Source organism: Sander lucioperca, chromosome 11, assembly GCF_008315115.2.
Source record: "Sander lucioperca isolate FBNREF2018 chromosome 11, SLUC_FBN_1.2, whole genome shotgun sequence".
In the NCBI taxonomy this organism is placed as follows: domain Eukaryota; kingdom Metazoa; phylum Chordata; class Actinopteri; order Perciformes; family Percidae; genus Sander; species Sander lucioperca.
The window spans coordinates 34,135,493-34,249,434 of NC_050183.1; the positions used below are offsets into that span (position 1 = coordinate 34,135,493).

Below are 113,942 nucleotides of genomic sequence, written 5' to 3' on the forward strand. Positions count from 1 at the left end.
GTCACATATTTCTTTGTAACACCGGAAAAGCCTGTGTTAGCGTATCGAGCCAGGTAAAAGGTAGGAGATTTCTTTATATAGGCCTAATTGTATTTTAATTTAATTTTATATTATTTTAGAAGTATCTGTTGTAGTTATGACTGATACTGGGGCAAGGCCATCACAGAAAAGTAGGAAATTAAATGAAGAACTAAAAGCCAAAGGGGAAAGTGACAGATGACGGGCGAAAACGCGAGTCAACTTCGGTCGGGCTTTTAACAGATGGAGACAATTAATACATACTCAGGTATGTAATATTTCCATTTCATTCATAAAATAACTTTAGATTGCGCGATGTGGTTGCACGTCAGTAGCCTACATTCAAATACGTCTCCTTCCATTTAGCGCAGACGTTTTATTCCTTTTAGTCCATGTTTGTATTAGTCTACTATTTTTTTTCACTTGTCCACGTTGGTTGCTACAACAAACTCTTAACGCTTTGGCTCGTGACACAGTGACAGTGACACCAGGTTTAGCTCATGATACATCCAAAGTAGGCTAAGTTACCATATTCTACACTTGAAATGCAACAATTATTGTAAATGAATGATTTTCTGTCTGAGCAAAACATTCATCACAACTATATGACCTTCCATTAACGCTAACTTAGTAATACAGTGGCCAATAAAGCACCGTGTGAGACAGCAAGTGTGGTAAAAACACTACCGCTTTTGTCCAAAGCAGCCGCTAGAATCAACACAAACTAAAGTTAGATATAGCCACTTTAAGGGGAAATTCCATTTACTCTAAATTTAAATTTTACTCATTTTACACACAGGCCCAAAATACACACACATGCACAAACAGGATCTATACACAATTAATCAAGATATGTCAGTGCGAGGGGGCTGCCAATAGCTCCTCGAGCAGTTGGGAGTTTGGTACCTTGCTCAAGGGCACCTTGGCAGTGCCCAGGAGGAGAAGTGCCCCCTCTAGCTACCAGTTCACATTCCGTACTTGGACTTGAACCAGCGACCCTCCAGTTCCCAAGCCAAGTCCTCAATGAGCTACTGCTGCCCCAAAAACATCAAGTTATTATCAAATATATTATATTTATATATATTATATATATTTATTTGTATTTCATTGTTGTGGTTGTCCTTGTTCGGCTTTATGTTGTAAAGCACTTTGTAACATTTTGATTCTAAAAGTGCTCTTTAAATTAAGTTTATCATAATTAATACTACTACTTTTATTAATAATAATATTTTTAGCCCAACATAGTATAACACATTTATGCAGGCGAGAGTGTGTGGAGGGGGTGGGGGCGGACAGTGTTGTTTTCACTTTTCAGGCCTGTTTAAAATGGTGTGTCCCAAGGTGTTTGTGCTTGTGTGTGTGTGTGTGTGTGTGTGTGTGTGTGTGTGTGTGTGATTCTAAAGACATGACCACACACACACACACACACACACGCAAGCACACGGCCACAGACACACACACGCACACACACACACACACACACACCGGCCACACACTGGCCACACACACACACACACACACACACACACACCATCACAACATCAAAAAACGGTGGAGGCCGACATTTTTCTCCAGCCGCCTTGAAAGCTTTCCATTAGCCGGGCTCTGTTCTGAGGGTCTGGGGCCCTGAACAGCGTGAGTCCATGAGGGACTGGTGGTGGTGTGTGGGGGTTGGCTGGGATTGGGACCCACAGGTTTGATGAAAGAGGGGGGGTTGGTGAGGCTGTCTGCTCATTTAAAGACATGTTTACGCGGTTCATTTAGCATTACATATCACTAGACAATTTGGATGTGAGCTGTCACTCAGGAACAAAAAAGGCTGCTCTGCTGCCACTCACTTAGAACTTGTGTCTGTATCACAGTCCCCTGCTCTCTGGGTAGTTTTACACATATCCTTTGATATTCTGTAGCTGTACGAAAATAACCTGTGTTCAATCCTTTTATTGCTTCTGCTCCAAAACCACGCTCTCGCCTTGTTGGCCTGGTTGCATCTTTTATCTGAAGTCATGTCTAATAACACATGAATCCTGAAGGTGACATTAAAAGGATCCACTCTAGCTAAAAGGCTTGATTACACAAGATTCTCTTCTCTTCAGGGGAAAGAAAACTCATGAAAAGAAAATCTTCTGAACACAAGTGACAAGAAAGAGAGCTTGTGAAGTTGATATTCTTGTTCGCTCGTAAAAGGTTTTACATCACTGGGAAATGGACGTGTGGAATGTTAAACTGTGAGATCCATGCACAAATCCTAGCATGATATACAGTAACTGCGAGAATATATCTGTACTGTTAATTGTGCAGTAAAATGAGAGAAGCGACAGCACTTGCAAGTTTTCATATTTGATTGTTTTACAATATTGAATCAAAGTAGATTTCATGGGACTTTTTCTGACAGTGATCAACAGAAAAAGACCCAGCAAATGTCAGAAAATTAATCTCTAAGAAATCATCTAGATTATTTATAATCTTAGCCAACATGTTTGCATGAGTTATCCCACCCTTTATTATGACACACCTAAAGCATCATTGGTGAAGCCAAGACAACTGTAAATCTGCCTAGAGCAGGCCACTCTCAAAGACTACACAGGAAACTACACAATGTCCTTGAGTGTCCAAATCAGACCAGAGTCCAGATCTCAATTCAATCGATAATTTGTGGCTGGACTTGAAAAAACTCACTTACAATCCCCATGCAACCTGACAAAAAAAGAAAAATCCAGCATCCAGATGTGCATACCTATCACAGACTCAAGGCTATAATTGCTGCCAAAGGTGCATCTAAGATACTGACTTGGAACAGGTAATTACTTATGCACACATGCATTTTGTATTTGTACTTTTTCTGTTTATCAGTGTCAAAAAGCCACATTAATCTACTTTGATTCAGTGTTGAAAAATAATAAAACGTAAAAACTTCTAAATGAATGAGTAAATCCTTTTATAGGTACTATATGCATAAATAAACAAACCGTTTACGGTACAATCCACTGTTGTGTAGCCAAAATGTTAATGAAGTAGTAAGATCCGTTATAACAGAGGAATATTTAGTGCTTCCATTAAATAAACACACAAAACCTCTTTTAGCCTATATTATCCTTGCAAACAGCAAATGATTTGTGACTGAGCATGGCAGTACAACATGTTACTTTCTGATACAGTCTTAACCAGGCCTGATTGCAGCTATGAATCTTTCTAAAAAATTCATAAGATCCATTTCATAAATGACCAAGCCTAGCATGTGCCTGTGTCCAAATAGCAAAGAGAGAGCGAGGCGAGGAAGATCTATAAGAGGAGCCCGCAGCCAGAGGAAGGAGTACAAAATGACAAAGATTTATTCTCAGCCATGATCAAATATTTATGCCGAGGCATTCAAGTAAAGTTACTTTTTGTGTTCTGATTTAATGAATGATTTGAGCAGTGGCAGTGCTGGGAGGCACAGATGTTGGGTTTGCTGAAGCCTGCACTAATGCCCATTCAGGGGTCTGTGTGGTCATGTGTCAGACTGCAGCAGGATCAAAGCAGAGTAATGACATTGTGGGGATCACAGCATAGAGGAGTAGGATGGTAAGTACTTCCACAGCCCCAGAGGTCTACACTGGGCCATAGCTGGGGAAGATGAAGCTAGAAAGGGGGGAAATAATTACTATAAATATATGTCTATGTTGAAAAATCCTGCAGGAGAAAAGGTCTTTTTAACAACATTTTTTAATTGGTTCCCTACTATTTCCTTGATGAAGTAAAGGTTATTTTATCACTGAATTATTACCCCACATATTTTTAAAGCGTAGCATTAACCCAATATCTCAAAAGCTATTTATCACGTGCCAGAATGTTGCCAATCACTCCATTAGAGACGAGCCACTTTTCAAAAGGACTGCATTCGGTAGGATTGATCCAAAATGACAAAGTCAAAGGAAATGGATCCCAGCAGTGCAGTCAGTGACTCTCCCATTCTCCCTCTGGCATCCTCTGAAAAATTAATGATCCCAAGCTGAATCTGATCTGGCCTTCTTTACTCAGTATTTTATTTTTACTCAGAATTGTCTACCCACTGATAATATTCATCGTCTAAAATAAATATAAAAGAATTATTGATTACTTGCGTCAAAAAATGTGCTTAATCTTCAGGGAATTTTTTAAAAGATATTTACCAAAATAGATATTACAATAGGTAAAGTTAAATTACTAACTTGTTAGAAAACAAAAAAAATCTTCATAACTAGTAGTTAAAGAAAAGATTCCATATGAAATTGTATGTTGCAAAGAGTGTAAATTCAGAGAAGGGTCCGGATCAGATGACCTGAAAGGAAGCTGTGAGTGAGCAGAATGTGCCAGGAGACATCTGTGGCAGGTGAAATAGAAATTCTATCACTTGAGTGAACACTTAAACGGATAAAGGGAGTTTAAAAAAAAAGAGGCTAAAAGCCTCCATCACTTCCAAACAAGACATTGGTACCCCAAACACAGTGTGTCAGCATCTTTAAACACCGGAGAGAAGAGGAGATGACAAAATCGTTTTGACAGCCAGTTCACATGTAACATCTCCGATTCATCCACCTTGGGGAGATGCTGAGCAGTTTTACCCCACTGCCGGGGCAAACAAAGCCCTGTGTGTGATAGCAAAGTGGGCAGGGCTGAGCTTGTGCACCGCGCCACTTATTGATCAGAGTTAGACAGGGTGTCAGTCTCCACAGCCCAGAGAAACAGCAAGCAAGCAGCAGTTATCTGTGTCTATTAAGGCGTCCGCTCTGTGTGTATTGATTGGGAACAACTCGACACTGGGAATTGTCATCAAAATGCCGATTTACAAAAGGTTAAGCAGGCGGTGGTGAAGTCTGCGTGGTCCAGGCAGTATGGATTTGTTGATGCAGTTCCCCCAGCGGTGCTCGATGCCAGACAGATGCTGCAGCTCAGGAAACACTGAGGCGGCTGGCCTGGGCCTTTGTCTCACCTAGGCAGCTTTCACCTCATAGTATACAGGCAGATAAAGCAGCTTTGCGCCATGTTGAAAGATGTGAAAAAGACTGGACTACATTATTGCAACAGCCTTTGCCTGAGCACAAACAAATGTTCTCTAAACACGTTTGCACACTCAGACTGCACCCGCGCAGCCCCTCCCTGCAATTGTTTAACACAGGGGCAAAGCTTTTACAAAAAGGGGCCAAGGTCAAGATTTTCCCTCGTGAGACCATCATCTCCATTAGCTTTCCGTTGCCTGGGGTATCTTTTTCCCCCTAAATATAAAAAAAGATATTCTACTTCTAGACTTCTAGCGCCATTGTGAGAGAAGAAGAAAAAGAAGACAAATGCCTCATGTAAATGACCTCAGCCTCGCTAGTAAACATACTTTTCCACTAACTCCAGTGGTATCTAGCCATGCAGATAGTTTCAGTTTAATCTGCTGAGCTTTTGAGATTGTCTGGAGAGGGTTGCAGCAAGTCCCCTTATTTACACAAGAAGAAGACAAAACAGTCATCCTGCTTTCATCAGTGTCACAACTATATGCAGCACAGAAGCCACTTAACTAGCAAAGACACAGGTAAACCCATTTAAGGTAATTAGCATTGCACTTAGCGATGCAATTAGATATTTGCATAGCAACAAACAAATTCTTAACTTCTGCTTGAATGGAGAAGGTTGAGACTGGCACACTAAAACTACCAAATCTACTCATCCATGAAAACACATCATACAGTATGTAGGATATGTAGACAATGTAATATTTCCTCATCAACAGATCAGACAATAACTCGTTATAACATAAGGAAATAAAAACAGAAGGACTTGTACAGAACATACACTACTAAAACATTAGATCTGTGGACATCAGGCGAGGCTCTGCAGGAAAATGAGAGAAATGAATGCCTCTAGACTGCGGGGATGTAAAATACGCCCATTCAAGTACTGCACGTAATGTAAGCATAGTACTAAGTATTTCCAATTATTGCTTCACACTTAAACTCGGCTACAATTCAAGGAGAAATGTTATTACTTAGTACAGTGGTTCTCAACCTTTTCCAGTTGCGTCCCTCCAAAATAATTAGGTTGGTGTTTGTCACTATGAAAATCTGTAAATCATTGTTTAGCCCCACATATCAGTAGATGCACTGCATGCTGAAAAGTGGTTTAATGCTTTTTGGTTTAAATATTTTGGCATATGATTACTGTAAGCCCCACAACATAAGCAAGTGGGTGCTGTAAAATGGTGAAATGAGTATGGCTAAATTAGGGGGTGTCCGTAGTACTGAAACTGAGTTTAAATTCAGACTGTGAAACATTTTTATGCATTTGATATCCTTTAGATCAAATAGTAAAGGAGCAATCACATAGCAAATCTGGACTATACAAAAAATATCTTAAAAATCAAATTCATCTGCCCGGCTCAGAAAGCAGCAGTGAAGCTGAAGCAGGACCCGTGGGAGAGGCCCTAAACATGGCAGTTTTTCTTGACAAGCACAGCGGGGCCTGGGGAGGTTTTGGGCAGACAGGAGAGCTTGGAGCAGTCTGCGGAGGCCTCCGGGGGAAGCCGGCTGGATAAATAGTTCACTTAGAACCTCTTGCTTTCTAAGAGGTCACCATGGAAATATGGGATGGAAAGGGAAAATGGAGAGGCTTTATCTCGCTCTCCTAGGATTGCTGCTTGTTTGTATACTAGACTGCTCCATAAATAAATACTGTGCTATCTGCTGTAAGACTGAAATGATACAGTCAATCTTATTCATTCCTGTTTTTTCCATTCAATAAAAGAACAAACTAATGCCACTGTACGTTGTGTTCTATCAGGACATATCAACATGTAATAAACCTGAAGCTAAATTCACAAAAACACATACTGTAACTTTAACTTTCATCAGAGAGTACATTTAAAAATGAATAAAACTTAAACTATGATCCTAAGCTCAACTACTAGAGCTGAGACTACATTTATACAAGGCCATCTTCTATACACCTTGTTACTGTGTTGTTGTAGTTCAGCAAATTAAATATAAATGGAAATGTGATATCAGTGACCTGAGATACATGTATGCCTCTGAACACTGCCGACCGCTCCCCACATGCCTAGACAGCACACAGACTGCCATGCAGTATCTTCACCTGACCTGAAGATTGCTCAGGATATTCATTCATGGAAATGGATACTTTAGTCAGGGCTTCTAAATAAATGTACTTGCTACTCTAAGTTAAATTGCAGGTGTAAAGCAGCATACTGTGGGTCAGATTTCACACTGGAACATTTTAGCTCCTGACACAACGATACAGGTAGCAATATACATTAATAGCCCCTCACTGTACGCCATTAGCCACTGCTGTACGTCATTTAATTATCAAACCAAATCTAAAAGATTTTTTAGCCAAGCCAACAGTTTGTATACAACAAACGTCCGTGTGCCAATCAGAATTTCGCAACAACTGAATAGGAATCTGATGACAGTTGGTGGGTGGTTTGGTCAAACTATTTAGTCATCAATAACAATGTTTTCAGGGGCTTTAATTACATTTTGCTGATATTTCTTCTGTGCATTTAATATATTATTTTGTATATTTTGAATGCAGGACCTTTAATGGAGTATGTTTGCATTGTGATATGTCTACTTTTACTTAAGTATAAAATCTGAACACTTCTTTCACTACTGTCTATGTATCCATAAGGTGTTGAATCCACAGATTCACAGATATGGTCATCCAGACAAACAGTGCCCTCCTGAGTTGGAAAGTGATCACTGCTTTTACTCACTCATCTGGGCATTTGGATTTCTTTGTACTGAAAAATAATATTCAGAAAAACAAGGAGCCAATACCTTTACTAAGCAGTTATTTTTCATGTAAAGCTGAACCAGGATTTTTTCCCCAGTATTTTGTTCCCATGGCGATAAAAACAGCAGGAATTCCATTCCAATGAAATTGATTAATTTTAGGGGGCAACAGTAATTTAGATGAAAATCAAAACTGACCGTCCTCTTGACACATGGTTGCTTTCAAAGTAAAAAAAATAATAATCGAAAATCAAAATTAATTTAAGCATTTGAAAAGCTGGAGCTGTCAAAAGTCTTTCTCAGTAGACAGAGTATGTTCAGCAAGTTCAATGAGCCATATTGTATGACTTTCATTAAAACAATTACAAAATCATTCATTTGAATTGATCCGTGATGATCTGCTGTAGGCTATTTCAGCAATCAAAAGACGACGTAGGCTACATAATATCATGAACACATACTGATCTGATACTTCCTGCACCCAGGATCCACTGTCAAAACAATACCTCATCAGCCAGCAATTAAGAATGACAAAATCAGGGACAAACACGGAGTGAGCAGCAGTGTGTACTGTGTTTGCTTTGTGGCTTTTGTCTAAGGCTTTCATCACACAGCAATACAGAGAGCAAACCTGAGCAGCAGATGTTGGCTAAATCCGACCGTTCAAACACGCTTCTGTCCCTATTCATTGTAAATCAGGACTTGAGCTGCTCCTTTACTTAAGCTGTCTGGCTGGAGCAGGAAGTCAGTGATTGTACTTCTATTATATTACACACACATGTGCAAACGCTGAGGGGAGATGAGCCAAGCCTTTGAATCCTTTGTGTTTACACAGAGGAGCAATATTAAGCAATCATGGAAAGGGATTCCTGATCCTTGTGCTTCTCCTACAACAGACTCTTCCATTTAATTAGGAGGTATAGTCAACATGCGTCACAGGTGGATTTATTTCTCTAATATACTGTCAAATCACAATGAGACGCAGACCAGTGCCAAATGTTTCATCTGATATCAAATCAAATTCAGAGGAACCTAGCAGTCGTTTTACTGCAATAACTACAAATCATACATCGCATCTTTGTTGACCTTTTCCCAAATCATACCGTTGTGATTTACACTACGATGCCAGTCTATTATCTGTGCAGCAACCTGTGTTGATGTTTGCGTGATGAAGTCCCAAAGACAAAAAAACATTAAAGTCCATACAATTAGATTTAAATACTCCAGTAAAATTAAATTGGAAACCAATAGCTGCTGGAAAGGTGGGGGGAAACACAATTCAACAATCTATAACACAGCATGCTTTTAAGAATAGTTAGCAGTCATTTGTGCTACAACATAAAAAAAAAATCTTATTTTCCTTTAAGGAAATAAGATAAGCTCATTGTAAGATAAGACAGCTGCATTTTACAGCAATAGTTTACAGCAGTGATTCCCAACCAGGGGTATGTGTACCCCAGGGGGTACTTCTGCAGTTGCCAGGGGGTACATGGAAAAATTGTAGCCAACTATTGTAATTTGAAAATTTTGAAATTATGATTCGATGAAAAGAATATATCCACATATTAACATTAAGTCAACTAGAACACCTGAACACTACATGTTGCCGTTATGTAGTTAGCAAGCAGGCACAGAAGTTTAAACAGGTAGCTAAATTAATGAATAAATGGTAGATAAATAGCTAAAAGTAATGGTTAAACAGTTTAAATAATTATGTATAAGTGCTGGATAAATCGTTGAAATAGTTAGCTAAAAGTAACGTTAGTGGATATATGGTTAAAACATTCAGCTTCACTCTTAAGTAGTAGTATCAGTATAGTAGTAGTACAATTGCTGACCAAACCAACCTTAATAATGACAGTTTGATTGTATGAAACACTTAACAATATCCACTTTTATATGATGAATAGTGTATACTTTTGGAACATACATAAAAAAAAAAAAATGTTCACCATTTTCCCAAATGTTACAGTAATATCAAATGCACATGAATTGCTATTTTGATCACATAGAATGTTTAGGGGCATATCCCCTCCTACAGTGCAGGAAATTAGGCAAATATTTCAGTAAGTGCATGTGTAAGTGGGTAGCAGAGCATGCATGATAAGCACAAATACATTCAGTAGACTTTCACTAGATTCAAAAACTATTCAGAAGGCTCCCTGGTGTAATATATTTGTGGTCGATCCAAAGCGTGACCACCTCTCTGCAATTTTCATTTTATTTTACAGAACTGAAAGTAGTTTTCGTCTGGATCCTTCCAGACAGTTCCATGTTTTCTGTGACCACACAGGAGTGCTCTGGTTTAATCCTATTACACGTCAAGCACAAAGGGGAGATAAGAGGTTTATGTTGGGGTTTGTGACAGACTGAATCTCTCTCAATTCCCTCGAGACACTGCGAGCTACACATTTGGTCATTTTGTTACTGCTTCTTATAGCTGCCGCAGTGTCTATTGTGGAGCACTGACAGACATATTGATAATAGGATTGACTGTGAGGGCTGAGGAGACACTGATGATGAATGAAGATCAGGTGAATGACATAATCCAGAGATGGGTAAGTCAACAATATTCTATCACTGTAATACAATTTAGCTGAGGCAATCATACTCATTATCATCTATCATAATTATGTCGTGGGGTGTGATCTTCAAGTGAGGGGAACTTTTGAAGTGTGCACTTTTAAGAAATCCATCAAATAACACACGCACTTTGATAAATGAGTCGCTGGCGTCAGAGTGAACAAGAACGGGCATAGTGGTTGCTTGGTCTGCACTGTAACTCATGCCATCCTAACGTGATAAAATGTCAGGAATTAAATTCAAATTATTAAATAATAATATATACTATATAATATATTTACAGTCACGCTGCTGCCTTCACACTTAGGCCCTTAGATTGTGTTTACCACTCAGTCAGCCCTGAGGTTTATTACCAGTGATAATACAGTACTCACCACTGTTTCCTCTATGATAAGGTTGGTTGGTCTTCTCTGACTGAAAGATGTAAAAATCACTGGTATCTGTTTAAAAAGAAGTACCTTCATTACATGTAGCCTATATTGCACTGGAACCATGGTCTCGTTTCAGTGACTGGCTGGTTCTTAATAATAAAAATAATAATACTGTATACTTTATTGATGAAAAAAAAGTCACTCCGTTGTTTAGTAAATTAATATTTTGTTTGATATTGAAAACAAAATAATGTACATGTTTGCATCGGGATAGACCCCCAGTATTGGTGCAGGAGGATTTCTTTTTCTGAATATGATAGTGAACAAAGAGAGACATGGCAGGACCATGACAACTGCTCTTAGAGACACACCACATTCTTTACAGAGGAGGCCTATAATGCACAAACATGCTCAGGTCCCTTACATGCACAAATGGAGAGATGTAAGAATAAGGGGGCTGTGACTGCTGGACAGGCACCCTGAGCAGTTGGGAGGATTCAGTGCCTTGCTCAAGAGTACCTTGGCAGTGGCCAAGATGTGAACTGGTACTGCTCCAGCTACCAGCCAACACTCCGTACTTCGGTCTGTACCGGGACTTGAACCAGAATCATTCCATTTCCCAACCCAATTCCCTACACACTGAGCTACTGCCAGCCCAAGTACTCAAGGACCTCGTGCCAGGACTGAACTTGGAAAGACTGCAGCTAGCTCATGGAAACTCTTGCAACATGATCTAAAACTAATTATTTTCACATGGCTTTGACATTTTACTTGGACCTTTTACTTTTACTTAATAACTTCCACTATAGCTTGTAAGGGTAACCGTTTTAACTGATGTTTGTTGTGTATGATTGTATTTCTATTTTAACTGGTTTTCTTATTGTTTGTTTGATGTCTTTGTTCATGCTCAGCATTTTAAACTGAGGGTCTCCCTCAATTAAATCTTAAATAAAGGCTTGAATGAATGAATGAATGAATGAATATTTGTTTCTCATGGTTTATGCTGAGAATAAAAATCTGCTGACATATGGTGATCACTAACAGGTGTTCTGCCTCTATCTTGTATTTAGCTAAATACTCCAGAAGAAGATTTGAAGCCAGAGGACTACCAGCAGTTTAAGGATTTTGGATCTGCCTGTCTCACCGAGGGTGACAGTGCACAACTACTGAAATTTCTTCAGGATGAGAAAAACCAGGTACTTCTCCTCCGCCACCAACAAAACTGACAGAGACAGATCTGCTCTATCCTGTATCCTGACTAATAGTAGTCACACCCTACACCTATGAAGTGACAAAGACACTCAGTGTTAATCTGTCTACAGCACTAACATACGCAGTCACACAGCAGCCTCCTGAGCAGGCACATACAGTAGCTACTGAAGCGAACAGCAGCAGCCACTTCCCTGCTACCAAACCATGCTAAACATCGACATGCAGGCAGCCACTACTCTGTGCCTGCTGGCCTCTTGACCTGGAGGTGCTGGGAGTAAACAAGCAGATATTCAGTTAGATTTCTCGCTCCAATGATAACCCTCTTCAATACTGCCATCCTCTAAGTGCCCTAGCGTACATTTAGAAGCATGTGTCATTTCTTACTCCTTCCTCTTTCTGAGGCCAAAACAATCTCAGGGGGTTCAAATAATTGATTATCGAATGAGAAATCCCTGGAATTGAACGTGGTCATCGAGAATAAGACTTGGTCATGGAGGGAGATACTTTTTTTTTTTTTTTAAAGCCAGAGCATCTACCAATAAACACTACATGTCCATGATGTAATATGTACAGTATTCTATGGTATAGTTCTTTTCAGTGTGGCATTGGAGCCTCTTAAAATGTAGAGACAAAAATAGACAGTGTTCAGTACTTCAGTATTTCAAGTATTACATTGTAATAAATTGCTTGTGTAACCTGATATTTCAGTCAGTGCAAGTTCTGTACCAGTTCAGCTAAACATGCAAAAATGTAAAAAATTGTCTACAAGTATAAAATTAAATAAATATGAATATTAAGTTTCCGATAATAAATGTGTGATGAATAAATATTCACTTTGGTTTGTACCAAATTACACAATTCTTTCCAGGCAATTTTTTGGAAATTATTGGGAAATTAAAGTGTAACCCAAAATTACACACATAGCTAAAAAGTATACTGCAATGATTTTCTTATGATGATGAATTTTCTCTTGCACCTAGGGGATTGTGAAGTCTATGGGTTATGTTCTAATGGCACCTCTTGTAAATGAAGTAGTTCAAAAAGAGAAGAGTCTTGATCACTGCCAGGCTGCCATCACACATCTGACCAGGGTAGGTACAAACAATTCATCTATGAGACATGCTTCTTATTCATTATGTTTAATGTCTGTTCTGTTATTTAGACTTGCAGCCCGAATAAACTCATGCACAGCTTGCTTGAACTGATTGAAGACATAGATCCAGGGGCCATTTCTGAGACCATCTTAACCCTTCTTCCACATCTTCAAACAGGTAACACAACTCTTGATGCAATGCTATTACCTACTTACACATCCTCAACCCGCATAGGAATAAAGCACCACAGTAACACTTTCTCTGACACCTGTAACTCTTGCATAATGTATGAAAGGAGTTGATAAGCCTAATGCTTCACGATATTAGGCATTATGCCAATAATCATAATACGTAGCTTAACTTATCTCTGTGATGTGTAAATGACATTCATGCAAAAAGTATCACACTTGTAATTCCTAAAGACAGAGACATACTGCATTGTATGCAGGCTTATAGCAACTTGTATAATGCATAATGCAAGTGCTTTAAAACTTACTGCTAATATTCCCTTTACAAAAATTCTTTATTCCTTGATTTTACTTGTAATATAAATAAAATATGTGCTAGTTGTCATACTCAGTTGCTAGTTTATTAGATAGAGGAGAGCTGTTTCTTTGATATAAATGGGGTGGAAGAAATAATAACACTTGTTAGTTTAATGCTTTATGACCATAAAGTTGAATCAACAACTTTCCACAAAAATATGAACATTATAACCTTCAGGAAGGCATGATCTATTGCTGGACTGTTGTATTAGACTGCATTATTTTTGACATTGTAGCCAATAAACTGGTAACTTAGTGTGGGTTTTCCTACATCTAGATATATTCATTGGTGGTTTAATTAAAGGGGGTTTGGCTCCCCCTGCTGTACATTTATGCTAACATCAACCTTGTTTCTTGAAAAGTGCTGCTTCAGCTGCATGACAACAAGGCAGCCTGTGTGGGCTTGGCTCTGACCGCCCTGCAAAAGCAGTTGTCCAGGCTGCCTGTGCCTTATACCCAGCAGCAAGAGGAGGCTGATGAGTATGGTCTGTGTCGCTGCTACAAAGCCTTGGCTGTGTCTACAAAGCCATTCATAGAGGAGGTGAAGAGGAAAAATGAAAACTGCAATACCACGTCTGAGGATGAGGAGCTAAGGACTGAGCTTCTCAAGTTGTAGGTTTTTTTCTGTGTTTGGCTGGCTCAGGCCGAGTAAATTATTATTTTAGATTTTTCAATTGCTTGTAGTTTTTCTTTGTTCTTTTATCTTTATTATTTACATATGTGTCAATCTTTGTTCATTTTTACCTACGTTTTAGTGCAGTTTTTTTCTTCTTGATGAAAGCTAAAAAAAAACTGAACATCACTTTTCATTTTAGTATGAGGTTAAAATAAGAATTGTGGCAATAATAACAAAACAATTGTAAAAGGCTTATGTGTAAGGCTATACATATGTGCAGCTGCATGAGGAGTTTGAGGGAGCCCTTGCTCGAGGCTGAACTGAACCGGGATAGAAAATCTTCACTGTGGCTCTTTGCAACAGAGATAATGGTAAGGGTTTTTCTTTCTTTTCTATCAATGGGAAAGCAGTCAAATGGATGGTGTTTCAATATGATTTTGTTCATTACAACAGGCAAATTCACTTTGCATCACTACAGGTCACACTACCTGCACTCCAAGAGTCTCTGTCAGAGCTCCTGTTCTTCAGCACTCTGAAGAAAAGCACCCAGACAGACAACAGTCAGTCCAAGGAGTCAAGAGCTTGTCTGGCTTATCTACTGTTTGTCCAGCTCATCACCATCAACAGCTTTCCCGCAGTATTCAGGTGAAATACTGAAAATGATAATGCACATTCACCATAATAGTGTTCATTTGTACTGTCATAAGACAAACAATTTTTACATTACATTACATTTACCGTTTCCTGCTGTTGCAGTCCTGTATTTGTTCTTCAGTGCAACATGGAATACATCAATCAACTACTCACTAGGTATGCTGTCGATACAATATGAACAGAATATAGTTCTCCTTTTAAAATGATTTGAGTTCTTAGTGTAATCTGTAATGTTTCTTTGACAGCAAAAAGGAATCATACTTGCTCAAAGGACTGGTAAGGCCCCATCCAACATGTAGAAAACATCTTAGAGATGTGATCAGACATGAAAGCGGAAAACTGAGTTCATTTTTCTTTGTCATAATTGTCTATTTTCACTCAGGCACTGTATGCAAAAAGCTTGGAGAGTGTGCAGGACAACAGCCTTCCAGTGAGTCTACTGGAACTGAAGAGCTTCTATAGTGTAGCACAGGTAATACAAGCATGCCACCAGCCTCAGTTTTCACACAAAACGAGGAATTTATCTGCAAGGGTCTGGTAAGGTATTTATCAGTACAACTGAATCACTGAGCAATTGCTTTTTAAGGGGGAATGAGATTTCTGGTTTTAACTGGTTGACCGTATTTAAAAAAAATTGGCTGAAACATTTAAAACATATATTTTAAATAAAATGTAAAGCAACAAAACTCTACTGGTAATATTAAGACTGATTATTCTAACCAAATATTAGTGAGCACTGTAGACCATCGCATGCTGATCTGTAGATATAGTTCATTCAAATGAATGATCTTCGTGACTTGTGATGCGCTGAAATTCACAGAACCTGAGGCACCTTCTTACCGACTGCCCAATACAGCATTTGGTGAGTATACAATTATGCTTGATGAGAGGAATGTATTCTACATCTGTGCTTCTATGAAACTCATCAATTTGTTGAATTGTCTTTTTTTGACTCTGCTTTCCCAGAGAGAATCAGGACTACAGGTTTTACAGCTGTTCATCAATAAATTAGATACTGAAGCAAAGCACAAGTTCTTCAGGTGAGAATCATCAGAGAAGTAAGAAAATACCAAACCAAATGCTCGTGTGTGTCAACAGCACAAATACATACTGTACGTTTTTATAAACTTGTTAGGCTGCATGATCTCTGGACGAGACCATGTGAACACAATGCACGTTTTGCACATGCTTTACTGTATATTTGCTTTATTTTCACACGATTTTATTCCACTGTCAAAGATATTTAGCACCTACCATATATTGATGTTTACCTAATTCATACTAAATACTCACATTTTTGATATTGTATTTTGAATACATCATTCCTAGTTTAAACTACAGCTGTCCTTTTCCACCCATTTGTGCTCCAATCCATACATGTCCCTACTTTTCCCGATATTTTACAGTTAATGTGCTCCAGTGTTGCATATGTTTATACAACTCCATTTGACCAATTTAACTATATATTCAATGTCTTTTCCAATTTTCTTTTTTTAAATATTCTTTTAGTATCTCTGCAGCTACATCTTATACTGACATAAAGCCTATCAACAAAAGTCATATTTTCTGTTGCAGGTGCATGTTGAAAACCAGCAACCATGCAGGAGTAGAGAGTTACATAGTAAAAAACATCAGGAATCAAGTTGAATTTTCTATGAAGGTGAGATAACAGATAATAGACTTGGGCTTACAAACGTCACATTACTATGTTTTAGAAGAATTTAGAAGATCCTGCCTATGTATTTGACCTTATTCTTGAATGCTTAGGTGGTGTTTGAGCTGATAATTTCATTTCAAGGCGTTTAATCTATGTTAACTCTCCTCCAGCCGGGTAATGCCAATGAGTGGTTCCTTGGGGAGGATTTTCTCTCGTTGTTGGGACTGGTGTTGTATTTGCCACAAGGCGCTGAGACAGATTTGCTGAACAGTATGGATAGGTAAGTAACATGGACGGGTTAACATACACAGACAGGCCTGCTCAATTATTTTCTTCTGAGTCTACACTTGGCATATTCCAATTACTACAGATAACATAGGTATTTGCCAAAGCATGCCACAAATTTCCCCAGTGTTCCCTTAGTGTCAGTCAGGCTATGGCACAGTCACCAAAATCAGAAGTTTTTGCCTTTATTTGGTCGTCATAAACCACATATATACAAAAGATACAAGCTTGAGCAATGTATATACGATATGTTTTGGCCGACGTAAAATATACGGAAAACCAAACAAAAATTAAGCTAAATAAATGTTGATTCTATGTGACACAATCAACTTTAGATCTGATTAAGTTACAGACGTCTGTGACCTGTGTTTTCTTTTTCAAAACAATCTCAGCCTTCTCACAATTCCACTATCCTACAGAGATTCAAAGAAAAAAATGTCTGTAATTGTGAGAACTGGGACACTTTTTCCAGATTAAGCCATTAAGCAATGCCCTGTCTTTGTTGATCCAGGATAATGGAGAGTCTAAATCTTCTACGCTACATCCTTATTAGAGACAGAGAACTAAGGAGAACTGTAAGTCAGTCTAATTCAACTCTGTCAGTGCTCTTCTGCCAGCCAGCCTGGTTAATGCACAAATGATGATGATGCTTTACTCCTCTTGCCTTCAGACAGGTGTGTGGGAAGAGATGTGCAGGATCAAAGACGAATACCTAAAAATGCTCCGTGTGTGTATCAGCATTTCAAGAGGATATTATTCCGCTGAACTGAAAGCACTGAGGGAAGATCAAAAGTTAAAAGCAAAAGGTAGGCATTAGCTCCTACTCTATGTAACAAAAGGCCATTGAAATAACCTTGTTCAAACGGCGGTACAATAGTCAGTTACTGTGAACTATCTTTATTTTCCTCCTCAGAAGCCAGAGATGCTGCCAGATCCACCAGATTACTCAAAAGCATTACAGTGCAACATGAGAAAGTGTCCAATATGTCCCCACAGGTCCAGCACCAGGTACAGAAACTTTCTTTCCTATTAACTATCATTTTGATTTTGGTCTATGTAAGAGCAGCAAGCTGACTATTCTCTTGCGTCACAGGTGTTGCAGAGTGCTTTGGTGACATTTGACCTGATGGAGAGTCTTATAGTCCGTATCGAAGAGATCACAGAGGAAAAGCTGAAGATCTCAAACTAAATCGAGGGGCTCAAGTGTCACTTCTGGGTTATTTTTATAAACACAGTTTTACTTGATTTGCTCTGTTTGGCCGATACAGAAACATGCATTGATTACAATTATTTTCTTTTATATGCCAAAGTTATTGTAAACAAATGTAAAGCTTGTACTGTTCAAATCATAGCATCAAATAAAACAACATGTGAAAAGTGTGAAATGTGTGAAAAAAATGCTGGATTATATGCTGAGCTTTATGGAATGTCTCTAAGCATCTCCCACACAGGACTGCTTTCAATGATGTGAGCTCGAGCCAGAGACATCCGGTCACGGATACTGTCTACATGGGGCTTACTGGTGGCCTGCAGACAAATGAGCTTGTGCTTAGTTCAAAGTATTACAATGAAACAACATCTAATTTATTATCTAGAACAGGGGTCGGGAACCTTTTTGACTAAGAGAGCCATGAAAGCAAAAAATTTGGAAATTTATTTCAGTGAGAGCCATATAATATATTTTAAAAGTGAATTCAACTAAATGTCAGTATAATAAGCCTCTGAATTTATTCTTTTGAATGGTGAATGGTTTTCCGTTCCTCACTATTGCTAAAGAACCAGCAAAGCTAGCCGAATTATAGTCACCTTGCCGGGTCCATACGCGGAGTTGCTGCTGGCTAGCTTGCACCCTGCTCAGAAGCTCTTGGCACGCTTTCTTTCTGCTGTCTCCCGCAGGGTATTTTGATGCAAAGGTAGCGTGGCGCGTGTCGAAGTGCCGCTTTACATTCGACCGTTTCAACGATGTAATTTTGTCATTGCAAATTAGACACACCGCAGAACCCGCTCTCTCCACAAAGGCGAATTCTTCGGTCCATTCGTCCTGAAATGTACGATACTCGTGTCTTTTTTTCTTTTCGCCATCTTCTTCGTCGAAGGGTTAGCTTTGAGCTAATGACCGAGCAGACGCAGTCTCAGACTGATTCAAAAGGGGGCGTTTACCTGTTTTACCCAGCAACGGCAAACGTAGGCCAGTATCATCCAATTAAAATAATGGACAATTGCTCCTGCAGCCCTGAACAGGACATGCGCAGTGAAAAATCGATGGATGGATTAAAACAAGTGAGAATATTTTGTTTTATCTGCGAGCCATATGCAATCATCAAAAGAGCCACATCTGGCTCGCGAGCCATAGGTTCCCGACCCCTGATCTAGAATGACCAAATAACATGTGTGCACTGCCTTTATCTTTACCTTGGCAATTGTCAACATTCCTTTGACAATCTCTGCATTGTTTCGCACAGGCAGGATCCTGAGATTGCTGCCAAAGAATCTGAAAAAGAAAAAGACAAATAATCTAAATCTTAGAATCACAATGCCTTTGTAACCAGTGTCAGTTAAGCAAACCAAGTTGGGTAACGTCCCTCCAGGTAACAACTTGGGGAAGTGACTGAAACAGCCACTAACATAGCCATGTATCTACCTCTGTTGAATCACCGACAAGATTTCCAATTCCTTTTTCCCATTAAAGGGGGCATATAGAAGTAGAAAGCTGTTCCGGTGTACTTGCACAAATGTCTTTATCCTCTTAATGAGTTCAGATTCCTCAAAATGCTCCAGGAGGTCTTGAGGGTCAACCAAAAGAAACGCTGTACCTGGGAAAAAATGCATTATTTGTTTAAACAAGTTACTTTTTGGTTACTTTGGTCATGCATTACAGATTATAAAGAATATTTGTGGTCTGTGTTTTTAAGTTCTGAGATAAGGATCCAAAAGCAGCCAAAGTAGTGTACTACTGTTTTTTGTGCAAAGTTAATATTGTAGGCTACTGGTGTAAAAATGTAAGGCAAGTGTATTCCGAGAGGGCTCTATGCGGTGTTAGAGATAATGAGATTATCTAACAGCAGAAAATGCAGCAGGTTTACCTGACAGAGGAAAAATAAAGGCTCCGGACTCAACACTGTATGAAAATCTGATTCGGTGGTGCTGCTGCGCGCTAATCATCCTGATTGTGTCATGGTTCTGGTAAAACAAATAAAGACAATTAAATTAACTTAGCTTGTAAATTCGGGTAAACGCTAGCCAAGATTTAATCAATAATATGTCACCAACTGTTTTTGACTAAATTGCGTTAAGCTAGCTAGATAGCTAGCAAACCCATATTCGTGTTCTTCATTTAATCGATATCTGAATCCAAAATGTTTGTTATCCCCTACCGTTAACGTTACCTGGAGTGACGTGCTGACTATTATTGTTGTTTTCCACTGAGGAATTGCTTCCTTGTTTGTTGCCATTACCCACTGTTCGCCGTAAGGCAAATTAATAGTGCAGTTCTGATGACATCCTCAAACTAACGTTAATGTCCTCGCGGTGCATTCACACGAGGCTGCCGCCCTGTATCTTGAACTCAGCACCAACGTCAGCGTTGTCATGCTAACAGAAAGCCCACGAGAGGCCGCTGCGGTATCGTCAAGCAACACTTGATGGCTTTTCTAACCTTTTCGTGGCTAACAATAAAACCAGTGTTGCATCTTGTATTTTTTAATCAGGCGAGCATGTTCGATTAATATAATTATTTTTTTTTTTTTGTGGACACACAGGTGTTACTAGTTTTGCTAATTTACAGTAGCTGTTAGTGTTTTTTGTATGATGAAATATCCGTCCACTTATAACAGACATTTGAACTAATCAAAGCAGGATAAACATAGGCTGACATTTATGAAAGCTCCACACCTCTCAGCAAGCAGTGAGCAAATGTTAGTTAATGTTGTTATTGCACCTGCGCAGCCAGGTAAAAATGACAAAATGACAATAAAAACTGAACTTAAATCAGCATACAAAATGTCTGTGTACCCCCCCCCCCCCCCGAAAAATAAATTTCTCTATGACTTGACCATAGACTGTATATAAGAAGGACTTGACAGTGAGCTGAGTGAGGACCACTTTTAATTTTTTAAAGAAACACAAACCTTTATTTTCAATATGACACTAAATGCAAGCCATGTAGGCCACTATTATTTTTCTTTAAGAAACTCCAGTCAACCATATTATTACAAGACTGCCATGAGAAAGAAATGTTTTTTTCTTACTCTATATTCCTTTCTAGAGCTTCAAAGCAACATCAATTAAACAGTCAGACATACAAAAATATCAGCATGCATAACAGCTCATTTGTGTCAAGAAACAGTCCACTGAGGGCATAATGGGGAATGCAAATAAACTGTTCTGCAGAGTCCAGTAAAAGACATGTCAAAAAGAGAGACATAATATGATTATAACTTATAATAAATTAAGACAAAGTTGATGTAAAGACGTTTAAAGTTCACAGAGAAGGTGTCAATCTGTGCAGTCAGTGATGTGTTTCCAGTTCCACGATGGTCCACTCCCCCTGTGGAGATGCAGCGTCTTCTGGGGAGAAGCTTGTGACCGTGATGCTGGTGGAGGAGTCCTCAATGGGCGAGATGAGCTCCGCCCAGCGTTTAAAGGTCTCCTTCTCTGGGGACAGGAAGGCCTGCGAGTCCAGGCAGTCACGTGACAGGGACAGTGTTTGCTTGATAAGGTACTGGGCCAGGTTGAGCTCCTCAGGCACAGGGTTTATGACGCCCAGATTGGACTCGTGGTCTGAGAGGAGCTGCCTAAGCAAGCTCCAATCCCGCTCTGCAAACTCATTGCTTTTGTCATCGTCCCCTCTTTGATTTTCTTCCTCCGCCTTCAGTTTAACATTCCTGTCCTTGTCCGAGCAGTGCTCAAAGGCTTCTCCAACATCCATCTCGTAAATGGGAGAGAGGGCTTTAGATGGTCGGCGGTCATGTTTGCAGGTTTGATCCAATCTGTCACAACCATTGTCCCCTAAAAACAATTGACAATACTGCAAAATGACAAACTGATTCACTCCTTCACAGTTCCTTTTCCATTTCAGAGACTAGTCATTGCCTACTACAATAAAACACTGATTACTGAATGATTACCCTTAATGCAACTGTGTGCTTTAAAGATATTCCATAGTGAAGTTAGGTGAGGACAGCACAATTTGAAAGCAGTAACATTGATGGTCAAAGTATGGTCAGTTAAGTGGCAATACCATTACTGATACCAACTTTAAATTCATTAGTTTGAAATTCACCAAACACTTCAAATATGGATGTCAAGGGTCTACAGTTGCCTTAAAGGTAATGCACAGAGGAACGCTAATCTGAATGCATCTCTTTATCCACCTCTTCAAACAAAGTAAGCCATGCGTTGCCAGCACCAGTGAACTTCGCATTTGTCAGTAGGTAACAGTAATAGGTTTAGAGATATACGTGCAGGTTTTTGAACTGGCAGACCTAATAAACAGACTTAAATACTATCACAAAAACCTAAAATGCAAGCAACAGTGCTGTTCTTAGTAGCACAAAAGATGGCACACCACCAAGTTTCTTTTGACATTCTTTGTGTTTTCTATTTTTAACAATTTGAAAAAGGGAAAAAATAAAGTAACTCACTGTTCACTGTTTGATATTGAAAACAAAATAATGTACATGTTTGCATCGGGATAGACCCCCAGTAATGGTGCAGCAGGATTTCTTTTTCTGAATATGATAGTGAAAAAAGAGAGACATGGCAGGACCATGACAACTGCTCTAGAGACACACCACATACTTTACAGAGGAGGCTACTGACACTACACAAACCTAGTGAACAAAAGTGTATAGACAACAAAATACACTCTTCTTTAAAGTGGATGCCTATGTATCTAGACATACTACCGGGTAATGGATAATGGAAAAAAAAAAAAAAAAAAACATAAACATACACAAAAGTGATTGATGTGGAAGGGAATGAATGACAAATTAATTTTAATAGCAGCATGCATGTGCGCTGTGCAAAAATAAAAAAAAATAAAACAAAAAACTCAGGAACAGGTACATTCTCAAATACAAAAAAAAAAGATAAATAGCAAGCACATGCTAGGGAAAAGTTCCCCAGTATGACACACTTTTCTGAGAAGCACTGGTAGTTTAGTGTCATCTATTTTTACTATCATTATATTTTACCTTAATGTCAGGTAGTCACTCAAAAGAAATTTCAAAATAATCATTACTTGCTTGTGATTAACCTGAACACAATTTTTTTTTAAATGTGCTACATATAGCAAGTTAACATCAACAAATCTTTTACATATTATTTGGGGATGTAAGTATAATTACTGTAAACAAAAAGACAATCACTGAGAAGCCAAGCAGCATCTAGTGACGCTTTACTGCAAGTGACATTGTGTACCACAAGGTCCAGATTTGTTTATGCTTTACTGTATGGCACGGAAGAAGAAGAGCTTATGGAGCCAGAAGTTTGTGTTTCTTAAAATGGCAATGGTTTAATGAATGAAAAGCCAAACACATTCATCATTTATAATAAAGTAAAAGAAATAGCAACACTTGTAGCAACATCTTCTGAGCCATGGGGTTTATGAGAAATGTAATCTAAATTTTAAGAAACACAACCTTTATTAACATCACTATCAGGAGCATGACAAAATTATCTCAACGATGGTCACTGTGATGGTAATTATACCAACAAACCACAATTAATTTAGCAATGATATATTGATGTTAAGAATTATATTTAAAGCACCTTCAACTATGTCAAATTACATATGGCGTGAAAAGGCCAAAGACGGTTCCTCTGCATGAAATAAATTTACAAAATAATCAAAACTTGTTTTTATGTACATAAAAGTGCATTGGTGTAACTATGTCACAGGCCTTGTCACAAGGCAGATTCTTTTTGACAAATACAATTATATGATCAGTCTTAGTGAAATGTACTGTACACTGCTTTCCCCTTTTTTGTGTAAACCGAGTTGACAAGGGCTAAATGCCTCAGACTAAAGGTAGTTCAGTTGTTTAAAATGTACAGTTTAGGTTATTATCTATGATGAGACCAAACTCCATCTTTAAAAGGATATTGATGTTGCAAATTCAAATTTACAACAGCTACACAATCAATGGATTGAAATGAGAAGAAGCTTTAGCTATGAAAATATGATGACCACTGATTTCATTTGAATTTGTAATTAGTTACTACAATATATCCTTTTTTCTGAAAGAGGGATAGGTATTGTATGTTGGATGTAGGTAAGGTCAAGGAATCAGAGAAGAATGAATCTTGCAGGGATGAACTATACCTTCACTAATGGAGTTTGGGGATAAGAGATGGCTTTGGATTTGGGATCTAGGAAGGGTCCGTAGATCATACATTACCTGCTGGAGATTCTGCAGCATGTACAGGAGAGTCCCCTGTCAGCTGAGGCTCATTTAAGTCTAGATGTAAATCAGCTTTCTTGCTTTCTGAGGGATTGGTGTGATTTTTGCGCAGCCCTCCATTGTATTGTTCAGTGTGCCGCAGATCTAGGTGGCATGGGCGCTCCTGGGGTGGGAGGACTTTAGTGTCAGCATCCAGGAGAGGGCCACTGGACTTCACCCCATCCACCTGGATATGATTACTCTCATCCTGCACGGGCTCCTGGATCTCTGTAAGAAATACAGAGGATTTTTCTTCCTGTTCCTCGTCATGTTTTTTGCCCTTCAGGCCTGCGCTTTCGAGATGGCACATCAGGTGGTCCTGTTTGTCACCGGAAGGGGCACAGTTGCGCCGAGGAGCTGTAGAGTCAGACTCAAAAACATCACAGGAAGTGACAGCATCATTGGGCTGTTGAGGTGGAGTTTGGACGCCGCCTTCTTCTGAGCCCAACTCCTCACACTCGTCAACAGAGAGTAACACTGAGCGACGGAAGTTAGAAGACGACTGGTAGTCGGCCTGGTCATTCTCCTGGTCTACACCGTCATCATCGAAAGCTAGGTTGACGATCCCCTGAAAGTGGGGTGAGGGTTCAGTTGGCGGCGGCGGAGCCTGACCTGGAATCACCTCAACTTCAGACCTCTCATCTTCCGTCGCCTCTTCATCTTCATCTTCCTCCTCCTCAGAGGAGGAGAAGAGCTGGTGGTCGGGGACGCTTTTTACAGTCACCGTGGCCTCGACCTCAGAGTGCTCCTCCTCAACAGGAACCTCGTCTCTATGCAACCAGGAACGAGGACGCAGTCTTACTCCCTCCTCCTCGCTGGTAGTCTCTGCTTCTCGTCCACGCAGCCGAACCTCCACTCTCAACCCCGCCCCACCTTCGTACATCTTTAACTCCTCTGGGGTGCTTGTGTCACTACTACTGCGACCCAAGAAGTCATGACAGCGCATGGTGCCACACTTGGAAACACCCCTGTCGTTGGAGCAGTCGTCATCCTGTGAGCCTCCTGCGTCGTAGTCCTCTGAGCGGGGCTTGATGTCGTCAGAGGAAGTGGTGTGTGTGCTGCCAGTCTCAGACTGTGGGCTCACCTGATGGTGGATGCCGCTCCAGGAGTCCTCTAAGGGAGTGTCAGTGCTTCCTATGCTGCAGGGGGTGTCTATAGGGCGTTCAGTGTCTCTCGGAGAATTTGGGGAACGGACCTCATTAACTTGCCCTCCGCTGATGTGAGCGGGGATGACACCGCTTGGAGACTGTTTCACTTTACTCCCTTCAGTCTGTTTGCAAGTGTCTGCATTAGCAGATTTGACATGGGGGATTTTGTTAGCTGCTGGTGCACTATCAGTGTTTCCTGAGTGTATTTCAGGCTTTTGACTCGTAGGGCTTGATTCTAGTTGAAGGCTAAGTGAATCCCCTCCGCCCTGGCTTGTTAACTGTGTTTCGCGCACTGCAGGCCGGTCAGAAAGCGCTACTTCTGTACTATCTTCATGCACTGCAATGTCACAAGTGCTCTCAATTGGAGCAAGCTCAATTTTACAGTTTGAATTTTTACCATTCACGGTCTCTTTTCCTTTAGTTCCTGATTTCTTGGAGGCAGACGCAGCTGAGGTTTTGGAAGATCCTACGGTTTTTGGAGAAGCTTTCTCCATTGATAATTCAGTAGTACTTTTTGGCTTTGGTCCAGACTTGGCAGCTACTACTGAAGATTGCTTGGAGGGGGCCGAAGAGGCTTTTGGCGGTTTAGCACTGGATTTAGCTGAGGCTCCAGTCGCTGAAACGGGTTTTGTGATCTTCTTTTTATGAGCTTCACTGGCTGCTTTGTCTGGTGCTGATGATTTCAAACCGTCCTTGCCGTCTTCTTTCCTAGGGGATGCTGGCTTTTTCATAGAGGATCCATGCTTAGAGACTAACCAAAAGACAGAACAGAACAGAACATTAATACATCGCTACAGTATATTAACAGACATTTGAATCAGGCAGACTTTGAACATCTCACCATGGTGGTCTGGTGTGCCTCTTCCCTTGGTGTCTGCTCTTGCTGCTGTCACTCCAGTAGATGCTTTCTCTGCTGCACCAGTCTTAACTTTGCCACTTTCTCTCACACTTGACTTATTGGTAGGACTGTTGTTGGTGAAACAGATAAAACAAAACCACAAAACAACAAAGTGACCAAAAATGTTTTTTACCACTTTATCCCAAATAATGTATACCTCTGGCTCACATCATCATTAAAAAAAATATTTATCATAAGAGCTCCAGGGAAAGTAAATCATGAATTAATATTTAGCACCAGTGGGGGGCAGCAACGTTTTTTGTCCCATTTTGTCAAGGACAAGCCTCTGAGACATGAGCTGATTATGAATGCAAATAATTTCAAGTTGTTACTTGTGTTCTTGTGAAGGATACTCTACCTTGGTTTTTAACTAAATCTAACTGTAGGAACAAGAGAAGAGAGCACATTTTTACAGTTTGAGATTTGATGTGTGCCCAAGGTTGATGAATTTTAATTATCTGATATCTTAGTAAGTTTACCCAGTACAGTGCAGGTCAGTTTTTAAAAATACATGATCTACAAATGATTAGACAAGCTATCTCAATTGAGGTTAGATGGGAGTTTCATGTTAACTACACTCCAGAAAAGTAAAATTTGGATACCACCTTTTTCTTTACAAAAAACAGCAATCCAAAGATGCAACCAAGATATGTTTTGTTGTGCTATCAGCTATTTATTGGCTAACGTACATGGTTGCTTTTCAGGGAGACAGGGATATTGATGTGCTCCCAGGACAGATGGAGTTTGGATGAGGCAGATTGTAAAATGGATATTTTTAACATCATTGAAGGACAGATAAGAGGCTTGTCAGAAACCGCCACACAGCTGCTTTTAACCTCCTGACAACCACATGTGGCCTAAAAAAACTACCAGGTGATACTGTGCTGCAACACTCATATTTTGCCCTGCACTTACATTACTGAACATGCAGTCTAAGGTTTGTTTGTTTTGCTTCCTAGGCACTGAATGCTTTAAGCTAATGGGGTTGGGTATATTGTAGAATCGCATTGCCAGACCTATTTCCACAATGCTGTTTCAGAGTATGGTCTGGCTACACCGCCTATCTATTCTGAGAAAGGGTAAATAACGCTCTGTCTTGTTTGTATTTCTTTAAACCAATAGCGAGACCCCATTCCATTCCTGGGATAAGGCCTCCGGCGCGTCTTTCACACGCTGGATGTCTACCATAATCCCAGGAATGTACATCTGTTGAGACAAACTAGCTATATTGGCAATTGAGCTCATGTTGCAACTTGGCTTTATTATGTTAAAACTGTAGTGAGAATGCATGGCACGAGTATTAAGTCAGTTCAATTATTTTTTATTTGTTTGAATGTTTTAACTGATTTGATAATTTAAGTGTAGGTGACTGTGTAATGGACAAAAGCAAAATGTTTTTGGCAATCTTTCTCGATAACAGAAATGCATCAGCTATACTTCAGGATTTAGATTCTCATGATCTCTCTTTGGGTTGCTCAAACGTTTTTGTCCTTCTGATATATCTTCTGTATTTTGCAAGTTGCAAGTAGGGTCCCAGACCCCTTTATCCATCCTAGGAGTTCTTAAAGGCCACATTTTGTCATTTTTGGTTGTCATTTTAACACAGCCTTTTCAATTGCTCCTTGGTTCTTGGGGCTGTGTAGGACTGACATTTAACATATAGATAAGGACTGGGTTTTGTTAAAAAAATTTGATTCTGATAACGGTACAGATACTGTGAATTCGATACCGATTTTACCGAAGTTAAATTAGTAATTATAATTAATTTTAATAAAAATAAATTACAACAATACACATTACTGTACAAATCTTTTTATTTACACCTTTACACCTATATGACGCACACCGTAATACAATACACACGAGCCCCGTCTCTGTGTATAACCTAGGGTTTTTACTGCATGCCTCTACAAAATGTAACGTGAGACAGCATTATAAGATCTTGGTACAAGCACACTGCGTGCCTACTGGCTCACTGACGCTGATGAGATTTACTCCTTAGGTATTGTAATTTGGTATTGAATGGCAATGCATTTTCCGATACTTAATACTATGGAGGCAATTACGTTGGTGCGAAGTTCGGTACCCAGCCCTAACATAAATACTTGTGGAATGCTACACAGAGTCCGAGTGGTAAGCAAAAGTAAGTTCATCTGTAGAACATGTATTTTCTGGCTATTGTTTATTTACAGTTGTATACAGTTTTTTTAAAAAGCTTGCTGCATTGTTGACTTGCTCCCTAAACTTTCTTCTTCTTTTTTTAAAGACATTGAGGAGTAGCATGGCATTTAAGGTGAATCCATCCAACAGGAAGATCCAAGGGAAAGTTGACAAGGACATCACTTGTCTTAGAGCCTTTAAACGTAACACACACTGTAGCATTTTACTAAATATACACAAGAAGCGCTGAGAAAGCACACTGATGAGCACAATAACGTGAGGAGTAAAGCTCACCTGCTGATCTTCGCTGTATCTGATTTCTGAGGAGGTTTTGTCAGAGGGGATTTGTTTACCGCCTTAGCCTGGTGTTTGGGCTTTGCACCTAAAACACAGAAAATGAACCTCATACACAACGGTTGTAAATAAAAGTTTTGTAAAGATAGTTTTGAGATTAATTAAACAAGACTTCACATAGGTCCGATGCATATGACTCTCAATTTACTCAAGAATAAACCAAATAATCTTCAGGGTATACATAGTAGGGTAGGTCACATCACAGACTTTTAGCATGTCACTTTCAGGGTGTGGTACATGGACACATGCTGCGCTAGAACCGAAAAGACGGGCAGCTGAGGCCCACTTTAGCCGTAAACACGAATATCAGTCGGGATTGCCCCACCTCCCTAAAACCATCGTCCCCACAAAGGCTCAAAGTGATCACACCCCCCTGTGTGACAGCTGTATAGGGCTTTGACCTCTGCTGTTCTGCTAAGAGCTTGTACAATGATACCAGCAGGCTGCCAAGGATAGCCGCATGGACTTTGTTTTCAACATTCATACATGACACTGCCCTTGTCTTCCAAAAATCCCTCTTGGCCATAACACAACATTCATCATACTAATTAGTCTGCAGGTCCTTCCATATTTCTACTACAGTATTATGCCTGGAGCTGACTTGCTGACAACTCAGCTTGGCTACAGTGATGTCCTACATTGTAATTGCTGTCGGTCACAATGATGAAATGTTAAGAAGTCAATAAAGAGAGTAAACCTGGGATGGAGTGGGTGTCGTTGCGAGGGCTGCTGGCACCGTTCTCTGGCGAGGCGCTGCCTGATGTGGATGAAGCGCTGGGCTGAGCTTGGGTGGTGCCAACAATGCCAATGTCAGCCTTTCCTGTTGAGCTCTTTTGAGCCTTCATTACCCCCGTCTGGCTTGTTGATGTGCAGCTCGGGGGAGATGTTTTAGGCCGAGCACCTGGGTTTGGCTTCTTTTCTTGCTCTCTAGCCCCATGAGCACTTCTGGGGCCATTGGCACTGGCTCCATCCCGCCTGGCTCCTGCAGCTCCTGTGCCATTGACAACTGGTGAGCCAGCTGATGCTGTCTTTGCTTTCGCTGCTACACTCCGGTCTCCAGGCTTCTTCACATTCTTTGCCTTGGATGTGTGACCATCTCCTGGTTTGTTAGCTGTCCCCAGTCCATCAGACTTCATGGCTGATGCAGCACTACGGGAGGAAGAAATTGCAATTTCGGACACCTTCTGGGTCCTGTGCACTGGCGGACTCTCAGGTGCAGATGAAGGGCATTTTACAGCCCTTGACTGCAGGAAAAAAAATAACCACATTAGTCACGTAACTGTAAGACAGGATTAATCAGCAAATAACCAAAGGGCAGTTAAATTAAACTGAATAACATTAGTGCAGATTACCACAAGTCACTGGCGCATACTACAAAAAAATTCTGACTAACAACACATCTACAGAGAGATCTTTATAGTCTGTGCTAATCAGCCAGTCCTATTACTGTATATCCTGTTGTTTTTTTTCTCAACTTTTCTAACAGTTGATTTCTTACTTTCTGTTTTTTTAGCAGAAGTTAATGGGAAGAAATTGTGCTTCTTTCTTGTTCTACTACACTTTGTGAACTTTTGCTAATGAACTAAAGAAAACTGGAAACTCCTAATTGCCTTTTAGTGTCATTGGAACAACTACATCAGTGAATTGCATTTAGCCGGTTCAGAGAATCAGCACAAAAAGCCTTTGGACAGGCAAAGTTCCTGTTTTGACTGTATCAAACCACTTCCCGAGAGATATCTAGGAGCTCCACTGCTCTAAACCACTCATGCCTAACATCTTGGCAATCCCTCTCTGGATCACCTCAGCCAGGCTTATCTTAGTTATACATCTGTTTAGAGGAGCCCTGCTGCGCATTTTATACTCTATCTCTTTGCTGTGAGGGTGGGGCATTTATGACATATGGCATCTGTTGGCCAAAGACTGTAATCACCGTCAGGAATTACACAAACTTACATGGATTTATCAGAGTTAAAACAGCCTTGTAAGTTCACATCATCAACTATGGCAAAACCAGAGGTCTGATTTACAAATAAAACTTACATTTGTTTTGTCTCTGATACAAAAATAAAACTATAAATAAACGAACAAATGCTAATGTATGGTTGATAATATTACCTGTGAGCTAGTGAATACAGGCTTTTTACCAAGTCTTCGATTGTCCCCTTTATCAATAGCATCTGTCAAAACACAAAAAAAGGAAGACAGAAGAATATCAATTACCCTGTAAGTCTTTTTTTTCCGGCAAAACAGGCAATTCAAATCCAAGACTAACACAGATGAAAAGGGCTGTACCAATTTCTTTCAAGACGCTGCCTAGGTCTTTCATTATGTGAGCAAGAGGAGCCATTCTTTTCATTCACAATTCTCATTTCCACACCCTTTGTTTACCCTTTGACTATTAGGAGACAAACATTAAATCAATGGACTGATCAGGCACATCTGGCAAGGACTATTCAAAACAAATCATGGCCATTTCTATACTTAATGCAAGAACAATTTCAGAACCTATAAATAATAATCAAAAGCAAATGAGATGAAATGTACCAATTCAGTATTCACTAAAGCACATTTGTTATGTTTGCATGTGAGACCTGGAATCCGATTTCACTGGCAAGAAATGAACCATTAACAGGTACAAACTGATACCAGCTAAATACATTACTCATGCAGTGCATTTTTTTTTAACACAATACTAACTCAACAGTGAGGAAACAGCATATCATTTGTATGTGTGTCTTATCATGTGCACACTCAAAAAGACAGAAATCCAGCCTTTCACTCACACCTATTAAAACAAGCATGGCGCTTCTGGTGCATTTACCATGTTAGCGTATACTCAGCCCAGAACAGTTAAAAAGGTAGCTCACAATAAGCAACATGTATAAGAACATCACTGGCTAAACAATTAATGGGTCAGTAGTGGCCAGGCAGCTGTGTAGAAAGAAGCCATTAAGTATTAAATCAGCCAACAGCATATGCTCCATGGGCTTCGGTTCATCTCTATTGATGCAAAGCCACTGCTTCAGCGCTAGGCTGGGTTAGGGAGGAAAAAAAAAAACATACATCCACACACACACACCGCAGCATGAATATGTATAATATGACTAAAAAAGGAGAGCTCATAGCAAGAATGTTCTTCCTTACCTGCTAGTATCCTCTCTTTGTGTTTGGAGGACAGGGTCTCCCATCCCTGTGTGTGGCGGACCGCGTAAAAGGTCTGAAGCAGGAAGGTCCAGAGCCGACCGCGCAGCTTACAAATCTCTTGCCTGAATGGCTGGCGGTGAAACAGAGGAGAGAGAAGAATGGAAAGGGGTGCGCTACAGCACAAGCGAATCAGCAGCTGCTTGAAGAATCTTTCGCCATGGCAACAAATACCCCTCGCTCTCTCTTTCTCTGTCCCTCCCTCCCCCTCTGTGTCTGTTGCAGAATCCACTTGAGCTCCCTTGAGTGAAATCAGTGATGTCAGCGGCTGATGCCCATTCTCCAGTTTCCACGCCTGATTATAAAAACATGGCTGGAAGGGAGGGCGGAGCCATCTCTACCTCCTTCACTGCACTGTCCACACACCCCGCACCAGCAGATACACAGCCAGATTAGTGAAGGCCGCTGGCGCACGTCACAGTCTCCCTCAGTCTAATCCATTCTGCCATACTGTACGGTATTTACAGGGGTTATGCGCTTTAACATGTGCAGCAGGGTCACTTTCCCTTTAAAGTCATCTCACAAGCTTAATCTGCCTGCTCACACAATACATTTTGTTAGTCGGTATATTCTTAAATGTTTGACAGATACTTAACTACCATATGCCAACATTTCATTATACAATATTTCAATAAATGTCTTTCTTCAATACAGACAATTCAGACACATCCAAAGTGAAGAATGGAGTTGGAAGGTTGGAGAAATTATGCATTCTGGCATTTAAATAAACTAACTTGCTTCAATCAAAGGCCAACATTTCTAGTTCAGAATAACCATAACTGCTACAATTTTGATGAAACTTGGTGGTGCATCATTTGTGTCATGTGTTGTTAAAGGTAACCTGTGAAGTTCTGGATCTCTACTTGCGCAAAGGAGCGTGTCCCTCTTTTGTTTATCTTGTGCACGCGCACTTGGGGGTGACACGATACACAGTCCTGCCAATGGTTTCACACTATTCCACTGATCTACAAGTGCCGGCAACACGCCAAGATATGCTGCAATGAGCCAACAAAGGCAGGGAAGAAAACTGTAAGCAAGTAAACCTGCTGAATTTAAAATACTTGAAACAAATGGCTTTGCAAATGTCTTATGACATAGGGAATGTGTTGAAATTCCAAATTCAACAAATTTGTTCTACACACAATGCATGTTGGGGAGTAACACTGTCTGTAAACAAAACATTACCTTTGTTTGTTTACAAGAAAAATCCATAGGGCACTTTTAAATTTAGACAGACCCCAGGAAGCTATTTCATGTATAACTTTAAAAAGCTGAATTACTGTTTATATAATAAGCTGCACTAATATTTTCACACTTATTTAAAACTTGTATCTGTATCCATTAATAACTGACACTCACAAAAGGCATATTTGAAGACTCATATACTTATATAGTGAATTATAAAGTTAATTTAAAAAAAAACAACATTACATTTGCAGAGCTCATCCTATCCTACTACTTCCTACTACTATAATTGGAGAGCGGTTTGTTTGTCCTTGTATATCACAAGAACTGTTCATGCGATCTACTTTACCCATGGCGGGTATATTGCTGGGGACCAAAGAATGTGCAATGTCAAATTTGGTGCAATTTGGAGATGCAACACATTCAATATTAATAAAGTTTTTTTTGGCGGGGAGCATTTTTAGGCCTTTATTTTCGACAGGACAGCTTAGACTTGAAAGGGGAGAGAGAGGGGGAACGACATGCAGCAAAGGGCCGCAGGTCGGAGTTGAACCCGCGGCCGCTGCATCAAGGACTAAGCCTCTTTATATGGGCGCATGCTCTACCAGTTGAGCTACACAGGCACCCAATATTAATAAACTTAGAATAAACAATCAAACAGCTCTGTGCAGCAGCAGAGGCGGGGCTTCAGGGTTCTGCGGAATCAAGCATGTCGTCAGCAGCGGGTTACCACAGGCAAAATACTTCCGCTAAACCCGTGCTCTACTTTATTACCGCGGCGGTTAATGAATGTCTCGCTATGTGTATTTCTTGTTGTTTCTGACTCTTCTATCTTTCCTTGGAGTCAACAAGCACAAGCTGAAAGCCACAGGAACAACATCATCATTGCAACTCAAATTGTGTAAGTTTGCCATACAAATTAATGGCAAGTGGCAACATAGTCGTTCTAAAAGCTACGAAGAGCAAAACTGGAAGAGCACTGGAACTGATAATTAATGCACCTCATTTCATGCGTGTCAATTGATTCTCCTATAGCGCACTGCAGGCATCAGATTTGAAATGCCACTACCACAGAACAGTATTTTCGGAAGAAAATAATGAAGTCGGCAAATAAATTGTATTTACAGATACCCCCATTCATTTTCTATATATTTCTATTTGAGTAGCCTATAAGGTTACAGGCAGGGGGGCAACTTTTGGGTGCATCAGTTGGTTGGCAGTAGAACACCAGTAAAGCCACTGGGGACCAGCCATTTCATTTCATCTTTATTTTTTCTTCCAGGGGAAAGTCACATAAAGCATATCTAATCAAAACTCTATACTATGTTAATTAATTGCTGTTGTTAGGTTTATTTGGCAAGTTAAGTTTTATGACCAGTAGATGTCAGTAAACATTTATGATAGATGATACAGGGTGTGTCTGTTATGATAATGCAACTACCAAGGGTCTAATCTTTTATTTTTCTTATTTTTAGTATCTGACACATGATAACAGAAATGGTTAAGACCTATAGCATAGCGGTTCGGCATGATGGATGTTTTCATTTAGCATTGCAGAATTACAATTATATTGTTTATAAGGTAAGGCAAGCTAACGGAGCTAACATTAGCGGGCAGCTGTTGCCATGGTAACAGTAAACAGTAAGTAGGCTCACTACAGTAAATTAATGAAATGATGTGTAGGATAAATTGATAAAAACAACAGACCGAATTAGAAGCCTACATTGTAGCAAAACAGCTTCGGCCGATGAGTCCTCATCTGATGCTTCTAAATCGAAACAAGGTCGGAGTAGGGGCGTGAAAGCCAGGGGCGTTGGTTCGGCAAAAGCCAAGGTATGGCAATGTGATACGACGGCAAGGACCTACTATGCTACTGACTGCTATAACTTCTAACGAACAAATAGCTTTCTCTCACATTCACATTGCCTGACGTTTGCACGTAGGCCTAATAAGAGAGCAGTGAACACACCTTTGATCTATCTTTCATAATTTGTTTATACTTCACAGAAAATAAAGAGAAATACATTAAATTAGATGCTAATTTCTAGTCTTAATATAGTGTTAAAATTCTTCTGTGGTCCTTCTAATTTGACAGTACTAAGTGAAATTCCACATGGCAGACAGTGTGGCAGAAGTGGTGAAACTGCAGGATTCATTTTCCTAATTTGCTCAACTCACGAAACCTAGACCCAATAGGAGTGGGACAAAATATCGATACAGCAATATGTCATTGTCCTTCTTGTGACAAAAGAATCGATACGCTGGCGCCAAATATCGATATTTTTTAGTGCTGTCAGTTAAGCGCGTTATTAACGGCGTTAATGCAAACCCATTTTAACGGCGTCAATTTTTTATCGCGAGATTAACGTTCTTTTTGGCATAGTAAACTTTGTAGTTTTTTTCACATGCTGTTGCAACAACTAGTAACGCTAGAAAAACTACACCACCACACTGGATCTAGTTAGACCGGAAACAAAACAACAGGCACACCGCACACACTTGTTTGGGCTTGCGAGCCAGTCAAAGAGTACTAGGCCAACGTTACGTTTTGAGTGGATGGCGAGCGCGAGACGCCGAAATGGATGCCAATAAGATTCTGAATGGAAAGTTTACTTTTAAAAAATTGCCAAATGGTTCCATTGACAAGACCAAAGTGATCTGTGTGTTTTGTCGTTGTGAACTGAGCTATCATCGCAGCACGTCCAGTCTGAAATACCACTTGATGGCCAAGCACATAGCTGATGCGAATTCTCCGCCCCCTCGTCAAAGCCAGGCGACAAAAGCACAAAGCAAGCCGATCCACTTTTCCATGTTGATAAGAGCATTACAATGAGAAAAAATTATTGGACAAAAAGAAATCTAGGGACATTTAGAATCGATAAAAATGTGCGATTAATGACTATGACATTGATGCGATGAAATATTTTAATCGTTTGACAGCACTAATATTTTTATTAATAAAGCAAGGCGCTCTGAATAGTTTTCTTGCTCCCAGAGTCGCTACTTCATGGATCCTGGAGGTGGCGCTTTAAACACATGAATGAGGGAAAGTTGAACATAAGTTAATTGTGCTGTTTTCTAACAGTAAGGCTTTGGGAATAAAGAGAGAAAACCTGCTCTCAACCTTTTAACAGGAATTTTCTACTCATAGTTAGACCATAGACTGTAACAGTCTGAGTTAGACCGATATTGTTATGTATCATTATAGGATTGTCTAGCAGTTTATTAATTATCGCAGAATTGCTGTATCGTGATATAATCGGTATTGTCTGCCATGTAGTGCTGTGTACCGAATTCAATACTTTTTAGGCACTGACCGAATTGCCTCCTTAGCATCGAGTATCTAAAAAAATGCTTTGTCATTCAATACCAAATTTCAATACCTAAGGAGTCAATCTCATCCACATCAGTGAGCCAATAAGCATGCAGCATGATTCTACCGATTTCTAATAATGTTTGTGATTGGCTGTGTAGCATTACACGTCATAGAGGCATGCAGGAAGACCTCTACGTTATGTACAGAGATGGGGCTCACATAGTAGGAGCTGAAAAAGAAATAAATGATTTGTGCCGTAATGTAATTTTATTTTTGTTAAAATTATTTTTTTTTAATAAAATTGGTAACGAAAAAAGTATCGTTCAGGAACCGGTATCAAAGTCACGATCATAATTTTTGTACAATACCCAGCCCTAGTTCCATGTATCATGGTATCATAGTATTGATAAAGCTGTAGGTTTGTTTACCTACAGCTTTATCAATATTACCTACAGCTTTATCAATACTATTTAAACAGTTGTTTATAGATATTTCATTTTATGGAGTTATGGAGGATGAAATCAGAGTTTTTATTATTATTATTATAATATTAACCGTTTATATGTCTTCTTCTACTCTTTTTACTTTTTTAGTAGCTTTTTCGATCTATCTATCTATCTATCTATCTGGTACCCTGTGATTCCCACCCCTAGTACACAATTGAGCTGCAAAGATTAATTGATTAGTTGTCAACTATTACTACAATGATCACAAATTGTTTTGATAATCGATTTGGGTCATTTTTTCTGAAAAAAAATGTGAATATTTTCAAGTTTCTTCACACATTTATGACAGTAAACTGAATATCTTAGAGTTGTGGACAAAACAAGACATTTGAGGACGTCACATTGGGCTTTGGAAAATACTGATCCTCACCATTTTATAAACCAAATAACTAATCGATTAATCGAGAAAATAACCGACAATTTAACCGAAAATGAAAATAATCGTTAGTTGCAGCCCTAGTATACAAGCTAATAATAATATACATGCATATTTGTGATTGTGAGTAAATAAATATATAGCCGAAAGCCCCAGAGGTCACCACCACTAACTATTATAGGGTTATAAATATGTTATAATAACTTGATAGTCATTATAGAAATCCTTGCTTATCCTTTCATACCAAAGCCGAGTAGCGTCAGTCCCTTATTAGGAGCAGGTTTGCAAAGCCATGTTGGACAACTCTTGCTGACCTATTAAGACCAACCCTAAACACATATTGACCCCAAGGTGCATGCTTTGGTCTAAAATGCCAAGTCAATATGGAGTTTGCTCTTTTAAAGCTGCATGCTATCCTGCATCCAGAATGCTGATAAAGAACATGAACGCACGTAATGGTTGTTAGAAAAGATTTTTAAATGTAATTCGTGTTAAAGGAGAGAGAGAAACTGACAGAGAGCAAACATTTCTAACAGAAAGGTAAAGCTGTGTCCACACCTGTAGTTTGGTTCATTTGGTCCAGACGAAAAAGCAAAAACATTGTTGCCATATAATTCTAGTCTGTTTAGGGTTCAACCTGAGTTATTACAAACTTAAGTTACATGTACAGGTAACAAGTCCATTCGAATAGTTTTGGTTAGTCATAAATATGGTACGTAGTATCAGAATGTTTATGTTTACCTTGTTCAGCTTTATTGTCCTTGCATTTAGCTGTATGTTTATTTCTGTGAATGTACTTTGAGAGCAACAAAAAGCCAGGATCAAATCCCCTGTATGTGTTCACACTAATTTACCATTATGGCTTATTCTGATTCTAGTGACTAATGCAGTGCCAGTACACTGTGCTTGTGAGCTTAATTTCTCTTTTCTAGTGGTTGTAAAATGTGAGTTTACAATGCTCACAAAGAAATAAGGCTGGACACAAATATTCAACTGTTCAGATATTCGCTCGTTAGGTAGGTATTCTGTTTGAAATTTTTGGATTCAGATATTCTTTTATTTTTATTTTTCAATACTGTAGAATAACAGGATCCTTAATGTTGCTACATTTTGTCTCTCTTCTCCTACAGACAAACACACACACACACACACACACACACACACACACACACACACACACACACACACACACACACACACACACACACACACACACGGTGTGGTGAAGAGAGAAAGGTACAGTGACGACTCTACAGTCTACTAACTCGTTGCTCTCACTACCAATATAAGCTGCTATATTTCAACAACGTTAGGCTGAAAGAACGTGCATGCAGGCTAGCATACTGTCATTATGCTGTCCAGCTCAGCCGAGAACGGAGAAACGTCTGGCTGAGTCAAACTGAGCAGTCTGATGTACAGTAGAGGGATATAGCAGCCTGGTGTAGTTTTCAGGTGATTTAATGAAGGTAAACACAGTGAACGGTATAGAGTCCCTCCCAAGTCATGCTGCTCAGACCCACCCTCTCTCCCTGCCGAAGCTTCGAAAATTCTCTGTTGATTAGTAGCGAAGCTCCAAAAATGATATTCAGCACAACCCTATAAATAAATAAATACACTAATATAAGCATTATTAAAAAATGAAGTGGACTTTATCCATCTTAAATAACAACAGGTAGATACAAAACAAAAATCATAATTTAAGGTCCACTTAATGGCTTTTACAGAGGTTTCAACCGCATGTTATCGTCTTCCTCTGCAGAAGAAGTTAGATAGTAGGAAGTTAGTTTTTCTGGGAATCCCACCACTGTTGATCCAACTCTGTAATCTCTGTCTGAAGTTAGATAGTTGGAGTTAGTTAGCCTAAACTTCGTCCATTGAGAAAAATCAGGAGCAGCAGTTGAAAGCTCTGGCAAAAGCTAGTAGGTGCATACGGATTTGTTTATTGTTTTAGGATTTAATCAAATTGCTTAGAAGCAGACCAAAAGTCACCTTTTTAGTGGTTGGTTGGTCAGCATTCAGGTTTGATTGGCAGTGTTCTAACTGGCCTTTATGAACAGGACTACATGGGAAACCGTACTACACAGATTAGGTGTAAGCACAGCTCAATGGTTTCAGTATCATGTCTGTTGTTGAAAAAACAAAAGGTTCAGTACAGAGAATCTGCTTCATTTCACCTTCTCTTGTCTTTGCTCTCCCTGCTCCAGGAGAGAGTCCTCTTCCATGTCATCTCCACATAGATTGTACACAGCAGCGAAAAGATCACAGCAGTTGTCCACGGTCACACCTTCTCTGATGGCCGAACACAGCTTTTTCAACAACGTTGGCTCACGGGTAAACTCTTCCCTCTGTAATGGCATGTAACAGACACTGAGAAAACCATAGAAACCAAAGCTGAATATGTCGCAAGGTTATTACAGTAAAGGAGAGTGCATTAGCATGGCTACACCAGCGCCTTACCCTGCAAAGGTCCTGGAAGGCCTGAGTGCGGATGACTCTGGGGAGATGCTGGACAATGATATGCAGGCTCTCCTCCTGAAGCTCTGTGGCAAGACTCCTTACCTGTTTGGCCCACTTGACTTCTGGGAGACTGCCAATCAATTGCTCAGTGCCACAGAGCATGGTTACTGCGTTCTGCACAGTCTGAATGGAAACATCTATCAGCTAAAAAAAAACTCTCTCTAGGTGAAAACACAAAATAAAGTCAAATGAACACAGTCCTCTATAAAAGCAGTCTTTTATTTTATTATTATTGATGAGTGGAGGAAGTCCCAGAATTTTGTAATGGTTCTTGGCCAGCTCTGAGTCTCAATACTTCACAAAAGTGAACAATAGTACATTTGTCTTGCTTTACTCACATAATACACTCAACCTCTTTGATAGTGATGAAAGACAGACTCAAGATTCAATTATCAATTCCAAGGCTATATCACTCCCCGTCTATCTACATCCACATCATATTCCTAAATTAGTCTGTCTTTAATAACTGAGAATTCAATAAAGGTCATCTTTGATTAGATTATCTTCGAATTTCCTTCCTGTGGAAAAACACTGGAGAATGGGCTGATGATATTTGTGAAATTACATGAATACAGTACTGCTGATGACTCAGGGAGGAGGGAACTCACCATGGTTTCAGTTACAGCTGTTAGACAGGCTACATGAAGCTCAGGGGACAACAGGGAAAAGTTTCTCTCGCACCAGGTCTTCACAAAATGATCAGCAACCCACCTGAAAATACACATTGTAGAGTATATTTGCTTTTGGATCATTGACAGTTCAGTTTGTGGGCAATTTGACCATTTTTCCAAATCAGTCAAAAAAACTCATGGAGGCCTTTTCTACGTTTCTGAAGTTTAACCCTCAGGCTCTGAGGCTCTAAGCAGAGGTTGGCAGAGCTTTGCTTGAGCGAACGCATTGCTGCACAGAGCAGCGCAGCGCAGCTCGATCCATCGCCATACTCGCGTGACTTATCAAACTCAGCAGAGACAACATGGCAAGGCCACGTCCCCCCCAGCCCCAGCAAACACACCACTTCAAATCAGAGCCAGCTCACAGCCTCGCTCAACACATCCTTCCCCCCTGACCTACATTCACACACGTCTTGCATGTTCACTGCAGTATATAGTGCAAGAGCTTGCAGAAAAATGAGCTACTGGAGATGTGAAATGTTTGAGTTGGTGCACACAAATGAACAGAAAGAAAAGGGATAAAAGCTGTGCAGCATACTGAAATAAAAAGACATGCCAGTGTATATGGTGATGCCCAAATATGTAATTTTGCTTTGGGTTGGTATTGTAACACTAATGGCTGGTGCCACATGCCTGTTGTTCAATAAAAGAAGATTAGATTTTTTCCAGTTCATTTTATAGCTGGAGATTGAGCCAAATTCATTGAAGATCTTAAGATTTTTTGGAATAGAGTCCTCAAGATCAGCAATGTACAACAAAATATCGTCTGCAAATAATGATATTGAGCTGCTACTGGATTTAATCTGGACATTACAGGCTTGGGCTAACATCCCTGTCGCGAGCCCCACTTAATGGGAAATGGCTGAGTGTGCAATCCATTGGTTGAGACTATGGCCGTGGGATTCGCATATAAAGTACACACCATGTCACTCTAGGTGGTCGAAAGCCTTTTCCGTGTCCACTGATAAAACTGCTGCCGTTGTTGGAAGGTTTTTGGCTTCTTCTATTACATGAAATAGTCTGCGTACATTGTCTGCAGCATGACGCTTGGGTATAAAACCTGATTGGTCAGGGTGAACTAGCTTCTCGATAAAGCGCTCTAAGCGGAGAGCCAGGACTTTGGAATAAAGCTTAATATCAGTCCCGATGAGGCTGATGGGCCTGAAATTTGAGCAATCCGTAGGATCTTTGGCATAACGGAAATCAGCGCAGTGTTGGTTTAAGAGTAATTAATTTAAAGAATCACAAATATTTATTACATTTTACTCAACAGAGTGGTGGATTGAATCACATTAAAGCAAATTCCATAATACAACTAACAACAACCTTAGGCTTCTTAATAACTCAGAAGTATGAACCCACAGGCTGGTTACCTAGCAACAAGAAGCTGATGTAACCTGCAGTGGCAAGAATGGTTACAGATTGGAATGCTTTTTATTATTACACAAGCAACGTTTAAGGTCAGGTTTGACAAAATTTCTAATTTTAGGACAATTAATTCAAATGTAGTGACTTTTCCAAATGTTTATGTACATAATGTATTTTATATTTACAAGTTGTAACACATTTAAAGAAAAGCAACAAACAACACTCACCTCTTACACAGCATGTGGAGATTTTGGAGGCCTAAGGCATGTGTGAGGGACAGACACTCGAGAACTGTTCTCTGAACACCGTCAACTGGCTGCCAACACATGAGGGGAAAAGAAAAAGGGGAATTTAGACTAGTACAGTAATTTGTGATGCACTGAGGGCTCTGGAGTGAAAATACAATATCAAGTAACTAGCACATGGTAAAATGGGAATGAAAAGCTGTTCATACAAGTGAAACAGCATTATTATTGACACCTAGCTAGCACCGTACAAAATCAACAAGTGTAAAGCCAGAGGAATATAAATTGGATCTGTTCTTGCTTTTTTCAGCTGTGATACTCCACACACTGCTATATCACTGTTGTTTTGGACTACAAGGGATCACTACACTGAAGATCTGATATACCTTAACTATGGATGCAAACTTATCAGTAAAAAAATAACCATAATTTAGAACCAATAACATTTGATTGGGTGCAATAATGACACTTTGTGTTTCAAGTGCAAGGCATGTGGATCACATCATACAAAGTAAAGATGAATAAGTATATAAAAAATAATAATACGAAGGAGAAAGATGTTGTGTATCAATTTCTAATTTTGTTGACTTTTTTATTTTAAAGATGGATGAATAATTCATATGCAGATATATGTTATAGAGGTGTAGAGGCTAAATCGCCATAAGACCGAGATTGCTACACATGTGAACCTACTTGGCACATACACACAGTACATTTAGAAAGGTAAAAAGCCTATGAAATCTATTTTTTCATCTCTTATATTCGCTAGTTTTCCTTATGTATAGCTGACCTTGGGGAAGAAGCGGCAGTAGTCTCGGGTGAGAACCATCTCCACCACATCCTTCAACCCCTCTAAACCCAACATGTCGGCTGCCAACACCACCTGACTGTGGAACAGGAGACACCAAATACAGGTCAGGTTGTTTTCTGGGCCTGCGTTCTAATTTTGGACAGTCTGTTCACATACAGTACCTGGCACTGGCTCCAGGTGGCAGATCCACAATTGCCCCATACATGAACTGGAGCAGGATCTCCATCTCATCTGGCCCTAAACTGGAACAGTTAACAAAATAATCTGTTTACAAGCCATATTTCTCAATTAAAGGGATAGTTCAGATTTTTTGAAGTGGGGTTGCATGAAGTACTTATTCATAGTGAGTGTATTACCTACAGTAGATGGCGGTTGGCACATCCTCAGCTTGGAGAGGCAGACAGCAGTACTGGCACAGAAGCTAAGCAATGTACTGCTTAACGACAGGGGCACACAGCGAAACCTATTTAAGCCACCTAAAAAAAATATCAATATCAATTTAAGTGTTTGCTATATTTAGAATATTTTCACTGCTTTACCTTGCCGTCAGACAGCCCTTTTCTGACCATGAACTGAAGCCTTTATATCCATCTGTGCTCTCTTCAAAGCCACCAGACAAAAAAGAAAAAAAGTAATTTTACCTTACGGAACACAGGAGTAGGTGGTCTCCTGCTGCCGCGATTTTTTCATTGGCTAAAATATGTTTTGTTGTGAAGACCCTACAACAGCAGTACATTGCTTAGCATCCGTGCCAGTACTCCTGCCTGCTTCTCCAAACTGGCATGCTGACTGTCATCTACTGTAGGTAAAACATTGACTATAAATAAGTCTCATAAAATCCCACTTAAGAAAAAATCCAAAACTATCCCTTGCAGAATTGTCCCAAACCAGTCTGATATTATCTTGTGTGAATCCAGGCACACAGTATATACAATATACAATACTGCAAACACAACTGAGAATGCTGTAAACAAAATCCATGTATCATGCAGCACTCAATTCACGTGACTGTAGCCTGAGGGCCACTTTGCAGGTTTTCCCCTGCACGTCAACGCAGCAACTCCCCATTCTGACAGCCATGTCTTCCCCCGTTACCCTCAGATTAGTAATGCTGAGGCGCGTGACATGTCTCTCCCTGGAGGAAGAAAACGGACTTCATTTGTCTTTCCCCGCTCTAAAAAAAGACACTGGGTCTGGTGGTGGGGGCTCTTCAACAGGCAGTGGATGAGGAGACATTTATGTGGCTCACAGAGGAAACGTTGCAACCATGCTTGGTAGAAATCTGAGCGAGCAATTTGAGATTCCAATGGCAGTGTGTTGTGTGTGTATTTGGGCATGTGTAGTTAAAATATGGCATTGTGAGTGAAACCCCATACTGCACGGAGCCACCTCAGTTGCAAAGCCTGAATAATTAATGCAGCATATCAGTTATTCTGCTGTATTGTTCAGGAATAAAATGTAGAATTGTTAGACCAGGAGTGGAGGTGTATTATTGATCCCTGTGACCTGCTGCAATATGATGCTGATGCACCAGTCTTACCCTTGCAGAGTGATGCATTGTCTGGAGCTCTCCATCCAACTCCCGCTTAGCATCGCTCGGAAGTACTGAGACCGCGCACACAGGATTGCCCTAGAAACCCAATACAGCAGGCAGTTAGTTGCATGTCAGATCCACCCACCATTTTAATATTTAGCATGTCATCTGGTGAGCCTGTGTGTACTTAAATTGCTTTGAAGAGACAAGCAGGTGGACAAAAAATATACTGTGTTCTGTCTCTAGAGACAGTGTTTTTCTTCTCCTTGGCCTCTAAAGATTGTACTGTCACAAATATACCGTGTTTATAATACTTAATTAGCTCAAATAAAGAATAAGGCGGGTGTTATTCTAAATTCCTATAAAACACCAAAACCAACAAAGAATTGATCCAACTAAAAAGTTGTGTGTGTGTGTGTGTGTGTGTGTGTGTGTGTGTGTGTGTGTGTGTGTGTGTGTGTGTGTGTGTGTGTGTGTGTGTGTGTGTGTGTGTGTGTGTGTGTGTGTGTGTGTGTGTGTGTGCCCAAAGCCTGATGTATCCCTTTCATCTGTGTCATAGAGCTTCATGTTATCCAAAAACTATTAAAAAAACATCAATGAGCCACGGTTGCACTGGATGACATAAATATCACACTGTAGTTTATTTTGAGTTAATCCCACACTGTCCTGCTGCGGGAAATATTTACCAGCATGCCAAATGTGTAATATTCTGCAGCAGATAATAGTCCAACAAATGCACTACTTCATCCTGTCTGAGTATAGTTTGCTAAGAATTACAGTGCCCATCTGTTTTAAGAAATGACATATTTAAAAAAAGAAATACATATATACAGTGCCTTGCGAAAGTATTCGGCCCCCTTGAACTTTTCGACCTTTTGCCACATTTCAGGCTTCAAACATAAAGATATAAAAATGTAATTTTTTGTGAAGAATCAACAACAAGTGGGACACAATCGTGAAGTGGAATGCAATTTATTGGATATTTCAAACTTTTTTAACAAATAAAAAAACTGAAAAATTGGGCGTGCAAAATTATTCAGCCCCCTTAAGTTAATACTTTGTAGCGCCACCTTCTGCTGCGATTACAGCTGTAAGTCGCTTGGGGTATGTCTCTATCAGTTTTGCACATCGAGAGACTGACATTTTTGCCCATTCCTCCTTGCAAAACAACTCGAGCTCAGTGAGGTTGTTAGCGTTTGTGAACAGCAGTTTTCAGTTCTTTCCACAGATTCTCGATTGGATTCAGGTCTGGACTTTGACTTGGCCATTCTAACACCTGGATATGTTTATTTGTGAACCATTCCATTGTAGATTTTGCTTTATGTTTTGGATCATTGTCTTGTTGGAAGACAAATCTCCGTCCCAGTCTCAGGTCTTTTGCAGACTCCATCAGGTTTTCTTCCAGAATGGTCCTGTATTTGGCTCCATCCATCTTCCCATCAATTTTAACCATCTTCCCTGTCCCTGCTGAAGAAAAGCAGGCCCAAACCATGATGCTGCCACCACCATGTTTGACAGTGGGGATGGTGTGTTCAGGGTGATGAGCTGTGTTGCTTTTACGCCAAACATAACGTTTTGCATTGTTGCAAAAAAGTTTGATTTTGGTTTCATCTGACCAGAGCACCTTCTTCCACATGTTTGCTGTGTCTCCCAGGTGGCTTGTGGCAAACTTTAAACGACACTTTTTATGGATATCTTTAAGAAATGGCTTTCTTCTTGCCACTCTTCCATAAAGGCCAGATTTGTGCAGTATACGACTGATTGTTGTCCTATGGACAGAGTCTCCCACCTCAGCTGTAGATCTCTGCAGTTCATCCAGAGTGATCATGGGCCTCTTGGCTGCATCTCTGATCAGTCTTCTCCTTGTATGAGCTGAAAGTTTAGAGGGACGGCCGGGTGTTCGTAGATTTGCAGTGGTCTGATACTCCTTCCATTTCAATATTATCGCTTGCACAGTGCTCCTTGGGATGTTTAAAGCTTGGGAAATCTTTTTGTATCCAAATCCAGCTTTAAACTTCTCCACAACAGTATCTCGGACCTGCCTGATGTGTTCCTTGTTCTTCATGATGCTCTCTGCGCTTTAAACGGACCTCTGAGACTATCACAGAGCAGGTGCATTTATACGGAGACTTGATTACACACAGGTGGATTCTATTTATCATCATTAGTCATTTAGGTCAACATTGGATCATTCAGAGATCCTCACTGAACTTCTGGAGAGTGTTTGCTGCACTGAAAGTAAAGGGGCTGAATAATTTTGCACGCCCAATTTTTCAGTTTTTTATTTGTTAAAAAAGTTTGAAATATCCAATAAATTTCGTTCCACTTCATGATTGTGTCCCACTTGTTGTTGATTCTTCACAAAAAATTACATTTTTATATCTTTATGTTTGAAGCCTGAAATGTGGCAAAAGGTCGAAAAGTTCAAGGGGGCCGAATACTTTTGCAAGGCACTGTACATATGTATATATATATATATATATATATATATATATACACACACACATACTAGGGGTGGAGCCGAACCCGAATACGGTATTCGGAAAGGCACAAATAACGTGGTATTTACGAATACTTATTTCGAACAAATACTTTAAAAAATATTTGTATTCGGGAACAAGAAAAAATCTATATCAAAAAGCTGCGTTTCCTCATGAGACCGCAGTGCATGCCCGGATGAGTGAGTGAGTGAGTGAGTGAGTGACGTTCAGGAGTCGGGGGAGGGGAAAAGAGTAAAAGAGGTGACTGACACAGGCTGCTCCACACAGCAACAGAGAGGGCTTAGCTGAGCGAAAAAACACTTAACTGCATCACTATTTTTGTTGAATAGATTTTTTGTACCTTAACTGGGTTCCGGAGGCAGTTTATAACTTTCGGGAAGCGGAGTTTGATCGGGAGATTATTCCATTATGCTGCATTATTGACGTCTGCAGTCGGGTGCTCTCATGTTCGCTCTGTTTACGTAGCTAGCTCTGTTAGCTCGGTCATTTAGACAATAGGCTGTTGACAGAGTAACGTTAACGTAAAGAATACTTACACTATAACGTAAATTAGAAGTGTAACGCAAAAAAACTGGATTTTTACGCCTATTTTGAATTTTACTCGAATACAAATACATACATACATACATACATACATACATACATATATATATATATATATATATATATATATATATATATATATATATATATATATATATATATATATATATATATATATATATATATATATATAGGATTAGATGCAAAAGATTTATTGAGTTCTAACTTTAAAGTCAGAATTCTGACTTTAAACTCAGAACTCAAATACATTTTTCACATGTGGCCCTAAACCTCTTCCGTATGTGTGTGACCTGTTTTTCAAAGTCTTCATTAGGAACCAAGGGGCTTGAGGCCACAGAAAGTATAGTAAGATGCACTATTGTTACGAATTGTGTTGTGTATGTTACATAACATATTGTTAGTTTTGTTTTTTGTGGGATTTATTCACAATAAGAAAAAGACAGAACAATGCCAGCCTTTTCTTTAAATACATTTCAGTGTAATGTAAGTCTGTTGCAATAATTCTGTAGTAACAACTTTTTAATAAGATTTCCTTCCTGCCCTGCCTCACTCTGTGGGTTGGACCCCTCTCTTTTTGACCCCGACACTGTGTGACTTCATTAAGGGAGTTTCCTAGTTGGAGTTTTTAATATAGATACAACTCTTTATATCACAGTACATGTAATTTTACATCATGATCGTTGTACTGTATGATATATTTTCCGGAAATTGAGCGGAGAATCCATTTATAGATGAATAATGACAATATTGACAAACTCACATAATGTGATCTTATCTTAAGATAAATAACTTTAATTACGTCAATATAGAAGAACATAATTTGGGGATTACTATCAGTGTAATGAAAAAACTATTTTAAAATAATTTGTAGTGCATAGGCGCCTGGGGTTGCCTGACATATTTGCTCTAACTCTAGTCTGATTTGGAACACACATGCTCTGAAAATTCTGCAAACAACATAAAAAATACATTGATATATTATATTCAATTCATTGCCATGCTCTACTCCCTATGATGTGTAGCCAATATAGTCCTTTCTTAGTAAAATGAACAAATCAAAGATGGGAGCGGCAAACTTGGTGAGAAGATTTTTTCTACAAACCCAAATTAGGTTTTTATTTTTTATTATAAATGCTTTTCCTTTGGAGCAAGAAGAACATTTTGTTCAGTCCACATTTATATCCGTCCTGGATTAAGGTGACTACCTGTACATTCATCTATCAAATGATTGTGTCAACCATTCATCTCTACATTAAATTTTGAATGTTGGATTACAAACTCATCGCTGTAATTTTCACATTAACTGGATAGACATCATTGAAAATATGAAGGAAGAATCATAATGTACTTTTCTATCTTTAAAACCAAAACTTCCTGTCTACCTCTGTAGATCAGATTATATTCAGAGTCTGTTCTGAACTTGGCAAGACTGCGTTTTCCGTACGACGCATCCTGGGTTGGGAATAATTGACCTGTTAATGAGTAGGTGCATGTTTGTGAGATTTGATCGCTAGCATAATCAATGCCCCTAAACTGCTATAGAGGCTGCCTGTTCTGCTCTGTTTGTGGGCAAAATTCACAAAAATGTTACCCAATAGTTATTTGGAAACACTACCTTCACACCAGGCATTCAAACCCCGCATTTAAAAGTGGAGATGATGACTGTTTGAAAAAGACAAGCTCTCTATTTTATGCCTCTTAGGTCCTATGTTATTATGCTACATATATAATAAATGTTGTTGTTTTGTGTGTGACTGTTATGTGTTGAGTGATTTGCTGCCATTTTATGCATGTCTCCTGTAAAAGGGATAATGTATCTCAAGAGCCTAAATATATAGTAATAGTTAGTAATAGTAAAGTTAAAGTGTGGGCGTCAGGCTGGAGAAGCCCTGGTCCAGCCTCTGGGTGGGAACTGCAGCAGCTACTGTAACAATGTGCTGTTATACAAATCACTGCTTCAGAGCAACCAAAAAATAGTCCAGCTTCCTCTCTCTCTCTCGAGCTCTTGCTGGCTGGTTGCTCCCCTGAGCATGAGCTGGGAGAAACCTGTCTCCATGGTTACCAGCTGCTACTACTACCTTAGCAACACTGAACGACCCACTGACTGCTCCACACCGGCATGAGTCAACAGCAGATGTGCGACCTCTGTAGTGATTTACGTCTGGCAAATGTGGCTGGGTGAAGGAGTTTTTGGGGTCCCCAGAAAAGTAGGTTATTGTAGATTAGGGGTCCCCCAGAAATATTTGAACAGAGCAGATGTAATTTTGTGTATTATGGTGCCTTCAAACAGGTGGTTTAATACTTTTATCTGGCTATAGCAACAGAAAAATTATAGGTACATTTTGTTATTCCATCCAGAGGAAGTGGTTGGCCCCAGATCACATATTTGAAGATATTAAAAAGCTAAAAGTACAGAAATTAATTTGATGACTAATTCAGAGTAATCTTTAATAATAACCACTCATTGTTTATTTTTTACACTTGAGGACTTGACTCTTTATGCTTGCATGCAATTGCAATTTCTTTGCACCCGAGAGGCCCTGGTACCAGGGGGAACCCACGGTGTAGTTAAGAAAAATCGCTTTATATATGTCTATTTATAGAAGATATGAATGTTACTGTACTGTACTGTTTTGAAAACATTAGATCTTCAGCTTTCAGAATTAATAAACCAATTGTACGTTCTTAAAACTATGTCTTATTACTAAGTATTTTAACAATAAAGTCGTATAAATAAGAAGTTGTGTCAAAACATGACATGAAATAGCTGGTATCGCTAAAAACTAGAAAGCTCCGAGCTTTAAAATGACGCACCTGAACAGAAACACTAGTGATTGCTATTTCCTTGGGAAACGAGCATAATAGCATTTTTAACAAAAACAAAAATGCTATAAGGAACAGGCAAACAAAATATGAACATTTACTTAAATTACAGCTATGTTAGAGGCGGTAAGAGGCCGCGTCACGCCCGTGTGTATGAGCGTGCTGAATCTGCTGGGTGCAAGGTAGCAGCGAAAAAGTGGAATAGAGTTTCAGTGTTTGGGCATTCTCTCAATAAGCAAGCAGAATGGATTTGATAATGAAGCACAATGACAAACTGACACAATCTGTAAATATGTAGGAGGAGCAATTTAAAGTACAGCCCCTGGAAATGGTAAAAAAATAACGTCAAAAAATGGCACATTAAATTCAATATGGCGGACTTCCTGTGGGGTTTAGGGGGATGGCTCCGAGAGGCTGTTTTGTAAGTCTAGAGGTAATGCATATGCCTTCTGAACTTTTACATTTAGGTGAAACACACCGTGAGGGCTACTTCGTTGAAATTTTGTATAGGGCGCTATCGAGCCAATTCGCTACACCCAAGACCTCTATAGAATATACATTTTCACCACTTCTGATGTGTGCAAAGTTTAAAAACTTTCTGAGCCCCCTTTAGCCCCTCAAAACTGCGATTCATTTTGCTTCAGAAAAAGAATGAGGAGCAATTTCGATAGGGCCTCCGCTGTACGACGTTGTCGGTGCTCAGGCCCCAATAAGGGACCTAGAGGCCCCCATACATAGCTGTACCTGTGGCAGGAGAAGACCTGCTCCGCTACTTGGATGGTGATATCACACTGCTCTCCCCTCTGGTACAGATCCAGCAAGTCAGCTCCAAGGCCCGAGGCTGACTCAAGAACAACGTCTGGAGTGAAGTTGAAATGGATAATGAAGAGTGAAGAAGAGAAACACTTGTGAGACACATATTGTGAGATGCATAACATGGGTATGTGTGTGTGTGTGTGTGTGTGTGTGTGTGTGTGTAAAAGCAGAGATAGTTATCATTTAACCACTTAAAAAGGGCTGTTCTCGACATTCAGAACATTATTATAGCAGCAAACAAAAATTTGTAAGTAGGGTAAGGGCGTCCTGAGCAGATAATGGAGACACACTCCCTCTGTGTGTGTGTGTTAATCCCAGCTTCTCTTCTTTGTTTTGATAGCCTGTCTGGCTGTGCATGCATGGGGCAATAAAGAAATGTAGGTATTTCCGTTTTGGGGAACGGTCTGCGAGAGCCGTGTGGAGGCAACCCCAGCCCGCTGTTTTTTTTTCAGTGTCTCGAGTACAGCCCCTTTAAAGAGATATAGCTGAGCAGAGCAGCGGAGGTCTGCCTGAATGAAACGCATCATTTTGTTTCACAGACCACGGCTGCTCCGAGCTGGATTCAAATCGGCAAAGTATCCCTTTAGCTAAAAATACTGCAAATAGTGAAAAAAAAGATTTTAAAGTATCCATAGCATGGCCAAGCTGCAATTAGCAGTAACAACAACAGGGATCTAAATGAGATTAGCACCTAAACGGATTATGGCTGAGATAACATAGAAGTATGGGGGAGGGAGGGGGCAGCTGAACGGCCATATAACATAGAATAAACCCTCAATGGAAAAGCTTGTTCCTCTGTTTACCTGAGTCAGTGGAACTATGGTCTGCCGGATTGGGAACAAGCAGCGTACTTTCTGGCACTGAGCCCTCCACGTCTGGGATTATTTCCGACGAGCGCATGCTCTGGTCTGCTGTGTACAGTCGCCTGCAGGGGGGGAAACTCTAAAGGTTAATTAAAACTAGGCCTTTCACACTTATTTAAATTACAATCTCATTTCATATAATGTGACTTCAGTGTAGAGCTGGGCAATATATCGATATTATATCGATATCGTGATATGAGACTAGATATCGACTTAGATTTTGGATATCGTAATATGGCATAAGATGTCTTTTCCTGGTTTTAAAGGCTGCGTTACATTAAAGTGATGTCATTTTCTGAACTTACCAGACTGTTGTAACTGTTCTATTATTTGCCTTTACCCACTTAGTCATTATGTCCACATTACTGATGATTATTTATCAAAAATCTCATTGCGTAAATATTTTGTGAAAGCACCAATAGTCAACACTACAATATCGCCGCGGTATTGATATCGAGGTATTTGGTCAGAAATATCGTGATATTTGATTTTCTCCATATCGCCCAGCCCTACTTCAGTGACACAGAAGGTAAGCCACAAACCTTAACTGTGCAGCATTTTCTGTTTTTCCTCAGTGAAGCAATTTATTAAGTGGCTGGCAATCTCATAAAGTCTATTTACAACCTGTTATAGTACATTTGCCCTGAGTACTTCTGCTCTAGTGTCCTGGCTTGTTCTGCAAGGGATCTTTGTTGCGTGTCCCCATCTCTATCTCTCTCTCTCTCCTCTACTATCACTATCAAATAAAAAAATGAAAAACATTCAATGCTAGTGCAGTGAAAAGTTTGGCATATTTTCTTATATAGAAAGTTTTCGTAGAAAAACATGTTTGTATTGCTCAAACCAAGGAATTGGAAAGAGCATTGTTTTGATAGTGGTGCCAAATTGGACTGGTATCATTACTGGCAGCTTTATCATATTTCCAATGATATCCAACAACTAGCCTGGACTCAACCTTACTATGTGCCAAACTTCCCCAGCGGGCTCTCTCAGTATAAGAAAGCAGTGGGTCTAAACCTGGGTCCTCTGGAATCAATGTGCACTAGGGGTGCATGATATATCGACTCAATATCATTATCGCAATATCACGATGCGCAATATTATATCGAAAGTTTCGCAATAAGTATGCAATATTTTGTTTATTTTGTGGAGCGATGCATCCCGTCCGTTGGCTGTGTGGCTTTGTTGTGTTTGATTTAGAACCCGCTTGAAACGCTGTAATGATTATGTTTCATTGGCCAGTTACTGTGCCACTTGCACGTTACTGCACGTCAGCGCACAGGTCCACTACATGACAAACCCCATGGAGCGTGACGTGTGTGCCTATTTCGATAGAGTGACAATGTAAGTGAAGAAATGGATAGAGACAAAAAAAACGGAACAAATCAGAGAAGGGAAAGAAAAGAAAGGACCTAAAGAGAGAGTGAAGGGAGTCAGTGGAGCAAAAGAAAGAGCAAAAAACACAAAAGTAAGAAAATGAGTGTTGCTCAGGAAGAAGACAAAATAACAGAGATTGAAGTCTTCTAATCTCTTCAAGAGGAAACTTTAGTGGCCAAAAGTAATCCCATCCCGCATCTATTTCTCACCGGTAACTATCCCACAACTTTATAAACAGTGTTTATATGAGGCAGAGTTTGTAGTCGACCGACCTGTGGTCCAGCCGCACTACAGAGCTGTACATAAGTCTCAGTGTGCACTATATTGTTGTGAATCTATTTTGATGCATTTTTGCATTATGCAACATTCATAATCAATATCGCAATATCACATTTTGTCAATATCATGCAACCCTAATGTACACCTCATTGGAGCTGTAATAAAAGATTGTCATTATCAATTAATCTGTTGATTTTCTTCAGAATTGATCAATCGTTTTGTCATTTTCCAGAGTATAAGTGGATTCAGATTCTGAGCTTGTTTTGTTCGACCAACAGTCCAAAAACTCAAGGCAGTATTGAAGCAGAGGCAGTCTACCACCAGCAATGTCACTTTTGTTCCGTGGTATCATGTTGCAATGGGTTACAGTTCAATCAGTGTAGCTATTATCTTGAGTAGAAAAAAAAAAAACTAACCTAAGCCTAACCTATCTTAAAGGAACACGCCGACTTATTGGGACTTCAGCGTTATTTACCGTAACCCCAAGAGTTAGACAAGTCGATACATACCCTTCTCATCTCCGTGGGTGCTGTAAGGCTGTCTGACGGCTCCAGAGGCAGCAGCCCATCACAGTACATGCAGGTGAATGGTTCCACTAATCCTACCGCTCCGAATTGGGACAAAAGTGACAAAATAACGCCACCATGTTCCTATTTACATGATTTGATTTGTAGAGTCACAGCGTGTACAAAAAACAACGTAACATGAGACACAGCCATATTCTAACCGTAAACAAACCGGGAACTATATTCTCAGACAGGCTTGCTGCAAAGCAAATATCATTCCGCCCAAGTACTATATTCTTCCGCCTGAGAATATAGTTCCCGGTTTGTTTATGGTTAGAAGATGGCTGTGTCTCATGTCTGTTGTTTTTTGTACACGCTGTCACTCTACAAATCAAATCATGTAAATAGGAACATGTTGGCGTTATTTTGTCACTTATTGGGAGCAGTAGGATTGCTGGAACCATTCACCTACATGTACTGTGATGGGCTAATGCCGCTGGAACCGTCAGACAGCCTTACAGCACGCACGGAGATGAGAAGGGTATGTATGGACTTGTCTAACTCTTGGGGTTACGGTGAATAAGCTAAATTCCCAATAAGTCGGCGTGTTCCTTTAAACAGTCATGCTCTTTGGTAACAGATTCAACAGAAATTCATTTTTATTAGGATACCCGTGAATGCCAAACTATCTTACCTAGATACTTGAACTCAGCAATGTTGCTGTTGCCGTGTGTAAAAGAAGCTTTAAACAAATTGACTCCATGGTAGTGTAACCAATCAAGGGTGACTCTTTCTTCTAGTCCTAATCATAAACTGCTAATGAGACACAACTCAGTGGATAAAGAATTGTGCACTCTAAGACTCTAAGAGACCACACTGCAAAGCCTTGATGAAAACTGCTACTCTAGAAACTTAGATGATTATAAACACGCATACACCCAAAGTGTATGCGTGTTTATAATCATCTTCACATCCCAAAGATTTGTGTGTCTCAACACGACGTGAAAATGTGCAATTTATTATTAAAATAGCTGCAGCAGTATTTGCAAAGCTCCTTGAAACAAACAAAGAGATCAAAGATGGTGAGCTTGGCGCCCTCTGTCAGAGAGTCTGTGAAACTGTAACACTAAAAGAGAAGGATAAATGATGTCTCTTAACATCTCCTACTAGCAGATGTGGAGTTTGGCTTCATGTGAAACTACTGAGTCGTATTAAGAAATGTTCATACAGCTTACTTCTACAGGGGCAAATAGAAATTGTCTAAATCCTCAAAGTAGAAAAAGTAACAGCAAATATAAGCTGTAATCAGCAAAAAAAAAAAGCAATTACTTGAACCCAATGCCTACCTGAGGAAATCTTTCAACCCGGACAGCTCATAGTCAGACAGATGAACGATGGTAGGATCTTTGTGTGTCTCTCCCTGCAGGACATGAGGAGCTCTGGCCAACAGTACGGCTCTGTGTGCTTGAAGCGAGCCTGACCCAGCATAAAGAGACACATCCGCCTCCAGCTCCTCCTGCAGCAACCTGGGTAAATGCAATACAACATTTTATTTAGCTGCAATTAGGGCTGGGCAATATATCAATGTTGTATCGTTATCGTGATATGAGACTAGGAATCGTCTTAGATTTTGGATATCTTAATATCGTAATGTGGCGTAAGTGTTGTCTTTTTCTGGTTTTAAAGGCTGAATTACAGTAAAGTGTCAATGTAATTTTTTTAACGTACCAGACTGTTCTAGCTGTTCTATTATTTGCCTTTACGCATTTAATCATATCAACATCACTGGTGATTATTTATCTAAAATCTGATTGTGAAAATAAAAATATTTTGTGAAAGCACCAATAGTCAACCCTACACTATCGCCGCAATATCGCCATCGAGGTATTTGTTCAAAAATATTGTGATATTTGAATTTCTCCATATCTCTGAGCCCTGGCGGCAATCCCCCAAAATTCCCCTTTACTGATTAAAATAAAACACTATGTACACTGACTAGAAACAAAAAAGAAACTAAACTATTAAACTAAAAAAAACAATACATAACAAACTATGATAGAAGCCAAGTTGGCAAAATGTTCATATTAAACGTCCATTTAAGAGCCAACATTGAAAATAGACAATAAACCCAACAAAGGCCCTTTTAACCCTCTAAAATCTATGAGGTTCAAAGATGAATTTGATGGCCTATTTTTCCACTTCAGACTAACACAAGCACAGCCCTGAGGAAGTGCAATGCGTCTTCACGAGCCTTATCTCTTGTCCCGCCTCAATAATTGATCTGGGTGACCCAAGAATCAGTCAGCTAAAGGCCAATAGTGCGGTATATGTTCTAATGCTGGTATGTCCATTACTGTAACCCTCTGATGAAAATTGCCCAAATTGATGAACCGCTAGTGCAACAAGGGGACTCACATCCCTATCAACTAAAACCCAATGAACTGCACAGAGCCACGTGACCTTGTTTCTTGTGAGCTTCCAGTCATTGGTGAAGTTTACTGTAACTTTGCTCTATGCTCTATAAGTTTTATAGCCTATGTTTTATGTAATTTGGTCTAAATTAAAGCAGCAGCAGAGGCTAAGATATCCTGACTTTGTGCCCCTACTATCGCTCATGCTCTCAAAACACTGGACCCTAAAATTCTCATAACGCAATTAAGTCATGAGACAAAACTCTCCTGGCCTCCTAAATAACCACGTTTTTTAAAGCCGTCACACCATCAGGTTCTAATACAGGTTTTCTTTAACAAAATGTTATGTCTGAAGTAAGGCTGAACGATTTTGAAATACTATCTAATTGTGAGTATTTCGTATGACTGATTTGACTGAAAAGCATATTAAAATGATTATGGTGTGATCTTTGCAAGATTCTGTACCAAACAAATATGTTTGCTTAAGTCTGTAGAATATGATGTGTAGGCCAGGACATCTCTGCAGCACAACAATATTTAATGTAAATGGTATTTTGTCACACATTTCACCTTTAACAAATATTGTGCCTCCTTGCGGCCATACATTTTCGATTATTGTTCAGCCCTAGTCTTAAGTAAAGGTTGAGATAACCCTGATGATATCATTAGGATTATTTTCCTAACTCTGAAAAACTCCTCTAGAGTCACAGATTTATAACGTTTTTACAAGCTGAGTACTACTCTTTGTGACAAGTTAACTAAACTTAATAAGTAAAATTGGTGGTGTCCCTTTGAAAGGTTCAAAGTATTCGTTGAGTTAAGATTCATCAAACGATTGTGAAACCTGTTTTATACTGTATGACAGCAATGATCCTGATTAAACTGGATCTACCAGCAAGTTATTTATACCAGTTCACTCTTACTGATGATGATCAGACCATTCACGTGCCTTTAAAAGAAGCTGCAGAATGCAGCAAGAAGATAAGAACACAATCTGAGTATTTCCATTTGACAGCCCTGTACTGTATTGACTGCAGTGGGAATAGATCTTTGTTATTGACATTTGCCAATGATCAACATTTAACCCAGGCCTCTGTAGTTCAGTGCATACTCAACATGTCTTACCTGTTAAGGTCTGCAGATAAGGCTGACGATAAACGTCTCTTCAGCTGCTCTTTGTATTTGCATTCTTTGGCATGGAACTCTCTTGCAGCCTCTGTGGTGATCATGGTTCATTAGGTTATCTAAGACAGTGACAAGACAGAGACCTCAGCCTGTGAATGTGTTAAGCAGCTCTAGAAGAAGAGGGCTAGATAAAAACCCAGTGGCATGCTGTTGGAACATTCCGAAGAAGCCAAGTGAGTCTACTAAAAAATGTCAAAAAAAAAAAATAGATACAGTTAGCTTACATACTGCTGGAATACAACAAGCCACATGCGATGCAATTTTATGCTTTAATATTTTTAATGATATGATGCCTTCTTCACCTGACCTAGGTGACTTGACACAATTGGCTCTGCTGCGAGAAGCGCACACCGTCTTTCACCACACACTGACTTACGTTTACCACAATTGCAACTCAGAGAGGCGCTGCTAACCAATTTGAAGAAAATCACACACAAATCAACAATTCAGTAACTATTAGCCTATGACCCTATGTGGCCAAGAACATTATTTAACCGTAACGTTGTTATTCAAACAAAATGAACACTTAACGTTAGCTTCCAGGAGAAAACGCCACTGATAACATCACCAAGTATAACCAAGTATCTCTATTTTAAAATAAGTTCAATTTATTCGAAAACAAAACACACTCAGCTACATTTAAACACACATACATATGCCTACACATGCATTTGCTCTTTCTCTGCCCAACACGGTCTGTGCTGTAACGTTATTAAGCTAAATAACATTAACGTTACTCTCATTTTCCTCCCGCGGCTAGCATGCTAGCGCTAGCTAACATGGGTTACCGTTAGTTATCTTTTGGAACCTTAAACCCTGAATGCCTGGTGATGAATATGCCGGTATTAATGAATTGCAGCCGATAATTGTCTGTTATTATCTATATTAACGGGTTGACCCACTGACCGATGTTGTTGTCATCACCACCACTGCACGCTGTTCGCCACCCACTAGGACAGGGTTCACAAAACGAAGGAGTGGGCAAATCGTCATAGACCGGAAGCTGAAGCATATGCGCAGTGCAAACGAAGGGGCCGTGCCCTCAAATGATGCTTTCAGGTGCTGCGCCTTATCTCAAAGTTCAAGTAATCCTTCAAAATATACGCTTCTGGCTTGCTCGGTGATACTGGGAAGGTTATGTTATGTGATATATACGGTGGATATAGGCGCCCTAACGCCTCACATTCACTCAGACTACATCGTTGTAATAGGCAGCAATGCCTATCAGATCTGAATCTGACAGTAAGCCTATTTTATTGCAGTTAAAATAGGATTTAACTTTGTGCACACATATGTACGTTTCAGTCTCATTCATTTCTTTTCAGAATCAGAATCAGAAAGCAGTTTACTGCCACAATAGTGGAACTACATGTAATATGCCTTGTTGATTGGGTGCATACATACAACAAACAAACAAACATAATAAACATTAATAAGAATAAACAATAAATACTGAAACAGAGACAAATATACAGCCTACAAAATAGTTGTTTAAGTAGTTTATGCACTGTGTACAATGGAAAACAAAACAGCTGATAATAATAATAATAATAATAATAATAATAATAATAATAATAACAATCATATAACAATAATCATCTTTGCACTCCAAAAAAAAAGAAAGGTCATAAAAATTCAGACCTTAAATACATTTGTTAGTATTAATATTTCCGCCTGCCCTTGAAGGCAGCAAAAGAGCTTGCCCCTGACTGGCATTGATGTCATTGGCCTCTCCTGCATCATTACTCCTAAATTATAATTATTTATTTTTTTAACTTATAATTTATGATGTCATTGCAAATACTCCAGCTCTGTGGATACAGGTCTAGCAATGCGATACTAGTGCAAATGTAAATGTTTGAATCAGGATTAGATTTTGGTGTAATATGTGAACAACTTTCTGACAGCATATAGCCTACTTTATAGGGATAAGTTACTACTAACTACTTATTACTAACTATTGGGTTTGTTAAAACTGTAATCTTGAAGGTGGGCTTCAAGTTTTCAGGGTTGTGTGCATAGTTAAATTATGTCGAAAAACTGTAATACAGCAGTTCTTCCAGGAACAACCAGTTCGTAACACTGCAAATATATAAATATTGCAATACTCTCATCAGTGGGCCATATATAGGCTCCATCACCCTTGTGTTACCTCCTTTCAACGTATGTATTACAGCTTTATAAATAATAAACAATAGGCCCCTTATAAGGACAATATTGTACAATGGTTTATAATGGGTTTTTTTCTGGTTTGAAACAGACATAATCATGGATTGCCTGAATGATCTTTTCTCTAAAACCTGTTTATGTAAGACTGATGAATACACATCTCAGTGTATTTCCGCATCCACATTTCTGTTGGCATATAACCACGTCAGGAAGGAAAATGAATGTAAAAAAAAATTCAAAACGTTTATTCTACAGAGGAGACTTAAAATAACCAACGTTAACTGCTGTGTCACTCAGCTCTGTGCTATATTTAACAGTTCATCCATTACTATTTCTGGTGTTTTTCATCTCTTCTGTGTGAAAGCTTGGAGTGACTGTTCAGAGACAGCAGCAAACACATGGGGGCATGAGGCACACTGCACAGCTTCAAACACACCACTGTTATTAATATCTTAAAACAATTATAAAGAGCGGTGTAGTCCAACAGATTGACACTTAGTTTATTTATAAAATTAAATGGTGTAGACCTGGCTCAGTGAATTCCAAAATGCAGTGTGTAGGAATAGATACAAAATAGTACAATAGTCAACCATCACTGACATTTATATACAGGAAGATCATAATAACAACTTTCTCTACATTTGAGTATCTCTGAGGAAAAAAAATACAAAAAGAAAACTCCTTCAGACAACACTACCTGATAAAGGGAGTTGGAGAGTTATGGCTCCCAAAGGACTGTGCCCAAAGAAGAGTGGTGCGACCCAGTGATACATATAAGTATAGCAGACAACGCCACATCCCAATCTCTCAGGAAATCTTTACTCGAAAGTAAAAAGGCACCACACAATACAAGTCACAAGGAGATTTTGCCAAACATTTGTAATGCTGTAACTGACAAACTTTAAGGCGGATGTCATGTGCAAAAACATCTTGAATATGTGTCAAACATACTGCTCTGTGTCCTCTCCAGTGAAGTGTGCTTTGATTCTTTCCTTTACTGCTGACTTCTTTAAAAAATATTTGAAAGATTTAAAGAATGATTGCATTATTACTATGTTGCTTGGTATCACAGGCATATTCCAGGCTTCCAGGTGTAGCAAGCGAGAAGGACAAGGGGAGGGCTGGAGGAGGCCTCGCTGTGGATTTAGTTCCTGTAGCTTTTACGTCCCTCTCCCTCCTTGAGGAAGGTCCATATGAGGGTGTTCACAATATCAGGTTGGTCCTGCTGCAGCCAATGACTGGCCCCAGAAATAATGTTGAGACGGAAATGATTCCGGATGTAGAGGCGACATGCCTCTGCCATTTCCTGCTCCAAGAAGGCATCCCGCTCACCCCACAGCAGCAGCACTGGTGACCTGACATGATTTTGGCTCAAGGGGAGGGAGCTAAGGAGAGAAAGGTAAAAAAACAAAATGTAAATGTATAAATTAGATAAATTAGATTTTAAATTGTAAATGTAACTATATTAAAACAGAAAACTCTGATATTTCAATTATATCATTATGGACAGTCAAGTCAATATCTACAATTTAAGTTAGAAATTGAATTTGTGATGTTGTCAAGTGACAATTTTTGGAGTTGGCTCACAGGCGGTTTTTTTAGTTTTTTTTTTACTGAAGACAATATGACATGTCACAGTAGGAAAAGCACAGAGTCCTGGTATGAGTCATGCTGCCTCACTGTCACGGCTTACTGGGACACTTGAGCCATTGTTAATGTTATTAGTAGCATGTTTAGAAACAACTGCATTGCATGAATTTGTCGCTAGTATCTTCACAGTCTGTTGTTGTATGTTTTTATTAAATTACCACAGAAGTTTTAAGAAAATTTCTGAAATGTTATTTTCAGTAGACACATTACATTATGAATTTCATGCTGCTTTATGTCTCACCCAAAATGTGCTGGAATAGGCTGGATGGATGGATGGATAGGTGGGTGGATAGGTGCGTAGGTGGGTGGGTGAATGGATGGGTGAATGGATGGATGTTTATGTACAGTATGCATGTCTCTATGCACTTACGGAGAGACTAATTAACCATGGGTCAGTGATATTTCTTTTATGTAAGCATGTAAAAGCTATTCTGAGATAACACATTGCTTGAGAATGGAGCAGATGGTGTGCTCAGCCATGCATGCACAGTTCATATGTCAAACATACATTAATTGATATTTTCTTTGATCTGATTTGTGCAGATCACTCTTAGCCAGGTAGTCAGTCTTACATAAGTAAGATTAAAGGTGCATGTAAATGTAAATATTCGAAAGCATTGTGGCCTTGACAGATTTATTTGACAGTAGCTACAGTAGTAGCTACTAAAAATGCACTAAATAAGAACATTATGGTCCCTATATGCACAAGGAGCTATACTTAATAACCTAATTGGAATTTAAAAAAACCCTGCAATGATAGAACAGAATAGGAAAATTAGATGTGGACTATTAAATATTAGATCTCTGTCTTCTAAAGCAGTACTAGTAAACGATTTGATATTAGATAATCAAAATGATCTATTCTGTCTTACCGAGACATGGCTGGGCCATGAAGAATATGTTAGTCTAAATGAAGCCACTCCTACCAGTCATATTAATACTCAAATTCCTTGAGGCTCTGGCCAAGGAGGGGGAGTTGCAGCCATCTTTGATTCTAGTTTTTATCATGTGTAGCCCTTAAATCAGACAAAGTACTTATTGTAGGTGATTTTAATATCCATGTGGACGTTGACAACGATAGCCTTAGTATTGCTTTCAATTCACTACTAGATTCAGTTGGTTTCAGTCAGAGGGTGCATAAGGCCACTCACTGTTTTAACCACACCCTCAACCTTGTGCTGGCATATGGCATCGAAATTGAAGATTTAATAGTATTTCCGCTGAATCCTTTATTATCAGACCATTCTTTAATAACTTTCGAATTCTTACTACCCGACTATACAAAATTAGATAAAAGCTTCTACACTAGATGCCTATCTGACAGTGCTATAGCTAAATTTAACCCTTGTATGGTGTTCGGGTCTGTGGGACCCATTTTCAATGTTTGCTAAAAGAAAAATTATGCTATTTATTATTTCTTCTAACTCAAACTCATTGGCCTTGGCTCATTTTCTGTGAAGAACATAAAAAAGAACTTCTTTTCAATGACTGCACACGGTACACCCCCCCCTACACATAACTATTACATATGAGGTGTTCGGGTCTACTGGACCCGAGTGTAATAATTGTGTATATAATAGTGTAATAATTGTAGGTGCTATGGAACTTAACTGTGTTCTCCTCCTAACTGGGCCTGCTGTGTGTGTGTGTGTGTGTGTGTGTCTATGTGTCTGTGCGTCTGTATATGTGCGTGTCTGAGTGTAGGTGTCTGTGTGCGGGAATGTTGTCTTTCTGCACCTCCTTTTCCCACACAAAGTTACAAAATTGTTACATTTCAAGCACTTTCACCTGTTCTGATTAATTTCTAAGAAATAAGCACCAATAATGATCAAAAATCTTGTTTCCATTTTTTTTTTTACCTTTTTTATAATTGAATTTCCTTGTTTTCTCACAAAAATTGAAAATTATCATAAATGTGATCTCACAGGGGTAAATGGCAAATATGAACCATAAATGATGTATATATCATTGGTAATTGAGCTAAAGTAAACATCTGTTAAGTATTTTTACATAAATTGTTATGGCTGTATTGATTTAAAAGCCTAATAATGTCATGGGTCCACCAGACCCGGGAACATTGGCTGTGTAACAAAAATATGAACACCACACAAGGGTTAAGGAAGATTCCAACAGCATTTAATTCAGTGCCATGCCTTAATATAACAGAGGATTCTTATGTTAACTTTAGTCCCTCCCAAATTGATAAATTTGTAGACGGTGCTACGGCCTCGCTATGGACGACTTTAGACTCTGTTGCTCCTCTCAAAAAGAAGATGATGAAGCAAAGGAAATTAGCACCTTGGTATAACTCCCAAACTCGCAAATTAAAACAAACCTTGCGAAAACTTGAAAGTAAATGGCGTTCCACTAATCTGGAAGAATCTCGTTTAGATTGGCAAGACAGTCTGAAAACCTATAGGAAAGCCCTCAGAAATGCCAGATCAGACTATTACTCATCACTAATAGAAGAAAATAAGAACAACCCAAGGTTTCTTTTCAGCACTGTAGCCAGGCTGATAGAGAGTCACAGCTCTATTGAGCCATCTATTCCTATAGCTCTGAGTAGTGACGACTTCATGTGCTTCTTTAATGATAAAATTATAACAATTAGAGATAAAAATTCATCACCTCTTGCCCTCAACTTCTAATGGTTCACCTTTAAATGCAGGACCGCTAGAAAGTCCTGAAATATACTTAGACTGCTTTTATCCTATAGACCTTCAGCAATTAATGTTAAAGGTCTCTTCAGCTAAGCCATCTACCTGTCTCTTAGACCCCATCCCAACTAGGCTACTTAAAGAAGCATTACCCATGGTTAACACTTCATTACTAGGTATGATCAATATGTCTTTATTAACAGGTTATGTACCGCAGTCATTTAAAGTAGCTGTGATAAAACCTCTTCTGAAAAAAAAAAAACACCCTCGATCCTGAGGTCTTAGCCAACTATAGACCTGTATCAAATCTTTCTCTCCAAGATCCTTGAGAAGGTAGTCGCTCATCAGTTATGTGACTTTCTACATAGCAATAGTTTATTTGAGGATTTTCAGTCAGGATTTAGAATGCATCATAACACAGAGACGGTACTGGTGAAAATTACTAACGACCTTCTAACTGCTTCAGACAGAGGACTTGTCTCCATACTTGTCTTACTAGATCTTAGTGCTGCATTCTGTTCTTGTAACAGAGACGGGAACATTTAGTTGGCATTAAAAGGAATCACACTCAGCTGGTTTAAGTTCTATTTATCTGATCGATCTCAATTAGTTAATGTTAACAATGAATCCTCCAGGCACGCTAAAAAGTTAGCCATGGCGTTCCACAAGGCTCAGTGCTTGGACCAATTCTATTCACCTTATATATGCTTCCTGAGTCTAGGCAATGTTATTAGGAAACACTCAATTAACTTTCACTGTTATGCGGATGACACCCAATTATACCTATCAATCAAGTCAGACAAAACCAGTCAGTTAGCTAAACTTCAAGCATGCATTAAAGATATAAAATCCTGGATGACCTACAATTTTCTGATAAACAAAAAAAAACAAAAAACGAGGTTATTGTGCTGGGCCCTAAACGAACCTCATTATCCAAAGATATAGCTACTCTGGATGGCATTGCCCTGGCCTCCAGCACTACTGTCAGAAATCTTGGAGTTATTTTTTTTTAAAGATTATTTTTTGGGGCTTTTCCCTTTAATATGAAAGTGGATAGACATGAAAGGGGGAGAGAGATGGGGGATGACACGCAGCAAAGGGAAGCAGGTCGGATTCAAACCCTGCGCCGCTGCAGGACTCAGCCAACATGGGGCAAACGCTCTTACTGGGTGAGCTAGAGAAAGTTTACATTTAGGGAGTGAGGAGTTGCAGCGTTCGCCTAGACTGGTGGGGGAGTGTGTGTAGCCACTGTCACGGCGCACCCCGGTCCCTATCTCTGCTTCTCTGCAGCTCTTAGCTATGCTGTTATAGTTTTAGACTGCTGGGGGACTTCTTTTTTAACAAACTGAGCTCCTCTCTCCTCTCATCTGTGGGCAACTGCTTGTTACTAACCTAGCTCTGAGCTTGTTCCCCGGAGCCCTTATGTTTTCTCGCCCCACAGTTTTCCCTGGATTAGGGTGGCACCTAAATCATGGTTGCAGCTGTCGCCGTGGTCCTGCTAGGCACCCTGCTACACCCTTCTATTCCCTGCAGTGCCCTGCTACACTGCACAGTGCCCGGCTACGCCCTGCTACGTCATGCTATGTCCTGCTACACCCTGTGTATTTATTGTGACTATAATTGCCACTGTTCATCATACCCCAAACTGTCACCTGCAGACAACCGCCCACCAAGAGCCTGGGTCTGTCCGAGGTTTCTCCCTAAAAGGAAGTTTTACTCACCACTCAAGGTTTCTGCCTAAAGAGTTTTTCCTCGCCACTGTCACACTTAAAGGTGCTGTAGGTAGGATTGGGAAGATCCTGGACTTTTTTGAACATCAACAACTTCTCAGTCCCTCCCCCCCTTTCTGCTAAAGCCCAAAACGTTCTCCTAAGCCCCTCCCCCCACAAGGGAGAATGAATGTGTGTGCATGAGCAGTGACTGACACACAGTTAGACACCCCCCTGGCCATGACTGGTGCATCTGAACAGGGAGCTGTGGATTTTTGCAAATCGCACTACAGGCTGTTGGTGGTGTCGGAGGAGCCGGATTTTTTATTATTATGACCTGCTTCATGTAGTTCTACTCGAACATAGGGTCTGTTTCAGCAAATATGACAGAAAGTCTTACCTACTGCACCTTTAATGCTTGCTCTTATAGGAATTACTGGAATTGTTGGGTCTTTGTAAATTATAGTGTGGTCTAGACCTACTCTATCTGTAAAGTGTCTCAAGATAACTCTTGTTATGATTTGATACTATAAATAAAATTGAATTGAAATAAATTGAACACTCAATATACAGTTTTTGAAAGGTCCACATCATATAGATAGACTTAAAGTGACTGTGTTATCACACTGTACAATAACCAACCATTACCAAACACCGATACCGACCAAAAAGCATCTAAAAGTACTGAGGTAACAGTGAAACGGTCTATGGCCATGCAGGACTTTTACTTATAATGGGGTATTTTAATATTGCAGCATTGATACTTTTTACTTGAGATAAAGATTGGAATATTTCTTCCAAAACTCTGACAATAAAGATTTCTGACATAATCCATGAGTGAACTATTCCCCACCTGAAGACATTCCTGTAATAGTTGAGGGCTCCAGTCAGAGCTCCCGGCTGTGAGAGTGCATACAGATAGGCCTCCAAGTCCTCTGCAGTGAGCCATCGGCCTTTCCTTCCGATCCCTGTGCTACGGCTGGTGAACAAGGCCTTCAGAGCCTAAAGCAGAGACAGCAGCAAACTTGGGGTAAATGTATGTGACTGGTTCAATTTGACATTTACAGGAGGACGTCACGTCCATGTCACTGTACTATTATTTAGAAGAGGTATTTCAGTGGTGAAATCAGTTCAAGGCAGGCGTGCTCGTTCTTTTCAGGGAATGATTGTAAAGATTTACAAAGAATATGTTTATGGCATTTACTCTCTAACTGGGACGTTTTAGGACCGATGGGTAGGGATTTGCTATGGACAATATAAACATACCGATACACTGGTAAGAGCAAATAACGTTTAACCATGTATCCAGCTACTTTAAATAGCTCACGTTACTGTATTGTGTGAACAGTTAACTTCATTTAATATTGTATATGGCGTTTTCTTTTGCGGGGTGCAAATGTTCCACCAAAGCAAGTTCCTCCCAAAGACTATTTTGCAGAGCCACCATTGCTGCGTCCGGAGCTTAGCGTCGCCCAAGACGATTCTGATTGGTTTAAAGAAATGCAAACAACCCAGAGCGGTTTTTTTCTCTTATCCTAGAATGTATGTGTGGTGTAGCCAGACCTTACTCCACAACGCTGTGGGGTCTGGCAATGCGAGACTAATTATCAAATATCTAAACAACATCAACACTTTGAACATTAGATAATATTTAAAAATTCCATGCAAATCTGTATCACAAGAATTCTTTTAGATTTAAGAAAATTAAAGAAAACGTTCAACATTTTAGGAAAATTGCTTATTCGCTCTCTTATGAAACAGTTAGCTTAGCTTAAAGGACCAACGTGTAAAAACAACAAGTTGGGGTTTTCATTAGAGGGGGGGTATTGATTAAACAATCAATACACCCCATAATACTTGTTCACGTGTCTTCATGTTAAGCTAAGCTAACCGGCTGCTGGCTATTTAACGACCAATATATGACAATACATACACACAACTTTGCATTTTTATAAACCTGCACTGTGCACTTTAGACATGTTAACCAAACGCTTGATTAAGTTCCAATATCGTAAATATTACTAAATTTGAGGGTCTCATTTTACAATGAAAAACAACTAATTAAACATTATCTCCTGTGATGATAACATTTGCTTTTGTATTATTCTATAATTTCACATTTCCTCCAGGATTAGTTGATGCTTTTGTTAACTACAAATAACCTATTTTACAGCAGGATATTGTTAGTCACACTGATGCAAACCTTAAAAATAGCCTGATACTCTAATAACATGCAACATACACCAATGTGCATTTATTAACACACATGCACACACAGAACCAAACACACACACAACCATGACCTTGAAAACGCTTAAGCCCACACATAACAGGCCACCTTGAAATCATTGATGGAGAGCATGAGCTCCGGGAAGCGGGGCAGTTGGAAGAAGAAGAAATGACTGGATTTCAGCAGCTGGCTCGGGTGACGCAGAGCGTAATCTGGAGGAGGGGAGAGAAGTTCAATTGTGGAAGAAGTGTTCAGATCCTTAACTTAAGTAAAAGTACTAAATCCACACTGTAAAACAAGTCACAAGTAAAAGTCCTGCATTGAAAATGTTACTTAAAGTGCTCATATTATGCTCAGTTTTAGGTTCATAATTGTATTCAGAGGTTATACCAGAATAGGTTTACATGGTTTAATTTTCAAAAAAACACCATATTTTTGTTGTACTGCACATTGCTGCAGCTCCTCTTTTCACCCTGTGTGTTGAGCTCTCTGTTTTAGCTACCGAGTGAGACATCTCATTTCTGTTCCATCTTTGTTGGGAGTCACACGTGCACAGTACCTAGGTAAGCACAACAGTCAGAAGCAGAGTATGAGGGCGTGCCACGCTAGCAGCTAGGCAAGCATTATAACGTGCGTTACAAAGTGACGCACATTTGGCACGGAAGTAAAGGCTTGACTACAATAGAGCTGTTTGGGTGAACAGTTTGTGAACAGTGTTTTCTGTTGGAGATGGTAAGTCCCTTTGGGGTGGATTTTGGGCTTTTTCACTTTATAAACCTATATATAACATGCACAAAAACATACAGTATATAACACAATAAAGGAAAGGGAAAAAGCCAAAAAGCATAATGTGAGCACTTTAAGTAAAAGTATGTAAGTATCATCAGGAAAATGTACTTAAAGTATTAAAAGTAAAAGTACTCGATGCAGAAAAGACCTCACATTTAAGAAACTGGAAACGATCACAACAGTTCTGTCAATCAACTACGTGTTTAATCTTCCAATCATTTCAGCTGTACTTGTAGGCCAATATATTGTTTGGCAATTTAATTTATAATAAACACATTTTTATAAACTACTAACTACTAATGTGTTTTGTGTGAAAATCTTAATTTGTAAAGTAATTAGTAACTAAAGCTGTCAGATTAATGTGGTCAGAGATGGGAAGTAACGAAGTACAAATACATTGTTACTGTACTCAAGTAGATTTTTCAGATATTTTTACTTTACTATTTATTTTTGTGCCGACTTTTTACTTTTACTCCTTACATTTTTAACACGAATATTGGTACTTTCTACTCCTTACATTTTACAAAATTGGCTCGTTACTTTAGTTTCAAATAATTTCAGTGGAGTTACCGTTATTATTTTTCGTGTCATCAATACCGAATTCAATCTAATTGGATGGGAATATACGTTGCACTTGACACACTACTACAAGACGACTCGACAGATTCGGCAGCATTCATTCGCGGCAAACCATTGCGGCTTGATGGCGGTAACGTTAGCACATAGTAGTATGGACGGCGACATGATTGAAAATGAAGAAAACAGAGATCGCAGAAATTCGGCAGTCAAGCAGCAAGACATTCCCAATCATCCTTGGCCTTATCTGAGAGAGATGTTTGAGATAGTCAAGAATGACTCCTGGCGAATGTGCTGCAAATTGTACCAACCGAAACTTCTTAATTAATGTCTGTTTAGTAATTTTATCCTTTATTTTCTTTCCAGAAGCCATATTTGAGCGCACACACATACATGTAGATTCCTTTAAATGTTAAGGGGAAGATTAAAAAAGAGAAACTGGATCTGTGAATTCTCACAGAATCACAATTGAATTCATATCTTGCTACTCAGTCACAATTGTATTAACCTGGAGTCCCAGTCTCTGTCACCATAATCATATATGTGATGTTTTAGACCTATTGGCAGACATCCATTTAAAATGTAGGTAATGGCATATAAAGAGCCTTTTTTCCATGTCCACTGAAGTTTCTCAGCTTGAACTTTAGCTTTGCATAAAAAATGGTTGTCATTCGCAAGGCTACTTTTATTTTTATATTTTAAGTAAATTTCCAAGCCTGTACTTTGTTACTTTTACTTGAGTAAAAAAGTTAAATCAGTACTTCTACTTTTACCAGAGTATTTTTTAACACAAGTTTCTGTACTTCTACTTGAGTACGGGGAGTGAGTACTTTTGCCATCTCTGAATGTGGCGGAGTAGATGTAGAAAGTGGCATGAAAAGGAAAAGTACCTCAAATTTGTACTTAAGTACAGCATTTGAGCAAATGTACTTCGTTACATTCTACCACTTTCGAGGGTAACTAAAGGCCAAGTTTGCACACGCGGGTCGTGGATGTGATAACTCTCGATGACTTTGCCTCTCTGTTTGCACCAGTTAAACCAGCTGTTCCAGCTTCACATTAGCCTCCTGTAATTAGCCTCTCATCATCTTCCCCCTAAGGCAGAAGAGGATTTGCCAGATGGATGCAAACATGGAACTGAAGTAATAATACGTCCTAATTAATGATAATAATTATGTTAATAATCCAAGAGCCAAACCAGAGGCTCTCTAATTAGTAAGAGGAAAATTGGTTTTCTTTCACAACATAAAGAATACTATCTGGAGATCCATTTGTTTGCACATAATTATATTTTACCTGAGAACACAGAAGGATGGGGGCTGTTCAGGACGATGAGTTTTGTCACCATCTCTGGGTAGTGAATGGCAAACAGCCATGCTATGGTCCCACCCCAGTCGTGGCCAACAAGGCAACATCTGTTGTATCCTTGGAAGACAAGCAAATCAATAAAAGACAGAGTTTTGTTATTGTAGCAGAAGACAACATTCTGTTATTTCTAATATAGGCTGGATGGTCATGCTGATGTTATGCTGTTATTAAGGCATGTCAGTGCCTTAAAATCAATACTGTTCTCACTTCTTTATTGCTGGCTTCCTGCTTCAGAGGACATTTAAACAAATCAAATGGATGTATTTCATGACATACAGCCAAATGCAGATCAAGGTCAGGGCATCCGTCTGAGGGATTCTGATGACATTACAGTTCCAATGCCTAAAAACTAATCCCTTTACCTTTGCTAGCACCTCTGATTAGCTGACTGTGAATGTGGACCATGTGGACTCTAACAGCTGGTGTAAAAAGAGCTATGTAGTCCAATCACAGATCAGAGTACAGCAGTTATCATATGATCAATGCAAGACTCTCTCTGCCACTGAAATTACCCTGAGTGAATCATTTGCACAGCAATATGCATTATTGAGTGCTTAGCTCCTAAAGCCTGTTAAGAAATTACCTTTGAGAGCCAGAACAATGCAAGGAGCTAAAAGCACTTTCTAAGAGAATGTAAATGTGTAATAAGGAATGTGTTCAAAAACTGCTTCAGAATATTTACAGGACATTCTGGTTCCTCTGGGCTGGACTTTCACTGGGTTAAAATTGTAAAACATAGACTTGTTGTTGCATTATTTAAATCTGCATTACTTAATGTTTTTATAATAACCACAGACCAAATGACTAATGAAATCAAAAGGGTTGCTACGTAATAGTGATGAAACCACAGAGATTTATCATCTGACTCTACAGTTCCCCTCAGCTTTATAAACCATTTTAGCATCTTTCAGCTCATTGTTTTGGTTTTGGAAACAAAATCAACCCTGTTTTTAGATGCAGCAGGTAGCTGATTTTTGTGAAAAAGCTCTAAAAACCCATCCCAGCACCAAACATAGTGGCAAAGCTAGCAGTTGGCTGGCAACAAACAGGTGGAGACCAAAAAAAGAGCTAAAAAGAGAGTGAACATGAACACAACTCCAAATAGATGCTAACGTTGCTGCATATCTGCTCAATGTGTAAATAGGCAACTGTTTGTGAGCATGTTTGCCACAACAGCTTTATAGGACTGTAAAATCTTAATGTTGTGCGTGCAGCTTGTTTCACTGCCCTAAAGTGGCCAAAATTATCAATTTCAAAGAAAGTCGGAAATTTTGCAATTAATGGATAATTACTGTTTATTATAACTTTGTTCACTTTTTAAAAAAAATAGTTTGGGCCTTTATTTCAAGTGGTTATGTTAATATTGTACTGCTGAAATTTGACAACATTGCTCCAGTGCAACAATAAATTCCAACAGGGCAAGAAACATGAACAGTCAAGTAATCAGATCTATATAGAGCAATAAGACAACAGTTTAGCCAGACTGTCTAACCCACTTTATGTAGGGTAAACCAACTAAACCAAATAAACCAAAAACGAACGCACCCATAATGTTGCTAATAATCCCTCATTACACAAGAGTACACATGTAAATATTGAGTACAGTATAGTAGGTCACAGTGTCGGTAATCATTTCAGCATTCGCCTATGTTTTTCTTTTTTAAATAAGTTCAGTTAACCTAGGAGTTTGATGATCTGACTACTTGTGTTTCTTGTCCCATTATACTTATTTTTCGTGATCGCTGCACTTCCAGATATCAACAACTTTTACAATGTTTTTATTACTCATAGGAATTATGGCCAAACTTAAAATAAGACCCAAGTTGTAACAAACCATAATTATTGAACAACAGAGGAGAGTGTGAATGAAAAGCAAAATCAAGACATTAATCTAAATTATTTGTTTTCTTGTAATTATCACCAAAATAGTAGCCTAGCTGTAACACACTTAAATATGAGGCGACAGGTGTGAAGGAGAAAACAAAGATGGAACTTCAAGACTCTATCCACTGTACTTATAGTAGTCAGAAATTAACATTTTAATGCTAAGACAGGTTATTTTATACAGTATGTAAGCAGTGCTAAAACTGTGATATGCTGGCCAGTAAAATAGCAAAAAATGTCACTCTGGACAGATAATCATTAGTGGATGCTTGTGTGTGCAGACAGCCTCAGGCTAGCTTCCTGCTAGTGTTACCATGCAGTCAGCAGTGTCCCATGTTCAGTAAGAATGAGTCACAGGAAGTTTGTCATGCTGTTCTGCAGGCCTGAGGGCTGTCCACAGCTTAAGACTGATAAACAAGTTTATTTTTTACTCAACACACTGTCAGTGTCCACTCCTTGCAGTTCTCTTAAGATTACAGATACAGTTCCCCTGTGTTCCCTCACCTAGGTACTCCACAATATCCTTGACATCTGTAACCAAGTTGTCGAAGTTATAACTTTCAGCGGAGAGCGGAAAGTCGGACTCCCCATAGCCCCGCATGTCGATGGCCACCACACGGAATTCACTCTTAAACTCACGTAGCTGGTAGCGCCAGGAGAACCTGGGACACACAAACAGATGCAAAGATGACTTATTTCCTTCATTTCTTTTAATTACCTTAGTACTTGAAGAGACAGTCCTCAATTTGTTTCTTCCACAGCAGCTAATTCTTTGAAAGGGGTACTCCAGCGGTTTAGTATTGCACTACTATGAAGTTGGGGAACTTGCAAGAGACGGATTAAGAGCTTAAAATTGATGCAGGAGAAGAAGATATCCTGACTTTTGGTCGTAGGTCAAGCCCCCAAAACACTACATTCCCCATAATGCAATGCAATAGTGTCTTTATGCCATGGAAATCTGCATGTCTTTCCAACTCCAAACCCCCAGTTTGTAACACAGGCTTTCTGTGAAACATTTGAATTCTCCGAGCCCAAACCCAGATAACCCTGATGACATCATTAGGGGTAATTTTTCAGCTTTAGAAATCTCCCTTTAGAGCCACACAACACATTATACAAACAAGTATACACTCCTGATGACAATAAGACTGAACTTGAAGGACAAAATCTGTGGAGGGCCCCTTTAAACTCTTAAACAGTACAAATTTGAGATAGTTACAAACTAACCTCACAAACTTTTTAAAGCTAGCACTCAGCTTTCTTTCCAGCTGAGTGAAGGTCACCTCAGTATAATAGAAGTTATTTTAGATTATAATCCGCCCACTGATCATGTGGACTGGGATGACTTCCTAATTGAAGATCTTGTCTGATGTAGGAGCTCCTCATCAGGACTAAAATTCCCCCCCCCTCCTCCTCCTCCTCCACCGAGCGAGGGGAAGCAAGATGCAGAGCCCTGACACTGAACCCTCAGATCTTAGAATATAGATGAGGTTTAAAGCAAATTAAGCCCCTCTGACCCCTCCACCCTCCCTCTGACACACACATACACTTTCTACTTTCTCATTTCTGAGCGGGAATTAGCACATTTTCACAAAGTGTGAAGAATTCTCTCCAACCATGTCACTCTCAGCACAGTTCATCATTCCCGTGAAGAATGTGGTAAGTGAAGCAGAAAGAGTTCCCCTCTTCTGTTAATTAATCCCTGTCCTGTCAGCAGCTTAGATAGTATGTTAGAGATATGGACAGGCTTATAGCTCCTGACAACCTCTTTGGCCCCAATCCAGGAGCAATGCTCAACACCATGTTTCATTTCATATCAGGAGTAAGAGATCTTGAATGCATTGGACCCTTTTCCCCCTATGGCAAATCATTTCTGTAAATGAGGACTCCTCGCTGGTGTGGATTTGTCTTTGCAGACGAGGAAAAAGGCCGCAGAGATTTAACAGTACAGCTGAAACGTTAGAGCCAAGGAATTCTCATAGTCAGAGGAAATTTTAGAGAGGTGACCGATGTAACAAACACCAATCAACTGAACAAACAAAATAATCTTCACAGTCAGGTCTGCTGCGGTTTAGTGAAGTGGAGCTGATACTGTGTCCGCAACTGCCCCCCCCCCCCCGATTTCCCTTTGACCTACCAGAACTCAGGGAAGCCGTGTAAAAACAGCATGAGAGGCTTTCCTCTCTCTCCAGCGGCAACATAGTGAAACCTAAGGCCAGATTCCTGGTGGAAAGAAGACACAGGCATTTACACATAAATGTCAAACTAATCCAAAGACAATACAGGGACATCTTATTACATCTAAATGAACACATAACTGCGTATTACAACCTTGCAATATCGTGCTTATTGGACGTGTGAATCTGTTGCTGCTAGAATATTATCTAAAAGTTCCAGTAAACTTAAAGAGCCCTTGTAGAAATGTTTGCTGACATATTTAAAATACCCTGCTTTGAATAATGATTTGTGCCCAATATAACTTTTAGACAAAAAAATGCTAAAATAATGTGCCTATTGATATTCTTAGCTATTTTGACAGAATGGAAATCTACCTCCCCTCCTTGTATTAAGATTATTTGTCTGACTCATACTGTAAATGTTTTCACTAATAAAGCAAATAGACTACTCGGCTGAACTTAGTAAAGTACATTTAGTTATGAGCCCATGCTCTGACTGTCAGTGTACAGACAATTCCAGCCTGCATGCACATGTCTACGGAGACAGCCATGGACACTGGAGTTTGGAGATGCAGCCTATTTTAGCATGCATGGACACATATTTGCTACTCTGGCAACTCCCCCCCCCTCTCTTTTCTTTGTCTGACTGTGCTTATTCTTATTTTACTTTATCTGCAGGTATCTTCAAACAAACATGAGTCAGTGACTCAACTTCCTACAAGCCATCTCTGTCTTAGTTTTATCTGTATCACGTATGATACCAACTTAAAAATCAAACATAGACTAGACATGATTTAATTGCTAAGAACTTTAGTTTAGGACTACAATTATGGGGTTTGTTAAAATAACACTAGTCAGTAAAATAACTAAGTAGGACCTGCATTTACTCAAGTACTGTACTCAGGGTTTGAGTTACTTTTTTACTTCAATATTTCCATTTTCTGCTATTCTTTCTTCTTGTACTTCACACATTTTAGATTGATAGATTGTACTTATGACTACATTACATTTATCCAACAGCTATAGTAAGTAGTTATTTTGCAAATTGAGATTTTACATATGATCAGTTTATTAGATATGATGCACAGTAGGTTAAACACAGTGTACAATAATTAAAAAAAAAATGTGCTCACTCTGGACCAGCTGCATTAAAATGCTTCTTACAATAATCAATAGTCCAATAATATAATCCAAACTGTCAATTTAACAATGACAGGGACCATCCTGCTGAATAGTGAGTACTTTTGGTACTTTGAATACATTATGCTAATGATACTCCTGTACTTTTAGACTTGCACTTCAAATGTTTATATTGTAGTATTCTACCATCACTGACACTAAGCTTTTGTGTTAGATGCTGGCAGCCCACCGCATGCTGAGACGTGAGGCGGAGGAGCTGTTCTTTCAGCACCACCTGAGCACAGCGCCACAGACCGCGTTCCCAACGAAAACGTCTCAAAAATAAACAAACGGCTCATGATCTGCTCAAAGATCAGGCCCGTTTGTGTTCGCACGACGCGACACGGCAGACAAGGTGTTGTAGCATTTTACATGTGAACATCCTATAGCATGCAATAGAGCCACACACACACACACACACACAATGGGCTTTTTCCCTTACAGTGACCAGAAACCTTTCATGTTCAAGTGCATGTGTGTGTTTGTGTGTCTTACCTTGATCCTAACATAACAGTGGGTTCCCAAGGACGTGTCATTCAGACAAGCCGGAGGAGTTTCACGAACCCCCCATTGGAAGGTTGTTGTCGGCCTTAAGATGATGTTCCACCAAAGTTTCAGCAGTGCTACGGTGGTGCAAAGAGCACAATAACCGTATATCAATGACCAATACCCCCAAACTCGAATTTTCAGCGCAAGTCTGATTAGAAATAACAGCAAGTTGTGAAGCACTCTCGCCATCTTTACATTGCCGCAGGAAATCAATCCGGATCAAGTTACCTATTGGTTTCTCTCTGGTAATCGCTCGGTTCTGTTTAAATACTGCTCTGACAATGCGGTTGTGTCGTTACCAGCGCATACGCACGACTGTCTGAAGGGAGGTTCCCAACAAACGGTTGAACGGGACGGTGGCAAGAGCATCACGTCAGATTTCACGCTTGCGTGTGACAGGAGTGGTTGTTTAGCAGGAGACGGTGCTGTTGACGATACAAGGCAAGTCCGAAATCAAGCAATAAGCCACTCGATGCAGTGCTTTACAGCGATTTGGGCACAGCTAAGAGGCGCTGTTTGGCAAAGCGAAAGCTTGAAAATCACTGCAAAGCACCGGAGCTTCACGACGCTCTTATGGCAACAACACTCTATTTAAAAAAAAAAAAAAAAAAAAAAAAAAAAATACAGCAAGCACGTGCTCTTTATTCCGCTGATGATCAATGAAACATATCTCGATAATGTTAATTGTCTCACCAACCAGTCCTGGAACAATAAGTGGCTGCTACGCGGCTTAATTAGCAGGTATGGCAGGTGTTTTTCGGGTAGCGCATTCATATTTTAATAGCTGTAATGCGGTCAAGGGGGCACTTTTATCAGGCGCTGTAAACCAGACACAGCGAAACCGGTCAATGATTTTGTTAGAAAACACAACTTGAGACCACCACACACACACACACACACACACACACACGTGACTGGATAGGACAGATTAACACCTTTGTACTCAGAGCTGAAATAGGGAGGGAGCCCCTGACCAGATGAAGCAAACAATTGAAACGGAATGAATTAATAAGTAATGGCCTACTGTTAAATAATTAAAATTGAGGGTAAAAGGAAAGCTTTATACTTTTCATTGTACTCAATCTGCTTGACTAAAATCTATCTAAATAATAATTATACGCATTATTTTAGCAACCATTTATCTTGCAGGAGAGAACCATGGCCTCATGCAAGATTCTTAGATGTGGAGATAATCTGCACTACACTGTAAGTGGATGTAGTGATGAAGTGATTCAGATTGCTTGGTGAAAATAGCTTTATTTTGAATAAAAAATAAATTCTTATTTATTATCATGTACAAACTAACATACAGAACATGTTGATAGTCTCCAAAAGCAACTCTGGAACAGCCAAAACTGTATGAACAACAAAGTGCAGTGCGTGTACCGTTAACATGTGTATGGTATTTTCAAGTAAGAAAATGGGCTGAGATCATTAACATCAATTCCACATTGGAAACTTTGACAAGGACCTACCAACCTTTGTTCAAAATGTTAATTTACTTTTGTGCAAGAATGTTTTCTAAAGAAAAGTCATGTGTGCATGTAATAAACATAAAAAAACACCATTTTGCCTACATTTAGTATATTTGAGTCAGGATAAACTGAAACACGGTGGTAAAGGTTCATCAAATCGGATAACATAACAGAAGAACTAAACAACGCTGCACATTTCAGCAAACAAGATGGTGGAATTTTAACTACAGTGTATAGATGCATTAATTAGCTTTCCATACACAATTGTCAGCTGAAAGAGGACTCATCCAAATGTGAAAACCCACATAAAAGATTAGATTCAGGTTTGAATTTTGCCAGTGCGTCACCCCCATCATCTCAAATTCAACAGTGCATCAGTGCAGACATTTACCAACCTTTTCAAATACAAGGGCAAGACACAATTCCATTTTTATGATTTGTTCTCCACAATTAACATGTTATTTTCTACATACATACGATTGATGTGCAGTTGTCTTTTGGGCCAGAGAAAGAAACCCACAGCTCAAGTTATTTACTGAGACGAGACAAGTCTTGCACAGAGGGCTATATTTTCAAGTAAACCCAGTTTCTTTTTAGTCCAGGTTAAGCTCAAATGTAGTCATGATGTCCCGCTGCATAGTCATGTCAATACCAGACATCTATAAAAGAGAAAAATAACCCATAGAACAGTTGTTAAAATGCTATTTTACCAAAGCCAGAACAACATTAAAACATGGATGAGGGTACTCACAGCCTCTCTCCTGCGACGTTCTTGCTCCTTTTTGCGGGCCATCTCTCTTTCCCTATCCACCCAGGACTGTGTTGTTAAAGGTTCTCTTTCTATCGGAGACTTTTGTTGCTCAACATCTTTAGGAGCATCTAGGCTAGCTTCTGTACAAATGCTCTCTGGTGAATCCAGATCTTCCTCAATAGGTTGTGAATTTGTTTCTGCTTTACCTAGTAAACTGTAGAAGGAGATTGTCCTTGTTAATTGGAAGTAGCCTTCTTCAAATCATCCACCAAGCTTTTACAAGGAAATGCACCTTTGGTTTATCAGCATTCTTTCAAAAACTGGGATTTGGAGAAAATTATGCAGAAAAATGTGCATATTTTAAACCTAGTCTAAGGGGCACAGTTTTAGCCTAGGATATTAAATAAATAAATAAATTAAGAAGCAAATGTGATGCATTTTCTGAATACCTGCTTTTTTCAGGAGCCTCCCTCTCCTTGGTGTCTTCCATCAGTTTCTTCTTCAGTGCTTTTTCACGTTCTTCTTTTTCTATGGCAGCCTTACGGAACTGCTGGAAGCTCTCCTTTGAGGACTTAACTGCAGCTGCAGTGACTGACAATCTCACCAGCTTTGCCCAAGACTCAGCATTTTTCAGAACAATTTCCTAAACAAGACAAATCACCATGTTCACTGGAAATTGGTGGCACTAATTAGGATCAGGTTTAAAGCTGCATTAATTGATGTCTGGCCACTTAAGGACAGAAAAACATTTGAATAAGCTAATGTCTTAAAAGGGAGGGTTCAGATCTTTTTCCCAGTTTGGAGAAGACAAGGAGCTAAGTAATGAACTGCTGGGGCTACGGCAAACAGCAAAACGTATTTAGCCACCTAAAAAAATAGGACAACCTAAAAAAAAGGAATATTAGTTTTAGTGTTAGCTATATTTCAAATATTTTCACCGCTTTAGCTTACTGTCAAACAGCCCTTAAGGACGGGGAACTGAAGCTGTTATATCGCTCTCTACAGAAAAAAAACAGACTTTGACAAAAACAGTAACCATTGGTTAGTTATTTTTGTTAGTTTGTAACCCTTTTAAAACACCAAAGTCACACACTAACATGAACAGATCCAGGCAGCGGTAGACCAACAACTCATGTGTTTTTTGAGGTAAAGTTAACATTTTTGTCAAAGGAGTCTGGTGGCTTTGAAGAAAGCATAAATGTATACAACGCCTTCAGTTCCTGTCGTAAAAGGATGTCTGACAGCAAGGTAAAGCAGTGAAAATATAAATATAGCATACACTTAACCCTTGTGCCTCACTAGGGACTATTTTGGTCTTTTCATTTTTATTTCTCTGATAATTTTGGCTGTGTTAATGCATATGGAAAGATTTTGTTTAAGGGTGTGAGTTTTTCCTCAAGTTTTCAAAGTTCAACCTCAGTTACTATAATACCTCAAACATAAACTGTGTATTCAAAATGCATACACTCAGACGTTAAATTATACATTATATACATCAGGCTTTTAATGTAGAGCGCTGGCATCAAATTTGCAGTTTTTTTACCATTTTCCACCAATGAGCCTTTTTCTCATATTTGCCCTATTGAACAAATACATGCTATTTTTCTGGTTTCGACTCTGGGTATTGCTGCTGTATTATGGATAGGAATGGCGATCGTTAATTTTTATTGAAATTAATACCATTTTTGAGACTGCTTAACGAGTCTGTGACTGTTTGATTTCTTCTGTCTCTGTTTTTGTTTTAGCCCTCTGAGGATGGACAACCCCCAGTGGATTGGGAATGGCGACATTGACCCTGTAAAACCTGGAGAATGTGCCCGGCGATGCCCACGATGCGAAGGGAATATTCAGTGCTTTAAGCACCGCCTCAGGCGGTCAGCAGGGATGAAATAGAACTAGCGGCGATAAACGACTGAAATTCATAAATAATGGACATACAGTGTATCAATCCCAACAGTTTTGATTTATTTCATAAAGAACCGAAAAAATGCTGGATTTCCAGGATGGATAGACCTACCTTCTGTAAGGGCTATGAATACACCAAAGTATGATTCTACTCTTTATGGTTAGATAAACGTGAGCCATTACAGCTAGGGCTGCAGCTATCGATTATTTTAGTAATCGAGTATTCGGATAAGAAATACTTTTGTTTTATTGAAGAGCAATAATATACACTAGTTTAGTTTAATTTTCGGAAAAAAGCAACATTGTTATTGCCTACATTGCTTACAATATCATCTCTCAAAAAACTAAACATATTAAGTGCATTTAAGTGCCAGAGTACATTGTTTTTAAAGAAAACATTTTCTGAAATGCAATAACAACCTCAAACTAAGGCATACATTAAACATACATAAACATTACCTTAAGTTGTGCATCTTAACTTTCAGAACTACATGTTTCAACCTGTACATAGGCTTATATGTAAATATTTGTTATACCCAACCCATTTTCATTTATATCTTTGATTACAATGTCTGTTACACTTATGCTAGTAGATCGTTGATCAGCTGTTTCTCCGTGAAGAGAGAGAGTGAGAGAAAATGGTGCGCAACAATCAGCTGTTTTTCCAAAGGGATAGTCAACAAGTCGGCTCTTTAGATCACATTGTGGTCACCACTATGTATTTTCTTGTCTTTGTTTTTGGTAGTTGTTGTGTTTGGTGTAGTTTCATCGTCCATACGACTGTGTGATTTACTTTTGTTGGGTCCGCTTCATGGAATGGATGATTAAGTTAGACTCAATGTTTTCTGTTGAGAAGCTGAAGCATTGACGTTGTGCTATTATTGTGGTAAGTTAGTTCATTTTTGCAGTGGACACACTGTACAGAGTTTTACGTTTGAACTGATTCCAAACTTTGGACACTTTGTCGTTTTCTCCAGCCTGTCTCTTCTCTTAGCCCCTCACTATTTACACTGCCGTCAGTCTTCATGGCATGTGTCGCCAGCAGCGTCAGCCCGGTGTGCGACAGTAATAATCATCCGTGCGGAAACACCGTGAGCGATACAACGTTGGTAACATTGATTAAACGAAGCTTCGTGGCAAATAATTTTGCATCGAGGATTTTTAGTAATCGAATTATTCGAGTTACTCGAGGAATCGTTTCAGTCCTAACTACAGCATAAACTTATGCATTTCATTTTTCAGACTTTAAATCTAGACCCCTGGCTTCATAATTGTAGTTTTTACTATTTTCCAATAGAGTGAGTCTTGGTAGGGATGTATGGGGTAAAAAAAAAAAAGGTAAAAACTTGGAAGGGAAATAATAATTAGAAGGTTAAAAACCTTGAGGGTAATCGGACTAATGTTAACAGGTGACTATAATTAAATACTGCACAAAAAATAATAATGCATCAAAATCAATGTTGTTGGTAATCGTCGACACATCCCGGTCCAAAAAAAAATATTAAGTATATATAACATAATTCATTTTTGGATTTTTGTTTTTTATTTAAAACATATTGGCATCATGTCAGAAAGTGAATGAATATTTGGTAGTAGCAATCAGGACTGATGGATTAAAAGATTTAACTAAGTGAAAGTGGAAAATAATATAAAATATTTTATAGCAGTTTTAGGAAGGGGACATTTGTCATTTAAGGTAAAAAAGGGGTACAATTCTGAAAATGAATGGATATTTGGTTATTATGATCAGGACTGATGTGTGTTTAATTTAACTCCGTAAAAGTTGAAAATAATAATGTATAGTAATTTTGTAGTTTTAGGAAGGCATTAGGAGCACATTTTTGTCCTCTAAAAAAAGGTTCCTTCCTTTTTAAATATAGGCACAAGGGTTAAACAGTTGTTAGTGTTAGGTGCCTATAATCCGTTTTGCTGTGTTGCCCCGTCCACAGCAGCATATTGCTTAGCTCCGTGTTGGGATTCCTGCCTGCAGACTGCCATCTACTATGGTCCTTTGTACTACCCCACTTCAAAAGATCCAAACTATACCTTTAACAACTGGGTCCATCAGCTGTCTGCTGCAGACAGGCACACAATGAATCCTTATTGGTGCAACACACCCTCTGGAAAAGATGTTAACATTTGTTTGCAAAACCAAACTCAATTAAACAATGCTAACCTTTTTGGGGATTTGGGCTTTTTCCTCTTCAGCAAATGTACTTGCTGGGGTGGTGTAAGGCACATTAGTCAGCTGACTTTCAGGAAAATCCTCAGGGCATCTGCAATCTGGAATTATCACTTGAAAATAAGGATTAGACTATTTAAAAAATGGTGATGTCAAAGTAAGGGTCTTTTAGTGACTTACTGGACCTGGTCTCATCTTTGGACTGCAGTGGGCTGTCTCTAATAGGGGACAGCACTGGGTCCTGCTGAAAGGTGAGACATTTAAAATATTTAGGTCCTTAATGCTCAACAGTAATGCAGCCAACATTTCCACATATTCAAGCCCAAACAAACAAACATCATGATTATCATATATTCCTAATATAAAAATTGTAAGGATAACCTGGTATACTGTAGGGAACTGCTACTGTAGGTCATGTTGCTTTTTGAGCTTTTCCTTTGTAGTTATGATAACCCTTGAATACTTTTCTTACAATTATAAGTCTACAAAAAGAACTGACAGGGAGCATTGAAATTGTAATTATACTGAAGGGCCAAACTTGTTGACATGCACATATATCACAAAACAATTACTGATAATTCTGTGTTGTTGTAAATAACAGTTATATAATGAATACTCTTCAACATTGCGTGGAAGTCTGGGACGGTGCCTAAGGAGTGGCAGACCGGGGTGGTGGTCCCCCTTTTTCAAAAAGGGGGACCAGAGGGTGTGTGCCAATTACAGGGGTATCACACTTCTCAGCCTCCCCGGTAAAGTCTACTCCAAGGTGGTGGAAAGGAGGGTTCGGCCGATAGTCGAACCTCAGATTGAAGAGGAACAATGTGGATTCCGTCCTGGTCGTGGAACAATGGACCAGATCTTTACTCTCGCAAGGATCCTGGAGGGAGCCTGGGAGTATGCCCAACCGGTCTACGTGTGTTTCGTGGATTTGGAGAAGGCGTATGACCGGGTCCCCCGGGAGATACTGTGGGAGGTGCTGCGGGAGTATGGGGTGAGGGGGTCCCTTCTCAGGGCCATCCAATCTCTGTACGACCAAAGCGAGAACTGTGTCCGGGTTCTCGGCAGTAAGTCGGACTCGTTTCAGATGAGGGTTGGCCTCCGCCAGGGCTGCGCTTTGTCACCAATCCTGTTTGTAATATTTATGGACAGGATATCGAGGCGTAGTCGGGGTGGAGAGGGGTTGCAGTTCGGTGGGCTGGGGATCTCATCGCTGCTTTTTGCAGATGATGTGGTCCTGATGGCATCATCGGTCTGTGACCTTCAGCACTCACTGGATCGGTTCGCAGCCAAGTGTGAAGCGCCTGGGATGAGGATCAGCACCTCTAAATCTGAGGCCATGGTTCTTCAGCAGGAAACCGATGGAGTGCCTTCTCCAAGTAGGGAAGGAGTCCTTACCCCAAGTGAAGGAGTTCAAATACCTTAGTGTCCTGTTCGCGAGTGGGGGGACAATGGAGCGGGACATTGGTCGGAGAATCGGCGCAGCGGGTGCGGTATTACATTCAATTTATCGCACCGTTGTGACGAAAAGAGAGCTGAGCCAGAAGGCAAAGCTCTCGATCTACCGGTCAGTTTTCGTTCCTACCCTCACCTATGGTCATGAAGGCTGGGTCATGACCGAAAGAACGAGATCCAGGGTACAAGCGGCCGAAATGGGTTTCCTCAGGAGGGTGGCTGGCGTCTCCCTTAGAGATAGGGTGAGAGGCTCAGTCATTCGTGATGAGCTCGGAGTAGAGCCGCTGCTCCTTCGCGTCGAAAGGAGCCAGTTGAGGTGGTTCAGGCATTTGGTAAGGATGCCCCCTGGGCGCCTCCCTAAGGAGGTGTTCCAGGAACGTCCAGCTGGGAGGAGGCCTCGGGGAAGACCCAGGACTAGGTGGAGGGATTATATCTCCAACCTGGCCTGGGAACGCCTCGGGATCCCCCAGTCGGAGCTGGTTGATGTGGCTCGGGAAAGGGAAGTGTGGGGTCCCCTGCTGGAGCTGCTCCCCCCGCGACCCGACACCGGATAAGTGGATGAAGATGGATGGATGGATGGAATAATGAATACCGAGATTTGTGTTGACTTAACTACTGACAACCGAAAAAAGTAGTAACACTGCAAAATGATTTGTAGACATAAGCAATAAGGCAATATGTAGGCAATGTATTTGTTTAATCAAAAGTGTTGTTGTGGTTATGCTATTTGAGCAACACTTTTGATTCAGACCATTTAAGATTATATGTGCAGCACATGGCTGACAGCCATCGTGATGTAACAATATTGTGTGCTTTAAAAAGTAACAATTCTGATTTATCGAGTATGAGTGCAACTGCAGGTGGACACAGTCTGTCACTTCACCCTCAAAATCATCAGTTTGGATAGTTGTAATTGCATATTGCCTCTGGACAGCACGCACCCGAAAGAGAGTAAGGCAGAGAGAGGGACAAAGGGAAAAACCTACTGGTACAATTACGAACAAACTTATTTTACAGTCTATGGAACACACTTATTTTACAGTCTATGGAAGACTCATTTCTGGCGAAAGAACATCACGATTGATAAGATCAGTTTCAGCAGTCTGAGTGACACTCAGTCAAGCAGCGCAGTAGAGAGGGGAGACAGATAGCAATGCCATCGTCCACCGTGATATTTCACTGTGGACATCATCATATGCCAATTTGGGAGACAATCAGCCAATCCTAAATCGCTACCTAATATAAGGTAACTGTGATGCACCTGATGAGATTTCTGATGATCTACTGTAAAACAATGACATAATGGGCTGATGCAGCTTTTTATTGCTCTTTAAGGACAGCCAGGGAAGGCCTTTGGAGTTCTCTGTAAGTGCATTGGGTTAATCCCACTGCAAAATGTGCAATAGGTCAGCAGTAATGCAGAAATTACACATAGAACCTTTGCCGCTAAATAAACTGACCTGTGCAATCTCATAGATACACTGGTCATTTAAAAAGGCTACAGTCCAGAGGTGACGGTTCATAACAAGATTCATCACAAAATGATGTGAGACAAAAAAAGCAACCAAAGTTTGTGAAGAGTTCCCATTTCCTCAAAAGTACCTCAAATCTGGTGGCTGCCCAATCCAGCAACACTCCTGGAGATGCCATGGGGGATAAAAGGGCAGACAAATCTGTCAAACAGTAAAGGACAGATAGTGATGTACAACACATTATAGCCATGTGAGAGGCAAGGAGCTACTGTATATTTATACAAACTTACAGCATGCAACTGACTGGTCCCTTAAGCCAAAAACACACCAAGCAGTGGTGAAGTGTGACCTGTGGCAAACTGCCATACAATGTCTATGGAAAGCTGCGGCAGCCTCTTCGAGCTGCGGCTTGTTTGATTCTACTGCTAAGTGTGGCAACGGGAGAAAATACCCACAGCCAATCAGTAAACAGAGTACTGGGACTCGTGTGACATGTTGACCTATGTTACAAAGAATTTGATGAACACGCCTCCCCGCAGCAGAAACATTTAATTTTTGCAGCGAGCCGCACTTCGCAGCTGCTTGGTGTTTACTGCATTACATCCTGTTCAGCCCTATTAGACCTGTAAGTAAGTTTCTGAAGGACACTGAGCACATGGGGCAATTTGGGGGAACAGGCAGTCTAAGTTGAACAGGCATTGGAAGAGGTAGGGTCATTTGATGTGGAGCCACATCAGTGAAGGAGGAAAAAGGGATGTCAAGGATAGGTTTAAAAAGGAGCTGACAAAGCTGATCTGTGAGTACAGGGTTTTTGGGAGGTATTGATGCTGGTCTGGCACTAGGTCTCAGAAGTCGCCGAAAGGGACTGCTACTAAAGGCTGGGGAAGAATGAGAGGATAATGCAGAAAAATAAAATCAAAAAAAAGAACATGAGCGTGAAGGTAAATAGTAAATTCCCATTTAAACTCAAGTCTCAAGGTTTTCACGTCCGCAACATAAAGAGAAACAACTATATTCATTTGAATTGATACATTGAACAGGTTGTCCATGCCCAAGGTTTACTGACTTCCATTTGCTTAAGAAAAATCACTATTTTAAAAAGAAAGATACTATAAATTGCTGAAAGTAAATGTAATGTGGGTTTTTTGATAAATGCAAGGTGTACCTGGAGGTGATAAAGTCAGCTCGTCACAGGTCTGGTCTGCATTTCGGTGTGTTGGGTAGCCTTTGGTTTCTGCAACCGAGGACTGCACAGCAAGAGGGGGCGGACAAGTCTTGACTGAAGGTTTTGTCAAATCTTTTGTCTCCGATATCTGCTTGCCATGGGCAGCACGAGTCACCTTTGACTTAAGAAAAAAAAATTACACTTATTTTTTATTTTAACCAGCAAGGCTATCTTACCATAAACCCTTGATTGCGTAAGCAAAAACTAAATATATTTACCTTTGTCTTAACCTTTTGGCAAGAGTCTTTACTTTTCAGCTTCTTTGTTTTTGGCACTGAAAGACATGCACATTAATAATTCAGTCTACGCCAACATTCCAACCCCACCCAAATGCTGATGGTCTCATTTTATGTCATACTTTAAAGTCCATACAAAAATGTATAAAAAATGCATTTGTTACCGCTGTGTTTGAACAGGACAACAGTGTGTATTTACCGAGCGGTCACTGTATATACAAAATATAGTATGAAAAGTAATACATTGGTAAGCCTTATACTGGATTTTGTCAATCAGTCACAGAACCATAGTTCCATGCCCTGAATGCTACAAGTTGAAAAAATGTCCACCTCGGGAGGGGTAGATACTGGATGGATAAAAAAAAAAGAATATATTTATCACATCATTAGTCGCAGCCCTGCCTTGATAGAAATGACCTACGGCACAGTAATAAGGAATAATGGCCTGATTGACTGTAGGCACTGTTCTCATTCCTCTTCAGAGCTCAACGAAACCACTAAGACCCTTCTTCCCGAAAGTGTACTACGCCCAGTGCTTTGTGTGCAAAATGGCCTCTGCCCAGCTGTCACAAGCCCTTTCGTACCTTCTGGGTTGAGAAAGTGTTTGTAATAGTTGTATATCAGCACATTATTATTAATTTTTTTTTTTCTTCCAGAGAGTAGTTCCAGTCTACTCTTTATTTATCCCCAACTTATTATCCCAAGTAACCAAATGCAGTTTCTGCAGAGAGATTGTTCAGTTTACAACTAAATGTAATGAGAAATATGGTGTTATAAATATTCCATGCAACACTAAAAATGTCCTACACTACAACTAGCATCAACAATTTCAACGAATTACGGCACTCTTCAATGAAAAAAGTAATTTAGCCTCATAATTTATGGAGATGCCAGTATTAAAAGGAAATAATTTAAAGGGAGGGTTGGTAATGTTGAAAAGCTAGCAAGATTGTGAAAGTAGCATCTCCTCTGGGCTCCATCTGACCCCTCAGGACACACACACACACACACACACACACACACACACACACACACACACACACACACACACACACACACACACACACACACACACAGCTGCTTTAGAGCAGAGATTCAGTCTCTTTTCTTTGCCTTTTTAGCAGGGTGGGCTGTTGCATGTTACCGCAGCAGTGGCAACTTTTTTTCCTCCATTCTCCAGTAGACTTGCAGTAACTCTGGCAGTGCGCATTAAGCTCAGGCTCGTACACGGGAGGGGTAGAGTACGTGCAGCGGGGCAAGGAGGCATTTCATTGGTTCTTTCCAAGCGGACTGCGAGGCAGCGATTGGTGGGAGTTTTTACAGGATTACAGCAGTTACAGATGACAGATCTTTTTGCTCCTTTTTCAGAGCCTATTAGTTATTTATTGCTGTCGGGGTGTAAAGACCATTTCAAACAATAAAAAAATAAAAAAAATAAATAAAAAGGTTTACATTGGGAATAGTTACCGCCCAACATCATTTAACTTCACAGCAAAATAACAGTTGGCTGAGAACGGGTGGTTCTGTGGTTGCCTATAGAAAAACAAAAAGACGTAACTGGCATCGCTGTCTGAAAGGGCAGTGCAACAAATGCTTGGGAAAAAAAAAAAAAAAAAAGACTGGAGGTGCACATCCCGTTTTGCAACCTGCAAACCTGCTCTGTCTGATTGGGGCCTTATACCGCTGCATAGAAAGTGGGGTTGGAGGAAAGATGACAGACCAAACTTTCCATACAATGCTTCTATTGAGGTCAGAACAGAACAATACGAATAATAATGGTAGCATTGTCAAACTACAAGAAATACCACTAGGATGTATGGTACTAGAAGAATGGTAAACAATAGCAAATACATACACATTTTTTCTTAAAACCCTACTCTTATACCTCTAAGTGCATTGAAACAGTTTTTGCTTGCTGTAAAGTAATCATCCCTCAACTCATATTGGCCCTTATTTGTGTTTACATTGTTTCCTTGCTGAGCTGCAGTATAGGGATAGTAGCACAAAAGGAATTAAATACTAAAAAGCCTGTAACATTTGAAGATACCAGCTTAATGTGACTAACTCAGGCTGCTGACGCCTCATAAAGATACTCACAAATTAGTTAATTAGTTTGTTTATGGACATGTCATCTATTGCCAGCACAGAGCAACGTCAGTTTCCGGAAGAAGTAGTCATTGTTAGAGGAACAATGTTGCTTAGTGATAAAATTTTGACTACTATAATGGCACCCTGTGCACCCCAATGTTTCACAGACACTGTAGCCGTCCCTCTAACATCTCTGCTTAAAGTCCCCATTAACTTCAGCTAAACTTTGGAATGTACTGTATTTTATCAGAGAAAGAGGCTGTGGATTTTGTATACCATCACTTCCATCAGAAGCACGTTAGGAGGGGATCTTTTAAGACCAGTTCTGACCAAACATTCGCAACGAGACATAACCGTTTTAGAATGCTGCAGGGAAAAGTCAGCTAGTCAAGTCAGTTACAAACTGTCAGCTAAATGAAATGGCAAAGTTTTAGACAGAGACTGAGGATTGCGCTAGAGAGTGAATGAAGAGGGGAGCGGCGTTAGCACAAAGCAGTAAATCAGAGCAATAAAAATGTTATTTTTTACAGTTTTATCACTACTAGAAATGCAAATGTAGCAAGCATCTCACTATCAATATCCCCATTCATATTTTAAGACGCTACAAATTATATCCAACAACATAAAGCCTGAAAAGTTGGAAGTTAGAACGGAAGTACAGAGAGTCGTTGCTGTGGAGACGATGCACCGTTTCGTCCAGTCACATTGGTGTACACTGGCAGGTTTCAGAACGCTGCAGACCAGCACGTTGCAAGTTGTTGCAAGTCTCATCTTGTCTCGTCGCAAATCTTTGGTCTGAACTGGGCTTTAGGGGCTGGTAAGAACAGAAGGAATGACTACAGCAAGCAGAAACGGTTTCAATGTACAGAGACTTGTTTTAAGATGAATTTGAGAACTTCTCACTTGCTGTAGTGTAGAAGTGTTCTACAGACTGTGTCAGTAACATTGTGATTCCACTGTTAGGTGTGGTTACAGGTGGTTACACTAGCACCGAAGGTGCAACAAAGTTAAAAACTTTTAAACAGAGAGAGCAGTGAAACACTGCTATTCAGCATATTAATGTACACCTTAGTTTTTGCCTTGACATCAGACAAATTAATGTACACTACAATAAAACAACCACTTTAGCAATTATTTTAAACAATTGTCTCAGATGTCAGGGGCAGGCATGCACACCTCTTTCATGTAGACAGAATATTAAAAGTGTGTGAAATAAACACAAAGAGCCAACACCTAATGAATGTGTAAACATATAAACAATTTAATATTTGGTGTGCAACCGAGAAGGGTTGGGAATGCAGTAGAGAGGCACCCAGGTGAATTATGCCCACTGCTTATCTCTAAAGGAGAGAAGGTAAGGATAAACAAAAGGTAGGCGAGGGCAGAGTGCTTAGCAGGGAGCAGCTAACCTGATTCAGAGTCACTGCTATCAGAAGTGCTAGAAAGACTACTACAGCTGCCGCTGGATGATGAGCTGCTGCTTTCACTGAGGTGTGAAGGGCAGCCGGGGTCAGGAGCAGGCATGAGTTTAGCTGTTAACAAAAAAAGTAATGCCTCACATGTGGAAGGACAACTATGACAATTACATTATTAATCAAATTCACAGCTTACCTAATAGCTTTTTTTTCTTAATCAATTGCTGCTCTTTACTGGCAACCTGAGATGTACCGGTATCTTTTGATTTCCCAGTCTGCATTCCTACTGTTGGCTTTACTAGCTTTTTTTCTACAGGAGGGAAGAGATAATAACCCTCCAATCTAATTGCACATTTTATTGATTAAATCCAATAAATATAAAAAGGTGTATTTGTTGATAGAGGAGAGCTAAGGATTAAGCTGTACTTACTGCCAACGTTCTTGTTGCATTTCCTCAGACATGCTGCAACAAACCTCTGCAGGGCTCTCAGTGTGGAAGACTTGAGCATTTCAAAGTCAACCTCAATCTCTTCGAGAGTGGAATCTCGCAGACAGGACTCCCTGGCATGAATGATGTTCACCAACTTTCCCAGTTTGTCACCAGGCAGCTTGTTGATGTCCAATTTCAACTGCTTTTTCTCCTGGTAAGTCATTGGTATTGGTGGGACCCCATCCTCACACTTTAGAGGTACTCCATAAATATTGCGTCTGTTGTCTTGCCTAGACATACATGCGTAACATCACAGTTCAACATTACAACAAACAGTTCAACATTACTAGTCCTAAGTAGAAAACAAAAAAACATTGAAAGATCAAGTGGGGCTCACTTACAAAGTAGAACTTTTCCGGTTGGCCATTTTTTCTACAATAGATTTGTATTCCAAGGATTTTTGCTTTAGTCTAGCGATATCCTTTTCTTTGGCTCTTTTTTCCTTTTTCAACCTGTCTTTCTTCTTAGGCTTCATCAGGGGCTCTTGGGTTAGTCTCTTCAGCTGATCACTGACAGCTTTCAACTGAAAAGCCAGCCATTAATAGCCAATTAGGTAAAATGCACTGAAGTGAATAACGTCTCAAAAGCCATTTGCACTGTTACTGGCATGTATATACCAACCCGCTCCTCTATATTGGCCAGCTGCATGGCCACTTCTTCTGATGAACTCTGTGCCTCTGATGAGCTTTCATTTTCAGAACTTGCTGAGGTTGACACACTTGCAACTCTGTCTCCTATTCCCTTGTCATCTCGCCGATGAGGCAGAGAAAAACCCTCCGCTTCTTGGGGAACTTTCAAATAACGGGCCTCAAAAACCTCCTGTTGATATAAACAAATGTTTTTTTTTTTATAGTAGTAATAGAAAGTATAATACTGCTACTAATGCTTCAACTTAGCAATGGCCTAGGTCAATCTACACAATCTGTAAGGTACATTTACCAGTATTAAATCATACCAAGCCCAATCCGTTTTTGATCCTTTGTTTATTGTAACCCTTTGTGTTTAGGTATGTCATGTGTAATATGGCATGCAACACTGGTATTAGTCTATATTGCACAGCACTGTAAACAATCGAACAAATAAACAGTTACCACTCACTTAATGATAGCCATATTCACAGCGTGTATAGGCAGGCAAAGAGAACATTCCCCCCCCCAAATATTTGACTATTTTAGTAGTCTCGCATTGTCAGACCTTCCTCCACAGCGCTGAAGATTTGACAGATAGTCTAGCTAGCTGTCTCGATTTACCCTGTAGAGATCTAAGGAGCAGTTAACCATAGTCCTCAAATTGAGTTTAAAATGCCAAAACAAAGAAAACGGAAGGTGACGGACATCCAGCCGAAATGAGGGACACCTGGCGGAATTTCCGGCAGCACCTGAACAATCCTGGAAGTGAAACGTCGTCGATATAGACTACTATTTTAGCAACATTTCACAGGCTCAACACACCTGTGAAGTGCTCCTGTTGGTAGTCAATTTCTGCATTTTGCTCATGCTGAGGAATACTTTTCTGCCACAAATGCTATACTGACATTCCTATTTCAATGGCTATTATACCAAACACAAAAGACGACAAATAAAAACATCATAAAAACTGTTTAATTTTCCATCTGATGATTACAATGACCTGTAACAGCAAACAAGACTAAAAGTCCTTGCACAGCGAAATGTTGTAATAATTTTTTTCGTATCCATCATCCTAAAACTGTTACGCACAGAAACCTTGCACACTGAGTCTGATGTGTATTAATCGCAAAACAATACAAAATGACATGCTGCTGTTGCTCTGCCTCTTTCTCCTTCATTTCATCCTTTGCTTCTCTCCATTGACAGTACCCCACTAGGCTGTCCTCTCTGTCCGCTTCTTCTTGCGTTTGGCACCCCGGATACCAGAAGGAGTTGCGCTGCCCTCACTCTGTCTCCATCACTACACTGTCGCTGTACTTTTTCTGTCTGCATCTTCCCCCCTTCTATTCTCCTTATCATCCTCATGGATATTACCATCCAATACCACCATGACAGTGGGCTATCTGAGTTAGGAAATGATACAGTACATTGCACTTGCAAGTGTCTTTCTGTGGTGCATTTCTGGATAGGCTCATATGCAGAAAATTTAACCAGTTCTGAATTTTTTATGATGGACGAAACTTTCGAAGGCAGTGTGTAAACGTTGACAACACGAGGTTGTATTTATTTTTTCTCTTTTATCTCAGTGTGCAATGACCTTAACACTGGAAAGAACGCTATTTTTATTGAGTTTTTATTAATGCCTTTGCCCGGGTCTGATTTTCTCCCCCGAAGTCGTGGCTCTCATGTTTTTCCACACTCTCCAGCAAAATGTTTCTTCTTTTCCCAGTGTCTCTCTCTGACCACATATTTAAGGCTGTTTGACTCTCTGTGGTCTGTACATGGAGAATAACTGATGTTTGTACAGACGAACCTGCTCTTCCCAGCCGACCGTGTTGAACTGAAAGCGCAGTGCGCGCAGCGGGCGCGTAGTTACAAAAACTCAGAAGTGCACGACCACGCGCCGCGACCGCTTGCGGAGCCTTTGCGCTGGAAACGACAGCCGTGGTGATGTCATTTTATGGCGCGCGCACCTCGCGCCGGGAACACCGCGGCCATAAATTAAGCTTCAGTGTCGTCAGTTCCCAAACGCTTATTGAGTGTTGTTAACAGGAAAGGTGATGTAACACAGCGGTAAACATGCCCCTGTCCCGGCTGTTTTGGAACGTGTTGCAGGCATCAAATTCAATATGAGTGAATATTTACAAAAAAACTAAGTTTATCAGTTTGAACATTAAATATCTTGTCTCTGTAGCGTATTCAATTAAATATAGGTTGAAAAGGATTTGCAAATTATTGTATTCTGTTTTTATTTACATTTTAGACAACGTCCCAACTGCATTGGAATTGGGGTTTGTATGTAATATGTCTATTTCATTCATTTAATAACTTTACAATGCAAGACGTGGTTGTACGTTAGTAGTCTACATGAAATTACTTCCCCCTTCTATTTAGCGTCCAGTTTTAATTTTTTTTCAGTCCGGGTTTGTGTTGGCCTACTATTTTCTTTTTGTCCCCCTGTACTGTAAAGCATCCTTTGGTTTCATGAAAGGCGCTATATAAATCTAAGTTATCGTTATTGTTATTAAGTTGGTTGCTACAAACTTGCTAATGTTTTGGCTGGTGACAGTGACACCCAGTTTAGCTCCGTATGCAACACTTGAAATGCAATGATGCATCTGTAACGTATTCCCTTACTGTAAATGAATGATTTCCTGTCTGAGCGAAACAGTTATCGCAACTATATGACCTCCCGGTAATGCTAACTCAGTACTACAGTGGGTAACACATGCTTTTATCCCGTGGACATTTACTTATGGCACCAGCTGGCGCACGCTAGAGAAGGTCTTTATGACAGCAGGTGTGGTAAAAACACTATACCGCTTTTGTACAAAGGGGCCGCTAGAATCAACAAAAACTGAAAGTTCCTCATAGCCACTTTAAGGCACCATATGGAGTTTTTGACCGCTATAGCGCTATGGAGCAATTCATTTAAAGGTGGTTTTGCGGGATTGCTGCTTGCAGCCTTCGAGAGCCGCTCATACAAACAACTCGACTTGACGCTTCCCTTCTTAGGGTCCTGAGCAACACCTGCCATTACATAGTTGTGTCCACTAGCAATGCTAAAGCATACGCGTCATTTGCTAACAGCTAGCTATTTGGGAGTAGGCTATTTCCAGGAACAAAAGGTGTTCCTTCAAATAGTGGCTGATGCTTGAAATGTTACAATTTAATTGTTTCTTCGTCTACTTTCTTGGCTATTAAAAGCTGATTCGGATAAAGCTAACATTTTATTCAAAATACCTCTACACGGTTCATATTAGTATTGCCATACTGTCCACTATACCTGGAGTTTTCTTGCCATGTAGACAACCTCATGCGAAGGTGGATTGTATTTGTAACAGTTGGAGAACATCAGTCTGACATCAGCGGCAAATTCCTTTGCAATTGCATACTCACGTTGATCCATTTTTTTCTGTGGAACAAAACACTTTATGAAAAATGTATCCGACTTATATTGAAGCAGGTATATATTCCTCATCATCATAATCATCTTACCCTGATGGTGCTCAGGTCCATAGGCTGCTTGATGATGTCATGGTAGTCGTGCAAGCCTAAAGCCACCGCGTCAACAGGGGTATAAAAGGGCCATGCATATCCATAGTGTCTCTTTGACAGCATCTCCTTCAGGATATCACTACAGTACCTGAGCTGCTCAGACAGTCTGACCTTCTTGCCCTCAAAAGAAGGCAAGTCTTTCTTTGGAGGTTTGATGGGCCTTCCACTGCCTCTCCTGGAGAATAATGTCCTAGGTGCTGAATGATCCTCAGCATGGGATACCTCACTACTGCTGATGACTGAGGTGGTGGAGGTTGAGGGGTCTGATTTCCTCTTAAAACCTTTTTTAATCTGAATATTTAGAAAAAGGTTGTACATAAACAGTAAATCACTACATAAGTTAGACAAAGCAGTGGGACAAGAATTTACAATTTGCTATGCATTTTATAATTAAAGTTTGGTTCAAAGCACAAACACAGGCTATGGAATCTTCAATGTTATTTAGACAGATTGTCCACTGGGGAAATGTGTTATCACAGTCTGTACAGGGCCTCACAAATATACATACATAAAAATCCAGTAAACTGACAACTTCACCCCAATCACCCTGTAATGCACAGTTCCCTTCAGTCCATTCCACTGGCACCCCTTGTGACACACACACACACACTCTTTTGGCTTCCCATGATCAAATTCACGTGATCGAGCGATATTTAAAATGCGTCATTCCGTTCATAGAACGCTCCCTATCAAAGTTTTTTTTTCCCAAAGCTCCGTAAACCACTGTCTGATCACATGCCTCCATGAGCCAATCAGAGTTGTTCCCTGCACCTCATAGCTTTAGCGGCAGACTGTTGTACATCCCGCTGTTGGAATCCTCTACAGTGAAATACAGTCACGCTACACCGTTTAGCTGTCAGCATTTTAGCCGTGTTTAATCCAATTACTACTGTAGCTAACAGTAGGCTAACATTACCTGCTGTGGAACGTGTTATTAGTGTTTACTAGCGTGACATGCAGCGATGTTTCTGTTGCCTCTAACGTCTGTTTTGGAGCATCAGAGCGCAACGCAGACATTTAAGTGGCACCGTAATCAGTGTTGCTATTTCATCTGGGATTTTAACATGCGCCGTTAACGTGAACAGAAAATTGCGTTGACTGTATCTTTTCATGGCAAACGCGCATGTGTGGAAAGCGGTCGCAGAACAGCTGAAATGGCATACTCCATAGTATCCTTCAACAAAGGAGGAATGTAGCACAATATGGATGTGAAAGCAGTTATAATTAACCTATGTGACAATAAAATTTGTTTTGGTTAAAATCAACAAATAATTGTGATAATTACTCATGATCTCAATACTGATCAGAAATAATCGTGATTATCATTTTGGCCCACACACACACACACACACACACACACACACACACACACACACACACACACACACACACACACACGAGTTTGTTTCTGTTGGTGGTAGTTAACATGTTGAAAAAGCAGGGGGAACAGTAGAGGAGAATGGATTGGAGTATGCTCTTATACAATAGTAGAAGGTGACAGGGAGCAACGGAGAGTGCTTTCAATTACCATTTGGCCATGTGAATGCGTTTGTGAAACTCTACCACTTCTAAAATAAAATAGCATTTTATAGTGCGTTGAGATCTTGTCCAATGAGATTTCGCAATTTTAAAATGTGACGAGATTTCACGTTGAGGCGAAAAGTTGTCTAGCAATATCAGTACACAACTAGCATGATGGAGTCTGGTTATTACCTCGAAATTAGCATAGAAGATCCCCCCCCCCCCCATCCATTCTCCAAAGTTGACTCCAAGTTAACTTTTGCAGAGCGATAGCAGTGTTTTAATTGGCAACAAGCTGCCTGTAAAACCCAGCAGTAAAACCTCTGTCCCTCCCCCTCTCTTGCCTGAGACACACGGACTGCAGCCTGCAGTTCAGTGTAGCGCTGACTCGTGCAAATTAATGTTGAAGCAAATTACATAAACATATTGGTTTTTTTTCTTATTGTAATAACAAGTCATGAATCTGAACTGAGTAGTAAACTATGATATCCAATCATAACAATCTAGCCAAATAAACAACCTCTTTTCTGGATGTTTTCACACTGTCAATTTCATGATTTAAAGTCAGCACGTATACTGTGAAGATGCTTGCAAAGTTATAAAATACTTACTGTTGCATCAATTTGTGCAGAGAGCTGGATGGGTGGGATGAATTGAGGCACATCAGGTGGAATGACTGTCACAGTCTGCTGGAGAACAACTTCTGACACAAAGGATCTCTGCTTTATTGCACCTGCATGACCAGAGGTAAAGTGGATACATGCACAAGAATCGGATATTATTTTAAAATGGTCAAATTAGGAAGCACATTTCGTTTGGACCTGTCCAGAGGAAGTTGTGGGCAATATTTGTAAGTCTCATTCTCAAATACACCTGCAACAACCAAAAATCATGGAAATTAATGTTAAAATCCAGTTTCACAGTTTTAGACTAACAATCTTTCAGAATCAGAAAAGGGTTTTATTGCGTGTTAAGTACAAGGAGTACAAGGAATTTGTTTTGGTGTTGTTGATGCACGTCACACATTCTCTAGATGGAATATTAAACAATATAAGTATAGGTATAAACAATATAAGTATATGTACACAGTATGTATTAAATTAAAAATAAAGAATAAATAAAAAATAAAGAGCAAAGAGCATTACAGCAGAGAGAGAACAGTGACATGAAGAGCCAGGGGTGGAGTGTCATGGTGGTGTCCGGGCCTTGTTAATAAGGCTAGTGGCGGAGGGGAAAAAACTGTCCTCATGACGTGAGGTTTTGGTCCTGATGGACCTCAGCCTCCTGCCAGAGGGGAGTGACTCAAAGAGCTTGTGTCCGGGGTGGGAGGGGTCGGCCACAATCTTTTCAGCACGCTTCAGAGTCCTGGTGGCGTATAGGTCCTGGAGCGGCGGCAGATTACAGCCAATCACCTTCTCTGCAGACCGAATGACACGCTGCAGTCTGCCCTTGTCCTTGGCAGTGGCAGCAGCGTACCAGATGGTGATGGACGATGTGAGGATGGATTCGATGATGGCTGATGTTCAGCTCCCACTTGAGGTCCTGGGAGATGGTAGTTCCCAGGAAGCGGAAAGACTCCACAGTGTCAACTGTGGAGCCACAGAGGGTGATGGGGGCAGGTGGGGCTGAATTCTTCCTGAAGAAACAACCATCTCCACTGTCTTTAGAGCATTGAGCTCTAGGTTGTTTTGCTTGCACCAGGTCACCAGGTGGTCAGCCTCCGACCTGTAGGCGGACTCGTCTCCATCAGAGATGAGTCCGATGAGGGAGGTGTCGTCCGCGAACTTTAGAAGCTTGACAGACTGGTGACTGGAGGTGCAGCTGTTGGTGTACAGGAAGAAGAGCAGAGGAGAAAGAACGCAGCCCTGAGGGGATCCGGTGCTGATGGTCTGTGAGTCGGAGACGTGTTTCCCCAGCTTCACATGCTGCTTCCTGTCAGACAGGAAGTCAGTGATCCACCTGCAGGTGGAGTCACAATGACTCCACCTGCAGGACATCTGGACATGCTAATTCAAAAAAACAAAAAAGTAATATTCGACCACCTCTTAGTCAGTAGATTGCAGGTCTCTTTTGAGCGATGCCTTCACATGCCCTAGTCCAGAGTCCACACAGATAGCACTTTAGTCTAAGATGAGCTAAGAGGTAATACATCCATGAAGTTAAGAGCCATGTGGAGACACGCGCAGCAGTAGAAACGATAAAGCCATGGAGGCAGCGGCTAGCTAATGTGGCTAACTGTGATTTTAACGTCAACAGCTAGCGGGATTACTCACTCATCGGGGCGGTGCAATGTTTTCAAGCACGGTTTACGGTGTTAGCATGGTTAGCAAATAGCAGTCAAACGAGTAGAGCCGCTAGCCAGTGCGCGCCCAGCCCGAGTAAAGTTAGTGCACTTAGCCGGGAAGGGGAAGGCATCTAACTAATGTGACACAAATACGCTATAGCCACTGAGGCAAAAATGTAAAATAACCTTAGCTAAAGAAGTAGAGGCCGAGAAAAAGCGGGCTGCACGCACTGCTTTCCCCTTATTCGCCTCACCCGGGGAGGAAAGGGCCCTCTGACCTGAGTGGGGCGCCTCACATTGCTAACATTATTAGCTGACACAACATGGCCAAGAATGACATCTAAACCAACCTGAGCATCAGAATACGCAGGGAACAAAAACTTAAGAGGCCATGCAAAATGTACGCCCTTTATTGATAAAATAAAGAGGGTCGTTTGTGGACCGAACCGACCGAGCCGGGCCGAAGCCCGAGGTGGGGGTGGGTGAGCACGTCCGGGATAGCAAGTGACGGTGATGCCAAAGCTCTCTGCGGTAGCTGCTGAACCCACTGGTGGCGCCCTGACTGCTGCTGGCAGCGATGAGAGCCCAGCTGCTCTGAGGCTTTACAGTCTGGCTATACTTTCCTGAATGTTTGTCCTGAAAAGCGACTCCATGGAGAGAGGGTGGTTAATTTCATGGAGGACAGACTAGAGTTTTTTGTTTATTTTTCTTTGGACTCAAAGTTGAATGGTCTTCTTTCTCTGTCTGTTGGTCCGACATTATGAGTCAGCAGTAATTAAATGTTTGCATCTTTCCTTGTCGGAAGTTCCCAATTTCCGAGCACAAAGAACCGGCACTGACAAGTGCCAGCTGGGCGGACGGTGAGAGACCAACTCCTGCTGTGCGCATGCATTTGAATTTAGGGCAGGAAAGATACCCCTGACACTCAGATTGTATTACTTGACAAAGCAGCACATACAAGCACTTTAATCAGTGGGTCACATGCTCAATCACCATTGTTTTAACTCACTCTTTGATAGATAGGAACTTAACAGACAATTAACTACATGAAAATCTCACGGACTACAACCTTAAGGGACTGTTGTGCAAGATACCTGCATTCGTCTTTCTCCCTTTCAATGTTTCCTTTGTAGTGATTGCTGTAACTTCGCACTCTTCCTTGGGCATTTGGGACACTTTCTGCAAAAAAAGCTTCTCCAGGGTCTGTGCCATAAAAACAATGTCATCTCCAGGCTGTGAAAAGAAAATGTACAGTATGTTATAATAAAATTAAAATGCACTCAATGTAGCGTGTACTCATAAGCCAATCCCATTTGAACGGCAGAAATACTAAAATAATCTTCAGCAATGTAATACCCTAAAACAAATGCAATTCTGGGCGAGTGAGTGTATACCTCATTTGCAGTACAACCTATCTAACAGCAAGTTTTCTACAAGTCTATTATTTCTGTGTGGGCTGTTTGAAATGCCCTTTGCAGTTGTATGTACATGTTGTTGTGTTAGACAGAACCACAAATAGTACTCTCTTACCCGATTGTACACATAACAGTTGGTGAACATGGCATTGAAGTCTTGTATACACTCAAGTGCTTGCCAGTAGTATTTGTTCTGAAGACGCTTCTTAATAGTGCTCAGATCCATAGGCTTTGTGATAATTGTATAATAATCCTGAAAGACACCAAATACACTAGCATGAATACAGCAACATATTTCCTTCCCAGATCACAGCCTAATGGCACTTATCCACCAAGACAAATTCTGTTGGATGCACCTAATTTTAGATTCAAACTCTGAAATCCTTTAACTGAAAACAAGAAAAAGCTAAACAGTACATTTTACAGATAAGCTGACATGCTACAATAACAATCCTATTACTTACTGGGAGACGCAGTGCCACTGCATCAACTGGCTGGCGAAAGGGCCACGAAAAGTTATGGCCCCATAAAGCTTTGATCACCACCTTCTCCAGGTACTGTAGCTGATTGGTTACACGTCCATGGCTCTTTGGATTTATGACCTCTGGCGGAGGGGGATTTCCACTCACAGCGGGAAAGGCTTTCACATTAGACATTGTGTTGTCCAAAGGCCATAAGGGGGAAACAGTCTGATGGTTTGCAGCAACTTAGTTTTCATCACACGTTTTCCTAAACAAGGAGTAAAGATTTTCCAGCGCTTCAACAAAAATGTAAGTTGGGGATGACAGCTTGAAAAAAACAAACAGAAAAATGAATTAAGAGTCTCTCATTTAATACTACATCAGTGCTGAAACATATTCTTTTATGCCTTACATCTGAAAATCTTGCCTACATTACCAACAATGAAACTTGACCGCTGACAGTTCAGTACATTTGGATGGGTTAAGCTGGCAGCAGCTATGTAGTCTCAGTTATACTGTCTGATTGCAAACTAATTCCATGAGAAGACCAAAAACAACAATTATTTAATGCTAATAACAAGTAGGCCATTGTCTGTGTGTAGCATCAAATGTGTATCAATCCACAGTGGAGAAAAGTCCCCAACAAATAAAACTAATCACTGTGGTTTTAGCAAACTTTACTCAGTGCCTAAGTACTTAAGGAAATGACTCCTTTCAAAATAAGTTTATTTGTAACCCATTTCTTTTACAGCTATCCAGTCAGAGCTAATTGGATAGGGATGAGTAACACGGACAGAGTAGGGAAGTCCAAAAGTTGTTGGTTTAGGTATTTTAATAGGGTTTGTTGACAATAAGAAATATAGATATATAGAATGCTTGCTTTTAGGGTTGTCTTGGTTTATGCAGAGTTGAGCTTATCCCCACGGCAACACGGTTTTGTTGTTGTTCTTGTAAGCGTGTTAATGTCAATAAACAGTGTTCAGTAACCGATCAGTCTGTTTCCAAATGGATGTGAGTAAGTGGAGGGTCCAGAATTTCCACTCCTCCTCACAGAGCTGTTCATTTCCAGCACTGCGTTGCATTTATTAAAATGCAACAGCGCCTGCTCTCCCTCCATGCCACCAGTGCCCAGAGCTCTTTGTTCACCCGCTGATAAAAAGTCAGCCGGATGCCGACGGTGCTCCAGGTACTGCTGGCATGGAGACAGGGTGGGGCGCCTTCATCAGCATGTCGCCTACAACGTGAGCCTGGGTCAGGCTCGGGCATCCTTCAAATTCATGGTGTGTGCAGTACCAGAGAAAAGAGGGATAAGGCAACGCTCCTAATTTTTAAAACATAAGCTCTGCACTCCACCAGAAATCCTCCTGTCGCTCACTTGCTCTGATGCAGACCAATACTACTACAGGAATAAATGCATTTTAAAAGTTTAAGAACAAATTTATTTTAAGACAGCTGAGATTAAAATTATTTTTCTGGTGGTAACCGTGACCGTTTGAATGACTTCATAAATTTGTGCAGTACGAAAGAATCAATACCGTGACAACCCTAGCTGCTTTCGCCTTTAATACATAGTTATGAGAAGGCCTCAAAGCCACTGCTTCACTATTGTGAAATTAAAAAGATCAAGCTACTATCCTAAAATAGACCATCTGTTTTATTAAATGTAAAAGTGTGCTGACCTCATTTAGCAGCTCAGGATTACAGTTAGGTACAACTTTAAGAGCTAGTTCTCATAAAACAAGATCGAGGATCAATATGCCACCAGGTGGGATGTGTTCACATGCATCCTGTAATAACTGGCCTAAAAGGCCTACTAAATACTTGGAACAAATCTAGTGAAAAAAAGATAAAAGGGGTGCTAATAAGTACAAAAATGTCAGCACCAATCCCCACTTCTCTAACACATGTTGAGAAAATAGCGTATTGTCACTGTATGCTCACACTGCTTAATAGCTGTGAAAAAAGTCACTTTTAATTATTTACTCAAACCAATGTTTGACTCTATGACAAAGGCAGAAAGGCACTGCAATAGTGGAGGTAATGTAAAATAACCAACAGAATGTTAAAGATTGCACAATCAACACTTCTCTAATTAATTAATTTCAATTAAACAAATAAATGTCCCAATTTCTCACTCTTCATCGACAATTCCAAAGTCCCCTCTTCCACTCAGGTCAAGAGCCTCCGTGTCATCCTCGATAGCACACTTTCTTTTGAAAAACACATCAATAATCTCACCCGGTCTGCTTACTTCCACTTACGCACCATACACCGCCTTCGTCTATCACTTACACCCAATAGCACTGCTACTCTCATCCACGCTCGTCGCTTCCCGTATTGATTATTGTAACTCCCTCCTCTCTGGTTTACCCCACAAGTTCATCCATAAACTCCAATTGGTCCAAAATTCAGCTGCCCGTATTAGCACCAGAACCCCAGCAAGTGAACACATTACTCCACTCCTCAAACAGCTGCACCTGCTCCCTGTCCAATACCGTATTGACTTTAAGATTCTTCTTCTCACCTTCAAAGCCCTCCATAATCTCGCTCCTCCATACCTCTCTGAACTCCTTCAGGCCTACACTCCATTCCGAACTCTCCGATCCTCCTCTTCCTCAGTGCTTTTCACTCCTTCTGCCCACAATAGGGTTTAGAGCCTTCAGCCATTCTGCTCTTCGCCTTTGGAACTCCCTCCCTCCCTCTATCCATCCGTCCCATAGAATTTCTACCCACTTTCAAAACCTCCCTTAAAAAAAAAAAAAAAAAAAAAAAAACTATTCCGAAAGGCCTACCCCACATGACTCTACTCTCCATCAAAAGCATGGATAGACTGCTTTCTTTTAATTTTCTATCTCAATCTTTTAAATGTTTGTTTTAATTTAATTATATTTGCCTTTTTAACTGTAAGGTGTCCTTAAGTGCTATGAAGGGCGCCCATAAATAAAATGTATTATTTATTATTAAATTATTTGGTTGACTGGATGAGCCTTAATTATGTCTGTGCGCTTAATTTCTACCTGGGTAAAACAAAACAAAGAATGACACAAACAGTATATTTCAAATGGATAGCAATACTCACAAAAGAGTAGTGGATGCTCAAGAGCATGTTTCCTGCTCAACATGGGTAATAGGCTACTGCCACCTGCAGCATCTTTTAAAAATTGTTCCATTCCGCATTTCAGCTCAGCCAAAACAAACAATTATAGATTCATGTTTCTAACAAGCTAAAAAAATTATATATATATATATATATATATATATATATATATATATATATATATATATATATATATATATATATATATATGCATACACACACACACACACACACACACACACACACACACACAATATTATATATATATTACAAAAGGATGTGTGATTAAATGATGAGCTCCTCCGTCTCCTACATCTTGTCATTCAATTACAAGATTGGGGTCAACTGCTGTTTGATGCTTGTAATTATTTAATATAAAAAGCATAAAAGCATTATTTGTAGTTTCTGGACATACTACATTCAGTTGTTTAAGCCCGTTAAAGTAAAATTGAAATGCATTTACTGCTACCAGCTTCTAACATTAAAGATATTCTGCTTTTATGCATTCCATATCACCTTCATATCATCACTTTCCTGAAGTATCCAGCTTCCCTTTTGAAACCCTCAAAATAACAACCATTACTGCTAACACACACATTGTGTGAATGGTTGCATTTAGGTGTGTCCTGAACAAATGTAAGTCAATCTGATAGAGCCTTTGTAATGTCACAAGCCAGCCAGTCATTTGTTTGGAAACGCTGGTGTTTCTACATGTGAGGCACTATTGAGACAATTAATGTATAAATGTATGTGTCGTTCAGATGAGTCTGAAAATAGCATCATAGAGGCTCTAACAAGTCCTAGCAAGAGCTGCTTTCGATTTTCATCAGAACTCCGAAAACACTGGCATGACAGCTTGCACACAATTTCTTTTAAATTACTGAGGTATTGTATTTTGTATACGTATATTTGTTTGTGTATTTCCTGCTATTAGATAGATAATGATTAGAACAATCTTAGAGTAAGACACAAAGCCTGGCTGAGTTAAGGGTTTATCTATAATTCTTCAAATGTTACGCATCTGTCTTGAAGAGAAAGCATGGCTGCGCTGTTGACAGTGATCAGGGCAACACGTGAAGCCACCATCACGCCCACAGGTTTGACTCAACGTTAGGTTAGCTACTTCCACACTGCTGAGAGAACACGTCAACAAAAAAGAGAGGGCAATGAAGCCAGCGCTTGGCTTAAAAAAAAAAAACCTTGTAGATTCAAATCATGGATGTATTGTGTAGCCAAGTTACGTAATGGTGACCTACGCAGTCACAATAACGTTAGCTAACGTAACGCTAAAACATTAGCTAGGACTTGAAATGTATGATAAATGCCAGCGTTGCCAGGGGACTTCGGTCACTTCAGCCTGCTTGCTAACGTTAGCTAACTGATAATTGTAAAATTAGATAGGTAGCTATGTTCACATTTCCACAAGTTGTACAAACTACCGCCATACGGCTTATCTAGTGCACGTCCATGCAATATTCACTTTACGCAAGCATCTGTAGCTAGTGTAACGTTAGCTAGCTAATTTAGCAGTAGCTATACGTTAGCTAACTGTTACGATGTTGTTGCGTTTATGGGCTCCTTGCTAACTTATGATAGCCTTCGCATATGTTTCACTCATTAGTAGGGTTACATCAGCTAACGTTACCACAATAGAAGTTTACTTTTGTAAAACATGTATTTAGTAAGCAGTAACGTCACCGTACTAGCATTACCTTACGAGATATCACGGGCTCTTGCGTTCAGCGGCAGACGTCTGTACGGCAACTGCCTCAAATTTATACCTCTCTGCCCGAGGCTCTAAAACTGATTGGTCAAAACACTAACTAGAGTTGTTCCACTTTGCTTTTTTGCAGAGAAAGGCGCCAGAAACATTTCTTTCATGCAAAAAAAACACATCCCATTGTGTCTCCTATCATGTGTAACGTTAGCTAACGATACCTGGGGTTTTAAAGCGTTAGACAACACTTTTGTTGAGTTGTTCCAAACAAAATGGCAACTCGGTGTCACGGAAGTATCCTGGAGGGTTATCAATTATTAAGAATACTGACTGGTCGGTGCAAAGTCACTAACACTAACCCTCCTCTAATGTCAGATATCTCGGTTGTCTATCCGTACAGGGAATCTGGCTCTGCGACTGCCAGCGGAGGGGCAATGTGTCTGTCTTTGCATCCACTGAAAGAAAAGGTTGACTGAAATCTGGGCGGAGCGGTGATTTCGCGTGCCGACCCAGAAGCGGAAAACTTGGTTTCAATTACACATAAAAGCTACCAACTACTCTCTATCAGGAAAATTACTATATTACTTATGTAGCTATATATCTGCCTTGATTATGTATACCTTTTCCATGAGGTTATAGAGAAGTAGGCCTACACGTTGTAAGGAATAACAACTTGTATCCGATTAGTCTTTTTCCGGGACTGTTAAGCCGGGAAATGCGAATGACCATGACCGACATGTAGAATCACTAAAAGTTTGAAGAAAACTTTAAAATTGAGAGTTCTGAGTATTAAAATGAGGCAGTGCCTGTGGACTTTACAAGGGTAACTCGAACTAGGCATAGTTTACTTCATGTGAGCTGAATACCTACTGCGCTTATGACGGCATAGCCTACAACCATGGATGTACAACCAGTCCTGTAAAAAAAATACATAGGCCTAGCTACAACTTGAAAACCTCAGGATGGTGTGTGGACAATGTGGACATTGGACTGAATTTACTAACTGTGACCACTTGGGGTGCCCCGGTGACTCACCTGGTTGTGCTTGGGCTCAGTCCTTGCCGCAGCGGCCGTAGGTTCGAGTCCGACCCGCGATCCTTTGCTGCATGTCGTTCCCTCTTTCTACCTCCCATCTCCTGTCTTCAGCTGACCTGTCAATATACGCCGAAAATAGGCTGACCTGTCACAATCTCTATACTGCATGGAACATTGGTAAAACCAGCTAGATTAAAAAGACAACAGTGATGGGCACGAATCCAAATCATTGAGACATTTCTGCAACGTATGTCATTTTAATTATACTTTAATATTTGGTTTCTTGAACCTTGTAGATTTAGGCTAGTTGTGGTCAACATCAATGCAGTTGTCTCTAAAATGTTTGACACTCACACACCCAATATTTGTATCTCATAAATGAAAGGACTTTAAACGAATTCAATTTTCTGGATAATTTACACATTTTGTCCACAAGATGGAGCCATTGGCAAATGTTAGGTTTAAACCATTCTGCGAAAGAGGTTTGATGGCAGAAGCCTGTGGAATGTTGTTGTGGTTCTGTGTTTTTTATACCCAAAAGTAATTGATTAACATATTTACAGTTCTGACAAGAGAAATTCCATTGTGATATGACATCATGTTATTTCACTTTGGAAAGCAATACTGTAGGAAATGCTCTGATGTTTCAAATGTGAGGAGTAGAAACTGGTTTCAATGAATAAATATACACTCCTCAAACCAAGCGAGGCAACAAGCAAAGTTCACACATTCTACTACTGCTACTCAGTGGTAGAATGCCACCAAGTACTCAGTACTCAAGTACTATATGATTTAAAATACTGTACTTTACTTTCAATGTTTTGTTACTTTATGCATATATAACAACATTTCAGTTGTATGTTTTGTACTTTTTATGCCATTACATGAATGTAACAGCTAGTTTGTTTTCAGATTAAAACTGTACATACAAAGCCTAAAATTATTTTTATAAAATCTGATGCATTTTTGTAGATTAAACCACTCAAGTAAAGGAAGCTGCTAGAATTAGCTCCACCTTAAACACCTACAACTTTAAAATTCTGCTTACACAGTAACACATCAATAATAATTAAATCCAGTAATATGATATGTAATACAAAACTGACTGGAGCCATTTCCTGCATGATGAGTACTTTTCCTTTTAAATACATTTAGCTGGTAACGTGTACTTTTGAATGCTTGACTTTTACTTGCAGTATTTTAACAACGTGGTATTGCTGCTTTTACTTAAGTAAAGGGCCACACTTCTTCCAGCACTGCTGCTGCTGCCATTAATGCCACTACTTCTACTACCAATATGTACATCTTTAGTAGTCTGAATCGTTCAATAAAGATGACCTTATAAGAAATATGCAAAGTGGGCCTCTCTTTCTGAGAATTACCTTGGTCTACATCATCCATAAGAGGGCAACATAATCCACATATTTGTGTCCCCCAAATGATTGCATTACATAGTATGTTGGTTGCCCAGGCTGAATTAAAGAATGAATTATAAACTACTCTCAACATACAGTACACATGAAAGCACTTAAAATCCTGAATTCGTGAGTACATTCCACCCACTTTGGTAAGGACATACATAGAGAGCAGGTGGGAGAGGTGCTGACAGAGATAGCTCTACTTGTTAAAAACTCATTTTCAAAAAATGATTGTTTTTATGGAAAGCTGAAACAGACAGGGGCAGTGCTTGATACCCACAGGAATCTGTTATTAGCTTGCTTTCTATCTAAGTTTATTCTTAGGGCGCCTGAGTAGCACACCTGGTAGAGCGCGCGCCCATATACAAAGGATCAGTCCTCGACGCAGCGGGTTCGACTCCGACCTGCGGCCTTTTGCTGCATATCATTCCCCCTCTCTCTCCCATTTCATGTCTAAGCTGTCCTGTCACAAATAAAGGCCTAAAATGCCAAACAAAATCTTAACAAATAAATAAAAATAAAGTCTATTCTTAATGTGTGCACCATATGTTGTTGGATGTAGAGTAAAGATGTTTGGAGTGGTCTAGTAGCATATGGTTTTGTTTTTTAAATGAATTAAAAGAAAAGTCTGACTTTGAATAGAATTCACATGTGTTTATGCTTTGATATAAAACCCAGTATTATCAAAAACATGAGCTCATCTTTCTTGCTACTGATAGGTATTTTAAATCAAAGTGAAATCATGTGAGAAACTGTCCTGGTCCATTTAAAGTCGTAGCGTGCCAAGAGAACCAGTTGAAGTAAAGTTTTAACACTGTATTTGTTTGTTTTTTGGTGTCATTATGTGATTTAAAATGTTTGAGGCAGTAGATCCGTCTTTGCTCTGGCCATCCAATAACTCCCTGCAGCTCAAGTCAGCAGCAGTCCAATAACAATCCCTGCCCAAATAAAAATATTTAGTGTCCCAAAGACGATCCTGGAGCAGGGACAAAGAAAAGAGGATTCTCACAGTGATGACAAGTTATTCTATTCATAATTTTTTTTCTAGGTATATTCAAATAAAATGACGATGCCAATATGAGTTGAGAATATACAATTGTTGTATGTGCTTTTTTTTATGGAACTGCCCATGCTTCCTTTTTTATTCCAACTTAGCAAAATGTTCAATCAAATGGAATTTCAGCACACCTTTAAATAACTATGGTCACTGTTGGAATGCAGGGACCCAGATTTCATTCAGCCCAAGATTATTTGTTCTAGGAGGGTCAATCCTAAGCAGGATAGATAAGCACATAAGAAGTTGGGTCCAAATTAGTGTAATGATAGCCACACAGATTCTTTTCAGAGGATGGAGGAATGAAGGGCTGCCGTCAATCCAAGAGTGGGCTTTTGAGATGGCCAGGGTGGTGGTGTTTGAAAAGATGTCATAAACGGTTCGCCAGGTCGGATGTCTATACGGGAAAATGGAGAAGGTACTTAAGCTTTCTGGAGGGCTCCTAGGAAGCTTTGTGCAGAGGAGAGATGTGTATGGTGGGCATTTGGTGTTGTCATTTATACATACTGTATGTTTATTTGGTTTACCGTTTATTGTCTATTTTGTAATTATTTTGTTGCATGATCTTGAATATTGTAGTTACTGTGTCATCTTTTCGTGATTTTTGTCTGGATGGGTGGTGATGACGGGGGGTGGGGGGGGGGGGGGATATGTTGCAAATTGTATGCTTTATTTGTTTTAAAAATAAATAGAAATTGTTAGTCACAAAAAATAACTATGGTCACATTACAGTTTCTAAGTTTAATTTGCTTACTACTTTCCATCAAGCACTCATTATGAGATTATGAGATGTTTAATGCATCATGGTTGATACGTTTATTATTAGATCTGTTAAATATTATCGTACAACACAAAATAAATATACTCAATATAAAACAATATATACTCATTCACATTAACTCTACATAATATCTATGTCACATAGCCAATAACATATACAAAGATGAACACATTTTTTAGAAAACTACACTTAGGCCTATATAAGCCTAAATTGTCTAGCCTAGTATCTTTATTTTCTGTAATACAATCCAACCAAATACTGAGATCATTTGTTATTCGATGCAGTTATACTTGATGGCATTAACACTGAGTGCAGCATGACACCTCTGACAGAGCAATGTTAGATTTGACAGCTAGTGCAATCAACTGGGTCAATACAAACTCAAGAACTCCGGTTACATTAATGGAATGTGAAGAGGTTTCAGATTGTGCTTATCTTTGATGCAGTGTTAGGCTTTCTATTTCCCTTCCTCTCAGCTGTATTCACAACCCTAACACAGTGTAAATAAACAAAGTGGAACACTTTAACGGTGACATGCATATGTATGAGATGTAAAATAATTTGATCCCTTTGAGCGTTTCCTTGTCAGCTCTCAAAAGCAGCATTTCAGTGTTTGTGTGTGTGTGTGTGTGTGTGTGTGTGTGTGTGTGTGTGTGTTTTCCACAACAAAAGTTTCCTTCCTTCTTGTCATAGGTGCCGTCTCATTAGTGGTAAATCATTAAGCTGACATTTATGTTGTACCCAGTCACCCAGCATCTTCTTTTGTAGTGGAAGTCTGATATCACAGCAAAGCAGTGTTTGTTCACGACGGTACGAGAGATTTCACACACAGAAATCATTCTGCTTACAGTTTAGCGCTTGTGATTGGGGTTGTGGGGTGGTGAATTGAAAGTGTGTGACAAAAATGTCTTGTGAGAGCTAAGTATCTTACATCCTAATATTAGAAGCCACCCAAAGTTTAAATATAGGAGAAGCCAAGTAGGTTAGTGATGTTTTTTGTGATTACATACCCAATAATATCCTTGTGCTAATCTGATCACAAAGAAAAGCAAGTTACTCTCAACTGCTCTTTTACCTAAAATCAAAAGCAATAATGTACAAAAGGCAATTATATAGCATTTACATATCACATAGGAAGTTGAGTGCACTCCTTATGGAGGTGTAAATGAATTAATTGTAAGTTGCTTTGAGCAAAACAAAGCATCTGCCAAATGAATGTAATGTAACTCAGGCCCAAGTGTTTTCCTACACTGTAAAATAACCAAATGACCTAATCCATAACAACACTCTATAGAAACATGACTTTCAGATTGGTTGGATGTGCTTTATTTACTGGCCATTTGAGCATTTTAACAACTACACTGAGAAATGAGTAATGCTTGATGAATGCTGTTCCAAAAGCAGGCTTTTACACGTTCTTTGCCACACATGAAAACTTAATATGTCATTCAAAATAATGCATTTTTTTTCTTTAGTGTCTTGTTGTTAGTACCTTACAGAGGGCACGTTCCTTGTAACCTGACAGCAGTAGGATGTACACATGCTCTCAAAGGCTTCCTCTCGCATTCCAAAGGCATTGACATCAGGTAGATTAAAAGCTCTAAACTGTCTCGTAGTATGATTGTCTTTCTGTTTTAGCCCTTGTGATGGTTATGGTTATGGTATGGTTTTCCTATAGCCCCTATTTGGCAGTATCACTATCAAAACACAAAGTACAGTGTGGGTAGCTAGTTCTTTGTAATATTGTAGATAACTCTGTGGTTAAATTTGTATTACTGCATTTGCTCAAATCAGATTTCTGTATGTCACGCGATGTGAGGTTGCGCCTCATTCAGTTCAAGATTATGCCTCTCTTAAATTGGACTTCCTCCAGATTGTTTAGAATTGGTCTGAAAGACAAACTAAATTGTTTGAAATGTAAGACAGAGGACGGCCAATTACGTCCTATGGTCCAGGAATTTTGGACCGGGATACATGATAACCTATGTCGGATTACAGGGAACCAGGGGGGGTATTTCATGTTGCGAACTGTATGTTTTGTATGTTGTTTAAAAAATAAAAATTGTTAATCACAAAAAAATCTGATTTCTGTTATGTTATACATTATGTCAATAAACATGATAACTTCCTAGTTTAACATATTTGCTTTTTTTTTTTTTTTAAATAACCTAGGTATTTAATCACAGCATCTCCAATAGTATACCTACAGATGTTGCTTGCAAATGCAACGCCTGGACATGGCACAGTCTGCACTCTTACTCCATTGATGGTAAATGCACATTTCTAGAGCATATCTGTGTGTGTAGGCCTTTTGCACAGCAGACATTTTGACTTCTCATATTAGAAAAGCACAGGTGTTACTGATAACATTAACGATGGCTCTGTTGTATGCAAGTGTCCCAGTAAGCCACGACAGTGACTGTCTTGTGTCAAATTCTATCCCATTCTATCCCCACTTCGATACTGCTTCCTTAAGTGCCATATACATATTTATATTGTTCATGACGTATATTGTTTAAAAAGCATAATTGCTGACAATATCACACAATATCTCAAAATAATGGGGATAGGCCAACAAAATGTATATTCTCAATGAATATGAATACTGGAGGGATGTATAAAGTACAGCTGCTAAGATAGAGTTTTTAGGTTTGATCCCTGCAGCAGTCAGTGTTCTTTACACCACCAGTTGTGTCCCTAAGCAAATCACTCTTACCTGTTTAAACATAAGACACTTGTAGAAAAGTGATCCTTTAGCTAAGTACAATAAATAAGACCACGATGTAAAAATACCCAAATAAGATTTGGCAGCAAAAAGTACTCAGTAATCAAAAGTTAAAGGAGCAATTATTCTGAATGGCCCCTTTCACAGTGTTATATGGTCAAGATTGTTATATAATTGGATCACTATTACTTGCTACTATTACTATTATGTAAGCAGCGTTTTAATGTTTAATCTTGTATGTGGCACTACATTTAAGAACTTTATATAGGCCTTTCTTCATAGTGATCTTTTTGTATATGGCACCCCACCAAGCCAATAGTTAAACAGAGTTTTTCATATGGTGATTTTGATTTCATTTTCATGTTTAAAATTGTAATATAAAAATGTAGTTCTATAAATGTTGCTTTGTTTTTAAACGTGGCCAAACATGATCAAAAATGTACAGTAAACAAATGAAAAATAATTCTTGGGGCACCCTTGTCCTGTCCTCGAGGGATACCTTTTGGAAAACACTGCTTTAATCTATTTCAATGCATTGCATTTTATAAACTAAACTGTAGCTATCTCTCAAATAAATAATAGTGAAGTAAAAAGTTCAATAGTTTCCTCTCAAATGTAGAGAAGATGTGTACAATAGCATAAATAGTCAAGTCAAGTAAAAGCATCATATATTTGTGCTTACATGCAGTACTTACTGTAAGTGCTATTTGTTACAAAATAAATACCAGAATTAAATATTTCCCATACAGATTTATTTCCCTATAATAAAAGAA

At 39.7% G+C, this 113,942-nt stretch overlaps 5 protein-coding genes across 19 annotated transcripts; 1 reads left to right on the forward strand and 4 right to left on the reverse strand.

Moving 5' to 3' along the window:
- The first annotated feature begins 10,118 nt into the window (after positions 1–10,118).
- LOC116063479 (glomulin-like) lies at positions 10,119–18,187 on the forward strand. Of its 2 annotated transcripts, XM_031318474.2 has the most exons (18): positions 10,119–10,330; positions 11,797–11,922; positions 12,919–13,029; positions 13,101–13,209; positions 13,940–14,189; positions 14,474–14,564; positions 14,672–14,838; positions 14,950–15,003; positions 15,093–15,123; positions 15,230–15,319; positions 15,668–15,709; positions 15,814–15,887; positions 16,423–16,507; positions 16,675–16,784; positions 17,301–17,364; positions 17,460–17,595; positions 17,703–17,797; positions 17,883–18,187. In XM_031318474.2, exons 1-18 carry the CDS (start codon positions 10,289–10,291, stop codon positions 17,976–17,978), a joined length of 1,773 nt encoding a protein of 590 aa, XP_031174334.1. In that variant the 5' UTR covers positions 10,119–10,288; the 3' UTR covers positions 17,979–18,187. The 2 variants fall into 2 exon arrangements, with proteins under 2 accessions (XP_031174334.1, XP_035863470.1); XM_036007577.1 differs by lacking the exons at positions 10,119–10,330; positions 11,797–11,922 and having other exon boundaries at positions 12,968–13,029; positions 13,082–13,209.
- On the reverse strand, positions 16,959–20,429 carry LOC116063481 (uncharacterized protein C1orf146 homolog). Of its 2 annotated transcripts, none has more exons than XM_036007578.1 (5): positions 20,164–20,429; positions 19,873–19,969; positions 19,431–19,602; positions 19,202–19,280; positions 16,959–18,316 (listed from the first exon to the last, which is right to left on the reverse strand). In XM_036007578.1, exons 1-5 carry the CDS (start codon positions 20,239–20,241, stop codon positions 18,209–18,211), a joined length of 534 nt encoding a protein of 177 aa, XP_035863471.1. In that variant the 5' UTR covers positions 20,242–20,429; the 3' UTR covers positions 16,959–18,208. The 2 variants fall into 2 exon arrangements, with proteins under 2 accessions (XP_035863471.1, XP_031174335.1); XM_031318475.2 differs by having other exon boundaries at positions 20,176–20,423.
- A 474-nt stretch (positions 20,430–20,903) lies between these two features.
- On the reverse strand, positions 20,904–58,852 carry btbd8 (BTB domain containing 8). 7 transcript variants are annotated; one of them, XM_031318075.2, is made up of 21 exons: positions 58,260–58,452; positions 58,154–58,217; positions 57,787–57,905; positions 55,597–55,776; positions 52,029–52,150; positions 51,154–51,268; positions 44,528–44,617; positions 43,149–43,229; positions 42,967–43,063; positions 42,159–42,247; positions 40,501–40,603; positions 39,833–40,015; positions 39,550–39,720; positions 31,936–32,065; positions 30,907–30,968; positions 29,489–30,035; positions 28,732–28,819; positions 26,221–26,345; positions 24,190–26,130; positions 22,432–22,518; positions 20,904–21,796 (listed from the first exon to the last, which is right to left on the reverse strand). In XM_031318075.2, exons 3-21 carry the CDS (start codon positions 57,888–57,890, stop codon positions 21,297–21,299), a joined length of 4,815 nt encoding a protein of 1,604 aa, XP_031173935.1. In that variant the 5' UTR covers positions 57,891–57,905; positions 58,154–58,217; positions 58,260–58,452; the 3' UTR covers positions 20,904–21,296. The 7 variants fall into 7 exon arrangements, with proteins under 7 accessions (XP_031173935.1, XP_031173937.1, XP_031173933.1 ...); XM_031318077.2 differs by lacking the exons at positions 58,154–58,217; positions 58,260–58,452 and adding an exon at positions 58,753–58,852; XM_031318073.2 differs by lacking the exons at positions 58,154–58,217; positions 58,260–58,452 and adding an exon at positions 58,749–58,833.
- A 1,637-nt stretch (positions 58,853–60,489) lies between these two features.
- ephx4 (epoxide hydrolase 4) lies at positions 60,490–77,314 on the reverse strand. Its single transcript, XM_031318473.2, has 7 exons — positions 76,730–77,314; positions 75,016–75,101; positions 73,383–73,540; positions 70,923–71,051; positions 68,370–68,473; positions 66,885–67,033; positions 60,490–61,400 (listed from the first exon to the last, which is right to left on the reverse strand). Exons 1-7 carry the CDS (start codon positions 76,970–76,972, stop codon positions 61,160–61,162), a joined length of 1,110 nt encoding a protein of 369 aa, XP_031174333.1. The 5' UTR covers positions 76,973–77,314; the 3' UTR covers positions 60,490–61,159.
- Positions 77,315–78,020: 706 nt separating this feature from the next.
- brdt (bromodomain, testis-specific) lies at positions 78,021–106,568 on the reverse strand. Of its 7 annotated transcripts, XM_036007574.1 has the most exons (21): positions 106,152–106,567; positions 101,346–101,610; positions 100,997–101,134; positions 100,561–100,699; positions 97,794–97,915; positions 95,602–95,952; positions 95,390–95,518; positions 92,096–92,293; positions 91,816–91,997; positions 91,415–91,704; positions 91,181–91,294; positions 90,979–91,101; positions 87,464–87,519; positions 87,186–87,366; positions 86,151–86,221; positions 83,277–83,340; positions 83,091–83,197; positions 79,459–79,652; positions 79,010–79,223; positions 78,829–78,917; positions 78,021–78,792 (listed from the first exon to the last, which is right to left on the reverse strand). In XM_036007574.1, exons 2-20 carry the CDS (start codon positions 101,535–101,537, stop codon positions 78,852–78,854), a joined length of 2,931 nt encoding a protein of 976 aa, XP_035863467.1. In that variant the 5' UTR covers positions 101,538–101,610; positions 106,152–106,567; the 3' UTR covers positions 78,021–78,792; positions 78,829–78,851. The 7 variants fall into 7 exon arrangements, with proteins under 7 accessions (XP_035863467.1, XP_035863468.1, XP_031174331.1 ...); XM_036007575.1 differs by having other exon boundaries at positions 78,021–78,917; positions 90,979–91,103; positions 91,192–91,294; XM_031318471.2 differs by having other exon boundaries at positions 78,021–78,917; positions 83,277–83,337.
- Positions 106,569–113,942: the final 7,374 nt, after the last annotated feature.

Bases quoted from the DNA above. Each gene is read 5' to 3' on its own strand.
- brdt (XM_036007574.1), bottom strand. From the start codon at position 101,537: ATGTCTAATGTGAAAGCCTTTCCCGCTGTGAGTGGAAATCCCCCTCCG. The intron at 101,135-101,345 runs GTAAGTAATAGG...GGTGTCTTTCAG, and splicing joins CAGTGGCACTGCGTCTCCCA to GATTATTATACAATTATCAC. The intron at 87,520-90,978 runs GTTAGCTGCTCC...CATGTCTTTCAG, and splicing joins TAGCAGTGACTCTGAATCAG to TGCCAAAAACAAAGAAGCTG.
- LOC116063479 (XM_031318474.2), top strand. From the start codon at position 10,289: ATGATGAATGAAGATCAGGTGAATGACATAATCCAGAGATGG. The intron at 14,565-14,671 runs GTAAGGGTTTTT...GCATCACTACAG, and splicing joins TCTTTGCAACAGAGATAATG to GTCACACTACCTGCACTCCA. The intron at 17,365-17,459 runs GTAAGTCAGTCT...TCTTGCCTTCAG, and splicing joins ACAGAGAACTAAGGAGAACT to ACAGGTGTGTGGGAAGAGAT.
- btbd8 (XM_031318077.2), bottom strand. From the start codon at position 57,890: ATGATCACCACAGAGGCTGCAAGAGAGTTCCATGCCAAAGAATGCAAA. The intron at 40,604-42,158 runs GTGAGTGTTGTT...GTGTATTTTCAG, and splicing joins CTCCACATGCTGTGTAAGAG to GTGGGTTGCTGATCATTTTG. The intron at 30,969-31,935 runs GTAAGGAAGAAC...GTGTTTTGACAG, and splicing joins CAAAGAGAGGATACTAGCAG to ATGCTATTGATAAAGGGGAC.
- ephx4 (XM_031318473.2), bottom strand. From the start codon at position 76,972: ATGGCGAGAGTGCTTCACAACTTGCTGTTATTTCTAATCAGACTTGCG. The intron at 71,052-73,382 runs GTGAGGGAACAC...TTGTCTTCCAAG, and splicing joins GGATATTGTGGAGTACCTAG to GATACAACAGATGTTGCCTT. The intron at 68,474-70,922 runs GTAAAATATAAT...CCCCTCCTCCAG, and splicing joins CCATCCTTCTGTGTTCTCAG to ATTACGCTCTGCGTCACCCG.
- LOC116063481 (XM_036007578.1), bottom strand. From the start codon at position 20,241: ATGGCAACAAACAAGGAAGCAATTCCTCAGTGGAAAACAACAATAATA. The intron at 19,970-20,163 runs GTAGGGGATAAC...TTGTTTTACCAG, and splicing joins CACTCCAGGTAACGTTAACG to AACCATGACACAATCAGGAT. The intron at 19,603-19,872 runs GTAAACCTGCTG...ATTTTTTCCCAG, and splicing joins CTTTATTTTTCCTCTGTCAG to GTACAGCGTTTCTTTTGGTT.